Source organism: Amphiura filiformis, chromosome 16 (genome assembly GCF_039555335.1).
Source record: "Amphiura filiformis chromosome 16, Afil_fr2py, whole genome shotgun sequence".
In the NCBI taxonomy this organism is placed as follows: Eukaryota; Metazoa; Echinodermata; class Ophiuroidea; order Amphilepidida; family Amphiuridae; genus Amphiura; species Amphiura filiformis.
Window position 1 is genome coordinate 34,072,452 of NC_092643.1, and position 124,506 is coordinate 34,196,957.

Consider the following 124,506-nt stretch of genomic DNA (forward strand, 5'->3'; position numbering starts at 1 on the left):
TGTTTCATCAGATGCGTCAAGGCGGTTTGAAGCTCGTGTCACCTGCCCTAGGTTCCGTCGAGGTGTCTCGCCAATTACACAAATAAGGAGTCTTACGCGGGAAGGATAGTTACGTTAAAAATACAACGTGAGAGATCAAAGTAGAGAATGGAACTAGGTTGGTATTTAATCAAATTGATCATTCGTTACATCTTATCACCCCTTATGAGGAATATTTACGTAAACAAGTTAGTCCAAGTCTCATTCCTTAGTAGGTACTGGAGAATACTGTATAGCTTCTTTTGTGTGATAGCAGTCCACGAAAGGCTGAAGGCTTACTGACAAAAGAGCAGCGGCGCTTAAAACGACAAATGATAAAGTATAACTCCCGCTTTGGTCATATATCCATCCTAAAAAGAAAGGAAAACGGAAAGCGTTATTTTTGATGATATTCTCCGAATTGTATTACAGTCATAGAAAAAAGTTTGGAACGCTTTTTTTTTCCTTAGGAAGACATTCCGATATTTTGCCAGTGACCAAACTGTCTGGGGTACTGGTACATAGAGGATAATTTTGGACAGGTTACATTGAAAAGGGGCTACAATTGACACGACCTATAAAAGTTGGTACTGCATTGAGAGGTGCTAAGAGCGGGTCCACTTAAGTGACATGTCGTAATGAAAGACGCCTTTGTCAGTCAAAATATATACAAGGTTGACAGAATTGAACAAAATGAGGTCTCGAATCACAAATGACTTTTTCTAAAAACAATAATGGCGCTTTTTATGAAAAAGTACAAAAGCAAAATGTTTTGTAAGCTTTTTGCAGCAGTTTCTTTAAAAAAAATAGTCCGGGTACTTTCTTGTAAAACTGATAACCATAAACCATAGCATGTGGATAGCTCGTCATTATTTTTTTATCATTTTTAGTTTACATGTTTTTTGGAGATACTATTGAATAAGCAATGACAAGGGTTTGGTTCATATTCCAAACTTTTGCGACATTTCAATACCGTATTTTCGTCCATCGTAACATCGGGGGGGAATGTATAGTATTTAGAGCATGATATATATGTTTAGGTTAAACGAGTGGCAAACACTTTGAGTAAAATGTTACGCAATTCGTTAAACGCGTTCCAAATTTACTGAACAGATTGTCTTTGCCATTTATAATTTACCATGTTAAGGCAGCTGTGTACTCTCATACATGCATGTAGTAAAATTGCCATAACTGTAATTATTCACGCAAGACATATAAAAGTATACATTTTTATAAAGGCAATACATCAATGAATCTTAATATAAATACAGATTTGGTGTAAAAACAACAATTATGAAGAAAATCACAAAAAGTGAGTTTTTGGCAAATTTTGTTCGGTACATCATAACAAAAAACACTCTTTCCAAAAATGTTTGTTTTGTTTTTTCTTAATCTTGAGACACCATTCCAAAAACAGTTTTTTAGTTTTTTGATATTGGTCTTATTTTTGAGATATTGACCATATAAGGCATCAAAATGAACTTTTTAAAATTCACAAACGCTTATTTGCACAAAATGATGCCTAAAATCGGAAATATACCAAAATATAAAAAAATGAGAAAACCGTTTCTTAAGGGCTGGGGTATGAACGTTTGGACAGTATTTATTTTGGAACATTAGAGCACATCAGACATATCGAATTGCATTCTGAATACGAAGAATGTCATTCTGATATCAAATAATTTTAGTTTTTGAAATTCGCAATTTAATACACATTTTATGGCAAATCATTAAAATTGATATTTTTGATATTTAACAGTACTCGAAGTAAACTTTATAAATCTGATGATTTATACTTAACGTGTATGTAGGTGGGATGAAATGCCGACGATCAATTGAACATTTTGACCTTTCGTATTGAAGATATGGATTTTTTTCCCAAAACACCAAAAAAAATTAGGTCTTTTTGGGAAAAAATCTATATCTTCAATATGAAAGGTCAAAATTTTCAATTGACCGTCGGCTTTTCCTCCTGCTACATACACTTTAAAATATATCATTAGATTTATATAATTTACTTCGAGGACTGTTATATATCAAAATTTGAAAAATATCAAATTTTTATAATTTGTCATAAAATTTGTATTATATTGTGATTTTCAAAAATGAAAATTATTTGATATCAGAAAGACATGCTTCGTGTTCAGAATGCAATTCGATAGGTCTGAGGTGCTCTCATGTCCCACAAAAAATACTGTCGAAACGCAATAAACGCTCATTTTAGATCCCTTAAGTCGATCATGCTTTTTATGATGAGCATAATTGCTTACCTATAGATGCTGTATTTATTGAGTTATCGTGTACCTAAATCGTCATTTTACCGAGAAAATGAACATTGAAGTTTAAAGTGGTCACATTTTGCACTTTGATCGAAGCTCACAGGAGAATGCGACAGTTCTCGTTTTTCTACCTTACATTACGTGAAGATCGGGTAAATCCACAGCCCCCTGAGAACTTTGGGCGAAATCTATTCATATCTTGATGTTTAAATCGGGGAAAGAACTTGAAAAAATCCACATTTTATCAGCTAAAACGGAGCCATTTGACCGCTGGGTTTTTATGAAATCAGTGCTTCCGTGGTGCTTCCATAAGATGCGCCGCGCATGCAGATAAGCGTTGCGTATGCGTAGCGTATCTGTGCGTTAACAAATTGCGCGTCTACAAAACGCGATGCGTTGTTGCGCGCGTATACCCCGATGGTACAACAAAGATTTTCTTTCCTTTTAAATTGCGGAAACGAGTGAAATAGTGAAATAAAATCCATAAAATAGAGCAGTTGGAGTTAACAAATCTGGATTTTCTTTCCTTGTATTTATAAAAAACATAACAAAGTAAATACATTTCAAAAAAGCTCAATTTCGCGAAAGAAACAATGTCTAGAGTACACAGCCGCGTTAACAATCATAACGGTATATTCCCTTGTACATTAATGTTGCTTATTGATTAACACATACACGAACTCTCTAGTACCTTATGGAAATAACACAATTTTAGACATTTTGCATGTTTTTTCCTTATGGATCAAAATTATCACCATAATGGCGCACATGAACCCATAATTGGTTCTACAGGGCATACCCAATGGTATTTTCACAAAGAAAACAATCTCGACAAGGTTGTTCCAGAACACATAATTGGTTCCACAGGACATAAATTAGGTTAAGAGCACACGAACAATACCCCACATACACCTACCCATACACCCCATCCATCGCAAACATCCCACCCACGCATACACGCCACATGAACTTGATTCTCACCTGACAGGAAGCCACTTAAAACTGATCCTAAACTGTATGAGACAAAGTTCCACATGAAGGCATTTGTCATTCTGCTATGTTCGATATTTTCCTTTACAATCTGATGACCCGCAAGCATTCCCAATGGTCGCGCAACTCCAAGTCCAGCGGAAGAGATGCCCATTCCTATGTAGCTATGCCGAGCGGAGGAAAGTGGATGCAAAAGAAGAAACAAGCAACTTGAAACTGAACTTGAATACAAGATGACAGTGTTCGATAAAAATGTTTTTATTACTGGAAATGAAATATATCCAAAAAAATTTCCAATTCCACCAAGTGTTGCCAGAAAAGCGGCCTTGTATGGCAAGATACCAATATCCATGGCAGAAGGTACAAGATATATCAGCCAGCCTGTCAGTAAATAACCATTACCGAAGCTGTATACCATCCTAGTCAGGAAAATACCATTACAGAATAGCTCCAAATCCAAAGAGTACATTATGTTAATTGAAATCATACTACATAGTCCTGTCTTTTGTTGCTCGGAATCGTATTTCGTTTTATTTTGTAAAGACGCGTGATGTTGCCTATTTTGAACATCTTGTAGATTGCAGGAAACAGGTCTCAGCAATGCACCAGATATCACACAATGTAGATTTATCCCACCAAGAATCAACATGGTACCACGCCATCCATAGACATCGTTAAGGAACTGTGTCAGAAGTGGCATGATAGTTATGCCGATGGAAACACCTGCACGAGCAAATGCACTTGCTTTGCTGAAATCTTTGTCATCAAAATATATCGCGAGTTCTCCCGAGACAATTGATTCGGCACCAATGCCGAAACCTGAAATATAGAAAAGATAAGGCAAAGGTTTATCATTGGTTATGTAGAAGACAAAAACATTTTGCCCTCAGTGGGCTCATTGAACATCTATTCAAGTTCAAGAGATACATCGAAGGGCCAGTGGCGGCGACCTGGTGGTCAGTGAAATTACCCGGGGCTCTTGAATAAATTCATAAATTACACACAAGATGAATAAAGAGGCCATTACCATCAGAAAGCAAGGCACCACAATAAACCGAGACGAGGGCCAGCACAATCTAAGTCACATCTTTGACGACCCGTTGATTGGAGAAATCGTCTGGCAATTCCGTTGCTAAGCAGAGATCAGCAACAGCTGTTCAACGATCATCACATCAACAGTAGTATTGAGAAAGATATAAATGACAGCTTTGGGAGTCTTGATGGTCCTGTATCATCCCTTCAGTCACCTCTCGGCAGTGATATTGATTCTCCAAAATTTGCTTCATCTCCAATTCAACATGCAAACCCCAGTCAGATAAACCCAGTATATGAAAAAATATACAGAACCGGGGCTCTTATCATACTAATTGCGATGATAATAAATCAATTTTTTGCACACTTCGTCGCAGGTCATTCAATGAGGTTGCATGGCTACTCCGGCACGCTAAGCACGACCAAGCTGGTCCCACAAGTGTTCAATCGAGTTGAGGTATGGGCTGATGGCAAGCGATTCCATTCTCTCTACTCCCATATTCTGTACTAGGTACTCGTTGACTACCCTGGCTCTGTAGGGGAGAGCGTTGTCATCTTGGAAGATTGCATTGGGTCCCAGATTGTGGAAATATGGGATTGCAGCTTGCTGCAAAGAATAGGCTAATGGTCACTTTGCCACATTCGGTTTGAGATCCCACTACATTCACATTTACTCAGGTGTAAAAACGGTGATTGTTTCAAATGTGGTGTTATTGTAAAGGAGAATAAAATAAAATAGCTATCCATTGATATGCAACACGATATGAACATGTCGCAAATCATCTGAGCTATAGATGCTTGACAAAACCTTCCAACCTTAGTTTTGAAGTTAAAACACTTCTAAATCAAAGTAATTAAATTAAACTTCAAAACTACTTCCTCGTCGTCAGCCGATGTTATTAGCTCTGATGTTTTCTTGAAAACGGCTAGATACCTACCTGACATCACACGTTGTTTTCATTTGTTTGTGGTAAACGTAGTTCTCTGTCATTAACTTACCGATAAAAAGACAAGATATCGATAACATATGTACAGATGAAACCAAAGATCCAGCAATTAATCCTACTGATGATATTATGCAGAATATGATGACTGTCCACCTTGCAGAAAATCGTTTACTCAGTGCTCCAGCTAGTGGACCTTATGAAAAAAGAGAAATGACAAAATCAAAAACATGAAAATTGCAAAGATGGTCATCTCACAAACAACGCGTTTAATATGTCGAGTTATAAAGGGGACGCCACTTTTAATAACATTCAAAAACATTTATACTTGTAAAAATGTTTTCAATAACTAAAATTTGTTTTCAATAACATTGCTTGCAACATTTTAAAAATGTTGTTGTAATGCCATTCTTGACCTTTATATAGCCCGACATGTTATTAAAACGTTTTGAACAGACTCAAAATGCGTTTATAATTAACACTTTTGTAATGTTGTAAGATCATTTTTGAATTTTTGAGTCAGTATAGAAAAGATATGCATGTAGGCCTATATTATTCTTTTACAAAAACTACAATCAACACAATAGATAAGATAGCAGTCCAAAAAATGACCTTTTATAGCCGAAGTTGGGGTCGATTCTGAAAATCAAGATGATTATATAAACTTTTATCATTCTGTTGTCTATGTGTAATCTCCAAAATTTAAAATATTTTAATGATAACATAGATACAGAATAAATGAATAATATTTTTTAATTATTTTAATAATTAAAAAATATTATTCATTTATTTATTAAAATTATTCATTTATTTCTCTATTTGATGTTATTATTAAAATTATTATTAATTAATTTAGGAGATTAAAATTAATAAAATTCCGATGGGTTAATATTCAACCTCTATAAAAATGTTGAATCTCTCCAGCTGGCAGTGTCCCGTTTTTCGAAAGTCTGCGTGGCACATCCCATGTACAAAAATGTTCGCAGACCCTCCTCCGGGTCATTAAATGTTTATTAAGTGATCCCTGCGAAAGTGTAAACAAATAAATTGTGCCCAAAAGTGATGGTGTTTTTAACATATTCATGTAAAATGCCTTATTTTGTCTTTTGTTTTTACTTTCGGCTTAGTAACCACTGCCAGGCTTTGTTAGCACATCATGACATGGATGTACATGCACAGAACACTTACATGTCACTGCTCCGATGCCAGGCACTAATGATATCATTAATCCAACGATCCACGTTTTTGTTGTAAACTGTTGCTGTAAAACTGGAAGCAATACACCGAGGGATTTAATCAGTCCTGTTTCCAGAATCATGATAATAAAAGTACCAAGACAGACCATCCACGCCCAGTCATCGGTTGTATCTCCTGACATTGCTAAAACATACAATAATTACAGCGACAAATAATTGTATAATTTATAACAGATTATTTTGAGCAAGTTACCGAACACTGTTTCATACCAAGGTGCAAATGGTTAACATGAAACAGCAGGGGCTATTTTAACGTGCCTCCTGGCACGTTCGTGCAGTGAGATTTAAAATCTGTGCAGGAAGAAGTAAAATTCCATGCTTACAATTTTATATGCCATTCAACAAATTCAATAGGGACGGCTTAATAGCGCCTTCTGTATGTATGGTCCCTTTCAGGTAAAAATGTCAACACTTTGCCCCTTTTCTTGAAAACGTTTATTTTCATAGGGTCTGATGCATTTAGAAATAGTTTGGGAACCGCAAGTAGATCGTCAGCCCATCTTTGCTCATGACATTGTGTTAAACCAATACAATTTCTGAACAATTTCTATTAATTTTACCAACGTGCGTGCTATACGGTGGTGATCACGACACCGCCTGGTAATTGCAAAATGGAAGAGAGAGAGAGAGAGAGAGAGAGAGACAGGGTAAAAACTGTGAAATTTAACCCTATTGGTTATTGATATAAATTCGGCCTATTCATGTATTGGAGTACATCCTTGGGCCCAGTGTCCAATTGTTGGATACATATTCTTGCCTCTCGCGCATCAAAAATAACTATGTAAAGGTGTATCGATACCGATACATCTGACTGCCATAGGTGCAGTGTACTAATTTATCACTGTTTCTAAACGATTCAATAATTCATATTGGCCTCATATAATGGCTAAAATGTCACTCATTTTGGAGATCAAAGATAAATTAATGAAAATCTTACTTGCTGTACGACACACAATAACTTGTCGAAACGTATGTTCCTTTGTCCTCGTATGGCTGCCAATGTCATATAATATATATAATTTACGGAATTGATTGGATTTTCCGCTCTAAAGAATACCACACACACATGAACACAACAGTAAAAGATTTTGTTATGTTTCATGGTCAGCTCTAAGGTCAATGTGAAACTGGTGATCTGTACCATTTCAAAAATATACACTACACCTACTACAACCAGTAAAAACTACATATGACGCAAAAGACATATGTTTAAATCATTCTATTGTATTTACCTCGAACCGATTTAGTCACATGTTGTAGTGTAGTAGGGAATCGCGCAATATCTGATACTATTAGTAATTGAACAAGAAGTAATGATTTCAGTGATTTACGCGGTTCATACGATTTGTTCTGTTTTATTGCAAAAAAGATTAAGTATTTTTAACTTGCCTCAGTATTTTTAAGGAAATACACTCTCACGAAGTAGAAAGACCAAGGCCAAAAACACATTTTTACCCAAGTTTAAGGGCTCAGATAGAGACCTTTGCACAATATTTTTGTGGGACCTGAGAGTACATAAGAGTCACACCAAATTGCATTCTGAATACGAGAAACAACTCCTGATTTAGATCTTTTAGGGGGAAAATGTGTATATCTTCAATACAAAAGGTCGACATTTTCAAATGATGATCAGCTTTTCCTCCCAGCTACATACACTTTAAGTATTAAGTTTACTTATATCGGGAATTTCAAAACATCCAAATTCCTTGATATCAGAAGGACATTCCTCGTATCTGAGACTAGTAAACCAACAGTTTACTAGACTCAGGTCGTATTTAGAATGCAATTTGGTGTGTCTGATGTGCTCTCAACTCCCACAAAAAATACTGTGCAAAGGTGAGTAACCGATCCCTTAAGGGATGGGGTATGGACGTTTGGCCAGTATTTTTTGTAGGACATGAGAGCACATCAGGCATATCGAATTGCATACAATTTTGATTTTTGAAATTCGCGATATAATACGCATTTTATGGCAAATCATTAAAAAATTATATTTTTGATATTTAACAGTCCTCGAAGTAAACTTTATAAATCTAATGATATGTACTTAAAGTGTGTGTAGCTGGGAGAAAAGCAGACGATCAATTGAAAATGTTGACCTCTCGTATTGAAGATATGGAATTTTTTCCCCAAAACACCAAACAAAATTAGGTCTTTTTGGGAAAAAAATGTATATCAATAATATGACAGGTCAAAATTTTCAATTGATTGTCGGCTTTTCATTCCAGCTACATACACTTTCAGTACATATCATTAGATTTATTATGTTTACTTCGAGGACTGTTAAATATCAAAAATTTAAAAAATATCAAATTTTAATAATTTGTCATAAAAGTTGTATTATATCGCGAATTTCAAAAAAATCAAAATTATTTGATATCAGAAGGACATTCCTCGTATTCAGAATGCAATTCGATAGGTCTGGTGTACTCTCAGCACCCACAAAAAATACGTGAAAACGTCGCTAAACATTAATATCCCATTCCTTAAAGGATACACAATAAAAATACACTGTGTGTATAGGCCTGCATGTAAGTCAACAGAAATGAAATCGTTAATGAAAAGTACAGGATGATTGCACACATTAAGAGGCCACATGTCACAGGGGAAACTGCCCAAAGTTGACCAAATGGTCCAAAAACGTCTGACATTTCACAACATTTTATTATGTTACGTAAAATTGCACAAAGCTGCCTCACATTGCCTGACCACATTGAAAGATATTCGGCAACTTAAGGTTATTCATTATTTTAAACTGTTGTGATTTGGTAGTTCACAGCATCTTACGAATGGTAGTGAGCTTTGGCAAAAACTGCATTGCTCAATTCATAGCGAGCGTGTAGAAGAATAAAAATATCACAGATATACTTTTATAGGTGCTGCGGTTCTTGAGTTACGTTGTAGAGGGGGCTGAAACAACAACACTTTTGTAAAACATACATAAATCATTAACAACAATAAATTAAGCAAGTTTGCAAAGTATACGATTTGTAGAATGAACTTTTGCACAACATCAAGGGCTAATTTTCAATAATATATTGATCTAGATAATGAAAATCGATTTTTAGGTTGCTTCGACCAACAATACCTCGTCTACCCTTAACCTACGCTAACTTTACGCAGCTGTGCGCAGGGTGGCGCAATTTTGAGTAATTTTGAAACTTTTGAGCGTGGTTTCAGCAACGGCAATTTTGAAAAAATGTTAAGCAACGTTGTGAAACTTTGAGTAACTTTATGAAATTTTGAGAAAATGTTAAGCAACTTTGTGAAACTTTGAGTAACTTTATACTATTTTGACAATTTTTGACAACTTTGGGCAATTTCCCCTGTGACAAAAAGCGTGTTTACAGTGGGAGCATGTCATGGATGTACATTGTACTTATGGTATAATTGCAATAGTGTGCGCTTTTCGCTCGCACTGCTTCATCAAATAACACAAAGCGAGTGGCGGCGCCACGGGGGGCATGAGGGGGAAAATTCCACCCAGTCAGAACTCTTGCCCCTCCTGTTTCCCCTAGTAAAAACCCAAAATTACGAAAATTTTCATATTTTGCTGCAATTTTGTGCAAAATTTGGTGATTTTGCCCCCCCCCCCTGGAATTCACTTTGCCCCCTCAATGTCCCCCCCCAAAAAAATCTTGGCGCCGCCACTGCACAAAGCACCTTCATTTGAATGCTTCGAGCGCAAATCGTCCATCTTAAACAGGCACAAAATATGCTCGTCGCGGTCCCCTTCATTTTAATGCTTTCGTCGATGTTTAAAAAGTAACCAAATAAAAGTAAACAAAGATTTTTGACGTTTGTAGTGCCAAGTGCCCGATCACTAGCCCAATCTACTTAGGTCAAAAATGAGTCACTAAAATGCGTCATTTTAACGCGTGATATTTTTAAAATTCCCCAAACTCCAGAGGACACAAGGACACAGCCCCACAAGTGCATGACCACTGGTCGATCATCGAGACTTTACATTCGCCAACGTGCAGTGAACTTTTTCTTCTGAAATAGCCCCTGATGAAACATGAGCTATGTATAGGATAATGGCCAAGGATTAGAACGTGAGTGGCTAAGAATGGCCATGGGCCGAAGGCCCCAGGCCATTCTTAGCCACTCACGTTCTAATCCGCGGCCATTAACCGACTTAATACACACCTATGACGTCGCGCTATTGTTTTATCGCTCCATTATTTTCAACGAATGGAGTGTTATATAGAAATAGGTTGCTCATTTACAAATTGATCAATTGCTGATTGATACCGTAATAATAACAATGGTTTTGCAGGTGCGATTGAAAAATACATTGACTAGTCAGCTTTACGTAAAATTTCTATAGAATTACTCATCACGATCCAGGTGTTTAGTACAAATCATCCGTAACCACCTTCTTGACTTATAAAGATTTAAAATGTTTGTTACATGAATTGAATAAACGTAGATCATTCAAGTGATTAGACCAACAATTAGTTCTTTATGCCCACTTCTTTAACTATTGAAGTAGTTGCGTTTAGGTTTCTATTTTGCATAATAAGGAAAATTGGCAAAGTGGTCATAGGTTCATATGAAAGGTTCAATTGCGGATCATTACAGCAGGGTACGTCAATAAAGCTAGACCTGCGCTATATATCTGAGCAATGATACTCTTCTCTGTGAATCGAGCGTTCGATTTTGGAACAACCATGCAGTTATGGACAATATTTTTTATCTTCGTTGGATTTGGATAATTGTTCCGAGGATATATATATCGTTGATTCGCAGCATTTCTTTGGAACGGAGGACTTAAATCAGGCATGATTCTACGATTAGCCGAAGAAAGGTACGAGAATTGTAAATGTGCAAACTTTTATTTGTTTTATTTGGTTGGCCTTATTACAACCCATTTTACCTAGGCCTACATGTCAATAAACTTCGGCGGCAAAAACAAAATAAAAACAAAAATAAAAAAACTTCGCCGCCCTCGCCGCGAAATAAAAGCCCTGACCTCAACTTCCAGTCCCCCTCCCGAAATCAAATGGAGCGTCCCTTACATTTATCGGATAGGCCTACTGATCGATGTAAGTAAATATCCAAGCATCACCAAAATACCATCAGATTAAACATCAGATGTATTAAAGACATATCAAAATTAAACAAAAAATAGACATAGTCTTACTTTTATCATCAGTATTAAACATGTGCAAATCAAACTATAAAATAAGCAAATGTATAGGCCTAAATGCATTGATACAGAATGTATATATGTAGCAATGTTTCACAAATAACAAATTATACGTAGGGTCTAATCGACTGAAAACGCATACAAAATATAAAGAAGAAGAAAAAAAGAAAAACTAAACAAAGTTTAATAGAAAAAGAACAGAAAAAAACCGAATGTAAATATTCAAATACTAAAATTATGTTATAATAAACATTCTACTTGTTTAACTTAATTGAGCGTCGAAAGTAAGGTCGATAATTTTAAGTATACACTGAAAATAAAAATGTTTAGGTTTCTGTAACCCTTTTTAAACACGCCAATGTTATTAAAAACCTGAAATAGTTGGTATCCACATTTTCAAGAAATTACTGGTATTTTCAGACTCCTGCATTATTACAAATCCAAAATAAAACCTAACACTTTCCATTTTCAAATAATCGCACTCTAAAGTTTAAACTTAAACACGTCAAAGTGTTATAAACACTAACGATATAACATTTTTTTATTACCATGTTTAAATTTTAAACATTGTTAGTGTTTAGAGTTTAATAGTCCTCAAACGTTCGAAATTTGTAGTTACAACAACTGGGTTGGCCCTATTATATGTATTACAAACCATTTTACCTTCATGTCTATGAGGGCAACAAAAACCCACCAACAACCCCCCAAACAAAAAAGACAACTTCGGCGCGAAATAAAAGCTCCGACCTAAACTTCCAGCCCCATGGAGTATCCGTAACATTATAAGATTTAATTATCGGATAGGCCTACTGATTAGAAGTAATATTCAAACATGCCAAAATACCGTCATATGAAACAAAAAATATACGAAAGACAAATAAAAATCATACAGAAAATACATGTGTGGCTCACGCATGCAATATGAATTTAAAAAAATAGACCTACTGTGGCTTTTATCATTATTAAACATGCCCAAAAGCAAACAATTAAAAAATAAACAGATGCATAGGCCTAAATGCATTAATTTGATACAGAATGTAGAATGTGTATTATGTATAGCAATGTTGCCCAAATAACAAATTATATGTAGGGCCTAAACCACTGAAAACGTATAAAAATATAAAGAAGAAAAAATGTTATGAAAAACAGTAACATGTTTAACTTCTCTTTTTAACCTAAATTGAGCGTGGAAAGAAATGTCCCAAATAATACCAAATGAAGCCTAAAATAAGCATTTTCCAAAGTGAGGGTAAAAATACATCTTGCATAATAAGTATAACTTGGCCAACAGTTTAACCTGCCCGTTTTGATCTTGCCTTGCTTTTCACAGATTGCATTGTAAATTTATGTTTAAGGGCTCGGATAGCGACGTTTTCACGTATCTTTGTGGCATCTGAGAGCACATCAGACACATCGAATTGCATTTTGAATACGAGGAATGTCCTTCTGATATCAAATAATTTTGATTTTTTTTTAATTTGCGATGTAATTTTAATACACATTTTATGGCAAATTATTAAAATATTTAATTAAATTTTTGAAATTTAACAGTCCTCAAAGTAAATTGTATAAAGCTAACGATGTGCACTTAAAAAGAGTATGAAGTTTGGGTGAACAGCATACGTCCATCATGTGAAAAATTTGACCTTCATTATTGAAGATAATAGCTCAAAACACTAAAAAATGTATAGGTCTTTTTGGAACAAAATATGTTTATGTTCAATATGAAAGGTCAAAATTGTCAATTGATGGTTGGCTTTTCATCCCAGCTACATACAGTGTAATTACATGTCATTAGATTTATAAAGTTTACTTCGAGGACTGTTAAATTTCAAAAATATGAAATTTTAATAATTTGCAATACAATTTGTAGTATCGCGAATTTCACAAATTAAATCAAAATTATTTGATATCAGAAAGACATCGTATTCAGCATGAAATTCGATGTCTGATGTGAGGTCCCATAACAATACCATGCAAATGTTGCAACCCGCTTCCTTAATAATGTATTAATCAAAATCATTGTCTTGTTGTTTTTCGTATCATTGTTTTATATGAATGAAGTGATGATAACAATATACTGCACTTTTCCCAAATACTTGCTTTTCGAAAGTGCAATTATTGTTATTAACACTACATTCGTAAATGCCAGTACTTTTCCCTGAAAAGTATTTGCTTTTCAGAGAAAAGAGAAAGGCATTTACGAATGGCGTGTTATTGTGATCATCGCTCCATTCGTGGAAAATAATGGAGCGGTAAAACAATAGCGCGACGTCATAGGTGTGTATTAAAGTAACATATTTATTGAACTGTCGAACCAAAACGTATATAATTCGTGCTACAAAAGAGATTTAGTGCCACTTTACACGCGGCTAGTTTTTGCACTATACGAACTCACGAACTCGGGACGCCAGCCCCAAGTTAGTGAATTCGCGACTTCGACAATGTAGTAAATACCACGTATCCCTTGGTTCCTTTGATATGTTGTGGAAGGCAGCATTGTTTTCCCCAGAATGGATCTTTGCACTCACAAAATGGCTACTCACAGTGAATAAACGTTCATGTCACATTTGGTCTTTTATCTCGTCTTTATTATGCTCTACGCGTAGCAGAAGATACTACAGTGGTGACGCAAAGTTGGTTGTTTCATAAGTCATGAACTCCACCTTCTTCTTCGTGGTAAGCAGTCGGAGGGCCATCATGCGCGTTTTCCGTTAAAGGTCAAATTATTAACGGACGCGACCTTGGCAAAAATGACCGTCGCACTCTTGGGTATGCTTTTTTACTTTTCCCGCGGAAAATTTCGATTTGAAATGTATCGTATTATGTGTAGCCAATCATCTTGGGCAATTAACAAATAAGTTTTATTAGAAAATATCTTCACAATTCTCTACTTGATTTCCATTTTGTCTACTTTTGACGTTAGAATTCGTGATTTTTGCGTTTGCTTTACCTTCAAATTTATTTTCGTTGCTAAGGACTTCTAACCCGGATATTTTCTGTCTTAACGCTTTAATCATTCTAATTTTTAGCCAGACAAGTAATTTCAACCTTTATCTATCGATTAGTCTTTGTCCCAAATTTTGAACTTAAAATTCTAAATTGTTATAATAGTTTAAATTGGTTACCCAGATTAGGCCCATCGACGAAAATTAAGTAAACAACTTCATAACAATACCGCGTGACTTGGCACCATGAACGAGTACACGCGCGTGACTTTGTTGTGCCCAAGCGCGCCATTCATCTGCGTTCAGTGAAATACGCGCGCGCAGTTTAACACTGCTCGCATGAACCTTCTCTATGCTGTTGTCGCATGGCCTACTAGTTTACTGGTATTTTTCCGTCTTGTAAAATACCCTTTTCATCCCGGCAGGTTTTTGTCTTAACCAACCAAAAATCTTGATTTTTTAATATGAGGATAATAAGCCATGTTTCTAATCATATGCAAATTCCTGATTTATGAACTCGCACCATTTTTAAAATAACGCAGTTTTTCTTACTCTTTTATCTCAATTCATGACACAAATTTGTGTTTATGTGCCCATATCATATTCCTTGCAAAGTTACGGTATTTTTTGTGAACATATATGGAATGTTGAAAGCCTTTCTTGTAGTTATATATAAAATATATAGCTATTAGGAGTTGTAGAGAGAAATTTGGAAGCTTTTAAAACTGCAACCCAAATCAAGCAAATTTAAATTTTCGTTGTGTGCGTATTCATAGCGTACAGTTTAATAATAGCGCGTCAAAGTTGAATGGCCCTCCAACTGTAAGAGGTATCCCTCAGTGGCCGAGTAATATCACAACATCCTAAGCTTTGACTTGTCTCTGTGCTGCTGGAGAGTTCTCCAGTTAAGCTGACTGAGGATGTAGGATACACTGCTCGTGCGTTGATAGTCCCTCATCATCTAACGGGCTGCATGTCTCTGAACTGATTCCAGCTTATTAATGTCAGATTGATGGTGAAATACAAGTGCCTAGCTTTTTATCAATGAGATTCCAAATCTGCCCCGTTGGAGTGGATGTGTCATTATTTGGAACAAAGTCAACAGAGAATACTTTAACAACTTCTCTAATTTTGCCTATCGGTTCGGTTCCGGAGTAGCTCTTCACGGGCCGCTGTCTTCTTGGTCTTGTATACAACCCCATGATCACTAACTCCTGGGATTACTTTACATGTTACTGACGAACAAAGGTCTGTTGGTGCGAAACAAGTACAGGATATTTGTATCTAATTTGCATGGACCGTTGAGAGTTTTTGGGTTGTTCTAGACCGACATCATTGGTGGTTTCCAAGAATGTTTCTTACATTGATGTATTGGTAACTGATGATTGAGGAGTTTTCCCAATCTATATCTGGTAGGTTGAGATTTCCAGCTACCCACAAAGTTGATGATGAATAATTCGTGACTATCGATTCATTGTTTTGAATCAGTTTCAGAATATAGTCAACATTGTTGTTGGTAGGACTAGACCATCATTTCCATCTGGTCTATCCTTTCTCACAGTCTAAAATCCTGGATGAATAACCTCGCTGTTATGTACAGAAGGTAAAAGCCACGTTTCACATCTAATTATCACATCAGGATGGGCAGAGTCTACAAGGCTTCTTTCTTAGCATTAGCACTCTGAAGGTTGATGTCAAGTACTCTAAGAGAGTCATTGCTACTGGGTTTAACCTTGGGTTGATACAGGACCATCAAGACTCCCAAAGCTGTTATTAGTCTCTAGCGTGAATGTATCAAATAGATGCAGGGCGTAATTTGGTATCTCCCAAACAATGTATGTCAAACTTGCTCCAGGCACACAAGGCTCATTACACACCAAGCTATGCCATTTATTTAAATCTTGATTTTGAAGAATTACACAAGATGGTCCTGTGCTAGGAGTGGGACCTGGTTGATTTCAGTGTCAGATTAATTAGAATAATGCACAAGTGTAACAAGAGCCCTTAAACATTTGTATATTTGTAAAAAGACCATTCCTACCATGACCGAGGATTAGATACTGACTAGGAAAATAGTCTGTTGGAGCTGCATATCTTTGAATTGAGTATGACATTTTAACCATGGACTAAGTATATAGAGCACGTAGTGCGATGGACTTGAAACTCCGTTCGGAACATGTGGACGTAGGTGGAGTAGCATTTTTCTTTAATTAGTATATTCATAAATCGTCATAAGTCTCCACAGCACTGCGCATATTTTTTTAGGTAGCTTTTAGTACTATCGTGGTGGCAGCAGCATTTTTCTTTACTTTTCCAATGTGGCCCCGCCCGTGAATCAATTTGGCGTGGCCATCGGACGCCATGTCAGCGCAGTGGTAATACACAGGGGAAGCCGACGCTGTCGCCACCTTTTTGTATTGCGCTAGTATATGAGTTGCAACGGCCTGTTTTAACTGTGAGCTGAGAATCATATTATGTGTATAAAGTCGCAAGTTGGTAGTTTAAAGACATCCTGGCTGAGTTGATGCACAGTGTCAACACCCTGTATTATAAATATTTTTTCCATTCAGCTCCATACTCCGTTGAAATCAATATTCTATTATTGACACAGATAAAGAAAGTTTACATATGCATTGTGTTATAGGACTTGCACTTGGAACTTAACTGAATGGGCTAAACGTGTTCCTTTATACCTATAAAGTATAATTGTAGTTCTCAAAATTAAATATATCACAATTTTTACGGGCGATTTAAAAATCTTTACGGACAAAATGCAGTAAAACATATACACAACAAACAGCAGTCGCCGCTAATTAGTGTATTGCATTTCAAGTTAGTGTACTGGAAACAAAACCCTGGTTTTACCTGAAAACAAATCGATTTTTCTTGTAATAGCAACATCATATGGGGTACTAGAGCATGCAGAAATCATAATGTGTAGAATATAGAAACACTGTGGTATCTCATATGATAGTCATGGTATGCTTAGCCTGAGTCGCTCGGACTATCTCGAACAAAATCACCATGCGTAGCTGTTGAAAAACGAGAGGATTCGCTGTACTATCACGGCAATTTTTGACACGAAGATATAGGGATGATGACGATGTGTGATGTTCTTTGTTTGCAGTGCACCTGTACATGCCAGTCGTATGTCCTTCGTGAATGGCCCATTGTGCCCCCATTCACAAAAGACATACAGACATTACGTCTGGCTTGAACACGTGCGTGTGAAACAAAGAACACCAAGCCAGTAGCCAGGGCGTTTCGAAACTACCAACTTGCGACTTTACGCTCATTTTAGTGTTAGCAGGTCACAGATGTACTACAGGGTGGAGAGTTAGGAGATGCCACGCCCTAATCAATGTGGTATACCACGGAATCATGATTGAGAACTAATGCAAAAGTCAACAACAACCCGCTCTGAAGATGGCACTCGCTGGAGATCAAACCGTACACAATGCCACTCGATGTTAACATAATTGGAGTAAATACCACTGACCTTAGTGTAGAGGAATCTATGCCATCATGAGAGTTGTCATCTATGCCACCATGATGAGCGAGAGAGAGCAATGTCACTCATCAAAATTCAGCAACCTTGTCATCATATATTCCATATCCTACTATAGCAGCAAAGAAAGTTGGTCCAGATTTCCACAACTAAGATGAATCATGACTGCAAACTGGTCAGGTATTATACTGGAGTGGTTTAACAAAAATGTGCTAGTAAGAATGAGAGGTGATTTGTCCAACAAATGTGAAATTTTGGGCCAAATGTGGAGAGTAAAAAAATGATGTGCAGTCTACACAACATAAGCTCTAGCACACATCGTATTTCGCAACAAAATAATAACTTCGAGTGTTATTTTGAAATACTAGAAGTGTTGACCCTGAAAAAAGTAGCGGCAGTCACACGTAATAAATAGCTATTATGATAGGAGACAAGTAAGGCCTAAACATAGTAGTACTAGTAGCACAAACATATCAGATAAATAAAGCCTGATGGCTAGTGTATAGATACGCCAAAGGTCCTGATCCTGCCGAATGTAGGTACAGAAATTATCAATGTAGCTCTTGTAACCGTCAAGTGAACTGCTTGTCGTTCAAAATCACCACCTGACAGTCACTACATCTGATAGTAATGATGTAGGAACAACGTCAGGAAAAGTGCAGATTTCCAACGAAGGGTTGAAAATGCGAGCCAGAACACTTCCAATTGTGAGAGAAGCCAATTTCAACATCCTGGAACTGATTCCATCTTGGCCCGGAGACTTAGAGACGTCATGCTTGGAAACTGAGGACGTCAAGAACCTTGGCTTCGTCAGTTCTCATAGACAAAAAATGTAATGGATGTCCGGTACACCGTTCATTGACCACGTTATGATTGAAATAAAACTGGCCAACAGTGATATTGTCTGTCAAGTAAGAGGAAAAATGGATTGTAACAAAAGAATGACACTCTTTTAAGATTCTGGCCGATATCTTCAGCTAGAGTTTTAGCATGGGTTGTCGTGGGTACCGCAAAACGGTGTAAATTGGACAGGAGGTGCATAAATAGGGACAAAAGTTTGAAAGATCTATTTAGTTCTGTTAATATAATATGCTGAACCATCTGCCATACATCGATGGTTTGCTTTCCCAACTTGTTATCTATTAGGTTTAAAAAGTTGACCTCCTTTAAGCTGCAAACCTTTGTCCTTGTCCTTGTTTCACGGTCATTGGTTTTAGGAAAAATAACCACGAGACCTGGACATTATAACGATCCATTGACCCGTACGATATTATATAGTTGACGTTCATAATACACATGACCTTAGCCTATATTCAATTTATAAACATCTAAAAAAAAAGTAACTAACCCCCCTTAAATAATGGCCATTATTCAAAAACGGCTGACTATATTACAAATCTGTAAAATGCGTTGGAAGCAGAATTTATTGCTGCGCATTTTGACACCTCATTTGTAGCAATTGTCTAAATATTGACGTCACAGCGTACATTTAAATCAATGTAACCCAATATTTGAAAGTTGCAGTAAATTCTATTGATTTGAAATAAATTCTGCTTCCAACGCATTTTACAGATTTGTAATTGAATAATGGGGTTAGTTACTTTTTTGAATATTCATGGAACGTTTTAGATTCGGTAGGAATATTCAACATCCTCCGATATAATAATGACACTAAAAATTAACATAATTGAGAAATTACATCCAAATTTTATACATGTATTGCCTATAAAGATAGTATAAAAATAAAATAAATAAAAGTTTGAAAGAATAATCAGTTGGTGGAATTTAGAGATGTGGTTGATCCCGGGCCCTTCTATTGCAGTTTGTATTGATTTTATAGGCAGAAAGGGTGGAAGAAAGGGAAGATGACTTTATTGAATGAAATATGAATCCTTTGTTTTTAACAATATGGTTTTAAATCTATTCAGCCCACATTTTAATGTACGATTTCCTTCAAATTTTTAATTTTTCATTATATACTCAAAATGCTGAAATATTACTAGTAATAATGATCGGGAATGGTTTCTGTCCATTTTGAGCTGAAATAACGAGGTAACGTGAAAGAAACACTGCTTGTTATTTTGGCCGTTTAACACGCAGTTCTATGGGCAGACATAAAGTCATAATTTCTTGAATTACGACTTTATGTCGAACTTTGCTCTGTTTACCTACAAACACAACAAATTTGGCTGATTCCATTTAGGTGCAAGAAGTTGTGACATGTGTAAACATTACAAATATGCAAAAAAATCAGGTTTGAAAAAAATTAACCAAATTCATATTATAAGATCGTACATTTGACTTTAAAGTAAATTCAGCTTTTACAAGAACGAAATGAAAATCATTGACTTAACTGTAGAAACCAATGGTGGGCGTCCCCCATGTTCATCTTTGATGGCCGGTCCAACCCCCCGGGTAAGGTGCTGGGTAATAAAAAAATTATCACTAAAATGAACGCAACGGATGGATCTACGATTAGCTTAGGTCGTTTGGGCATTAACGCATTAATGTGTTTTTTTATGACGGATAAAAAATCTTAAGGGGGTTGGTACACCCCCTCCCCGTAGTTCTAGGGTTATAATAGATTCTCATCCCGGGAGAACAAATTGATACGATTCAATGCGGATCCCACTCTCGTGTGTAGTGGCCCAGTGATAGTTTCGGTTTGTTTGTAAAGGATCCCGAAATCCCGAAAGCCTTTGCGGTTCAACCCTACATACGTCACATCGATTCATACAATGTCAGCGAAAATCGTCACTGCTCATCGGCGCGACAAATGTAGGGTTAACTAGCGAAACCATTCGGGAAATGACTTAAATGATCATTGGGATATAGGACTATTTACGGTTTGTTTCCCCATCTAATATACATAAAAAAGAATGAGCGGTCTCAATGTGTTTGTCTGTCCGACTATGCGTTTCGACTTATCGATCTGATATTTCGGATATAAAGACTGTCCTGAGACAGAAATACCTGATGATTTTTAGTGTCAGATCCAGATTGCCTCTTTCTAAGTCTTTGGTAGACAATTAGACGATCTGCTACCAAAGAACAATTATCATCCGTGCTATTTGCTGATACTACGTATTTAAGCGGGAAACCACTGCTTTGATTTTGTATTCGCTGCACATGTTTTATGAATCTACAATATGAATCTACATCAGCTTAAAACACCTTGGTGTTGAGTATAATTATCTTGACTGGAACTACGTATGAAGAACATCACAGGCAAAGCTCAGCAATCACCCAGCTTCTTACATCGTTATACAGTACAGGTCCTGAACAGATCAAACAGTGGACAAGCCTATATTCATAGTTAGATCAGTTCTAGAAAATGTGTTCCCTTAATGCAAAATAAGAATCGCCATATAAATCTTCATGATCAGTCCTGAGACTGAAATAACATGATGATTTTAGTCTCAGATCAGTCAGATCCAGATTGCTTCTTTCTAAGTCTTTGGTAGACTATTAGACGATCTGCTACCAAAGAACAATAATCATGCGTGCTATTCACTGATACTACGTACTTTACGCGGGAAACCACTTCGCGAAACAGTACCTTCTGTGATTTTGTGCTCGCTACGCACGTTTGATAAATCCTCGCTAGTTGTGCCCGAAAAAACATCAGATCACTCCAGAAACTTGGTCCATATTCAGAGACTTTTCCCCAAAATGTTTGATTGAAATAGTTATATAGTTTTACATCGGCTACATTCCACTTTCGTATTTTGTCTTTTACTGGTTCTGATAGTTGCGAAGATCCGTTTAACCTAGCGTTTTGTTTGATATATAGAATATCATCAAAATTCCAACACATCAGTTTCTTTAATAACAACAAAGATTCATCGAAGTATTCCATCAGGAGTATAACATCAAATTCTTGTTCAATTGTTTTGATGTGCTCTTCTACTTTTGTGTCATTTCTGAAATCCTCCATCGGCAATCCCAAATCAAATATCTGATTGTTATTAGCATACCGCCATGCTTTGAAGTGTGCCACGTGGCGATATTTTTCCGGATTTTCTAACCATTTGTCTATTTTAGATTCTGTATTTGTACCATTCATTTTTCGTAGTACCCAAAGAAAACAAACGCAGATTCAAATTGCGTAACTGGATCGCGTAAAATCGATATATACTTGCTGTTTTTCCTCATCAGAGAATCTAGTGCCGATCTATTGTATTGCGCATGTGTCGCAAAAATATCATAATCTCTGTAATTTTTGTAATCTTTTGGGGATACAGACAACGGTGGTAGAAGATCGTGTTTATCTATATCATGGTATCCTATGTGACCAGTTTCAAATATCGCCTGGAACACGAAAGAAAGGTTTCGATAATAGCCGTACATATGGATAATATTTTGTAGAGTTGTGCTTCCGGTTTTGTGGGTCTTGAGAAACACCAGATGGTCTTCTGGTTGACATTGTTTGGATGGTGGAGATGACATCAATACTGGTTTGCGTTCATCACGCCGCAAATTTCCGTTAGGCTTTTCCCTGAAATGAGTGAAATAGTCACCTTACCGTAAAAACTCGATAGTTAGCATATGTGCTTACTATCGAGCGCTTTTGAAAACATGAAATTGTACCAAAAACTGAGCTAGTACACAGCAAAAACACTGTTTAAAATGTCACTGTTTAAAACGATGTTGTTCAAACTTTGAACAACATTGTTTAAAAGACAGTCCTTGAATTTTAAAGAGTGTGTGTTTAATTCATGAATAATACCAAAAAAGGAAATTTTAAACAACGTTGTTTAAAAAATATCAAATTTTGAAAATGAGGGGTTTCCTTCCTTGAAATCAGGGTTGGATTCATCACGGCGGATGATTATGTGATTGACTTGCTCCAAAAGTGGGAAATGCCCCTGACCTAATTGATACATTCAGAGGTAAGTGTTTGGTTTAAATATTGTTTGATGTGATAGAGTATTTTATGAACACACAGTTGTGTGTTGTACATGCTAAATGATGCAAGCTGTGCAGTAGTATGCAGCCGTGACAAGTACAGTGTGAGTGTAAGCTTAACCACATCAAACCGTAATATTTAAACCAAACACTTACCTCTGAATGTATCACATTCACACTGCTCATGCACAGATGCATGGGGCTGATGTGCATGTCTTACAGTCAGTTCTTCTTGCCCATTCTCCCAAGTAAATTGATTTCAACAAACAAAAATGTTTAAAACTTTTAAACAACAAGTTTAAACAACTATGTATGTTTTAAACAATTGTTTTAAACAATAGCCATAAACAGCTTTAAACAACTGTTTGTTTTAAACATTTGTTGTTTAAAATACTTTAAACAACTGTGTACATTTAAACAACTAAAGTTAAACAACCCAGATGTTTAAAAACTGTTGTTTAAAAACTTGTTTAAAATTTTAAACAATTGGATGTTTAAAGTTTAAACAAACCAAGGTTGTTTAAACTTTAAACAGAAGTTGTTAGAGTGACCGGCGTAAACAGTGTTGTTTAAAATTTTTAAACAGTTGTTTAAAATATTTTTTACTGTGTAGGGTTGTTGAGAAACAAATTTGTAGGTTTACTTGTTCGTATATAACTATGTTTATCGATGATTTGCTCAAAACCCTTTACGCTTTTGTGGATGGGGCACTTCATGTTTACATGTTTTAAAAGCGCTCGATAGTAAGTCGAGTTTTTACAGTAATTAATTAGTAGAATAAGAATCCAAAATTTCTGCTTTCTCGAAGCTAGGGCTACAATTATTCACTTAAGTTCTTGGGTTGTTTTTTCATCATAAAGGCTTGGGCATTGTCCCATCAGGATCCACGAGTGTGTCCTTCCGGATCGACTGGTTACAGACTCGAACCCCCCCCCCCCCCCTCAAATTTATTTGTGATACATTTTGCCATTTCAAAATATGTCTCATGATAATTAAAATCTGTACTTTTATCGTTCATGACTGATTGAAGTATTCAAAGAGTTTTTAAACCTTTAAAAAGATTAAAACTTGATTTTGAAAAAAAACAAACTTACCGTTCCACTTCAACGTATAGTCCCACGTACAAAACAGAACCAAAGATCGATATTAGAAAAAAGATTACAATTATTCGCCATGGATGCTGAAAAAATAATAATACAAAGAATAATAGACATTAAAAAGCGCTTTACATTGTTTGTATTTTCATTAAAGATGAAATATTTGTTAAACATTACAGCCAGTGGCGTAGCCATAGAGACAAGGGCTCAAGCTGCCCCTCTTACCCCCTGATATTTAAGATTTTAAAGCCTTTTTTATAGCCCATTTTGACCATTTTCGTCAACTTTTTTTCCTCCTTGAAAGTTGCCTCCAAAATTGCCTAACAACACAATGCAGCGAACTTTCTTTTCGACATAGCGAGCCTTCGACAAGCGGGCGGATACCAAAGAATAAATCTGGACATCCTCAAGAGCATGTGTCCAATTGTTACTAAAATAGCATGTTGTTATCAAAATGATCCCGAGACCTTCGTCTGCAGACAGAGCTAGACTCGGAGAATACTTTGGATGTATGTTGTATCTTTATAATAATTATACTAATATTATATTTTGGGTTAAAATCCCGTGGTAAATGCGCAGTTAAATAGCTGTTAATGATCGCCTTTCCATAAGGTGTTAAAATAAAGAAGATTACATGAGTTTTTAGTGTCTAAAGTGCATTGATATGGGGTGAAAGCTAAATTCAGCGCAATACCCCAACTGCATGAGACAAGTCTTTTAAACAACAATAAACATTATTGAATCAGATAAAATACAACAAATGCCGTTTATCTGTATTCAAAAGGTATATTAATCAACTATGATAAATATTTACTTTGTAAAACAGCCTTGAATCTTAAAATACTGGCTCACGTGATTTCCCGAACACGTCATAAGCCAACATGTAACGTAGTCAGATTTTTTGGTTTATTGGTGCATAATATTGTGAAACCGTAGTCAATATTGTGTGTTTTTCTTAATCTACTTATAAAATCAATAATAAATGCCTGGAGCCAAATACCAATATGTCTGATTAGCGCAGATTGATATTTTTTCAAACAAGGACACGAATACGAACAAACAAACTAATATGGCACCATGATGGAAGGTCATGTATTAAAGGTTTTCGTGACTCAAATACTATCATAGTGAAGTTATTCTGCACAGCAAACATGATTCGACCTTTGCAGTACTTAAACCTGGTTAACAGGAAATTACTCTAGCAAAATCAATCGATAAAATCTAGCCCATCCACCACATTGAATGTTGGACTGTACTTATGCCCAAATATGGCACTTGCCAATCAATAATCACCCACTTGAAATCCCTGGCTCGCTCCACTGACCAAAGTTATGGACAGATATGGGAGTTGTTTTTGCTGTCATTTGTCACTTACATATCAGGGGTGTACGAACATTTTCAGATGCCCCACCTACTCAGTTTTAGCCTACATGTAATATATACATTATTGTTGATTGACATCAAGTACAAAAATATCCGTCAAGTGGTTTAGCTTTAATGGCCTTCGGAAGAGAGCGGTCCACAAGTGAGTGATAGTCACTAAAAGTTGCATTTGATTTACACAGGGAATTTTGCAGGTCATGCGTGCCCTTCCTTACTAAATCACCACAAGTGCGAAAATTTCCAAACATCTAAATTAGCTAAAAATTTAGGACATGTTACAAAACTATATTTTCTAGAATTTCAGAGAGTACAAAATATATTGGTCGGTTATTTTTCACACAGTGACGTTAACTAGGCAATGCCCTATACCTATAACATACACTGTTTGTAGAGGTCACGCGTCAATGGTGAGAGCACTGTGTATTGTGTATAGGAAAATGAACAGTAACTGCAGTATGTTTGTATTTCACATCTTATAACTGTCACGCATTTTGTATTGTTGACATCAATTCCTATTTTGATATCACTAAACATGCTAAAGGAAGTTCATCTGTGTTGGTATAAATTGTGATTTTGATCCAAACACAAGGAATTTTTCAGATTGTACTCCATCTTTCATCAGCTAGTGAGTGACTGTATCAGGTCGTGATCTTTTTGACCTTTGTCCTGAATAGACTCGTAGACTCCTGACATTTTGAACCGGCCCCCGTCTTGTGTTTGTGTTTGGATCAAAAGTTTAAATCAAAATCATAAAAAGAACTTAATGTATTGCCTACGTGACCTATATGCTACCAAGTGATCAGTAGATGTGTTACAATGCTAGCAGGAACTTTTCAGACAATGTTTAAGGCAAATTCATTACACATTGGGAGATTCTGAATTTTTCGTTCGTTTTCAAGAACTAAATTTTGTAAGTATTTACCGGCGGAAAAAAGATTATCAACGCAAGCTCTTACAATAATATTACAAGGTTGCAAAAAATTAAGTGCCTTTATTTAAATAGCCTAAAATTGCTGAATAGTAGACTTTCTTTGAAACACAAATCACTGCTGTCTGATGGGACCATATCAGTTGACCTTCGCACAGCCCGTTTTTACTTTCTCAAATAGGTAAGAGTCGCTAATTCGTCATAGGTTCACATACTCCAGTTACTGTCCGTTTTCCTATACATAATACACAGTGCTCTTTCCCATTGACGCGTGACCTCTACAAATAGCCTACGTAAAAAGTATGGGGATATGCCTAGTTAACGTCGCTGTGTGAAAAATAACCGGCCAATATTAAAAGTACTCTTCTAAAGTTCTAGAAAATATAGTTTTGTAACAATGTCCTAAATTTTTAGCTAATTTAGATGTTTGGCAATATTCGCACTTTGGTGTTTTAGTTAATGTTATAGGTAATAGTACATTGCCTAGTTAACGTCGCTGTGTGAAAAATAACCGGCCAATATTAAAAGTACTCTTCTAAAATTCTAGACAATATAGTTTTGTAACATGTCCTAAATTTTTAGCTAATTTAGATGTTTGGAAATATTCGCACTTTGGTGTTTTAGGAAGGATATGTAAACGACAGATAACACCAAAAATATGAAGAAATTATTTCCAAACCGTGTTAAGTCTGCAAACCACCATGTTTCTCATTTTCAAGAACGCTGGTTAACAATAAGCACGTATTGTCTCATTTCGTAAACAAAGCCCACACAAATTGTTCTCTAGCGTTCGCTTTATAATCGTTCACCCAACTGAAAGGATAATCCCAGCGCATTGCTCCATTGTACGTGTAAAAGCAGAAACATTATGATGTGTGTATTTGGTCAATTCCAGCCAAAGCGGGACAAAATTCTCTCTGGGGGCCATTTTGAAAATGTTTTCCTTTTCAATTCTAGACTTATCAAGTGAGACGATCATATCTAGTGAATCATCAGGTGGAGGTGCCATCGGATTGAAAAATGACTTTTCTTGCTAGACCAAATAAAGTGTTAAATGCGCATATGCATGTTACCCACGAATTCAAGCCTTTTTCACCTGTTGTACGCCATAAAATTTCACTTTCTTTAATATCTTTCAATATTTTATGTGTGACTTATATACACTAGAAATCGGTGAAGACGTAAAATAGAATTTTATTACATATATCTACAAAGAAATATTTTGGTTATTACAAATTTTAAGAAAGAACCAGGTGTACAGTTAAGATTGTGTCAATTCTTCGAACTCTTTCCAAAGTGGCTGTCATTTAACATTACTGTATTATTTCGAAAGATTAGAATAAATGCTTCATATAAATATAAAGTTAGATTTTGTATCTCGTCGCAGGATGAGGATCTCGGATGGATTCGTGGGTAACAGCGTCTGGAAAATAGCAATTCCTATTAAATTTTTTAAATAGCTGTTAATGATCGCCTTTCCATAAGGTGTTAAAATAAAGAAGATTACATGAGTTTTTAGTGTCTAAAGTGCATTGATATGGGGTGAAAGCTAAATTCAGCGCAATACCCCAACTGCATGAGACAAGTCTTTTTAAACAACAATAAACATTATTGAATCAGATAAAATACAACAAATGCCGTTTATCTGTATTCAAAAGGTATATTAATCAACTATGATAAATATTTACTTTGTAAAACAGCCTTGAATCTTAAAATACTGGCTCACGTGATTTCCCGAACACGTCATAAGCCAACATGTAACGTAGTCAGATTTTTGGTTTATTGGTGCATAATATTGTGAAACCGTAGTCAATATTGTGTGTTTTTCTTAATCTACTTATAAAATCAATAATAAATGCCTGGAGCCAAATACCAATATGTCTGATTAGCGCAGATTGATATTTTTTCAAACAAGGACACGAATACGAACAAACAAACTAATATGGCACCATGATGGAAGGTCATGTATTAAAGGTTTTCGTGACTCAAATACTATCATAGTGAAGTTATTCTGCACAGCAAACATGATTCGACCTTTGCAGTACTTAAACCTGGTTAACAGGAAATTACTCTAGCAAAATCAATCGATAAAATCTAGCCCATCCACCACATTGAATGTTGGACTGTACTTATGCCCAAATATGGCACTTGCCAATCAATAATCACCCACTTGAAATCCCTGGCTCGCTCCACTGACCAAAGTTATGGACAGATATGGGAGTTGTTTTTGCTGTCATTTGTCACTTACATATCAGGGGTGTACGAACATTTTCAGATGCCCCACCTACTCAGTTTTAGCCTACATGTAATATATACATTATTGTTGATTGACATCAAGTACAAAAATATCCGTCAAGTGGTTTAGCTTTAATGGCCTTCGGAAGAGAGCGGTCCACAAGTGAGTGATAGTCACTAAAAGTTGCATTTGATTTACACAGGGAATTTTGCAGGTCATGCGTGCCCTTCCTTACTAAATCACCACAAGTGCGAAAATTTCCAAACATCTAAATTAGCTAAAAATTTAGGACATGTTACAAAACTATATTTTCTAGAATTTCAGAGAGTACAAAATATATTGGTCGGTTATTTTTCACACAGTGACGTTAACTAGGCAATGCCCTATACCTATAACATACACTGTTTGTAGAGGTCACGCGTCAATGGTGAGAGCACTGTGTATTGTGTATAGGAAAATGAACAGTAACTGCAGTATGTTTGTATTTCACATCTTATAACTGTCACGCATTTTGTATTGTTGACATCAATTCCTATTTTGATATCACTAAACATGCTAAAGGAAGTTCATCTGTGTTGGTATAAATTGTGATTTTGATCCAAACACAAGGAATTTTTCAGATTGTACTCCATCTTTCATCAGCTAGTGAGTGACTGTATCAGGTCGTGATCTTTTGACCTTTGTCCTGAATAGACTCGTAGACTCATGCAAATTTGAACCGGCACCCGTCATGTGTTTGTGTTTGGATCAAAAGTTTAAATCAAAATCATAAAAAAAGAACTTAATGTATTGCCTACGTGACCTATATGCTACCAAGTGATCAGTAGATGTGTTACAATGCTAGCAGGAACTTTTCAGACAATGTTTAAGGCAAATTCATTACACATTGGGAGATTCTGAATTTTTCGTTCGTTTTCAAGAACTAAATTTTGTAAGTATTTACCGGCGGAAAAAAGATTATCAACGCAAGCTCTTACAATAATATTACAAGGTTGCAAAAATTAAGTGCCTTTATTTAAATAGCCTAAAATTGCTGAATAGTAGACTTTCTTTGAAACACAAATCACTGCTGTCTGATGGGACCATATCAGTTGACCTTCGCACAGCCCGTTTTTACTTTCTCAAATAGGTAAGAGTCGCTAATTCGTCATAGGTTCACATACTCCAGTTACTGTCCGTTTTCCTATACATAATACACAGTGCTCTTTCCCATTGACGCGTGACCTCTACAAATAGCCTACGTAAAAAGTATGGGGATATGCCTAGTTAACGTCGCTGTGTGAAAAATAACCGGCCAATATTAAAAGTACTCTTCTAAAGTTCTAGAAAATATAGTTTTGTAACAATGTCCTAAATTTTTAGCTAATTTAGATGTTTGGCAATATTCGCACTTTGGTGTTTTAGTTAATGTTATAGGTAATAGTACATTGCCTAGTTAACGTCGCTGTGTGAAAAATAACCGGCCAATATTAAAAGTACTCTTCTAAAATTCTAGACAATATAGTTTTGTAACATGTCCTAAATTTTTAGCTAATTTAGATGTTTGGAAATATTCGCACTTTGGTGTTTTAGGAAGGATATGTAAACGACAGATAACACCAAAAATATGAAGAAATTATTTCCAAACCGTGTTAAGTCTGCAAACCACCATGTTTCTCATTTTCAAGAACGCTGGTTAACAATAAGCACGTATTGTCTCATTTCGTAAACAAAGCCCACACACAATTGTTCTCTAGCGTTCGCTTTATAATCGTTCACCCAACTGAAAGGATAATCCCAGCGCATTGCTCCATTGTACGTGTAAAAGCAGAAACATTATGATGTGTGTATTTGGTCAATTCCAGCCAAAGCGGGACAAAATTCTCTCTGGGGGCCATTTTGAAAATGTTTTCCTTTTCAATTCTAGACTTATCAAGTGAGACGATCATATCTAGTGAATCATCAGGTGGAAGTGCCATCGGATTGAAAAATGACTTTTCTTGCTAGACCAAATAAAGTGTTAAATGCGCATATGCATGTTACCCACGAATTCAAGCCTTTTTCACCTGTTGTACGCCATAAAATTTCACTTTCTTTAATATCTTTCAATATTTTATGTGTGACTTATATACACTAGAAATCGGTGAAGACGTAAAATAGAATTTTATTACATATATCTACAAAGAAATATTTTGGTTATTACAAATTTTAAGAAAGAACCAGGTGTACAGTTAAGATTGTGTCAATTCTTCGAACTCTTTCCAAAGTGGCTGTCATTTAACATTACTGTATTATTTCGAAAGATTAGAATAAATGCTTCATATAAATATAAAGTTAGATTTTGTATCTCGTCGCAGGATGAGGATCTCGGATGGATTCGTGGGTAACAGCGTCTGGAAAATAGCAATTCCTATTAAATTTTTTAATAAAAATAAAAAATACTTTTCCGTATGTCAATAATTCAGGCTGCAATGGCACTAAAATGAATTTTAATCAAAATACAAACTACATGGAATATTTAGAATGGATCATTGTGGCATTTTGGGTATAAAAATGTTGAGAATAATGAAATTGCCAAATTCAAATAGACAGAGCAAACAGTTTTATATTATTATTTTAGTAAAATCATTACATATTTTCATGCAGCAATATTCTATTAAATCGTGTTTGACAGTTCCTATGTACTAAAACACTATCAATACATTGTTAACTATAATTTAAGTAGGGATTCGTGGGTAACCAAAATTTTCGTGGGTAACACATATTTGAAGGTATGTATTGGTAAGCGGCAAAATAGAAAATATTACAGAAGGTTGGAAACCATCATGCAGTTATTCCTCCATTGTGTTTCAATGATTCCCGTTTCTCTAACCAATTGCATTTACCCAAAAAATGGTAATTTAAGATAAACAATCAAAACTTCATGATACAGATTCAGTATACCTTCAAGAGGACGCTATTAAACAGGACTGTTTTGGAACCTATTTCGCATGTTTTCAAAATGTTAAGATGCATAAGAAACATATAATTTACGAGTAAATCCTTGGATTCGTGGGTAACGCCAAATTCGTGGGTAAAGCTATAAGTACTATAGTACCGTTTGGGGTTTGCGTTTCTTAGGTGCATAAACTGTAAGTACTGTAAAAATTATAGCATACCCATGGCTTGAATATGTGCTGATTTAAACTTAAAATAAACAATCTCCTTGTTTTTCAAGGTTAGCATCTATTCGGGATTCGTGGGTAACAAAAGTTTAAACCGTCGTAGATTCTTTTTAAAGCGGTGAACGTATTTTTACGATTTACAATTTTAAGCGCTTGTCAAACTAAATTCAGTGTCCAAAATCATTAAATGTTAATTCAAGTTATGGCAATTATATTTGCTGGACTCGTGGGTAACAGTTGATACGTGGGTAACGTCAAATTTGATTTTATGGAATTTTATGGGTAAAACGTATTTGCATAAAATAATCACTTGGACCTCAGAATTATAGAACGAAACTTCGTTTCATGATATAGTCATTTATGGCATATTCACTTAACATTTTTCAGAACGATCATTTTATTTTTGATACGCGGGTAACAAAATTATTAGCCAAATTGACTTAATGGCCTCTAGAGTCCACAAACGTCTTTCTAACGGTAATAATTTCATTTTGATTGAAGGACATTCAATGACATATATGGTGCTTTATCTTTGGATTCGTGGGTAACGCCAATTCATTTAAGCCATCATAACTTGTCCCCTGGTATGACTTGCTAGTAAAGACCTATATGCACAAAGAGAGCACATTGGACGTGACATGATATGCTCCATCAATAACGTGATTTCCTTTATTAATGACATTTTAAAGTGGAAAGTTAACATAGAGAGAATTTTGTCCCGCTTTCGCTGGAATTGACCATTTAACCAGAGAAGATATGATTTAATCAGTTGAGCTGTTTCAATGAGTGTTATCTTGGTTTAATAGCTTTTAAAGGGGTTTAAGTCCTGCAAAGGTCGAATTGAATTCTACTGTAGACATGACTGCATCATGTTGCGTTGCTAATAGAAAAACCGTGAATTTAGTGTCATCCGACATTAACATCAAATAGCTTCCAATGTATCCAGAGATGTTCCAGAGTTGTTCTGTACTCAATATAAACTGGCATACTTACATTAGTATCCATCATGAAGAAGATTATGTTGGTAGCTGGCTGTTGTACATGTATATAGTTCAGGCAGGATCAGCCATACATGAACGACATATACGTTGTAATTAATTATTTCGTAATCATAGAGCATTGCCGCACTGCACTTCCACACAACGCAAAGCGAGCATTCATTGCCAACATAGATTGTTGCACATAAATGATTAGTCACCTTTGCACTTTGATTTTTTCTGTAGCCTGACATTATGGCATATAGGGTGTTTTAATGTTGCATTACCATTTCGTCACTAGTGCAGTCTACTGAAAGCTACTAAAAAGCTTTCATATCATGTGTTTTAGGCTTTATCATTCAGTAGACATGAATAGCGACATTTCATTGGTCAATAGTCAAATAATATAATTTCGTATTGCTCAGGTTTGTTTTTTTGCTGTATAATATATAGTTGTATCATACAGCTCTTTATCATCGTGATATGCGCGTATTCTGTATTATGCGCTTTTTACTGTGCAGCGTATTGGTTGGGTATGTGAAAGAGACGGTATTTACGATGTTGTTTACTCTCCGTGTGCTGCTGTTTTGTTTCACCGGTTTCGTCAAGATTTCGTGTGTTGTCTGCAATCATGGCTCGATTTGTAAAATTCTCTAAAGAAGAACTTGAAGCTAAGCTTGAAACCAGCATCCCCACCAATACAAAACGAGCAAATGAAAAGGCGTCACGGGCATTTCGGGCATACTTGTTAGAAGTAGATGAAGGTCAGGCCAGCTCTGACTTTGAAAGCTTCAACGTTGAGAAACTGGATCAATATTTACAAGGATTTTGGTATGGTGCTCGCGATCTCAAAGGCAACAAGTACAAGGCCAGTACTCTGGACAATCTCAGGCACAGCCTCAACAGGTATATCCATGCTCCACCGCACTGCAAAACATACGACATAGTGAAAGACAAGGAGTTTCGTTCATCCACCGAGGCGTTTAAAGGTGCTTTGCGTGAACTTAAAGATGAAGGGAAAGGAAACGTTGAACATTACCCAGAAATAAATCAGCATGATCTGCAAAAACTGTATTCACAATTCAACTGTAACGATCCAGTAGCGCTGCAAGAAAAAGTGCAGTTTGATATACGGTTCTACTTTTGTAGGCGTGGTTCTGAAAACATGCACAAAATGAGTAAATCAACTTTTGCTCTGAATACAGACCCCAAAACAGGTGATTTTACAACGCTACTGATGAACTTACAAAGAATCATCAGGGAGGGTGTCGAGAAAGCCACACAGGAATAATGCCTGAAAAGAAAGGTGACAGCAAGTGCCCGGTGACATCATTCCTTTTGTACATGCAGCATCTTCATCCGGCATGTGATGCCCTTTGGGCTAGGCCTAAGACCAGCGCAGTAAACGCAACTGATATCTGGTACTATAATTGCCCTATTGGAATTACTGTGTTGGGAAGATTTATGAAGGATTTGAGCACAAAGCATCACCTTTCACGAGTGTATACAAACCATTCAATACGAGTCACTGCACCGAGTATTCTCACCAGAAAGGCGTTTGCACCATCACAGATAAAAGAAGTAACAGGTCACAGGTCTGTAAGTAGTTTGGCAATATATCAACGAGTGACTGAAGACGAGAAGATACACATGGGTAAAACGCTGAGTGAAAGTGTCATGAATGGAGATAAGCCAAAGCCTAGCATACAAGATAGACCCAGTGTACCCAGTAAGCCTAGGCCTAGTTCGACTGCTACAAGCGTAGGCCAGCGTGATCATACAAAAGCACCTTCAACTTGTTCAAGGCCTCCAGCCACTTATCCAATACAAACTGTCAATGCGCAGGATCTACTTGACTTGGGCCTAGATGTGTTTACTAATGACATGACTGATGGGCTTCAAAGTAGACCTACGCAAGAACAATTGTTACCCTCGGATTATCCACCGGCTTATGTATCGCCTAGGCCTAGCCCTGGTATAGGTCTACAACAGTCATCAACTGTGCCTGTACATGGCCATGCTGTTGCTCAATTGCAGCCCGGATTGCAGCCAATTGACATTGATCTTGGTCCTTACCTACGAGACCAACAATATGATCCTAACTTTGAGTTTGAACATGTTGAAGAGTCACAACTTACCATTCATGCACGTACCGGTAACTCAGAAAGGAATGAGCAGGTTCTAATGCAGCAGCATTTGAGTCGCTATATATCGCCGCGGCAGCGTGGTATGCCTATGTTCAGTGGATGTACAATACACAACGTTGTAATCAATGTGCACCCGCAGAATCAGCAGTAATTTGACTTCAGAAAGTGACTGAAACTGTACATACGTTCGTGTTTAAATTGGAATTTGATGTTGAGACAATTAGCCGTTAACGTTTGCTGCTGTTGCAGCCTGTTGCAAGTTGTATTTGGAGTTCAAGAGTTAGCTGATATAGTTATTGAATTGACAGAACTACGAGAAAAACTTTGAACGTTTTGGACATGTTGGAAGTGAAATAGCCTACCGTGACAATACATCATCAAAATTTCAAATATGGAACATTCGAGCTATAGAAGATTGGTAAGTGTGGTCTTTTTGTATTATTTTTTATTCAATATTCATGTCTACTGAATGATAATTCGTTACCTCCTGTCTGTTCATGCAATACGAAAAATATCACTGGTTTGAGGTCGTATCACACTCGGCCTACGGCCTCGTGTGATACGACCTCAAAACCAGTGATATTTTTCGTATTGCATGAACAAACAGGGGATAACTAATAATATCCCTTAGGATACAGTAATTGCATTTTGTATCACTTTGTATCATAGCTTATCATATAGGCCTACATGTGTTTTTGATCGTTGCTGGTTAGTACAAATGCGAATGTCACTTATTTACTTACTCGTGACTCGTTTTGTGAGGGATTTCGTGATATTTTCAATTGAAGGTCGTTCCCCATTTTTATTCAATTAAAGGGCATATCTATTGTAATTCCATTCGAAGAGGATAAATTATACATTAGGCCTACAAGTTGACACTCGTTGCAATTTTTTTTATTCGTATTTCTCCTAAAAAAGAGAAATTATGTTGGTACAGGCTGAATGACGTAAGTAAATGAAGAGGACACTATAAGGGAGAGTGGGGTAATCCCGAACACCTTTTCATTTAAGCATATTACTACAGATTAAAACAACGCAAGAAAGAATAAACCAATATCAAGAGTGGGTAATACTTTAATTATAAGCACGTTCTCATTAACTAAACCTTTAATAATTAATTAGATATGATGAAACAAAGACAATGGCGTCGTTCGGGATTACCCCGCGATCTGGGGGTAATCCCGTACGGTACTGGAAAGCTCATTGAAGAATTAATTTGGAGTGTTAAAAAGAATTGAATTTTTGATTATAACCTTTAATTTAATTCTAGAACCTCGGTGAAAGATTAGTTCATATCCAGCTCATGATACATATAGCTCTGTAGATCAATGCAGATGAAAAACATCACACTCATGACGGCCGTTCGCGATTACCACGCACACGGTATCATTACTGTTTTCTATAGCCGTTCGGGATTACCCCACCACTCATCATGTTCATGTACTACTTTTTCTTACTTGTACTGATAAGCTATTAATATCAATACGATAGGGTCACGTCATATCATTAAGCCTAATGTCTTATTAATTGTACAATCCAACCCTCTTCATCACTACAATATTTCCTGCGCATCCGAAAACCGATGATCAAAAGCCAAAAGTGGCTATTTCGTTTTTGATATTTTTTTGTGAAGAGCCCCAACCTCTTGACCCAAATGTGTATTCTGTGAATGTATCTTTAGTAACCTTTGCTGCAGTGTAGTGTGAGAGCGTCACCTTTCTCAGGTTAGCTACAACAGCACCGTTAGGGATTACCCCGCGTTCGGGATTACCCGCCGTTCCCCTATTTTCACGAGTAGTACATAACACATGAGCCATAACACATGTATAAATGCGCGACCTTCAATGGACAACAAAAGGTTAGCTATCGGCCCATTTAAATGGTTAATTTGCGTAATAAATACAATATTGATCACGCTCAAATTCTAAGCTCTTACGGTAACATATTGATCTAAAATATTTTTTTATTTTTTAGTCCAAATATTTCTCATGATGTTGGTATACCTTTGAATTGTAATATCACAATTTATATAATGAAGAAGCGGCCTGATTTTTTCCATATGTTTAAAAACCATTAAATTTGTAAATTTGATTCAGAGTTTTTTTTCTGATAACAACAACAATATACGTTCTGCATTGAGAGTGTTTACAGTCCATTCTCTCAAAGCTGGCACATTTCATTTCATGACGTCACACTTTTTTAGGTCAAACCTGTCTCGTACTATGATGGCTATTATATATCCCACTGTTGTCGCATATTTTGAAATGGTTATGAAGTGGGGAATCGAGGTGAGAGGTAGTTTTCAGAACCCTGTGTGGTCGTTGATCACTGAACCATGTGTGATCGTTGGTAGATGGTGTTTGTTTCTGTTCAAAACTTGTATGGTCGTTCTTCCACACTCCTTGTTTGGATGAAATATCAACAAGATATAAGATATTTGCCGGGTATCTTTTGTTTGGCTTCTCAAAACCACGTCAGAAATTCTCGACGGAGGTAGATCTTGGCCGAGACGGCAGTGAAGAAGATTTGGTTTCTGACAAAGATGAATTTGCAGCATTAAAATGGGAATCAAACGGCAGAGGATGAAAATGCTGAGAAGCTGAGCTTAAATTCCTGAAAGAGACGAGTAAAATAAGTCGATGTTACTTTTAAGGGGAAAATTACAATAGTCAGCGAGTAATCTTATGCAAAATAAACTATTCCAGCTATAATACTTTGGTCTGATATTGAAACATTTAATATCGTTTTATATTGGTTTTTCGTTTCAGATGGCTGATATTTGAACTGTTTTATATTAAAGTTATAAAATTAAAAAGAGCAATCATGGAAATAAAGTTCTTTAATCTTAACAATGCTTTGATGTTAGTGATGATGATGATGATGATGATGATGATGATGATGATGATGATGATGATAATGATAATGATATTGATAATGATGATGATGATGATGATGATGATGATGATGATGATGATGATGATGATGATAATGATAATGATGATGATGATGATGATGATGATAATGATAATGATAATGATAATGATGATGATGATGATTATGATGATGATGATGATAATGATGATGATGATGATGATAATGATAATGATAATGATAATGATTGCGACGACTACGTGACTATTAACAAAATAAATCTTATAATTCAAAATGTTCAACTCACTCATGCCTTGTCAATGTCCTGTATAGGCCAACGTAGAGAACGAAAGCAAACATTGACAGTAGAAATAACACCATCATGCGCTGAAAATAAAGAGTTGTGAACTTGTTGTAGTGCATGATTGGCATTGGGTTGATTGACAGAATTGGTTGGTTGGTTGTTTAGTTGCTGGGTGGTGTGTCAGTGGAGTGATGTAATTTGTTGGTGTCCCCCAACAAAGTACATGGACAAAATTCAAAAGTCACATTATGCCCTCTCTCAATGAGAATCAGATCAGGCCCAGTCCCCCCTCATCAGTTCCGGTGTCGTCCAATCAGATGACTCACGCAATTCTACCATTGTCTACTATAGTGGTGCATGGGTATGTGGATTGGTTGGTTGGTTGGTTGGTTAATAGTGATTGATTGCTAGGAAACCCAACAACATTGAGTTCAGGGGTTGGTAGGTACTAGTAAGTAGGTACATGTAGGTAGGTAGGTTATAGATATACTCACTTCATCGTTATCCATGATTATTTAATACTCATTGCCGTCAGGTTAACTTCAATTCTGGTCGACTGCCATTGCTTTAAGACACATAGGCTACGAAGCAATGGACTCAAACACATGCATAGACTGATTGATCTGGACTGATTCGTTAAAAACGCCACAGGTTTTAAAATGATGGCTTCGTGTGGGCTTCTTGATGCACATTTAAATAAATGGGACTACCAAACCACAGGGCAGGCTGACTAGTTGGCATGCCATTTATTTTGCTTTATAATGAAAATAATGTGTATGCTAGCGACCATCAATGAAAGATACGTACTGCCAATATTTATTTGATTGATAAATCTGAACTTCGTACTTTGTGTTTGCGGGCTGATATTGTATCAAGGACACAGACCATTATAAATTGCAAATTTTGTATTGAAAAATACATAAAAGTTAATATCCCGTATTATAGTGAAAAAGTTTGGATGCTATCAAATTTACTAGTATTATTCATATACAGACAGCAAAAGAATTAACACGGTTGTTTGATGTATAGAATTGGCTTCATTATTAACTAAATGAAAACTATAGATGGCGCTATTTAACCTAAATCATATTTCTTAATTTGCAAGGGGTAGGTGATCAATACTGCCTTTAAAACAGATGGAATATGTGAAACAAGCAGCAAAGAAATTGTATAAACATATTTCATCAAAACATAAAAGAAATTGTTTGTATTAAATGATTGAAAGAGTAATTTTCAGTAACTTAATAGCGCCACCAATTTTGTCATAAATAGATACATTCTACATCCTAAATTTTTTTTAAATGTGTATAATTTTGTAAATTTTAAAGGTAAAATGACTCAAAAGCATTAGCATGATATCGCTTTTAGCTGTTTAAGCCTAAAATTGGGTTGTACATGATGTTTTGTTTGAAAACTAATAAATGATCACAGCCGTGTTAAAGAACCGGTTATTTTCACCCATATCCTAACAAAGACCGGTATGTCATAATTCGTTGAAACCTCATTCGTTGAAATCGAGTAAGAAATAAAGGCAGGGTGATCTAAAATCCCAAGTAAGATTCCAGATTGCTACATTCCCTTTCAAGCTCTTTTTGTTCAGAAACCAAGGGATTAAAAACAGGAGCAGATTTTGTCTGCAACCATAACACCGAAAGCTAAATTTATACCATATCACTGAGCGATAGCCAATAAGGTAGAGCGCTTTTTGTTGCGTTAGGAGAAGCGCCGCTACCTCATTGGTCAAATATCAAACGCTTGTCGCCCAGCATTATAGTAATACATTTAAAATTATTGTAGGAAAGACACACACTAGTGTATAGTTCTATATAAGTATATAATAGCCTATTGTCATGATTGTGCTAAGCATATTATCGGCTTCATATGCGCCTTTGTGTTATGTTGCAATATTAAAGCGACATAAAAATAATAAATAATAAATTAGTTTCTTGTCCCCGGAAAGCAAAACACATCTCACCTAGGCTCCCCTATCCTCTCACCTATATATTATCTCTTCCCCTATTCCCTCTCCTACTCTCCCAGTGTCTCCTTCTTCTCTCCCTCGCCTCTCCCCTACACTGACCTCTTCTCTCCCCTACACCCTACTCCACTCCCCTCTCGAGCTCTCCCATGCCCTTCCTTCCCTTCCCTCTTCTATGATCCACTCTCTCTCCTATGTTTCTCTTTCTCACTCTCCTACCCAACCCCCCAACCCCACCCCCACACCCCACACGCACACCACCATCTCTCCCTCTTGCTCCCCCTTTCTATTTTTTCGTGCAATATAATCACACAAGTTGAACAAAATAGACAATTTCGCTGCACAGTCTCGCGTTGTTTACCGCCTTTTCATTTAAATGTACAGGAAGACCACCCCCTATGTAGAAGGTCACTTCGACGAGACTTACTGTCTTCAAGCCGTTATGGCAGCGCTGAAGTGGTCACATGCGTATTTATAAATATAGTCAAAGCATACTGTCGAGGTGGAACTACAGGAGAGATGTATATCATCCGAGTGCTGCTGCAGACAGGCGAGTGATATCTCATTTATTTGAATTCATGGGTTGTCATAGTAACATGTCTATTGTGTTGTAAATATGATACCATGCTAATAACTCCACATCTTCACAATATATAGATTCTTTTTTATGGATTTCATATCAACGGGTGAACACATGCCTACTATTTTAATTTGACAGACAAGAGAGATTTGATATTACTGCCTCTAGATGTCCTTGAATTTCTTGACTTTTTTTGTTGCGCAGTTATACTTACTGTAATAATTTGTAAAAGAAGAAAATAATAAAAATACAAAAATATCTTAATATCTTGATAGAGGATTTAAAGACTGCGTGTGAAAAGTTTCAATTGACCGTGCGTATGTGACGCACAGAATGTAAATTGATTGATGAAGATACTTAACGCCGCTGCAAAAACACTTAAAATTTGGTTTAATAAAAGTATATAATTTAAAGAGAGCGATGTCGTAAAATGATGATGTATTTCTGAATAATTATGGTTCACACACCCACATCGCCTGGCTAATAATTACTTGGTACAGCAGAGACACTGAAATGAATACCCGGGATCGATACACGTGAATGTGCTATGCACGATTTGATATTCAGACGATTATCTTTGGATAGCGGGATAGAAAATGATGAATATCTCCCGTAATTGATTTAGTCTAAAGAAGCCAGATTTGGTTCCTTGCACTTAAATATATATGTTCAACGGATATGATAGTCGTTAGCTAGCGTCTTGAGAAAGAAGCGTGCGTCTTGAACTCAAAAATTGACAAAAATATTCTGATTTTATATGTGCCGAACTATAGCGCAACGTAGGCTAGCTGCACTCACTCGTGCAAGCAGTCTAAAAGCATATGACCATTGACCTTATCAATGGCGTATACATGCTCACTCACACACATAGAGGTCAATTACCAGGCTATTGTCAGTAGCCTTAGTCAGATGTCCCTCGTCTCAAAGGTCGGAACAAAATGGCCATGGGTGGCTGTGGATTCAACCTACCATGGCGATTTCTGCCATGAAGATATCGGGGCGATGACACTGTGGTTCACTTGCAGCTATACGTTCTATTTGCGTGTTTTCATCAAAATCATAGCCCACTAAACAATTATAGTCTTGAGTGTCTGCAATTTTGGTAGAGTCACGTGGATTACTTTTTGTTTTCTTTATAGTTAGTCATATTCGTGTATTGTTTTGTTTTCTTTTACAATGTTTGCTCAATTTTACCAGGAAAAAATCGGAAGTAACATTCTTTCTGTCTTGTTTCAGTTATTTTGACAAAGAGTAAAAATAATTATGATCTTTTTTATCGTATGTCGCCTATATATCAACGGCCAAAAACAGCCGCAAAATTAATGAGATCGATGTATATCGATCAATTGACCATGTACAGTAGCCTAAAATCGTTTTGATATGATGTAGTTGCCACAACATTGATTGTAATAACTTATATAAACTTCTCTTCAAACTATAACTATAATAAAAAATAGGCGATATGTGACTGCATACATTGGATTGGTCTGTACCCAGCAAGCACAAAACGTTTTCGACATCATTCGCAAACGGTTAGAAAAAGTTTGCCAAAAAAACGTTTAAATGTCAGGTTATATAAAGGTTATAATAAAGGGTTCAAAAACTGCAAATAATTATAAACATTCAAAAACGTTTTTTGCAAATATTCTAACATAATATTATTTAGGTGTTGACAACATATTTGGCAAAAACTGTTTGCCAAAAATATGTTACAATAAGATTTTGAAAACATTTTGTAGTGTATTGTTGTAGTGTGTTTTCATACAAAACGTTTTAAAACGTTTCCATGACCCGACATCTAATATTATTAAAAGGTTTTTACCGAAATCAAAACTCAGAATAGCCTATAACCTGTTTCGTGTTTGCTGGGTAGATGTAGAAATTAAAGTGGCATTCTATTTTTACCACTACACACTCGTTCACCTGACTCGATAATGTCAGGGACATTAATTAACCCAGTTTGTGATAAGATGGTGATGATGGCTTAGTTGATACATAAAGCCCTTGGTTCAATTCCTGACTTGACTGCAAGATCTATATGATACACATACTATTATTTAGTTCACCTCAAGTTCGGTAGGGGTGTCAATGGTTTTTTGGTGTTGCGTTGTAAGCATGCCGACAAAACGTCCTTGTACGTGTGCGTGTACGCTCTGTGCAATTAACTTTACGCGCGTGATTTGATACTGCTACCAGCAAAATAATACGCACCTACGTCACTACCGAACTTGAGGCGAACCAATGTATAGGGTCTAATTGAACTGAAAAAAACAACAAAAAACTTATATTACAGAATACATACAAAAAGGGCATGGAACCTCGGGGCTGTGTACGGAGGACATCTTTCTTACACGAAGCAAACAATTAAATTATTTCGAACAATTGCTAATGGATTCAGTAAAGTGCAAAATATTAACCTTTTTGCGCAGACGACAGATATGTTTTAATGTTATTGTCTAAATGAAATATAATAAGGAAAATAAACTAGATGAAAACATTGCCAAATACCAAACATTGCCAAACCTATGTTTAAGCCCGATGTTTAGCAATTATTGGGAATGAAATGTTTTTGCTAAAGAATAGTTTTAAATGTGTTATGCAAGCAAAGTGTTAAGGTTAATTAGGAAGGTGATTTAATTACGAGCATCTCGCGTAAATGGGTAATTTTGAATTGACTACTAAAACTAGGTGAAATGACATTGTGTCCCATTCTTTGTCACAATGAACCGAAATGCTCTCATTTCAAATGGCCAAGTTTTATTGACCTTCATGCATGAATCACGGCTTAAAAATTGAACTTGAGTTGTGAAGTAAGAGGTCATTCTGTAAATGCATATTAATAATGTGTGATTTGCTCACAAGGACGCCCTTGTGAATTTCTATTTTTTGCACGATTGTGATACCCAATGGGGGTACTTTTAAAAATACCCTGAAAGACTAAGCCCGAAGTGCTTTAATTACTGTTAAATTTAAGATTAAGATTTAATTTACTAAAAAAATTAGTAAATTTTTAAATAAATCTGGTCAACCAGACATACCTATTTTTGACGGACGAACCGACGCGTCGCGACGTTGCGACTGACACCTTCACCTGTCATCTATATCGGAAGTGTCCGGTACTCAAGGTCATTTGCATCACAACCCAGTTGAAGAATGAAGGTTTCAGTCGACGCGTCGGTTCGTCCGTCAGAAATAGGTATGTCTGGTTGACCAGATTTAAATTAAATCTTAATTTCAACATACCCAGATGAATGAGAGTCTACACAGTTAAATTTAATAGGTTAAAAAATCCCCGGGTTTTTTTTTGCCATTTCCCCCATAGAGCTCTAATACAGTTATAAGCGGCTTGGTGGTGCATGGTGTTCTTTCATTTTACCTTATTATTTCGGCACCTTGACAGTTGTTACTAACACTATGTAATAATTTTGGCAAAGAATAACAAAATTAAATTTGATCGACATCATACAAATTATGGCTTTAAGGGGGTACTACACCCCTTGATAAATTTGAGACTATTTTTGCATTTTTCTCAAAAAAATAATAACACACTGGTAACAAAAGTTATGTATATTATAGGGGCAAGGAATCCAGTTACTACACTGGAGTTTCAGTGACTCAAGACTAGCGGTACGTTATTTATGATAAGAAAAGAGGTACCACTAGAATGTACCTCATTTCTTAACATATATAAGGAATCACTTGTCTTGAATCAGTGAAATTTAAGTAATTGGATTCCTTGCCCCTATAATATACATAACTTTTGTTACCAGTGTGTAGTTATGTTTTGAGAACAATGCAAAATTAGTCACAAAATTTATCAGGGATGTAGTACCACCTTTTAAAGCATATAGGGCTAAAGAACTGAGTCCTTTAATAACCATATTGATATTGGCGTATCTTAGATCAATAATGAGTGCGTGAACTGATTGATTAAAATTGGTTTGCCCGGTTAATTTGAGAGTCATCTGGATATCTGGTATAGTCATAAATGCTTATTATTAATCATAGTGACAATAGGGGAAAGGAGTGGTAATTTTTATTCAGGGTTATTATTTTTTAGCCATGATGTTACATATTTCGAATCTTGTTTTGTCTAGTGCACTGTTATCATCAATATTTGAAATCAAAGTAATTTCTTAAAATTGTATATTTCAAGCTTATTATTGGTAATCAGGATGTGAGACTAAAGTTGAATTTATACTACATCGCTGAGCGATAGCGATTGGGTTTTAACGAGGTAGAGCGCTTTTAATGAGGTAGAGCGCTTTTTGCTGCGTTGGGAAGAGCGTGGCACCTCATTGGTCAAATACAAATCGCTCGTCGCACAGCGATGGAGTATAAATTCAGCTTAAGTGACTCATATCTCTGGTGTTAACTGTAATTTACAAATTAGATATCAGATTGTGTTGTACAAGTCCATAATTTTTAGCCGTTTAATTTTCCGTGCGGAAGATTACATCAGTTATTCGCCGATATAGCCACTGCACCACACCTGGTCCTCCTACTCTCATTCCCAGGGTGTGTAGTTGTTTGCAGAAGCTGATCGTACACATGACTCAAAGAATAAGTTCCTTCATCGCGATTGATAACGTTATCCCTCCGCTGTCTGATCCACGCTGCTTCTCTGATCCATCGCGTTTGTTTACATGAGTCTTTGTCGACGACTTTGACCCTTTTCCAATTTATGACATAATATATTCCACAAACACATTATTGCATTCATGCACGAAATTGGCTGTATCGGCACATTGCTGAAATCTTCCACACAGATTAAACGTTTAAAACGTCATTAAAAATCTGATATTTTAATTTAATTATATCAGTCTTGATGAACTTATTCAACGAGTGTAATTAACCAATCTGGACACATTTGCTGACTGGATCACTCACTATTGCAAACCTATTGTTTGCATTGTGCAGTTTAGAGAATACAGATTCAATAATTTATTTCCCAAACACATTATTGCATTCATGCACGAAATTGGTTTGTTAGTAACATACGTATAGCATTTAAATCCATGAAATATGTTTAAAAATAATTCTGAAAAGCTCTGAAACATCTATGTTATTACTCATTTACAAACTGTTTGGTAAATGAAAACGAGCTATTGAGAAAATCTAGCTAATCAGGTAATCACAAATATTCAAACATAAATTCATAATATAATGCAACTCAGATATACGAGGGTCATTCAAAAATGCCACCTCCACCGTCACATCTCTGTTATCTTACGTGCCAGGATATTAATTACCCATGTTTATACTCGTAAGTCTTAGCTACAAAATAAAAGTTATTTGATTAAAATATGATTTTTGGTTGTTAAGTTGTGTTGGTTAAAGCGGATACAGATTTGGTATGTCGGAAACGGTCTAAAAAACTGTTCATCTTATTTTCACATCAAGATGCACATAATATAGCTTAAAATACGGACGTAATTAAGAATTACCCCAAACGTGATCTAGTCGAAATCTGGCAAATTTCACTACCATTTGTGTGTCTGTTGAACCCTTCGATGTTTTCTTCACATATAAAGCATTTCTTATTTTGTTTTGAAATCACAAGGCGTGTCAGAGAGCTCAAATCGGGACAAGATATTTATCCTGAGTAAAGCAATTAAACAACCGCATCTTAGAAACATTTTTAGTGAGATTATCCAAGCTAAAATATGAAGCTTACTAAACTTTTGGCTTCAGTTTTTAACCGAGTCCGTCTTACCAAATCTGCATTTACTTTTACCAACATATCTAAACAATCAAAAATCGTAGATATATGTAGATAACAGAGATGTGATTATGGAGGTAGAACTTTTTGAAAGACCCTCGTTCATCAGAATAACTTCATTTCAGCAAGATTAAGACGACAATGTTCACCGTCAGCTTTTGTTAGTAGACATGATAAGTTGAAAGCCAATTAGCAATATTTTCCCTATCTCCCTTGTTCATGCTTTGTTTACATATCACTGCTGGTTGGTCTCAAATTTATTTTTGTTCTTTGCAATTGAAAGTAAAAATTATGTTGTGCTGTTTAATCAAGAATAAATATAGCTATACCAGACAGCCGAGAAAAAATAATTAGACGAAAATTCAGGTCTTCGTATTATACCAGCACTTCATTAGGCATCATACTAAACAATAGCATGACAAGCATGATGAATAAATGACTCTAAAATTTCCTGTTCATTATTTATTTCCACTCCTAAGCTAAGTAAACGTTTTGTAATAATTTTTGAAGGGCACCATAATAAAACGCCGGTGCAATAACGCCCTGACAATTACCAGTGTGACTGATGCACTATTGTTATACAACCCCAATAACGCAATATTCATTAAGGACTAGATATCGTTTGAGTGTATTCTTATTTTACGCAATACCGGGACGCAATATTCATTTAAGGACTAGAGATCGTTAGAGAAGCACGTGTATCACGTGTATTCTTATTTAGCACAAAATAGTTTAACATTATTACTCTTCTTTTGGCGCTTTTAACGTTTAAAAGTGGAATCGTGACAAAATGAGGCGTAAAAATCACAGTAACAGCAATATATCAACCCGTGCCTTAGCAACTAAATTTGGCGCGTTTTTTATATGTCTATTAGCTTTTCAGCATCATTATGTGATGATATCCGCTCAAGAGGAGGAGGAAGAATTTGTGTTCATTGCCGACCCTGTCACCGAAGCGCTCGAATATGTTGAAGCTATCGAAAGGCAAAGAAATAATTGCTCTTTCGGACCCAGTCTAAATCTCGAATACAGCAAAGCACGCTGGAGGACCGAAGCATTAGTAACTGTTCGCGCCGCAAATTTGCTGACTTTCTTCTCAAGAACGAACGACCACATTCTCGGTTCTCATCCTGATGATGTAAATATCTTATACTCGCTCGTACGCGCTAATGTGAACTACTATGAAAAAGTTTTTGGATCAGCTATTGCGTTTGATTTAGACCTGTACAGAGATTATGAGATTTTCTGTCCATATGCATTTATATCGCCAGATGGAATCGTAATAGCGAAAGATCTCTCAATCGGGTACGACTACCATGACAATGGCACGGATTGGTTTTGGGTACCGTTCGAGCAATTCAGAAATTTTGATTATAGGGAACCGAGTGTAAACCTTTCGGACATAGAGAATCGCCGTCTACTGGTCATCGAGGATGGCTACTGGACTCAACCATACTTTGATTGTGGTGGAGGAGATGTGTGGATGGTAACATTTTCGATGCCATTTTTTACCAATGCTCATGTGTTTAATGATTCATCACCGGATAGTGATGAAGGCTACATTTTTGCGTAAGTCTATCATGTTTTATTTTTATGAACTGAAAAAATGGGTAAAGCCTAAAGGTCCGTTCATATTACGCCGCAATTGCGGTGCGTTGCGGTGCTTTACCGATATATCGATTAGTTTTGCCGCAACTCAACGCAACTCATCGAATTTCCAAGTTCCAATGTATTTAACTTTATTGCGATATCGCAATGCAGTAGTTTGCAGTTGCGGTGTAGTATGAACGGACCTTAATAATATGTCTGTTTGTTAATGTTCGTCTGATTGAGTGGCTGTCTTTTGAATCTCTTAGTAACACGCAACATCACAAGGTCATAAGTTGTAAGTGACAACGATAAAGCCATAATGTACGATCTTATAACAGACATTTTTTTTCAAACCTGATTTTTTTGCATATTTGTAACGTTTACACATGTCCCAACTTGCACCTAAATGGAATCAGCCAAATTTGTTGTGTTTGTAGGTCAACAGAGCAAAGTTCGACATAAAGTCATAATTCATAATGACTTTATGTCCATATAGAACTGCATGTTAAACGGCCAAAATAAGCGATCGAGTTTCTTTCACATTGTTATTTAAGCTCAAAATGGACAGAAACCCTCCCTGACAATTATTACTAGTATTATTTCAGCATACTGAGTATAGAAGAACAAATTTAAAATTTTAAGGAAATCGTACATTAAGGCTTTAAATGACGTTGTATGTTACTAGGAATCAAGCTCAAAAATGTTGCAAGACCCCGTAAGATAATGCCCTATCATTAAAAGCATTTTGGACGGAGGAATGGAGCTTGGAATACGGAATAAATTTCAGGACGATGTGGAATTAAGAAGCAAATTAAAGCTTATTAATTCTGAGAGACAGTCAACACGAAGATACAAAAGCTGCATTAAATACACCGAAGCATTTTGTGTGTTTGGTGTACTTTTGAAATACATTGACGAAATTGTAAACCAAGTAAAGCTCCATTATAACATGTTGTAAGACCCATTCAGTGATCCCAGCGAAAGCGAAAGCAGAGAGTTGATATTCTTGAGAGATCACGAATTTTGGTGGTTTGCAAATGAAAAGTGTCCGCACTATCGATTGATTACGTAACTGTTATGAATAATTTATTAGGTTTTTCAATGCAATCGCCTCGACCCATTAATACATATTATCTGTATTATCAAAGTACTTGGAATAGCAATCCGGTGAGTTCACTGAACTACGCCCTAATACTGATGGAGTTTTAATGGCGTTTAATGGCGCTAATCCTCTCCATACACAGATGAACAAATACAATAGATGAAGGTCAACACGTATGACCTCCTATGTGACATGTTATATGTGATGTACAAAAACCTGAATATCATAAAGATCAGTATTCGTTTGTGCATATGAACTGCACATTTACGTTGCTAAATATTACTCATTATATATAATGACAAATATTGGTATTATGACAATACGGTATATACATTGTATATAAAACGACTAATAGATCCTACTATCATGGCGTCAGGTCAATGTTCATCATACCCCGTATGTTTCTTAAAATTCATTCATATTTGAGACAAATTGCTGTGCCAATTTTATTGGTGCACAAGTAGATCCGTGTTTTTTTTAATTTTCATTTCCTTTTAATGAAAGAAATAAGGTTTTCCACTGCACGGGGCCACAAGGGTGATACTAATTTTAATGCTATATTTTCAAAACGAATACGTGCTCCCGGTTGGCTCTATAGCGATTTCACAGGAAAGGTATTTCTAGTGCAATGCAGCGTCGGACTCTAGCTGAGAGCGTAGCCTAAGTCATTCCGGACTCCAAAAAGGGCTCTCCATACACAAATGAACAAACACAAAGGAGGGTAGTCTCCTCCGTGACCAGCTTGATTTCGATGGAGCGGAACCAAATTGGCTGCGGAGGAGACGGGTCATTTGGATATGCAAATTAGGTAGTGTCGCTGCCCTGGCGAAAGCGTCAAAAATAATGTTGTACATAAATTATTCACAAGTTAAGGCTAAGTCATTAAAATTGTATATTTTCGTTTCCTAAAAAACAACAAAAACAGTAAGATTGATAAAAAGTTGAAACTCCATTCAAATATAGCTATTTCACTACTAAATCTTTACAATTTCATGTAAAATGTGCAATGTTGTCTTTAATACACTGCGGCCTTTGGTTATACCACTAGCAGGCTATGTTAGCACAGCTATGATATTAACCAGTATGCTTCGACTACATTTATAAATACGTATTTATAAATACGTACGTGACCCATGGGCACGACATACCAAGACCCGCAAGTGTGACCAAATCCTCATGCCATTGGAAAGGGTAGGAAATCTTTAGATAAATATCATCAAAATTATTACACATATCGAATTTGTAATGTTATCAGAAAGAACAAAAAAATAAAACGTTTACAATATGATCACAAAGTTGAACAAAATAGACAAATTCGCTGCATAGTAGTTTCGTGTTGTTTACCGCCCGCCTTTGCCATGTACAGGAGGACCACCCGCTGTGTAGAAGGTCACTTCGAGACTTACTGTCTATAAACTGTTATGGCAGCGCGGAAGTGGCACGTGCGTATTTATAAATACGTATTTATAAATATAGTTGAAGCATACTGCTATCCAAGAGGCAAAAAATGAACTTTGACGATTCTTACTCATTTCCTACGTTGGTTTGGTTTGATAAATCAAATTGTGTTTCGGAGGGTGTGTGTGTGGGGTGAGGTGGGATGTGGCGGAGTTGTTTGTGGATGATTGGGTTTGGGCATTTTGGTGTTTTTGTATGGATGCCATTTGAAATGTATGGTTTAAAAGAATGATATCTACGTACTGATTTTATGTAGAGTACAAACAGTAGTACCGCGAGAAGTGGAAAAAGCTTTTTACCTAATTCTAGTAGGCCTATTCACGTAATGAATGGCACTGCCAGGCGGTATAGGACATGCATGAGACGGCAACACTGCCCGGACGTTGAACAAAATATGTTTTCCCAGGTGCATTTACGGCTCTTATTTGCACGCATGCAGTACCATAAAAAAGAAAGAAAGAAAGAAAAACATGCTGTAATTGAAATCAAAATTTGTTTGTGCTCAAGGTCAGAAACTACGCTTTTCGCATATTTGATGTCAAATCCTGCTGAACGCGTTATTAAACATTACCATAGCAATAATACAAATACATCGTTTGGTAATCTTTACATATATTACATGGATTGAAGTTGACATAATTTCATGTTTTTTAAAATGTGCCAATGAATAGCCATGTCCTAGATTGCTATTCCTATTTGCAAGCAATATTAGGTCAGAAATTGCCATCGAAATCGAAATCTTGTCGGTACATTTACGCTGTCAATTACGTTTGGCTTTTGTGTTTAAAATACATACACCCCCTATGGAAGACGAAATCTTAATCTCCCACACAGGGGGTGTAGCATTCAAATAGAGTCAACCATTCAGGTGATCCCATTTAAAAGTTACACTCCCTATGTGGAAAATTAATGTCATGTCTTCCACAGGGGGTATATGGATTTCAACTGGAATACGGTAGCCCATTTGCTCTTCTCTGATTATTACCAATTTTTCTGGTTATTACTGAATTACTAGTTCAACAGGATATTAATATTTTAAGCATATTTGAATATGTAGGTTATCAACGTAAAAATCAAAATTGTAACACTCATATTTTTAGTATAGAGATCATAAAATGTGGAAACTTCACGCCCGTCAATGTTAAGGGTGCGGTCGGTCTCTTTCTTGCTGTTGTTTGAAAGGACAAGAAGGACACCGCCAACGACCGGGGAAGCAGAACATTATCAATCAATCTACAAACAGCATTTAAGGTTTAAGCATTATATATAGGAATACTGACCAAAGGAACATTATTCTTGTTTATACCATGATACATGATATTGTAGTATCTCAATATTATGACAACTTTAGCTGTGTAACATAAAATCACCCACCGCTGAAAAGCGCTTCTTTTAATTTTAGAAAAATAAATTTGAAATGACTCTTGTACTGACCAGACTTTATGGAAGCGGGATATTATGTGCAATATATTTCTCTTCTTGGCCATTTGTAATTTCATTGTAATTTAATGAAAATTGTATGTATTTTTGATGTCTTTTATATGTATCTTATGTCTATACGTACATTGTATATTTCATGCTATTTGGCCTAAGGGCCATGATTTGAAATAGAATTAGCTTGAACTCGAATTTGCACCAAAATCTAATTTGAGATTTTTCTGAATGGAACCACATTTCATAAATCTTGAAATATTAAAGCTTATTGTTGTGACTGTTTTATTAGCTTTTCATAGAAAATGAATTTTCAAATGAAAAATATATATCACTATGTACATCTTATGAGGCTAAAATTATAAAAATGGCAGTTTCAAAAACGAATGCGGAATGCGTTTTTTAAAGATTTTTATCTATATTTTGATTTTTTTAAACTTAATTTTAAGTTAGAATGTAATTTTCGAGTGTTCAAAAGTAGACAGCATAAAAATGTAGTTGACTTACACAATTGAAAGTACAAATATCAATACCTAAACATTGCTTGTTTTAAAGGATGACTCCGGCAATCACAACATTATGCCTTATAAAATAATTATCAAGCACGAATCACATGGTTTTATTTAAAACAAACTCATAGTGACCATAAAAACGAATAAAAACATCCGTCTCTCAACACGCGATATTCAAATTTCCCGGGCGCCGAAATTGTCGCCGAAAATTTTATCTTGTTAAAAACCAATGTATTCCTCTCGTTATGCTGATTTAGAAAAGGTATAGCTCAACCTATCTCCGATGTAGGGCCTACAGCTCTTGAGTTAGAGTTATAGGGGAAAATGTCAAATGTTATTTAAGCTTTAGTCAACTTTATTTCCATAATAAAAAAAAAAATACATTAGACACATTGCTACATCTCCCAGCCAATTATTGGTGTAATTAGTGTTTGTATTTTGTCTACTATTAGTTAATTTATTTTCATATGCATTTCATATATTTTTCTTATCTTAATATTTATTCAGTGTCCTATAAGATGTATATTCATTTGCAACAGAATACTATACATTTTTGTCATGTTATCTTTATAATGACTCTGTATCAGAATTTGTTTATTTGTACCACCATACTTTTATATAATTGTATTGAAATATTTTAGTCATGTTACCTAATAATTTTGTTATAATAATTATGTATCAAAATGTATTTGCTCTTCACAATATAATGGATTTCATTATGTATCATTAATATTCCTATACACAAATTGTGTATTGTGTTTTTATCTTTATTTTTTTGATTGATGAATAAATTGAATTGAATTGATTTGATAATCGTCGAAAGTCAACTTGATTAAAGTAGTAATGTATGTATCCTAACGGAGTAGCAATATTTATTTTAAAATACTCTACACATTTTTTATCAGAATAAATCAATTTGCAATGTTTGTTTTTTATATTTTTAAGAATGTGGTTTGGTCTATAGTGATGCCATTAAGTAGGAAACTAAAAGCAACTTTCAGATCTGAACAACCATACCATTACTTAAAAATTTGTCAATTTCAGTAAATTGCTTATTTTACCTGTAGACTAATTTATATGGTGTTCGTTATATAGCATATCAGTGGTTTGCCCTTGAAATGGTGTTTTATTTGCATGAAGCCTGCATCGACGTTTTCTTAAATGAAGTCCTCATTACTCGTAATCAAAAACAAAATACACACTGAGATACCAAACATGCTCATCGTCAATGATCGGAAGGGCACAGTTCGTTAACCTCAATATGTTTACACATTCAAAGAATGACCTTTGTATGTGTTGGGTACAAAAAATCATATTCTGCAACTTGAAGGTTAAAGGTTGAACTATACTTGTTAGGTGGAATTTGATGAACTTTGGCTTTAGAGATGTGCTAATAACGAGAGTACTTTATATATCAAAGTGCACTCCATTTAGCAGATGGATGGATATAGAAAAATAAATTAGACTAGAATTGCTTTTACATTTTTTGGGAAAAAAAGGCTTGCACGTAAATAACAAGGTATTGAATATTGCAGTAAATGTGGTGTATAAATTGATTTTCCTTCTATTTGTAAATACCGATTTCTTATAGCCTCGATCTGTAAAAAAGGGCAGATGGAAGTACAGTTTTGAATGAATATTACTTTGGCACAACGGCTTGAATAAGTGCACGAGTGTTCAAAAAATGGTTTTAAATCATAATAACGATTTCTTTACAGAATAGTGCAATATCACTAAATATCTTTCATCGCCAGTGGTCAACAAAATCGATCACAAAATGTATCTTCTCTTTAAGGTGGTACTACACCCCTTGATAAATATTGTGACTAATTTTGCATTTTTCTCAAAAAATAATAACACACTGGTAAAAAAAGTTATGCATATTATAGGGGCAAGGAATCCAGTTACTACACTGGAATTTCAGTGGCTCAAGACAAGCGGTGCGTTATTTATGTAAAGAAAAGAGGTACAGCTAGATTGTACCTCATTTCTTAACATACAATGAACAAGTCTTGAATCACTGAATTTCCAGTGAAGTAATTGGATTCCCTGCCCCTATAATGTACATAACTTTTGTTACCAATGTGTAGTTATTTTTTGAAAAAAAATGCAAAATTAGTCACAAAATTTATTAGGGGGTGTAGTACCACCATAAGCTTAGTATTGTCACGTTGTATCTATCACGTTTTGACACGTTAATTACTGTACATGTTTGTTTTTCTTCAGTGGTGTAACAACCATAGATGTTGTGTTGGATGATCTGGACATTAACCAATGCCCGCGAGATGTGAATGCAGATGATAGCAATGTATTTGATCCATTTGTGAACACACATAAATGTCAAAACACAACTAAGGTATGTCGTTATATCATATTGTTAAACACTTGAGAATGTTCTTGCAATCATATTGGTCCTTATCCGTGATATGACACGATAAAATACTTTTGCGCGATACTCGTACGCGCTAATCGGGGTGCATAGCAACTGATCTGGACTGATCGATTCTAAGACCAGGGTAATATCTTGTAAAATGTAGGATTTTATTTGATTAAAATTAGGTACACTTATGCCCCCGTCATACTTTCCGCAGCGGCAAGCGGCATGACGTATCAACCAATGACAAACCTTGGTTATGTCCGTTTGTCTGCAATGCGCGTGCCCCACGCCGCTCAGCGGCAAGCGACATGGTAGTATGAAACCAGTATTATGATTGACGTAAAAGAACTCGGCTTTGCTTCGTTGTTTTGCTTAAAATAATGATGTCGCCCGTGTTATATAAGACGATAGGTGCACGACAGCGGCTAAAAACAATACCTTTAGTCTCTAAATAATTTTGATCTTTGTCCGATTGGGTTTAAACTTGGTGAAAATAATCCTCGATATGAGTGGAACACGTACAAAGTAAGCGGATATCATCCGGGGTAGTCCATGCCCGGCTTAAACTAAGTGAAAAGCAAGCCTAGGTTATCCGAGGTACAATTGTGTCCGATTGGGCTTAATTGGTGAGAATCTTCGGTTTGAGCATGACCAAAAATCAGTCTGAGCTCATCCCAGGTAAAAGATCATCTAGGTGACATCTTAAAAATAACTTAATCGTGCTAACTTGTAAACCACCATCAGAGAGTCATTCATCCAATGGCAAACCTTGATTGCGCTATAGATAAGCTGTTTATAAAATGTTACTTTATGACCCTCCCCTTGTCGTCTACTTTTCCCACAGCCTATTAATATCCCTTTGAAGGGTTATTGGGTCAAAAGTCATCCATAGGTCATCTGGTCAAACTATGCCTTTTGGTTATTATAAGTATTTATAATGGTTGAGGTCATCTTCTTCTTCTTTCTCCTCCTCCTCCTCTTTTGAAAATGTGTTATCACTGTCATTTTTTAATTCATCCAGTGTGTTCAATTAAGCAATCAAGGCTTTAAGCGTGGAACCTATCAATGTCAATGTGAGAAGGGGTATTATTTTCCTGATGTTGGATCCGGCCAAAATGCTTTCAACGGAACGCAAGTTGAAGAAGAATTTAGTAAGAAGATCAGAGGATATGATAACAATTATGACAGGTAAAGGATTGCAAATTATTTCAAATTTTATTTTCCTGCATCCAGTCAATGTCTCAAGTATGAAAATCGGATCTATTTGCCTTTGCCCAGTCAAGTGTGAACAAGTTGAAAAGAAAGTTGATTCATTTGGAACATCGGAGCCTCTCACATACTTATACGATGGCGAAATTATGTAATCATCGGATTAACTACCATAGCAATAGGAGAAAACAAGTTTTTAATATACCGCGCTGCACTGGTACGCGGTACCTCTGCATTGAACTATGTTATGCTGATCACTCGCACCTGTAAGATTATTATCTTTGAAAAGACCGGCATTGTATTCATTAATCTATTGATGAGAGCAACCTGCTTGTAGTGCAGCGCGATATATTCAAAATTGTTTTCACCTATTGCTATGGTAGTTAATCGTCACTTCGCCAGTGTATACAATTAACATGTACCTTTTTTAAACTACTTTGTACTAAAGGTCAATGAGTAGGATTTTATCTTTCCCTAGAGAAGCCCTTATCGGATATGCCCTATGTCCTCTGATCAGGACTTCTCCTGGGAAAGATTAAATTCTACTCATCCATAGCTTGTTCCTCGATCTTGTCATAACAACAAAACACTTTTAGATATTTTTTGTTCAATAACACTGCCATACAGTTTCTTTTAAATGTTATTAATATCGTATACTATGCAATCTAAACTATCTTCGACCAGTGTAGAACAAAAACGTTGATAGCATATTATTTGCATGTGCAAGATCGCGTAGTCTGCAAAAGTCACGAAAGTACGTATGATTGGAAATCCGGAACAATGAAAGTTGACTTTCACAGCAACTTTGTGTTACTACTTACCATGTTTGGTGTGTGGGGTGGGTGGGGGTGTGTTGGGGGGGGGGGGCTTGTGGACTTAAAATAGTGTGTGCAGTGTGGGGTGAGGAGTATTACTGTAGTTCTATATGGGGAAAGGTGGGGTGCACCTATGGGTGAACACTCAAGTGCGTGAGCGTGTTGGTGATGTGCAGGATGAGGATGATACTTGGGTGTGATGTTTGCTATGCGCGAGTATGTGATACATTTTGTCATACGGTATAGGAGATGACCTTGCGTTGCCTGAAACTGTAATGTTGCTATCCACGAATGATCAAATAAATTTTTACACGCAGCAATAAATCGCTGTAACATAATGGTAAACTCTGAAATAATCTTTAACATTTCAATGTAGAAACAACCTTTATCATAATGTTATTCTTCCTTTATAGTTTCATCTGCCTGCTCTGTGCTGAAGGATGTGATGAATGCGTGGACAAGAGCCCATGCTTTCTGGAACCAAATACCATACTACGATTCACCTTAGCAATACTTCAGTGTGTCTTCATTGTTGCCTTACTTGGCCTTGGAATCTTCACGTTCATAATGAGAAACAATAAGGTAAAACGAGATAAAAAAAAGAAGTTCAGGTTATTACTTCTGGTCTATATTCTGGCATCTCAAGAACCACTGGTCCCACGGTTGTTTGATGGGATCATTTATTACTTTTTCAAACAAAACATCATGTACAACCAAATTTTAGGCTTAAACAGCTAAAAGTGATATCAGTCTAATGTATACAGATGCTTTTGAGTCATTCTCAACTTTAATTTCCCCTCTTTTACAAAATGAATCACTTTTATAGCATTTTTTACAGCTTTTTTGGATATAAAATGCATCTATTAATGACAACATTGGTGGCGCTATTTAGTTACTGGAAATTACTCTTTCAAGCTTTTAATACAAATAATTCCTTTTATTGTTTGACAAAATATGTTTATAAAATGTTCTTGCTGTTTGTTTCACCTATTCCAGCTGTTTTAATGGTAGTATTAATCACCTACCCCTTGCAAATAAAGAAATATGATTTAGGATAAATAGCGCCATCTATAGTTTGCATTTACTTAATAATGAAGCCAATTCTATACATCAAACGTCCAATACTAGGCAAATTTGGACTGATTTCTATGCTTTTTTAATACGGTAATGGTATTTCAGATTTTGTAATTTCTTGTACACGACCGTATAGCAAATGGATATGAAAATAGTCATAATGATGTACCACGTATATCGTGCGACGGCTGTGTAATTATTACAATAATAATACTGACAATCCACAAAGAAAGGAAACAACTGGCACTAAAAATTTTATTAATTTATCGGAGAGTCTTTGTTAGTGTGTTTGTCTGTCTATATCTTTTAATTAACAGAAAAATAACCAGTCTTTGTTATCTGTCAAATGAAATAACCTAAACATCGCGTTTTCAGACCTCCACATTTATGTTACACTATTTTCGTTTCATACCTATTATGTGCAGGTCATCAAAGCTGCAAGCCCTGGGCTGCTTTATGTGTTTTTATTTGGAGCAGCTATTACATATTCTCAGGTTTGCCTAGCTAATTAGTTATGTTCTCATTGGGCGGGAGTAAATTAAATCGAGGTTTCAATGCCACACTATTAGTTCCTGTTTGTTCACGAAATACGGGAAAATATGTACGGTCTGGTGCCGTATTATATGAAGCCGAAGGCCATTTGGTCCATTTTCCACTTGGCTCCATTCCCATTTGGTTCAATTCCCATTAATTTGTTCCATCCTACTTGGTCCAGTCCCATTTTTTGCAATCCTATTTAGTTTAACCCCATTTAGTCCATGGAACCATATGATTGAAAAAAAAAAAAACAATTTCCAGAGTCACTCTTCCAGAGACTTGGAATAACACCGATTTTGATAACGCATGTATCACATGCGGACGTCTCATTAAAACTAAATGGACTATCTACGAGGAAAAACAGGGCGGGAAAATGGTAGAATAACAATGAGGAAAAAAATAATAGCTTCTAAAAACAGTATAGGGAATTAAAAACAAGAACTTTCAAACAACGCATCATGAACAAAATTGTTGCCCTTATTTGTAACTTCCTTTGGCATAAAAATATGTTTTTATTTATAGGTTATAGGCGATGCCTTATCCAATTCAGACATAACATGCATCATCCAGCCATGGTTGAAGTACATCGGCTTTTCGTTGGCATATGGAGCATTGCTGCTAAAAACATGGAGGTTTGTTTCGATGCTTTAACAGTTAACACTTACATTGTATGTAATCAATATTCCGATGCTATTAGGTACCACCTTTTGTATATAAACAATAGGAGTTCAAGAACGAAATAAGACGCCGCCAGCAATAAAAAATAATTAGGAGTGATTTATTGATTGACAATCAATTCATTCACCTCATTAAAATATTTTTATCCGTAACACATACAGCCGCCTTCGACTATATTTATAAATACGTATTTATAAATATGAATACGCACCTGACCAAATCCTCATGTCATGAAGAATAGGAACTCTTTAAATAAATATCATCAAATTTAAGTATTAATCAAATAGCAACATTATTACACATGGGAGATTCCAAATTTTTAATTTGTTGTCAAAAACAACATTTTGAAAGTATTTGCCAACGGAAAAAATATTCATCGACGGAAACGTTTACAATAATATCACAAAGTTGAACAAAATAGACAATTTTGCTGCACAGTCTGGTGTTGTTTACCACCTTTGCATTCAAATGTACAGGGAGACCACCCGCTGTGCCGAAGGCTAATTTCCAGACTTCATGTCTACAAGCTGTTATGGCAGCAAGTAGGTTGTCACGTGCGTTATAAATACGTATTTATAAATATAGTCGAAGCATACTGACAAACAGGTTGTCCCAAAACGATCTTAATACTGCGATGGGGAATTGTTTGAAAAATAACCGGTGAATCTTTAAAACTGTACCATAAAGAGGGATAATCAAACTTATTTCACTTCAATCAGTGGGTGGGATGTTATAAACGTTTCACAGTTTTCCCTTTGAAGCTTTACGTATATCGAGTTTACAATGTACTTCACCATTCGTAATCTACGTCATTATTGAAGACCAAATTAAAAAGACTAGTTTGCGTATGACTTTCTCTCAACCGGACCAAAAATGCTGTACTGCGCAGGTCAGCAACCAATCACGTCGCGCCTTTGCCCTGATGTCAGACGCAAACTAGTCTTTTTAATTCGGTCTTCAATTATAAATAAATATCATCTTATAATTTACTTTCAGAATAACAGTTGTCTTTAAAGTTCGCAGCGCTAAGCCAATCCGTATCACGGACAACAATCTCTACGCTCGGATGACCGTTCTAGTCATCGTGTGTTGTGTCGGATTGGCAGCATGGACTATTATAGAACCACCACAAAATGCCATAGTTATTACATTAAGTGGTATGAAGTACTACAATTGCTCAAGGACGTATTGGACTTACATAGGAGAGGCTGGTAAGGGATGATTGTCTTTCAGGTGATATATAATGATAATGATGATGACGACGATGACGATGATGACGACGACGACGACGATGATAATGATGATGATGATGATGATGATGATGCCGATGATGATGATGATGATGATGATGATGATGATGATGATGATGAAGATAGCAGTGATTACTAATATCAAGATATTATTATATTGATGGTTTATTCGAAGTTTAACTCATAAACAACGGAAAAGGAGCACGTAGATTTATCTGCCCTTTTTTATTTATTTCCTGGAATATACTCTTATTACATATTATTTTTTAAGAAGACAGAGAAGAAGGAAGCTGCAAGCGATCGATCAAGACGACCAAGAAAGGAGGAGCAGTTGGAGGAGGGGAGGGGGGGAGAGAAAGATGAAGGGAGACGAATGAGAAGAAATGCAGGAGAAGAAGGAGAAGCATGCTGGCAGGAACAATGGACCTATAATCCTTATAAAAAAAACTGACGTAGTGCAATATATATTTCTTTTCATTGTTTAGAATGTTATTTCTATGCATCTGTGCAAAATACAGATAAAATAATGTTTCTCATCGTAACGTTATTTTAGGTGAACTTCTTCTGCTCGCCTGGGGTGTTTACTTATGCGTGAAAGTAAGAAAAGCACCGTCAGCATTCAATGAAGCTAAATATATCAGCGTGTGTATCTACAATAAAACACTGATGTCATTTTTTGCATTGGTCTTAATATCTTTGTAAGTTTGCAATCAGCGCCTTGATCTAAATGAAATAGCGCTTTATAAGAACTATAACCTATAGCATACAGTACCAGCGTTACGGTTCATTGTAATGCTTCGGAGTAGCACTGGGGTAATCCGGAGTAGCCTCAGTGAGAAATTGGATGTGTAGCCTATGTATTTATGTAACCTTCAAATTCTACACTGCAAAATATGATTTGTTTAAATTTCTGTTATCTTGTTAAACTTCTTTTGATCTTAATTACGCTACCAGACTACTGACCAGCTACTTTGTGGCTACCCAGCAAACACAAAAACGTTTAAAAACGTTTTAAATAAGTTATATTTTGGCTTTTGGTTTAGTTAAAAACGTTTTAATAACATTAAAATGTCGGGTTATATAAAGGTCATGATAACGTTTTAAAACGTTTTGTATGAAAACGCATTACAACAATATTTTTAAATGTTTTCAAAAAATGTTATTGTAAACTATTTTTGCAAACATTTTTTCCAAATATTATGTCAATACTTAAATAGCATTATGTAAAAATATTTGAACCCAGCAAACACAAAATGTTCTTAAAATGTTTTTTCAAAACCTTTTAATAACATTTAAATGTCGGGTTATATAAAGGTCATGAAAACGTTTTTAAAACGTTATTGAAAATATTTTGGGCAAACATTTTTCGCAAAATATTTTTTTCCACCCCAAAATAACATTCTGTTTAGAATATTTTGTATTAAGTTTTCAAGAATGTTTTTGGAATGTTAATAAAACGTTTTTACACCCTTTATATAACCCGACATTTAAATGTTTTCTGTAAAACATTTGTGTTTGCTGTGCAGTATATTTCAACAAATGTTATTTAATGTTATGAAAATGTTTTATACTCTTAATATACCCTTTATATAACCCGACATTTAAACGTTTTCTGACAACCTTTTATAACCTTTTGCGAATGATGTCGAAAACGTTTTGTGTTTGCTGGGTACTCTATAGAATACCTGTGCAGTATCAATCTGTATGTGTACTCCAGAGTACCAACACATATACTCAATGAAGTGGTTGAACAGTAATGAGACAGCAATAGGAATCTGGTAGTGTATTGCTGTGCTCAAACCCGGGGGGGGGGGGGGGGCCTCCGAAAAAAATTGTACGGGGGTGTGCCACGCAGACTTTCGGATGCTGACTTTCTCTATACCTACTTTTTGCTGTTTTTGCTACCATCAGTATACCAATTTTCAAGAAAAAGCACCCAAATTTGCCATAATTGGGCGCTTTAATGGAATTTTTGCCCAAATGCGCCCAATTGGGCGCATTGGTATCCACTGAAAACCCACCTATCAATATACCAAAATCGCTGAAAAGGTACCCCAAAATCGTGGCACATCCCCGTATACCTTCAACCAGGAAGAACCCCCCCGGTGCTCAAAGATCAAAAATCGAAAGGTATACCACAATTAATATTTATACCTTTTGAACTCAAACTTCAGAGATTTGCAAACAATGTATCTTTTTAATTTGTGAGAAATATAGAAATTACACAATTACATTTACCCACCAGATCACGAATCTCATTATTAACAATGTGGGTCATTGGTTAAATTTGCTTGAAACACAAAACATATTTACACATGTATCATCAGAGTATACGCACTTAATTTAAATCTAAGATAATACATTTTACGTTAAATTTTGATCTTTTTGCAGTGTACTGCCAACGCTAGAAGGTGGTGCAGATATGTATATCATCGTGGAGTTTGCCAGAATTCACATATCCATGACAATGATTGTTGCACTTTTATTTGGGTCAAAGGTCAGGAATTAATTATTCTCTTACTTCCATTAATAATTCTGGGTCCCCTGAGAGCTGGCCATAGGTAGGCCTATATAGATACTAACAAAGTCTTTTGGAATTGAAATCCTTACACCCCTATATGGAAGAAGTGACCTTAATCTCTCACACAGGGTTAAGAAGTTTGAGTTAAGAATTGAAATAGAGTCACCCATTTAGGTAACCCCACTTGAAATTCACGTGTCATGTCTTCCAAGAGTGGTGTATGAATTTCAAGTGGAATAGCCAAATGCACAAAGCAAGCTGTCCAAAAGGTAATTTAAATTATTTAAAGTGTGTTAACCTGATTGCGTGCTCGTGCTCTCGGGCGATTCTGTGATGGGTTCCTCGTTTGGAGACCAATAATAACTGCTGAATAACAATAATACGTAAACCATCAAACTTTTTTTTCTTAATGGACGTGTGATTCAACTTTCCTGCCATTTTTCAATTTGATTCAATTAGAACACCGTTGCTTTCAAGTGACACGCAAATTAGATACAGCCAAATTGCCATTTAGTTAAGTTGTTTTGTACGTTGACATAATCAACCTCGAACTAATTATTTCACAACCACGCTCAATTTCAATGTAAGAAATCAAATTTAAAAGAAAAACATGGGTCGATCATTAAAGCAATGCCCTAAAGGGCCATTTAGTTATGGGTCGTTAGAGTTTGTGAAAAACATGTTTGCTCTGGTTAGGTATATATTATGTTTAGATGGAAACTTTAATTCAGTAACATTTGTAAAGGTAAAGATACATAACGTTGCCTTCATGCAAAACCATATAGTCTCTATTTTAGGTGCAAGCAGATTTTCCAAAATAGCGTCTCAAAATAATTGAAGAAAAAAATACGTAGCCCGGATATGTAGTTGCTCTTAAGGATCTAAAATGAGCGTTTATTGGTTTTTCGACAGTATTTTTTTGTGGGACATGAGAGCACCTCAGACCTATCGAATTGCATTCTAAATACGAAGCATGTCTTTCTGATATCAAATAATTTTCATTTTTTGAAAATCACAATATAATACAAATTTTATAACAAATTATAAAAATTTGATATTTTTCAAATTTTTGATATATAACAGTCCTCGAAGTAAATTATATAAATCTAATGATATATTCTTAAAGTGTATGTAGCAGGGAGGAAAAGCCGACAGTCAATTGAAAATTTTGACCTTTCATATTGAAGATATGGATTTTTTCCCAAAAAGACCTAATTTTTTTTTGGTGTTTTGGGAAAAAAAATCCATATCTTCAATACGAAAGGTCAAAATTTTCAATTGATCGTCGGCTTTTCATCCCACCTACATATGCTTTAAGTATAAATCATCAGATTTATAAAGTTTACTTCACGTACTGTTAAATATCAAAATATCAATTTTAATGATTTGCCATAAAATGTGTATTAAATTGCGAATTTCAAAAATCAAAATTATTTGATATCAGAATGACATTCTTCGTATTCAGAATGCAATTCGATATGTCTGATGTGCTCTAATGTCCCAAAATAAATACTGTCCAAACGTGCATATATACCCCTTGCCTTAAGCGCATGTCGAATTTAACAAGTTGAACATTTTTGAAATATTTCTTTGCACCAAGCCCATTTGATCAGTTATTCTATTTAATTACCCTCACGGCCCATTATTGCAAATCACACACTCTGATTGGTCAAAAACTATATTTGAAATAATGTGCTCATTACAACTTTTTCCGTGATACAACGCTGTCACTTGAGCTGTGGTATATGCGCTCTCTCTTGATGTAAATATATAAATCACAATATTTCAACGGTAAAATAATGGAAATAAAGGTTGCTGCCTCTTCCTTTACACCCAAATAAAAAGTTAAAATAATATAGGTCTCATTATTTATTTTTGTACTGCCTCGGACACTTTATTTGGGTGTAAAGGACACGGTATTACCATTTATTTCTTAATTAGTAACGGGCACGGGAGCACAGCAATCTAAGACTCCTAGGCAAGGCTCTTCACCCTTATTGTCTGTCCCTACTCAGTTGTGGGACCCGGCTTTATAACATGCCGGGAATGTAAGAGACTCCCTGTGGAGGAGGTGTACCGACCCCCTCCGCAGCAACGTGATAAATACTTAATGGTTACCAGCAAAGCCTTCAGTTCTCAATTATAGGCGAAAAATTGTCATGTTTAGAGGCAAATTTTATGAGAACAAAGCATTCAGCTCTGAGTGTGTTTGTATAAGAGATGCTGATTGGTCAACTCCTAGTCAGAGGATGATTTAAGCACTACCCAGCACCCTACACTGTGCTGTGCAGTGAGCAGAGCTGTATGAGTAACATGACACCACTGCCCTGCTATACTGCATAGACATGCATGGTAAAATTTGTACCGTGTTATATTTACAATAAAAACACTGTTAATTTGCTGGTCGATTTCACATTTTATGTTATCTACAGAAGGTGTGAATTATCCTTCATACATACATCACTTTTGTTCTGAAATCGACCAAGTAATAATGACACACACACTATTCTAAAACAACATCTTTTGCACAGAGTTCAATGGGATTTGAAAAGTTAACTGGCAGTTGAAACTCCGGTGATAACACTTTTGCAGTGCATGATGGGGCTTCCTTAAATCATCCTCTGACTCCTAGTATACACAAAATTATTTGTATCGACAAGTTAAAGTGTGCGCTGTCGTGCATCTATCGTCTCATATAACACGAGCAACATCATTATTTTGGCGTACAACTTCTCCTCGTTATACTACTTAAAATAATCATGTCGCCCTCATTCATACACTCTTATTAGAAAGTGAGAACCAACCAATCAGAGCAAACGTTAGAAAAAGGCCAAGAGTGTATTTATTGTAATGCACGGGCACACTCTACCGCGTACTACTCGTAGTGCTTTCAGACGCGCTCGATTTTCTTATGAGTTGATGCATTTATTTTTTCCAACATTTTAGTGACATGTTTTTAAAAATAAAATATCAAAAATCACGGGATGTTTTTGTCGTGTATCGGTTAATTAATACGAATCACTTGTTGCTCGTATACTTGTATTAATACGTCTCCCGTGTTATATCAGGCGATAGAGACACGGCCGGCAGGGTCTCAAAACAATACTTTATTCTTTAATTCAAACTTATTATTCTTAATCTGTTTATTTCTATTTTACATAGATGTATCACGTGTACAATTACGATGAAACTCAAGGAACTCAAACAGGGACAGGGTTTACTAAGAAAACAACCACGGGTCCTGGGACGAGTACTGGTACAGGGAAACAAGTATCTAACGTCCAGGATTCAACTATCAGCGGGGCAGTGGATTCGGCTGGACCGGATTTATCGTTTTCCGGCAATGAAATCCAGGTATAGGACTATGGTCAAGATTATAGAGCTTAATTGAACAGTTTTAGCTGCATTAGCCGGTTGAAATGTTTGATTAAAAAAAGGAAAAAAGGATTTTGTAATTCCATTCAATGAGCTTGACACCTTCTTACGTTATACCTGATCAACCAGGAGGCTATATATAAGCATGAAAAAGCAATATATTTCCAGGATCTGTGCTATTACGTAACGCATTGTTCCTTTGATGTCGATTTGATTTGCCGACATTCAGTCTATTCATAAAAGTGGTATCATTTTTCAACAAAAGGGGTCCGCCATTAAATTGGTAACTGACCTGTGGGCATATTGACTTTTTACACAGCAGACGAGTATCAATTAGTAACCATAACAAAGTCATATGTAAGTAATCCACTTGCGAAGGTGGTACCATTGTTATTACACAGCCCAGGAGTGTGCTTCAGTTGCCTCAAGTTGGTCTCACGCACACAAACCTTCCAAGCACCTAACGATACTGACGCCCAATGTATAAATACCTAATAATAAAGTCGCCTAATTCTACAACTATTATAGGCGTCGATCACACGTTTTCATGATTATTGATTGGCAACATTTTTCAATATGTCAGCGCTCAAACTGGACACAGTAGATGAAGAAAATGTTAATAATGTTTAAAATATTTTCTGATACTTTTCAGACCTTATTATTAAAATCAATTAATTAACTATTATTTATTTTAATAACTTATGATTAATTCTCATTAATTAGTTGTTAGTTCATTAATAACAAGCATCGAAGCTGTATCGACGGTCGATCCAAAGATCGAACAAATTTGGTTCTGGTGCCTAAGAAGTTATGGTAGACGAATTTTGGTAATATCCCTTAATCCCAATCCGGGGATATCATCGTAAAGTCTATACGGTAATTTTTCTTTTCTTTTTCTCAGGCTGAAATAGAGAGAATGAAAAAGAAGATACATGAAATAGCCGAAGAAATGCAACTAACAGACTCCGAGTGGCGAAAGATTGTCAAGAAAAGTCAAGCTATGGCAAAGATGACCAAGACACCAAGCAAGACTACAATAAGCAAGTCATTGTCTTCTAAAGCTGGGAAAGATAATGCGGCTTTTTCATCACAGTCTTCAGGCGGATCGTCCACTCGCATTGCGGAAGACCCGTCTAAACCAGGACCGTCAAATAAAATTTAAATTTAATACTAGTATTTCTAGTTTTTAGTACCCGGGCTTCATGACATTACACTCGATGTTATTTGAGAAAAAGGACGACTAAGCAAGCAAGCAAGCAGGCATTGAAGGACCAAACAGATATCTGATGAATATTATATGGTAGTGGTAGAATATAAACATTTGTTATCCGTTTCTTTTTGTTCAATTCCGATATGTATTTAAAAGGGTCTAATTTGAGAAGAACTTCGCATTAGAAAGACAGACCAGACACTTCACAGGAGATTGATCTACATTGTATTGCAAACATTGTGTAAAAAGTAACGATTCAACGTTGAGCAAAATTACGCCAATAAAATAATTGAACTCTATGACAAAGATCAATCGTTCACGTCATCGGCTGAAATGATGGATTTGATGTTTTATGTCAACTTGTTCATCAACTGTTGCAAAACTCAGTCTACAATTGAACTGTTTTTAAAAATTACAATTCTTCAGTGCAATAATCTGTTCCCCGGGTAGGCAAATTTCAAAATAGAATACCACAAAAATGCTTGCTAAGCCTACCAAAAATTGTTCCCCCACCACTCGGCCTGCCAAGATTTTGTTTAGAACCCAATAACATTTGCAAACCGTAATTACATTCACTTTATCATAATTAAAAAAAATATTTAAAGAAATCAAAGACGTCTCGGGCTACAAATTGTAGTGTAATTAATGACTGACGTAATTCTAACCATTGAAAAGAACGATTTTTGTTATCCATCAAAAAAACAAACCTTTTATATCAATTTAAAATTTAGCCTAAGTACATCAAATATCGATGAATAGCTGATCTACTATGTCGCTATCGATATAATAGCTTCATGGTCCTAACATCATGCCTATGGGGTTTTCACAGGTAAACGACATGACATGCGAATTCTAACAGTGTTGTGCAATGAATTTGCGGGTTCGAGCCAAGTGGCTATCACTTTCAAGAAGATGTGTGTAATTTGGAAAAATAATTCAAAGAAATCTTTGTAATAACTCACAAAATATCAGAAAGACAACAATTGGGTCTAAATATTCCATGATACGATATTAAAAAGTGCTTCTGTTTCACTCACAAATATCGATCCTCGTGCAATTTTCTGTGAACATCTAGAAAATATGTCTCAACCTAAATCTGAAATCTGGCGGAGTATAATTGAAGAGAAAGTGACTTTCGAGCGTTTCTATGCCCGAATTGAATATGTTAAGCAGAGCCTATGATGATCCATAACGATAGTAAAAAGTGCTTCTTTTTCCCTCGGAAATACTTTTTCCCTAAGAAATACCAATCGTGATGAAATTTGCTCTGAATGTCTAAAAAAGTCTCAACCTAAATATGAAATCTAGAGGAGTATAATTAAAGAGAAAGTGACTTTCGAGCGTTTCTATGCCCGAATTGAACATGTTTAGAAATAGTGGTGAAAACAACCCTCAAAAGGGTTATACTCGTCCAGATTTCAGATTTAGCTTGAGACATATTTTTAGACATTCAGAGCAAATTGCATAGCGATCGGTATTTTGAGGAAAAGAGAAGCACTTTTTACTATCAATATGGATTATTATAGACCCTGTTCAATTCGGGCATAGTCTGTGCCCGAATTTAACAGGTTTACAAAGCGTATTCGCATGTATATCAACCAATCATTTCCAACCAACTGGATCTATTATTTTGCTAATTAGTTTTAATACATTTCTCGATTATTAACTTTCGATGATGTATTAATTCAAGGCAATAATTATTGACAGCGATGGATGATCTAAAAATGCATTTTGTGGCATTTAGAATATTTTAATTGTCGTCTGCAATCGCTATCGCCGATACAAAAGCGACAAGTGATGCATTGCAAAATTTCGGCGATTGCCCATCGCTTTCAAAAGCGATGTATCGCAATCGCTCGGTGATCGAGTATAAATGGAGCTATTCATATATTATTCTTTTATACATAAGATGGTTCAGTGTTTACACACAAAAAATATTACATTGAAAACCCTCCCACTCGGCTATTGTAAAAATTTAATTAGGCTTCCTTAGCCTGTGTAATAAAATTAGCATCAAATGAATTTTATTCTAAAGACACTTTTAGAAACAATTTCATTTTGGCGTATACTGCTGTGGCTTTGACTTCATATAATTGTTAAAATGCCCTGTTATGTGCATGCTCAATGGTGGTATCTCATTTGTGTTTATACGTAAGACAACATGCGCTCAGAAGCAGTTCTACAAACACGCTCTTCAGGCAAATAGAACGACACATCAAATATCGGGTAAGTGAGACTTTACTACATATCAAAGGTGTTTTAAATTTGTGAAGCGTTTCACTCACTAGTCATATATAATGCAACCTGCAAGCACAGGCATACATGTACATAATACACAGCCATTACATCCAAAAAAACGAGCAGCTCGTCTACCCAATACCTGTATGTTTGTACTGTGGAAAATTATCAACATTACAAAAATAGTTACCTGAACCGGTAAGTTGTAAGCATGATAAAATGACAAATTCTTTTGTTTATACTTCCAAGTTAACACATGAAAGAATGACTTTAATTTTATGTTGCAATCCCTAACCATAGAAATAACCTTTATCATGTTTATAATAAGTTTTAATTTTTTTCAGATCCAGAGTTAAACAATTTATAGCATTATTCTGCAAAAAAAGGATCTTCAAGATGTCCTTGCAAAGATCGACGAGAGCAACATCAAATGTATACGCATGGAGATCTCCGACCAATATGGAGTTGCACAATACAAGACAATCCCGTCTAAACATTTCAAAAGCAAAGCCGATCGAGTATAAATGGAGCTATTCATATATTATTCTGTTATACATAAGATGGTTCAGTGTTTACACACAAAAATATTACATTGAAAACCCTCCCACTCGGCTATTGCAAAAATGTAATTAGACTTCCTTAGCCTGTGTAATAAAATTAGCATCAAATGAATTTTATTCTAAAACATTTTTAGAAACAATTTCATTTTGGCGTATACTGCTGTGGCTTTGACTTAATTAAAATGCCCTGTTATGTGCATGCTCAATCGTGGTCGTGGTCTATAATTTGTGTTATTTATACGTAAGACAACATGCGCTCAGAAGCAGTTCTACAAACACGCTCTTCAGGCAAGTAGAACGACCCATCAAATATCGGGTAAGTGAGACTTTACTACATATCAAATTTTTAAATTTGTGAAGCGTTTCACTAGTCATATATAATGCAACCTGCATGCAGGCACAGGCATTATACATGTACATAATACACAGGCATTACATCGATATATAGCATAACGTCGCTGCATGGGCAGGAAAACCTTCATTTAAATGCATTTGACCTTTGAAAGCTCTTCTGTAGCGCAAATAATACAGCTACTGCACTTCTCCATACGCCATACATAAATTCTCGCAGCCTAATTTCCCTAATATGAAATTTAAAAAAAAAATTAAGTTGTTATTTATTTTCTTGGAGATCTTCTCTTGCCTCTTCCATGGTATTTTTTGGCTATGATACAGACTTGACATGTAGTATGGAATATTTTACGCAAGATTGGTCTGGACGGAGTCTGCATAGACCGCACGGGCTAAATATTGATTGGGGTGTGTCGGGATATGGTGTAAAATAATTGTTTAATAGAAAATGTGCTTTCGATATGTTTACATTATGGTGCTCATAATGTAGCGAATTTGTCTAAAATGGCGGATTTAGGGAGGCTGAATTTGAGTTTTGTGGGGGACACAATTTTGGACTTGCAACGTGGTTCTGTTATTATCAAAGTTATACCGGTTTGAGATGATATTTCCTAAACGTCGTCAGCAACTGGCATTTATCACAGCTGAAATACACTTACAATGTACCTAATTTTTGAACAGGGGAGGAGCTTAAAAATTGGCCTCTTAAAAGCTTTACGTACTCAGAAAGTTTGAATGCCTCCTGGGGTCAAATGTTATAAACTTACCGTACAAAAACAACTGTGCGGATTCCTGGTTGTCCAATGAACCCACACTGTTTCTTTGTGTATAGTAAGTTTATAACATTTGGCCCCAGGGGACCATTCAAATTTTCTGAGTGCATCTACTTTATAGAGCTATATTTTTAAAGCTCCCCACTTTTAAAACTGGTAGATCACAGGTGCATTTCAGTTCTAACGAACACTTATTAGTATTTAGGTTCAATAAAATTTGATAATATCAGAATAATGTTGCTCAAATTCAGAAATTTTACCCCCACAAAATTCAAATTCAGTCTCCTTAAATCCGCCATTTTAGGCTAATGTACTGCATTATGAGCGTCATAATATAAACTAATGGAAAGCACATTTCCTGTCAAACAATTATTTTGCACCATAACCCGACACAACTCAATTAGTATTTAGCCCGTGCCGCTTGCTTAATTTCTTTCTGCAACCATAATGGGCCGCAATATATCACTAACCGCATAGTCCGAGGCAAGGTTCATTATTGTCAGGGTTAGGGTCTTATGGTTAGGGTTAGGGTACGGGTTAGGGGTTAGGGGTTAGGGGTTAGGGTTTAGGGTTTAGGGTTTAGGGTTTAGGGTTAGGGTTAGGGTTAGGGTTTAGGGTTAGGGTTTAGGGTTAGGGTTAGGGTTAGGGTAAGGGTTAGGGTTAGGGTTAGGGTTAGGGTTAGGGTTAGGGTTAGGGTTAGGGTTAGGGGTCGGGTTAGGGTTAGGGTTAGGGTTAGGGTTAGGGATTAGGGTTAGGGTTAGGATTATATACGTATTTATTAGTACTAATATACTAGTAATAGTATATTGTGTGTATGCACTTTATTCCGTAATCAATAAGTATCATAAACAAACACCTTTCTGGCACAACGAATCATAGCACAGTCGTGTAGGCATTAGACTATGGATACATAGATTGTGGGATCGAAACCACAGGTAAACCGTTGTAGAATTTTAATTCTATCGATTGCTTTTTTTTTTTTTTTGTAAGAGGAAATAATAATGGTAATAAACTCGTGTTATATCTAGCCTCATAGGCCTATAATTACATGTATGTACTATGTGTTATCGCATTGCGGCCCATTATGGTTGCAGAAAGAAATAACGCGTGCCGCTTATGCATACCCCTACCAGACCAGTCATGGAATTTTGCGAAAAAGTATTCCATATTAAATGTCTGTAATATTTCGTATTTTATAGAATTATATATTATTGATGAATCGTGTCCATACCCGGGGATCCATACACGGATTGTGTTAATGCTTTTGCTGTTTACCCACCCAAACCATCAGGGTTTCGTGTACTTTCTGTGTGTCTTTTCCTGGTTTTTATTTGTATTTATTTTTATTTTTATGAATAACGAATGATTGAATATCATTCATGCCCCGGGACCAATGCCTTCACTGAATCTTCGAAATATTGCCCATTTTTGAAAAAAGTTCTATGCTTTTCCAAAATGTATAGTTATAAAAACTAGTTACGCTTACACTTCTAAATGATACAAATTACATATCAGATATTATGGTTCTAGATTCTTAGTGCTTTCTCTAATTTGTGAATTTTTGCTTGACTTTTAATATATGGACTGAAATAGGTCAAAATAAGCATTTTAATTTTGTGGATATTTTTTATCATAAAAAATGTGAGGATATAATTTAAAACAATAAGTAGTAAACTAGACTTTTGTCTCAAGATTAATTTTATGTAATTTTTAACATTTGGAAATGTAAAGTAAGTAGTTATGGGTGGATTAAAAATTGTGGGTAACAAAATGACGTTTTTAAATCTTTTTCACAAATGTTTATATTTTCCCCATTTTCGAAGATACAGTTGAGTTCGTTTAACCATTTCCTCTCAAAACTATATACCTTATACTTATCTTTGTTACTTCAAAATATATATGTAAAAATATTGTCACTCACTATTATATTGCTTTCCAGCCAAACTCGATCCTGCGTGCACCCTTACATTAAATTCAACGTGAACATAATAGGGTGTTTTGTCGTTGCCAGGGGCGGATCCAGTGGGATTGACTCTTTGAAAAAGAGAGAGAAAAATAAAGAGAAATAAAATTCCTTTGTACATTGAAAACTTGTTCAGGTGCCGTGAAAATGGGCTATTCGACCCATATTTGATAATATATTTCCGATGGTGGAACCACTTCGTAATTGAATGAGCTCCCAGAATGACCACCGTGAAAAACATAATGGGTCGACCAAGGGCGAAGCGAGCTCAAATTAATTTTGTTTTACAGTCCCCCCTTTAATATGGACTACTGCATAAATCAGTATTATGACTGGTTTTCGACGCATCACTGCCAAAAAATCGAGCAGCTCGCCTACCCCAAAACCTGTATGTTTGTTTGGTGGAAAATTATCAACATTACAAAAATAGTGACCTGAACCGGGGAGTTTTAAGCATGATAAAATGACAAATTCTTCTGCTTATACTTTCAAGTTAACACATGAAAGAATGACTGTTTATTTTGTGTTGCAATCCCTAAACATAAAAAGAACCTTTATAATAAGTTATAATTTTCTTTTTCAGATCCAGAGTTGAAAAATTTATAGCGTTATTCTGCAAAAAAATGGATCTTCAAGATGTCCTTGCAAAAATCGACGAGAGCAACATCAAATTTATACGCATGGAGATCTCCGACCAGTATGGAGTTGCACGATGCAAGACGATCCCGTCTAAACATTTCAAAAGCAAAGCCATCCATGGTCAAAACATTTCTCAGCTTTCCTGGATGGTCTATGATCCAGCGTGCTCATTTATTATGGGAACCGGTTATTTTGAGAAAGTCAATTTTGGAGATGCTATATGTTTCCCCGATTTGGATACATTTGCTGTGTTACCATGGGTCAAAAGCACAGCACGTGTACTTTTGAAACCTACATACAAGGGCGACCCCATTAGTGGATTTCCGCGAGAGGTTTGCAAAAGACAGTTTGATCGACTAAGTGATTTGGGATACTCATTGAAGGCTGCGCATGAGCATGAGTTTTTACTTCAAAAAGAAGGCACCAAAGAGCCTGCTTTTGACACTTGTCAACATAATTCGACCTATCGATCAAGTTTCAATCTACCCTTTACTCAGCAAATTGGACTTGACCTTCCTGAAGCTGGCGTTGATATTGAAAGCATCGAAACTGAGTATAGCCCTGGGCAAATGGAAGTAACATACGCACCAACATTTGGTATTCGCGCTGCAGATAATGCACACACTTACAAAACTGCAATTAAGGAAATCGCAAGAGAACACGGATATTTCGCGAGCTTTATGACGAAGCCTGATCCTTCCGGTATTGTCGGTAATAGCGCACATTTGAATCATTCCTTGTGGGACGCAGATGGCAAAGTAAGCTTATTCTACGATGCGGATGCCCCATATGGTCTGTCAAAGGTTGCTCAGCATTGGATGGCTGGTATTCTTGAGCATGCTCCGGCTATCACATTGTTGAGTGCACCGACAATTAACTGTCTCGGTCGATATCAGCCTGACTCTGTTGCGCCAACAAAGGCTACGTGGGGCCTTGACAATCGCAGCTGCCTTTTACGGGCAAAAGTAACGGACCAAAGAGGTACCTACATTGAGAACAGGTTACCAGGTAGCGGTGGAAGCCCGTACCTCAGTCTCGCCGGAATGATCATTGCCGGAATTGACGGCATTCAACGTCAGCTTCCATTAGGGGATCCTATTAATGGCAATGCGTATGAAGACAAAAACCTGCCATCGACAAGCATAAAAACCATTCCAAACGCAATGAGAGAAGCACTGGATGAGTTACTCAAGGATAAGGTTGTCATGGAAGCATTAGGAAGTGATTTTGTACGAGCATTTAGTGCCGCAAAAATGCACGAAATGAAATGTCAAGAAGATGCTAAAGCGAATGGGGAAACAGATTGGGAACAAAACTACTATGCCTATTTGTAATCATTGTACTAATAGAGTCATGATTTGTGACTTGTGGTAAATATGGTAATAGAGTCATGATTATTTTGTGCCTCGTGGTAAATGTGGTAATAAAGTCATGAATTGTGACTTGTGGTAAATATGGGAATAGAGTCATGATTTGTGGCTTGTGGTAAATATGTGAATAGAGTCATGATTTGTGGCTTGTGGTAAATGTGGTAATAAAGTCATGATTTGTGGCTTGTGGTAAATGTGACGTGACCGTCCACCACAAACCAGCCGTAAAATCGGCCCGGTCAATTTTGTTTTATTTCGTGTTTAGAAAATACATATCAAAAGCTTTAAAATGGTATATCATTTGACTTCAAACGATATCCAGAAGCGAGGTTATGTTTTGTTGAACTTTGCTCCTTCAACAAAATTGTACCTTATTTCGGTTCTACATGTGTCTCTTTTTTCCACATTGCTGGTAATAAATATCAAACAGTCATACTTGGCGGTCATTTTAAATCAAACCCAAGTCAACGAGGCTCAGGAATGTCCTCTCATTGTTAATTGCTGGTTATACATACCTAGACAAAATACAATGCTTTGTAACATACCACTTGAACAGGATTTATCCAAAGCAAACAAATACTAGACTATTTAAAAATAGGTAGAAGCTTCTTATCCTCTTCAACAATTGGATTATTGATTACACCGACGGACACAATATTGTAGTCATAAAATCTGTGCTTCTATTAGATCTTGTGCTAGTCCTGGCCATGATGAAATTAGACCTGATATTGTAAAATAGTTTGTTCATATATTTAATTTGTCTATTTCTACTGGAATTTTTTCCAGATAAGCTTAAGGAAGGGGTATGAACGTTTGGACAGTATTTATTGTGGGACATTAGAGCACATCAGACATATCGAATTGCATTCTGAATACGAAGAATGTCCTTCTGATATCAAATAATTTTGATTTTTGAAATTCGCAATGTAATACACATTTTATGGCAAATCATTAAAAATGGATATTTTTGATATTTAACAGTACTTGAAGTAAACTTTATAAATCTGATGATTTATACTTAAAGTGTATGTAGGTGGGATGAAAAGCCGACGATCAATTGAAAATTTTGACCTTTCGTATTGAAGATGTGGATTTTTTTCCCAAATCACCAAAAAAAAAATAGGTCTTTTTGGGAAAAAAATCCATATCTTCAATATAAAAGGTCAAAATTTTAAATTGATCGTCGGCTTTTCCTCCCAGCTACATACACTTTAAGAATATATCATTAGATTTATAAAATTTATTTCGAGGACTGTTATATATCAAAAATTTGAAAAATATCAAATTTTAATAGTTTGTCATAAAATTTGTATTATATCGTGAATTTCAAAAAATGAAAATTATTTGATATCAGAAAGACCTGCTTCGTAATTCGATACGTCTGAGGTGCTCTCATGTCCCACAAAAAATGCTGTCGAAACGCCATAAATGCTCATTCTAGATCCCTTAAGCATGTTAAAGTTGTTCCTATTTTTAAAGCTGGCGACTCCAACTTATGTAATAATTTTCACCAAATCTCTATCCTCCCTGTGTTTTCAAAAAATTGTGAGCGTATTCATAAGAGACTTTATCATTTTCTTACATTCCATTCATTACTTCATCAAAGTCAATTTGGTTTTAGAACAAATTTTTCATCCTACATGGCTGTTTTAGAGGCATACGATAAGATCGTTTCTCATCTTGATAAAGGCCACCATACATTGGGGTTTTTCCTGCACCTCTCCAAGACTTTCGATACGATCAATCACGATATTCTCATGGAAAAGCTTCATCATTATGGAGTTCGTGGGAATGTCTTGGAATGGCTCAGGAGCTACCTTACAAACAGAAAACATTATTGTAAGTCTTATCAAAGTACTGTTCAATGCGGTGTTCCTCAAGGTTCGGTTTTGGGTCCCCTTCTTTTTATCATTTTTCTTAATGATATTGTACATTCTTCAAAAGATTTTGTTATTTATGCAGATGATACCAATGCTATTTTGTCCAATCTGGACCTTAATTAACTTATTAGTTATGTTAATAATGAATGAATTAATATTTCTGTATGGTTCAAAGCAAATATATTTTATTGATGGCATTGAACTTGTTAAAGTAACTCATACTAAATTTTTGGGTGATGAATCTCTTACATGGTATGGTCACAATTCTTATGTTACCAATATTGTATGTGGAATTCTGTTTCGTCTTAAGGGGGTACTACACCTCTGTGGTAAATCTGTGGCTATTTTTGCATTTTCCTCAAAAACTAATAACACACTTGTAACAAAAGTTATGTATATTATTGGGGCAAGGGATCCAATTACTACGCTGAAATTTCAGTGACTCAAGACAAGCGGTTCAGTATATATGATAGGAAATGAGGTACATCCTAGCGGTACCTTATTTCTTATCATAAATAACAAACCGCTTGTCTTGGGTCACTGAAATTCAAGTGTAGTAATTGGATTCCTTGCCCTATATTATACGTAACTTTTGTTACCAGTGTGTTATAAGTTTTGAGAAAAATGCAAAATAGACACAAATTTATCGAGGGTGTAGTACCCCCTCAACTATATTCGTGTAATACGTTATTTACCTTGAAAATACATTAGTTCTACCTCATTTACACTACTGTATGTAATATAATTTGGGAAGATTCCAACAATTATAATTTAAATTCTATTTTGTTAAACAAAAGAGAATCTCAGGTTATGTACCAATTCAAATTTGGTTGACACACAATTGTATCATAATATTGTAAGTTGTACGGTAAGTTAACATACATATTTCTATCTCTTATAATTTTCCTTAAATTCCATTGCACTAGTCCTGTCAGTCTGCTGTTTGCACCCTGTCTTTGTCTGTTGTTTGTAGGCGTCTTTATGTTTTTGCACTGAGGGCAATCACGTCTTTCGAGCTTTGCTCTTGTGATTGTCCTGCCATCCTTTCTCGATATTTTGTTACCTTATTTGATATGATGATGGAGAAATAAACTTGTATGAAAATCACCTTGAGTTGGTAAACTATTCTTTCTTTCTTATTAATTAAATTCAGTTTCCTCTTGTACCGAGCAATCGTTCCCCATTGTGTTTATTTGTTCTTCCGCAGAATGTGTATCCCCATTATTATATTGCCGAACAAGTATAAGAGCTCTGGTAACAACGCCTGCACAGTATATTTGTGGGACATGAGAGCACATCAGACACATCGAATTGTATTCTGAACACGAGGAATGTTCTTCTGATATCAAATAATTTTGAATTTGTAAAATTTTCGATATAATAGACATTTTATGGCAAACTGCATATTTAACAGTCCTCGAAGTAAAATTTATAAATCTAATAATATGTACTTAAAGTGCATGTAGCTGGGAGGACAAGCCGACGATCATTTGAAAATTTTGACATTCCGTATTGAAGATACACTTTTTCCACAAAAAAGACCTCAATTTGTTAGGTGTTTTGGGGAAAAATCAAGATCTTAAATACGAAAGATCAAAACATTCAAATGATAACAGGCTTTTCCTCCCAGCTACATACACTTTAAGTAAATATCATTAGATTTATAAATTTTACTTCGAGGACTGTTTGATCAAAAATATCAATTTTTAAATTTGGGTTGTGTACCGGTCGGGATTTGTGTTTATTTGTTGTCTTGTTTAGTTGTATATAACACTTTGGGTTGGTAAGTTTCCTGCAATCGTTCCCCATTGTGTTTATTATTTTGTTCTTGTGCAGGATGCGTATCCCCATTACCTACTTTACAAAAGTCATAATTTTTACTGGGAAATTTGCTCAATTTTATTGCGAAATTTACTAAGAAATTCTATAATCTGTTTTTAGACTATCCATAGAAATACAGTCATGGACACAAATTTGGAATATTTTTATTTTTTCTGCAGAGTTAATGCAACCAAAGTCCAGTTGAAATATGTACAATGCATAACCTTTGATCCATGATTTATCCGATCACATTTCTCAAACAAATTATTTTCCTATTTTGTTTGTCGAAAGGAGTAATTTGAGACATAACGCGATAGAATTGGTGAATTTTTAAAATTTGACCTCTACGCATGAGATATTTGACATTTGACCTTATTTACTCTATAACTCCTGAACTAAGCACCCTGTAATATGACATTTAACTTTTATATTCCAACAATGAGAGGAACAATTTGAGATATATTGCAACATGATAGAACAAATTTCACATTTTGGTCCCCATTATGACCTTTGAAAAATGGAACCAATTATAGTTTTATCATTTGAGGTGCAAGGATGCCAACATTATTGGTTCCACTAATGTAGCAATGAGCCTTTGCATCGGGGCCTGAGATTGGAATTCCAGTTTCCTTTCTCACGAAGTAAGGGCTAAGAGTAAAATTGTACAATTGTGTTTGGGAGTGGCCTTCTCTCTTTTCTCTTTTTCCTAGCTATTTTCTTCCATTTCTTGCTTTGTTTATCAAAGCTATCTAGGCCAAATGCATATATTAGCCTACACTGGCTATCCAGGCTTGTGCATTTGTATGAGCTTGGAACGGTCCATGGTTTTCCATGGATTAGCATGTGTTCCTCACGGACCAACCTGGGTAAACAAACAAACAAACAAACAAGACAAAATGCTAACTCAGATATCACCCCATAGCGCCCTATACTATATACAGTAGCAGATTATGATGGATGATTCTTATCTACTATTGTGAATCGGAAACGAGTCTTGTAACAAGACTAGTAATTGCGGCATTGGTTAGTCAGACAATCCGAGCCTTGCGACAAGACTACATGTATTGATTGCGACATTAGTTTCATGAGTCGTGGATCATGGGGATCTGGCAGGTGTCTGTGTCATGCAAGGTGCTATTTTTAGACATCGATGCCGCAATCGTCCATATCAGATATTGTTCGCGTAAATATCAGGTTATTTTCTTTTCCGCATTCATTGTTGCCCCGGAGATCGTTGCATACCTTTTGAGAAACAAACAAATCATTGAATGCAGTTCAGATTCAACCCGCTCATGTCAAAGAAGAAACAGACGAGAGAGGACGGTTGGGATCAGATTGTGTTCAAACTGTGGAATATTTCATGATTTTGATATTAAGCTTTCATCGGATCATTTGTTATGATGAATATAAATGGTTGATAATGTAGTTTTGTAGCCAACGCATACGGTATTCACTAACCAATGCACATTTACAACAGGTCTTCTTAGTTCATCGGTAATGATGTCAGGTAAGCATGATTTTAGTTTAAAGGAAGGTGACCTGATATATTTGGAAAATCAAATTCTTTAAAACTTATGTAGGCCTATAACATAAAATGTCATCCCTTTCAAGCTCTCATGCAAAAAGAACATGTAAATGTTTTTTTGTAAATGTGACTAATTCATAATGGAATTACCGACATTTATACAGCGTGATATTGGTAGTCTACAGTGTTTTTATTAATGATAATCATCATGATCATGTAATATATTGATTTCAAGTGAAAAGCCCTGTTTTTCTCATAAACATATTGAAATTAGAAGTTCCAACTCAGTGTATTTCCAAAGATATCATCAAAAAAACCTGCCTAATTAGTCTCAAATGTGGTATACCATATTTGAGACTAATTCGGCAGTTTTTTGATGATTTGTTGATATTTTACACAGAAATGAATAGTTAATATGTAACAAATTAACAAATAATATAAAGGGCCTCCCTCACTAAATATTGAGAAAGTCCGGACGAAATGTTGTTTAAATTACTTGGCGCAATGTTTTGCAGATTTCCTTTTACAAATTAAATCCTCAATGTTCGATTTCCGTCAAATTTTAATTTGTTATTCTTTATTCAAAATGTTGAAATAATATTAGTAATAGCTGCCGGGAAGGGTTGCTGTCCATTTTAAGCTGGAATAAGTTAAGTGAAAGAAATACCACTGGTTATTTTGGCTATTTAACACGCAGTTCTATGGGAGGACATAAATTCATAATTAAAAAAAATTATGACTTATACTGTCTAACTTTGCTCTATTGACCTACAAAGACAACACATTTGGCCAATTCCATTTAGGTGCAAGTTGGGACATGTGTGAACATTACAAATTATGCAAAAAAAATCGGGTTGAAAAAAAACGAACCAATTTCATGCTATAAGATCGTACATTATGCCTTTAAGCATTATACTGCTAGTACTAGGCGAGCTAGTAACACATCTGTTGCACCACCATCCCAGAACTAAACCAACTTTTTTAGGTTCCTGGGCTGACCCCAAAACATAATCAGGATGTTCCCAAAAATATAAACTGGCCCCAAAAGGTTCATACAAGATGGCGTCCAAAATGGTCGCCAAATGCGACCAAATGGGACCATATATGAAAACTATTTCTGAACCAAACTAACTCTTTTAACTGAATTAAATCGCCCAGCATAAACTCAAGTTGATATAAAGACAAAGAAAGTCCCAAGAGTCAGTGTATTTTCAAAATGGCGCCCAAAATGGCCACCAAATACTGAAAAAAGTTATAAGTTATCATATATCAGGACTTTTCTGAACAAACTATAACTTTTTTGGCTTAATTTAGGGCCTAATATACTTTTAAGATAATGTAAAGGTAAAAACATCCCAGTCATCAGTGTACTTCTGTAATGGCACCTAAAATGGCGCCGACATTGACACTAATACTAAAAATGACTAAAAATTCTCAAATATTAATGCTTATTTAGTCAAATATAAAGTTAAACTTGAGACATCTTTGACCCTGTATGACATAAACAATTTAAAATATATAGCAAGTATTGTTTCCTCCTTATTACAAGTTTACGTCAGTAATGATATTTAGATAAATGGAATTTTCTACAGCGCGTGTCCGCCGCTTTCTACTCACAAACATCTTAAACTGTTAAAAATAAAATAACAAGTATTCCTTCTTCTTCTTCTTTTTCCTATAAAGTGTAGACTTCAGGTACTGAAGATTTCACACTGCAAGTGATAGCACGCGCACGTCCTCATGGACGCAGTCTCTAATTACAGGTGCAGTTACAGGTCCTTTCTCACTATAAAACCCGCTTGATCTTAGTTGGCCATAAGCCCATATCACAATAAATGCCCTGTGCCCCTGGCCTGTGCATTTTCCTTTTTAGTGCAAAAAATGCCACGTTTTGGGCCAAAATAGGACAAATTGCACAATATTTGTGCGTGCATGCACTGGTCCATCAACTACCAAAATTGTCATTTTGGGCAAAAATAGTCTAAAATTGTATTTTTTTTTGCGCAAATTTTACAATCAAACTTAATATTTTCCTTTCATTTTTGTCCTGTACTCAGCAAACTACCAACCACGTGGATTGAATCGTGGACCAAGAGGAAGAGGAGGTGGAGCTGCCAGAGGAGGACGAAGACGGCAAAATCAAAAACAATCAGGGTAAATTGATTCTTTTTGTTTTTCAACTTTGATCAGTGGACTTTTACAGACGGGAGAAGCTAAGTGGGGGGGGGGGGGGAACTTTTAAGTCGGACAAATTTGACGCAAATTGTCAAAAATTGGCTAAAAAGTACAAGCTTATCTTAAATATGAGGGTGGTTAGGAGCTGTTAGGGGAGGTTCCCACATGGCGGAATCTGCCCCTTTGCCGCCTTGGCTACACCATTGACTTTGAAATACATAGATGTTGACCACATGCATGACCAGAGATTTTCAAAACATACCCTAAACAGGATTTGCCCTTTTGAGCAAATAAACAACAACAATAAAGTGCCCCCCTGATAAGAAACTATTTAAAACTGAAGTCCCAAATTGAAGTTAACATTAATTTTGTTAATAGTGCTTCCTCGGATTCAAACAACATTGTGCTTATGACTATATGATTAGAGTTAATAAAATTTGGAGGGGGTTGGGAGACATTTGATTATGTGTCCCCCTCTTTGAAAAGTAGGAGAGGGACATGGCCCCTATCCCCCAGGATTGAGGGGCCTTCCACACATTATCCATCTCTCCATCTGCAGCATATGCCAGAATTCTGCTACTCAAGTGTAATTGGATTTTGTACTTTATAATTATCATGATTATGTTTATTTGCCCATGAGACAGCACTGTATTTTTAGCAAATACACTCGCATTCTATTATTCACATTTTACCTCCTGTATAGCAGCTGAATACCCCACCAAAATCATGGTCAAAGATGTACCCACATTGTAACCTACAGGTGCCCATGTTTTCAGTAACCACTAGGTATATAAGCTTATATAAATACCACCTAATGTATTTTATTGGTGTCATTTTGCCATTTCTCATTTTAGATCTGGAGATCCAGCAGATGGTGAAAATGGAAGTGGGGATCCAAATCGACAACCACGAGATCCACATAGAGGAGCAGGAAGCGGTCAAACAGGTGGAAGAGGACGAGGACTAGGTGGCAGACGTGGCAGAGGGCGCACAAATGCAAACCAGCATGGGTAAGTGGCCTGAATATTTAGAGGAAGAGGACGTAGTGGAGCCAGAGGAGGACGGGGACGACAAAATCCAAATCAATCAGGGTAAATTGCTTGTTTTTGTTTTTCACCTTTGTGGACTTTTTCAGACGGAGGAGCAAAGGAAGGAGGCAACTTTTAAGTGGGACAAATTTGTCGAAAATGTTCAAAAATTGGCTAAAAAGTACAAGCTTATCTAAAATATCAGGTTCTCACATGGGGAAGCTGCTCCCTTTCCCTCCTTGGCTACACCATTGGCTTTGAAAAACATAGATGTTGACCACATGCATGACCTGAGATTTTCAAAACATCATACTGCAGTTACTGTTCATTTCCTATACATAATACACAGTGCTCTCACCATTGACGCGTGACCTCTACAAACAGTGTATGTTATAGGTATAGGGCATTGCCTAGTTAACGTCACTGTGTAAAAAATAACCGGCCAATATTGTTTGTACTCTCTCAAATTCTAGAACATGTCCTGAATTTTTAGCTAATTTAGATGTTTGGATATATTTGCACTTTGGTGTTTTGGTAAGAAAGGGCACACATGGCCTGCCAAATTCCCTGTGTAAATCGAATGCAACTTTTAGTGACTCACTCACTTGTGGACCGCTCTCTTCCGAAGGACATTAAAGCTAAACCACTTGACGGATATTTTTTGTACTTGCTGTCAATCAAGAATAATGTATACATGTAGGCTAAAAACTGAGTACGGTGGGGCATCTGCAAAAGTTCGTACCTCCCTGATATGTAAGTGACAAATAACAGCAAAAACAACTCCCATATCTGTCCATAACTTTGGTCAGTGGAGCGAGCCAGGGCATTTCAAGTGGGTGATTATTGATTGGCAAGTGCCATATTTGGGCATAAGTGCAGTCCACCATTCAATGTGGAGGATGGGCGCGGGCTGGGCTAGACTGTATACGAAATCGATTGATTTTGCTGGAGTAATTTCCTGTTAACCAGGTTTAAGTACTGCAAAGGTCGAATCATGTTTGCTCTGCAGTATAACTGCACTATGTACCCTAAACAGGATCTGCCCTCTTAAGCAAAAAACAAAACAAAACAAAACAAACAAAAAGTGCCCCCTGAGAAGAAAATATTTAAAACTGTCCCGAATTGAATTCATTTGGTAAGTTTACATTTTTAATAGTGCTTGCTCGGAATCAAACAGCAATGTGCTTATGACTTTATGATTAGAGTTGCCAAACTGAAGGGCTTCCACACATTATCCATCTCTCCATCTGCAGCATATGCCAGAATTCTGCTACTCAAGCGTAAGCGGCGGATTGTGTGCTTTATAATTATCATGATTATATTTATTTGCCAATGAGACAGCTCTGTACCTTTTAGCAGTTTACACTCGCATTCTATTTTTCACATATTACCACCTGTATAGCCGTTAAATACCCCACCCAAATCATGGTCAAATATGTACCCATACACTTCTAGTGCCCGTTTCTATTCATCGTTATGTATTCTTCTCCCGTGCATTATTTTCGCGAACTACCCTTCACAGCCCAAATTATATAAACCTGCACGCTAAACAATGCATTATCTAAAACCTGCACGCTAAACAATAGATTCTAGATAATACGTGCACGCTCAAATACTAGAAATACTACTTACACATAACCATATAGTAGAGTTAGGTGACGCTTTCGACACAGAGGTCACATAACTATATAATTGTCTGTTCGATATATATACCATCAAAAAAGTACGAATATACATTCTGTGGTGTTAAAATGGTATAGTTACAAACGGTGTTCTATAATAGGGTACAATTACCGAATAGGGTGCAACTCGTTAGACTTGAGTCCAGTCCTCGTTTACGGAGTTTAGGGTTAGGGTTTAGGGTTGGGGTAGGGCAGTCTTGTAATAAGACTAGTAGAGTTGCACCCTATTCGGCAATCGCTCGTGCAAAGGGCAGATCATTGTCATAAATTATGTTTAATGACCTCAAATAAATCAAACATCAATTGAGAATAATCGAGCTTCTATTAATTAAAAAGGGCCAAAAACAGGTGGATCATAATTATGCAAGATGACACCATTGCAAAATATTCAGCATTTTACAAATGAAATACATGTAGGCCTATATCTAAAATAACATAGCCGGGCCCGGGAAACACACACTAGCGCATAATATCATGATCATGCTTTATAATACCATAGGCCTTCAAACACATGTGTTTGAAGGCTAGTATGATAATACTGAACAAATTGTTAAATCCCAATGTCGTGTGTTTTAATATAAGTAGATTTTAAAGTTCAAATTATTCGCTACTTGCACGGTTCCGCCATTATGCACTATGTGCGGGAGAGCCTCGAACTGGCAGCATACATGAATGGGAATTGAACTAGTCATAACGTTCTGTGTAAGGTTACATAATTCTTCCTTTCATGTATGCTGCCAGTTCGAGGCTCTCCCCGCACATAGTGCATAATGGCGGAACCGTGCAAGTAGCGAATAGAGCTATAAAGTCCAGTTGATATTCACCGTAGTACAGTGCTCTCTGTGTTCGAAACCACGATATTAAATGATCACAACATAAAGTCAATTGGTTACACACCATAAGTTACTAAAGTATGACGTATGGCGCAATCGATACCATTGATAGCTAACTTATACGGGATTGATTTTCTTTACCAGTTAAATGCTACGTAGCTGGTCAATGTCCTGACGGTGTTTTTAAAATGTAAGATATTTTCCCTAATATTAAAACTAATATAATGAATGCAGCAATTAATATTGCCTATTGTTTTAATAGGCCTACACTCAAAGTGTATGACGGATAATGTACTCGTGCAAATACATTCGTCAAGATAATTGCACTTGCCATGGAGTTATTGCATTTAGCTCTTGAGCCTATCGGCTCTCGAGCTAAATGCAATAACTCCACGGCGCGTGCGATTATCTTGACGAATGCATTGCACTCAGTTCATTATCCTTATCATAATGTAACCTACAGGTGTTCATGTTTTCAGTAACCACAAGGTATATAAGCTTATATAAATACCACCTAATGTATTTTATTGATGTCATTTCGCCATTTCTCATTTTAGATCAGGAAATCCAGGAGATGGTGAAAATGGAAGTGGGGGTCCAAATCGACAACCACGAGATGCACATAGAGGAGCAGGAAGCGGTCAAACAGGTGGGAGAGGACGAGGACGTGGTGGCATACGTGGCAGAGGGCGAACAAATCCAAACCAGCATAGGTAAGTTGTCTGAATATTGAACCACAAGGTATATATATATAAGCTTATATAAATACCACCTAATGTATTTTATTGATGTCATTTTGCCATTTCTCATTTTAGATCAGGAAATCCAGGAGATGGTGAAAATGGAAGTGGGGGTCCAAGTCGACAACCACGAGATGCACATAGAGGAGCAGGAAGCGGTCAAACAGGTGGGAGAGGACGAGGACTAGATGGCAGACGTGGCAGAGGGCGAACAAATCCAAACCAGCATAGGTAGGTTGTCTGAATATTGAACCACAAGGTATATATATATAAGCTTATATAAATACCACCTAATGTATTTTATTGTGTCATTTTGCCATTTCTCATTTCTCATTTTATATAGATCTGGAGATACAGCAGAAGGTGAATATGGAAGCGGGGGTCCAAATCGACAACCACGAGATGCACATAGAGGAGCAGGAGGAGGACGAGGACGTGGTGGCATACGTGGCAGAGGACGTACAAATACAAACCAGCATAGGTAAGTGGTCTGAATATTGAACCACAAGGTATATAAGCTTATAAATACCACATAATGTACTTTATTGATGTCATTTTGCCATTTCTCATTTTAGATCTGGAGATCCAGCAGATGGTGAAAATGGAAGTGGGGATCCAAATCGACAACCACGAGATGCACATAGAGGAGGAGGAAGAGAACGAGGACGTGATGACATACGTGGCAGAGGGCGAACAAATCCAAACCAGCATAGGTAAGTGGTTTGAATATTGAACCACAAGGTATATAAGCTTATATAAATACCACGTAATGTATTTTATTGATGTAATTTCGCCATTTCTCATTTTAGATCTGGAAATCCAGGAGATGGTGAAAATGGAAGTGGGGGTCCAAATCGACAACCAAAAGATGATGCACATAGAAGAGGAGGAACCGGACAAACAGGCGGAAGAGGACGTAGTGGAACACGTGGCAGAGGGCAAACAAATCCAAACCAGCATGGGTAAGATGGTTCAAGCAGGATGTTAGCTACCCGTCCACCTGCTACCCGACGAGCAGTTTGCTCCTGGGTCAAGCAAAATTAATGCATGTGACATATGCTAAATTCGTCGGCTGTATTCCATAGTGGCGTATAGTGATTTTTGGTCATTTTTTGAAAATTGGCACATATGTTTTTAATGATGTTCTCTTTCATTTTTCTAAGTCTCATCAGTCATAATTAGCTAATTAGTATAGTTACAAAGTGACATTTTTTGTATTCCATAGTGGCGTATCGACCATACGCCATTTTTTATACACATTTTATAATTATGAAATATCGGCAAAAATGAAAAACATCGTATGTCATAGTGGCGTACGCGTATCGGACCTATACGCCACTATGGAATACGAACGACGAAAAGTAACGCCATAGGGATTACACGGCGACCGAGGTGGCGTACGGTTAACGTAAGGTTAGGGTATTGCGTTTTGTTCGTTTTCCATAGTGACGTATAGTTTTATTGTCAGTTTGCCAGCAATAGTATGTATTTATTTCTTTTGAAAAATATATAACAATAAAATCTATTTAGTTTACTACAGAAATTTCACATCATTTACAAAATATAATGAATGTCTGATTTACACAACTCGATTTTAGATTGGCATTTCTTCAAACCCGATTTTCTCGAAAAGTTGTTTATTCGCGGCGCCCCACTATACGCCACTATGGAATACGGACGACGAATTCTAAAAACAATGCTTTAATAAGTTCTGTGAACTCAAAACAAGACCAGACTAAGAAATTAAGGCTATATCATTAGCTATTTGAACTGACAAGACCCCCCCAGAAGGTGCAGAGCTCTGGTTTAAAAAAGCTTCTAAATATTTAAGCTCAAACCTCAATAGCTTTACCACCATTCTTACCCATTCTTACATGCTGCTGATTTGCATGACCCTTGAATATTTGTTGCCTGTTTTGTTCTATTTCTCAGATTTTCTGGAAACGCAGCCGATGGTGGAGATAGAACTGTTCCAAATCAATCAAGAGAGGCTTGCGGTCCACCAAATCCTCGCCGCATCCGAAGACTTGGATGCAAGGGTTTAGAGGCATTACTCGAAGAGGATCCTTCCGAATTAGTGTTTAAGTTTTTGTCAACGCAAAGTGGGTTCATAGAGCTTTTAAATGAGATGGATATCCAACGTGATTTGATGGCTTTAATCGTTAACTTGTTATGTCGGGTGTGTGAAAGCTCAGCATCATCATCTCAGAGTTTAAGTACACTTCTCTGTAAGGTCTACCAAGAGTCGCAGTTCATCACACGCCATCTGACTCAATATATCACCAACATGATGAGCCAGACCGGTCACAGTCCTACTGTAGCAGAGCAAGTACAAAATGTCACTACCATCCTTGTGGCGATGCTCCAGCGTCTCCCAAGCTCCGTCAATCATGTGAATGTTGTGGTGATTCTGCTGCAGGATGCAGTACCAGCTTTGGAAGGGAGAGGTGTCCTCTTTAATCTGGAGATAAAGAACACGCTGCAAAGATTGGTGGAATATCAGGAAGAACTGAAACGTGAAACTGTAGAACAAAAGAGCAAGCCACAACGTCGGAAACACCAAGTAGGCAGCACTGGACCTCCACCAGATGACTTTCGTCAAATACCAATCTTTCCAACTATTGGTGACTTAAATATTGATGTCAAACCTTACCTGAGAAAGAATATTGTAGATGGAGGTTATACGGATGTAAATCATTACTTAGATGTGCAATTCAGATTGCTTAGAGAAGATTTTGTTGCGCCATTACGATCTGGCATCAAAGAATATCAAGATATGAAGAGGGCGCCTCAAGGTAAACGAAATCAATGTCCAAAAGATATACGAATCTATGATGGCGTACAGATAGAATATCCAATGTGTTCGTGGAATGGGATCATGTACCGTGTACACTTTGACCACACCAAATTTCAACGCCGTCAATGGCAATCTTCCAAGAGACTTATTTTTGGTTCACTTGTGTGTTTATCAAGCGATGATTTTCAAACAATGCTGTTTGCAACGGTAGCCGATAGCAAGCCAGCAGATTTGGAGCAAGGATTTGTGGATTTGAGGTTCGAGAACAGAGATATACTGAAAGAGATTAAAGATGAGGTTTTCGTCATGGCCGAGACATCTGCTTACTTTGAAGCTTATCGCCATGTTCTTGAAGGTCTGCAGCAAATTAAAAGACATACATTGCCTCTTCAAAGGTACATCATTGATGTTGCAATACGTATCGATGCGCCTGAGTATTTGCGCCAAAACCCAGCAGTAAGATACGATTTGAGTCCTCTTGTGGCCGAATCGACGCTGTCAGATAATATCAAAGAAGATGATGAGCAAGATGATGAAGGAGGCCTTGTTAGACGTATGAAAGGCTTGGGTGTGACAAGTCGAAATCGACATTCAGCAACCCAGGCAAGCTCAGTGCGTGTAATGGGCAGTCACTGGCCATCAGAAACGAAGCTAAAGCTGAACAGCTGTCAAATGGGGGCACTTAAAATGGCCCTTACAAAGGAGCTCGCTGTCATTCAAGGGCCACCTGGAACAGGCAAGACATATATAAGTCTCAAGATCGTTCAAGCTTTGTTACATAATAGTCGAGTGTGGTCCAATGAAAACTATAATGTGGATGAAGAAAAAGGGAAAACACGCCCTCTACTTGTGGTGTGTTTTACCAACCACGCCCTGGATCAATTTCTCGAAGGCATTTTGAAGTTTCAGAACAGAGGGATTGTCCGTATTGGTGGTCGTAGTGCAAGTGAGGCTTTGAAGTCATACAACCTGAATGTCTTGAAACGAGAGGTGCGAAAGAGGAGACAAGTCCCTCGCCATATTCGTGAAGAAATTCGCAATATTTTAAGATCAATGGCAAAGTATCGTCAACCTATGGAAGTGGCACAGAAACGAATCGCAATGGCAACACATGCTGTACTGAATGAAGATAATCTACGTCCATATATGATTAAGTCTCAATATGACAGCCTCGTAGACTTCTGCCCACCACCACAGAACTTAAGGGAAGTTTCAGCACCCAAAATGTTGACCTGGCTTGGCCTCACAGGGAACTTCCATGTTGCAATTGATGAGAGTGATCAGTTTGACACGGAAGAAGGTAATTCTCTAGAATCGTCAGAGGAGATGGAAATAGATGAGGAAGCAGATGTTTTTGAAGAGCAGCGGATGCTGGATGATCAAGACCTTGCCGACAGAGATATTCATATCAAAGGATATGATGTCAGACAGGAGTTCGCTTTGGATGCCGATGCAATGGAAACAGGTGAAAAGGAAGCTCTTGGTAATAAATATGAATGGCAGCAAGCAACCAAACGAAAGTCACGTATCAAACAGATCATAAAGCGTAAACTCCAATCAAAGGAAAGACTCACTGAATTCCAGGCAAGAAGAATCACAAATGTGTGGACTGTTCCAGCTATGACACGATGGCAGTTGTACCGATACTGGATGAGTAAGTATCGTAAACGACAAGCAGAGATACTGTTTGAAAAGCAAGAAACCGGACAAGAAACATATGAACGATTAGTAGGGCAACTGAAAGAGATCAGAACTGAAGAAGATTTAGCCATCTTGAATGGATCCAAGGTAATCGGTATGACAACAACTGGCGCCGCAAAGTATCGATCTTTGCTGCAGAGGATCAAACCAAGAATCATCGTAGTGGAAGAAGCTGCCGAAGTCCTCGAGTCACATATTATCACAACACTTAGTAGGGACTGCCAACAGCTGATTTTGATAGGTGATCATCAACAACTGAGGCCCAATCCAACTGTCTACGAACTGGCAAAAGATTTCAAGCTTGATATCTCATTGTTTGAGAGGATGGTTGACAACGGCTTGCCATGTCAGAAGCTGATCCAGCAGCACCGTATGAGGCCTGAAATATCTGGTATCATGAAGCTGAAGCATTTCTATCCTAACCTACTAGACCACAGCAAAGTCAAACTCTTTGAGAACATCAAAGGAGTAGGAACCAATGTGTTCTTTCTTGACCATGATAAATTAGAAGCCAGGGCAGATGACACCAAGAGTCACTCAAACAAACACGAAGCAGAGTTTCTGGTCTCCCTCTGCCGCTACTTCATGCAGCAAGGCTATGAACCTGGACAGATAACCATTCTTACAACCTACAGTGCTCAGCTGCTCAACTTCAAGCACTTGATGCAGAAAGATTTGTTCAAAGGTGTCCGTGTGAGTGCTGTTGATGGCTACCAAGGAGAAGAGAATGATATCATACTTCTTTCCTTGGTCCGTAGCAATAGGGAAGGCAGTATTGGTTTCTTGAAGGTGGCTAACCGAGTGTGTGTAGCACTGTCACGAGCTAAAAAGGGACTGTTCTGCATCGGTAATTTCGGTCTCCTAGCAAGTAAAGGTGATTTGTGGAAGGATATTGTTGCTTTGATGAAAAACAATGGCAACTTTGGAACTCGACTAAAACTGGTGTGTCATAATCATCCAGACACTGCTACAGAGGTGAGCCTTCCGAACGATTTCACAAAAGTTCCAGAAGGGGGATGCGACAAACCGTGCGAGGCAAGACTCCAATGTGGTCATGCCTGTTCCATGACGTGTCATCCAAGGGATCCACAACATCTAGAGTACAGGTGTCTGAAGCCTTGCACAAAGGTGGTCTCTGGATGTCCATCGAAACATCCCTGTACCAAGTCCTGCTACCAAGATTGCGTAGAGAAGTGTACTAAACCAATGGACAAGCAGCTTCCTTGTGGACACCGAGCAATGGTTCCATGTCACCAAGACACACAGTTAGCCATCTGCCACCATCCATGTGAGAGAAGACTGACACGGTGTGGTCACCCTTGCAAGAATGAGTGTGGGGAAAAGTGTACTACTAAATGTCAAGAAATAGTCTTGCGTTCTGACCTACCATGTGGACACAAGACGACAATGATGAAATGTTCAGCTGATCCGGAAGACTGCACTTATCCATGTGGAATGGAACTTCTTTGCGGGCACAAATGCATAGGAACCTGTGGGAAATGTCAGCGAGGGCGCCTTCATATGCAATGCAGACAGAAATGTGATCGCACATTGGTTTGTGGTCATGCATGTAAGGAGCCTTGTACCAAATCATGTCCTCCTTGCCAGAAGCGATGCCAAAATAGATGCATCCACAGAAAGTGTCAAAACAAGTGTGGCTATCCATGTACTCCTTGTATGAAACCATGTGAATGGCAATGTCTGCATCACCAATGTAATAATCCATGCAGCAAGCCATGTAACAGAGAGCCGTGCACTGAGCCATGTATGAAGAAGCTGAAAAAATGTGGTCACCCTTGCATAGGGCTCTGTGGAGAAACTTGTCCTAACAAATGTCGCATATGTGACAAAGAGGAGGTAACAGAGATACTATTCGGCAGTGAGGATGAACCAAACGCTCGATTTGTTCAACTGGAAGACTGTGGCCATGTGATAGAGGTTGAGGCTTTAGACAGCTGGATGGAAACGGCTGACCAGGCAGTCACAGGAGAGAAGATTGATATACAGCTCAAAACGTGTCCCAAGTGCAAGACATTAATCCGAAATAATCTTCGCTATGGTAACGTCATCAAAAAGATGCTGACAGACATTGAAGGAGTGAAAAAACGGATGTTTGGAGATGAGGCTGAAATTAAATCCAGAAGCTCCAGATTGATTTCAAAAGTAAGGCGCACCGAGTATCTTAATAAATTAAGCTCTCAAGCAGTGCTCCACTTGAACAACTTGGTATCAGGTTTTCCAACACTGGAACAAGTCACTCTTGCTGAGAACCTACTCAATCTGCTGTCCATGATAGCAACCATCCGTAAGAAAGCAGCTGATGAGATCACACATGAAGATCACTTGGCAAGCAGGAATAGTATACATCAGCAGCTGAAAGGCTTTGACGTTTTGCTAATAAAACCACGTATGCGGATGATAGACCAGGAGTTGGAGGATGTGAGCCGTGAGTTGAAGAGATTGTCCCTGATGACGCAGATGGCGATCATTGAGTGCAGAGCAAAGGAGCAGAAACGACAGGATGAATTGCCAGTCCGTGCAAATCTTATTAGGGTAGGTACAAAGAAAATTAGTGGTTTCAAAGTGTAAATAAATAAGGTTAACAGTGTTCATAAAGCATGAATGATGCTAAAAAAAATCCACTCACTATCTATGACATGAGACTCTGATCTTTTGTTTGAATGGAGATTCAAATTCATCTGCTCTTGAACTTGCATACCAATAGATGATGGAAGTGTGAAGCGCAGGTTCCAGATTCAAGTATTTAGGAGTCTATCGAGAAATGTTTTTAAGTATTTAGGTTTGGCGAATATTCATCAAATTACATTGTTTTTGATCATTCTTTGTAATGTTCAGCTAAATCTGACTCACAAACATGTTGATTTCAATTATTAAGCAGAGATCACTTGCCATATTGCAACTTGTGATTATATGGAGCAGCATGGCACACTGGTTAAGGTCTTTGCCTTGTGTGCGAGAGTCCCGGGTTCAATTCACTGCAGGAACAACAAAATATCCGCTCCCCCCGTGGTTCATCTGATAAAGACGGGGCAGATGATGCATGATGAAATACCTCGTTACAGTCGGTTCCGATCAGGGTTACGCCCGATCGTCGGCTACACTTGCATGTAAAAATACCCTGACCAGCTATCTACGGCGACCCTCTTCACCAGGTCACTTGTGCCTGGCCGAAGTTTCGTCAGCGTTTATTTCCTAGGTTATTTGCTGTCAGTGCCTAGATATGCTCGACATAAAAATAAATATAAATAAAAGGCAGATTGTATAAATGAAGTTTGGCATTTTGACTACCAATAGCATGCTTGCATTTCAAACTGTGATTCAATCAACTAATTAAAACCCTCCTCTACACATGCAAATGATTTGTAGGCCCACCCATAAGTTTTTAATGTTTATTGAAAAGACTGCTTCCTTCAGATACAACATTGGATCCTCAGTATATGGAGCTACAAAGTACAAATTTGGTGGAACTTAGCTTCATTTATGTTGCAACAGTAATTAATGGAAGCTAGTACCAGTCATTTTGATTCCTGTAAATTCTTGTGTTAAGAAGGTCCTTGTGGCAATTTTTATAACCTTTTTATTTGAATTATTCTTTTTCCTAATCACAGGTCAAACGAATGCTTACTAATGGCCTACCTTTGACTGATGACAAATCACAGGAAGTGCAGACATTACTGAGGTGCCTGGACATGCGCGTAGGTGGATTAAGCATAGTATTGATGATTAACGCGTCAACATCGTCAAAGCAATGGGTATGAGCCAAGGTCACTGGTTCATGTGCCCTAACGGTCATATAGGGTCCACAACTTATAAGTTCCCCCTAAATACTTATTAGAATAAATCAAATATGCGTGCAATGTTGTGTATTAAAAGTGGAATTTGTGTAGATTATTAGCGTAGTGTATTATGCTTCGAATATGTGTTTTTTTTCAATATAAACCTGCAAAGAAATACAATCTAGTATAAATCTGAAAGAAAAAACAAATTTTATGTTGTAATGGGATAGTTAAATTTAAGAAATAATATGAGCTAATTTTAACCCACTGCATCCTACTCATCTGAGTAGGTGTAATAACTACATGTATATATGATAAACAAGAAACATTTATTTCTGTGACTATAGAAATATTAGACATTTTAATGCTGTATGTGCAATCGGTGTCACTGTAGTTGTGAAAATTAGATAAGAAGTTTGCATTTAAGTACATATTATTTTATTTTTAATATTTATCTTTATTCTGGATACTCTTTCAATACAAAGTGCTGGTCTTCCAAGAGGTTCAGGTTTAATATGTAAACAGAAAATATATATTAATATACAGACGTACATATAGTACGATCATGGAATTTAAATGACATTGTACATATGCATAATAGTAAAAGAAAAATATATACAAACGTGCATGGAAACACTTGCGCACGTGCATGCTTGCCCACAAACCCTTACGTGCGCGCGTACGTACCCACATGCATGCGCATGCATACCTGCAAACACTTGTATTCGCGTGCGTATCCACAGACCCTTGCTCGTGTTATGTACCCGAAGACATTTGCGAGCACACAGAAGTCGACCAAAGTGGCTATACAGGGTGTCCCAGAAAAAAATACCGAGCGAATAAAATTGAACGTAAGTCGAGAAATACACATTAGAAATAAGCTTATTTTGTTGTGCATCACATACGAAGATTTCATTTGACTCTGTTGCCTGGTTGTGAAAAAATGAACGATAATACGTGCATCAATTCAGTTCATTCCAAGTTTGATCATTAGGCGATTTGTTCATACTCGCTCACCGCTTTGTGTATCTCATTAAATTTAGTTCACATTATCTATTTTATAATCGAACGGTGTTATGTAATGCATGCTTTCACTGAAGATGAATAACAGTTTGTCCGAGAAATTTTCTGCAATTGGAAGTTGCCCAACCTCAATTCTTTGTTGCGCAAGTATGTTATATTTTAACTTTCCAAACAACATTTGAGTCAAGAATAACAATGATCAAGTGCTTACAGCTTTACGTGTGATTTTTGATACCATGCAACATTAAAGTTTTAAAAGATTTAAACTTTGCATTACAATTTCTTGGAAATATTCCAAAAACATTAATGTGTGTGAGAAATTTTTAAAGCCAGCTGGAATTCTTTATGCATATTTGTATCAACATTAACGAAAAAATATATTTACAAGACAGTACGAGCATCATCTTACATGCAAGCTTTAATTTTTAATATCGCGCAGGTTTTCAAATTTTACAAAACCTAATTAAATGTTTTGCAAGAAAAAGATTGTTTGAAGAAAAGAACGAAAAGGATTTCACGGAACAAAATATGAAGCCCATTGACAGTTAACCACTAGTATCGTGTGCATTGTGTTGAACGATCTTTCTTTCAAACTTGGACTGAAGTGAATTGATGCATGCGTTATGTAATCGCTCATTTCTTCGCGATCAGTCAACTGATTCCAGTAAAATTGGCATATAAGATGCAGAATATTAAAGAATAAAATCATGTGAAAATTGTCCAGAATTAATCAAATTGAAAGGGAAGTGATTTTTACCCTAAAAAACACGTGATTTTCAAGCAATCCTGAGAACACCGCCACTGGTTAAAACAATCAAGTATGCAATGCATTATGTATTGAAAAATACTTTTTGTTCTTGAACTTGTATTTTAAAAGTATTACTGTTTTCATATGTGCTATTTTTTCACCAATGAAATAAGAAAAATCTGGTATTAATCTGAAAGGAAAACAAATCTTGCAATAGATGCTCTTTCTAACACTGCCACTGGTTATAAACAATTAAGTATGCAATGTTTATTATTTTACATATTATAATGTACTTAAAGCCATATTATAACATTATCATACAAAATAGATTAGCATTTCTTTGCCATAAAATGTTAGTTTTTACTGTCAGATATATCCCCTTTTATTTTTGAACCGAACAACTACGGCAAAGCAAAGAAAATTGGAATTTACTACCAGCGCGTATGTCGCCAATACGTACCACTCCTTCGGTCATGTTATGGTACGACCCTTTGTTGTGTAGATCACCGTCCCGCACGCCGTGTACGTACTGTGTGTTATGAACATTGTGTATGTGTTCGACTAATAATTCCATCGTAATAATAAGACGCCGGTTCCGGCGCTTTATTCAAAATCTCGGATTTTGACAAAACTACAGCACCTAGAGTAGTGACATTTGCAGGGTATATTGGTTTAAAAAAGTACAATATAATCGTGTAAAAATGAATTTTAAAAAATCAATGAGGGCGTCCTCAACAACAAATGTTATAATATGGCTTTAACTTATTCACGAATGAAATAAGTAAAATCTAGTGGCTTGCCTTCTTGTAACACTAACACCGGTTATAAACAATCAAGTATACGTGCAATGGATTTTGTTTTGAAAAAATGAGTTTTGTTTTTTTAACTTGTGTATAAATTATTATTAGATTATTAGTGTATTATGCTTCGAATAATATATATATATATATATATGCTTCTTTTCAAAGTAAACTTGTAAAGAAATACAGTCAAGTGGAAATCTGAAAGAAAAAACGACTTTTATTGTGCAATGGATAGTTACATTTAAGAAATAATGAGTAAATAATTATTTAGCCAATGTAGCCTACTCATTTGAGTAGGTGTAATAACTACATAATATATAATGATAATTAAAAACCATTCTTTTTTGTAGTTATAGAAATATTAGACATTTTTTAAAATGTGTAATAAGTGTCACTTTCGTAGTGAAAATATGGTAAGAACTTTGTAATGAAGTACCTATTATTAAATTTTAATATTTAAGGGCTCAGAGAGCGACGTTTCACGTATTTTTTTATGGGACATGACATGGGACATATCGAATTGTATTTTGAATACAAGGAATGTTCTGATATCAAGTTGTTGTTTTTATTCGCGATATAATACACATTTTATGGCAAATGATTAAATTGATATTTTTGAAATTTAACAGTCCTCGAAGTATAAAATCGTATAAATCTAATGATATGTACTTAAAGTGTATGCAGCTGAGATGAAAAGCCGTCCATCATATGAACATTTTGGGATTTGACCGTTCAATATGAATATGTTCATCACCTCATGAACTTATAAAATATCACTACATACAAAGTGCTTTTAAACCATTTTTAGTAAATTATTTACTATCTATAGAAATGTACTCAGCGGTGCATGCTAAATAACACTGAATATATTAAATAAGCTCTTCCCCATTTGTCCAATGAACTCACTCTATTTATTTGTGTACATAAGTTTATGCACTTGGCCCCAGGGGTTATTCTAAATTTCTGAGTACGTACCACTTTTAAAAGCCATTTTTCATAAGCTCCTCCCACATTTAAAACTGGTATATTACAAGTGTATTTCAGTTCTGATTAACACTTACTTGTATTTGGGTTCAGTATTATATCACCTCAAACTTCAATAAAGTTGATAATATCAGAACAACAACACACACACACAACACTCAAGGCTAATTTAGTGGAAAGCACATTTTCTATCAAAAAGTATTTAACACCATCTCCCGACACGCCCAAATAAATATTTAACTCGTACGGTTTATGTAAAACCCTTTTGAGATTAGTCATGAAGAACTATTCCATACTTATTGTCAAGTCTGTATGATTTGTAAAACTTCTTTGGAGATCATTATGAACCTATATTACACTATATTTACAGTTTTACCATGTTATTGAGTCACAATTGAAAATAGTCCAAACAGGAATGGAAGAAAAACCCGGGAATTGTCTATATGATGGGTTTTTAGGTCTATAAAACGGCTTTACAATATTTTGATAAATGAAGTGTAGTTGCTTCCTATCCAATTGAGTGTCTGATTTAAACTTCATTCAATTGCAATATCCGTTGCTGCAAAATAGCATAGATGTATTCATATTTAAGTGAGTGATCAGGTCCCCGGTTTATAGAGATACGACATGTACTAGAGCTGAATCCCAAAAGTTACTAGTTGGCTGTTCAGTATAGCCCAGTCAAGTTAAGAAAAACAAAAGGTTAAACCACCACTCATTGCAACATAATCCATTTTATCACCATTCATTTCAGAAAAGCATATTCAATAACACATCAAAAGTGTCCTACACAGTGGTAATAGACTGGTTTTATTTTGGAACAATTGCGTTCCAATCGGCAAGTTTGCGTAACGTACAAGCTGGCAACTAGCTTTTTAAATCGGGTACGCTGAACTCGAATCCGTTGTAGGTTCATCTACCTTTGGCCACGACCTTATCTATAACCCCTCGTATCCGAAGGTCCAATGTTCATGATGGCCAAAAGTGCGTGACACTTGAATATCAGTTATGTGCTGAAATTCTGCTGCGTTTAGTTGCGAGCTTTGATATTAAATCCCATTGTAACAATGATAAACGTCGGTAAATTCAACTGAATACGGCATTGCAGTAAGTAATTCTGATAAATTATGACATAGAATTGACAGTTTACATGTTCAACATTGGCAACATTTGAAAGACTTGGCATGTTTACATAACTGTCATTAGTTGTCATTGGTGTCTACTTGATATTGTATACACAGTTTATCATCATATCATCGGTATAGACACTCAGAACGCTACTGACCACCCGCAAACCAATTTTCCCAATCCTCCTCGTCTGCTACATGCTTGAGCTTAACATTGTCTTTGATGATCACGACTTCCCAGCCAATAATGTGATTGTTCTCGCTACATGGTCTCCGATGATGCCTCCCTCTAATGGTGAAGCTATTTCAGCTTCGGTATTATGTCAAAACTGAGATATGTAAAGGAAACGATTTAGATACAAAAGGGTGCCAACACTAAGCCAAGATGACGGAAATCACTTTCTATTGCATATTTACGACCAGCCAATAAAGCCCAAAACAGCACCACAAATGTCAAGCTCCAACAGGAAGCAGGCGAGAAGGATTAGCAGAATTGGTCAGTCAGATGTGCTACGATCTAGCACGAAACGTCTTTATACGGGCGTAGGTATTTTAAGGGGACTCGATCTTTTGTGCGTAATTATAGAGGGCCAGGGGATTCACTCTATCATTTAAAAAGAGCCCTAAGAATAAAAAACTGTAGTGTAATTCACGCCAGACACAATTTCTTTATATGACAAAAATTAATTTTTGTAATCGATCAAAAAACAAACGTTTTATATCAATTTTAAATTTAGCCTGAATCGGTAAATATGGTACCTCTCGCCAGACTCGCCCTTTTTTAGGTCAAGGCTGTTTTTACCATTATGCCGCGAACCATTGTTGAAACTATTTCACATACATGTACAAAACATTTTAGAGAAAGAATGAGTCCATATACTGTTGAAATATCTTTTGTTGATTTCGAATGATAATGTCATCCAATTCGAATACCAACAAAGTCTGTGGAAACTTTGTTTTCTTCAAAATTCATGATCGCATTCCGAAATGAGTCACTTGTCGGTAAATCATGTATCGTATCCTTAAACATCATTTTACCCATTATGTACTTGGATTTGTTTACACGAAGTTGTATAACTAATATCTATTGGCAATATGCATAGTGCATAATACATACGATCTATAACAACACTAAGTAAAGTTGCGATAAAGGAAATATTTGACTACGAAAAGTCAGATATCCTGATGAACTTATTTACGAAGGTATTAAGGTTGATCTGAACCCTGGAATTATGGAAACTTTCGGGCCTCATAACTTCTAAATTGTTGGTCTAAAGTATATAAAAGTATACATATTTAGAATGGCAAAGACTTGATGAGTTCATCTGTGAGGTCACATTTGGGCCAAAATGGCACTTTTGGCCCAAAATCCTAAAAATAACGGTTTTTGGCCCACTTCTTTTTCGTGCACCATAACAAAAAAATTCTTGGGCCAAAATGTTTTTTTTCTTAATTTTTAAAAACTAGATCAAAATATCTAGGACCCGTTTTTTCATTTTTTGAATTTTGACCAATTTCACCAAAAATATTTGAAATTTGGGCCAAAATCGGGCTTTTTTATGATTTGTTTGAAAAATCAGCATTTTTTGACCATTTTTGACGCAAATTTCTCAAAGTTGGTCGAAATTCAAAAAAATGAAAAAACGGATCCTAGATATTTTGATCTAGTTTTTAAACCATTATTTTTAGGGATTTTGGGCCAAAAGTGCCATTTTGGACCAAATTTGACATCACAGATGAACTTATCAAGTCTTTGCCATTCTAAATATGTATACTTTTATATACTTTGGACCAACAATTTAGAAGTTATGAGGCCCGAAAGTTTCCATATTTCCAGGGTTCAGACCAACCTTAAACCTGTTTAATTACCTTGATAGGTGTTGAAATCAGCATTGAGTCCGACTTTGGGTAGCGTATCGGTGGACTTTTGTTATCTTTCGACAGCGTATCGGTGGACCTGCAGTCATTCAGACGGGCCGTTTGGTCCGAAGGACCGCCTTATTTCGAACACTGTTTTCAAATATGCATTTTGATTTTCCCTACAATACTCTTGGTAGAGATACGGAGTTTGCTTGTATAAATAAAAGCGACGATATATATTTTTTGACGCATGACTAACAATCATTTTATTGCTTTTCTCGACAGATTACTTGGCTACAACTCTGATACAACATGGAAAAGCAAAGCACAGTTCTTAGTGAAATTCGCAACAATAACATTGAATACATCCGAATGGAGCTATCTGATCAGTATGGTATCGCTCGAAGCAAGACCATCCCGGCACGGCATTTCAAGCGCAAAACAGCCATAGGACAAAATTTCTCGCAGCTGTCATATGCAGTGTTTGATCCGCATGGAGAAATTGTGATGGGAACTGGGTATTTAGAAGAAATCAACTGCCGCGATGCTACGTGCTTTCCCGACCTGGATACATTCGCTATTTTACCATGGGTGAAAAATACAGCGCGTGTCATTTTAAACCCTACGTATAAAGGTGAGGCCGTTATTGGTTCTCCGAGAGAGGTGTGCAAACGCCAGTATGCACGGCTGACAGATATGGGATACTCTTTGATGGCAGCGCATGAACATGAATTTTATCTCGAAACATTGGATACAAAGAAGCCGGCTTTTGAGACCTACCACTTCCAATCAACGATCCGCTCAAGCTTTAATCTGCCTTTCACACAGCAAATAGAGCGTGATCTCTTTGTTGCTGGAGTTGATATAGAGAGTATCGAAGTCGAATACTGCCCGGGCCAAATGGAGATCTCATACTCGCCAACATTTGGTATTCGCGCTGCAGATAACGCGCACACCTACAGAACCGCTATCAAAGAGATTGCTCGACAGCATAACTACAGAGCTACCTTCATGACAAAACCAGACCCCAAGGCACTTGTCGCATCGGGAGCACATTTGAATCATTCCTTGTGGGACGCAGATGGCAAGGTAAGCTTATTCTACGACGCGGATGCCCAATATGGTCTGTCAAAGGTTGGTCAGCATTGGATGGCTGGTATTTTAGAGCATGCCCCGGCTATCACATTGCTGAGTGCTCCGACAATTAACTGCCTCAGCCGTTACCAGCTTAATTCATGGTCACCTGTCAATAACACATGGGGTCTCGATAACCGGAGTTGTCTGCTACGCGCGAAAGTATCAGACCAGAATGGGACCTACGTTGAAAACAGACTTCCTGGTGCTGGTGGTAGTCCTTATCTCAGTCTAACTGGAATGATCATTGCTGGAATGGACGGAATTGAGCGTAAACTTCCATTACCCGAACCCGTCAATGGATCTGCCTACGATAAGAAGAACTTACCATCAACAGGAGTGAAAGGCATTCCTAATACTATGAAGGGGGCATTAGATGAATTCCTCAAAGATAAGGTTATCATTGAAGCACTCGGGAGTGAATTTATACAAGTTTTTGTTGCTCTCAAAAAGCATGAAATGAAATGCCAAGAAGACGCTAAAGCTAAAGGAGATGTTGACTGGGAGAAGAATTATTATTCATACTTGTGAACTTATAGCACGGTTGTTTGATGTATATAGAATTGGCTTCATTATTAAGTAAATGCAAACTATAGGTGGCGCTATTTATCCTTAATCATATTTCTTAATTTGCTAGGGGTAGGTGATCATTATACTGCCATTAAAATAGATAGAACGTGTGAAATAGGTAACAAAGAATTTTTATAAACATATCAAACAATAAATGGAATTATTTGTATTATAAGTTTGAAAGAGTAATTTCCAGTAACTAAATAGCGCCATATCCGAAATACATAATCCGAAAAAGCTTTTTAAAAAAGCTGTTAACGTGAATAATGTTGTAAAAGGTGAAATTAAAGTTGAAAACTCATAAGCATCTGTATACATTAGCATAATATCACTTTTAGCTGATTAAGCCTAAAATTGGGTTATACATGATGTTTTGTTTACAAAACTAATAAATGATCACATCAAACAACCGTGATAGTGCCTTTGACTTTTAAGATAATATTGTAAAGTTTTTTCCTTCAGAGGTGCACTAAAGGCATGTTACAACATTATGTTGAGTCCAAATCTGATACAATAATTAATAATAAGTGTTTTGCGTAGAAGAAACTGTAGCAAGTTCACTGTAGCAATTAGAAATTGTGTGACGTTTGTAAAGTTTTTTGAATCCAACTTTTTAGAAGAAAGCATATAACCATTTATAAAAAATAATATAATTAGTAAACATAGTAAGTAAGCATATAACCATTATAAAAATAATCTAATTAGTGAATATAGAAATAATTAGCGACTAACCAAGCTTTCTAGTGTGTAATTTGACTGCAATTTTGCTAAATAAGCATACAATTTCTGCGACGTCAAATCGTAATGCGTAAGAAATTAACACATCCCAAACAGTAATTGCCCCTTTTTTAAATAGTGCAATTGATTTCAGTTTGTATGCACTACAATCGTGCAAATCATGTTAAAGTTGTTATATTTGGCAGATGAGTAGTACTTATAGTGCTAATCAATCTAGGCTATGGAGGCATTTTAACAGTACCCTCACTTTAGTTGAAAAGGGTCATTGAACTTTGCACAGAGGGTCAAGTTCAAAATTACTCAGACCTGTTCAGAACTGGTACATTACAGTGAGTCCGGATCTGTTGTAATAATTATGTAAGTATTTTGCGTAGAAGAAATTGTAACCGTAAATTACTGGATAAGAATAACGATATTAAATCAGAAATTGTGTGACGTTTGTTAATTATTTGGAATATAATCATTCATAAAAATGATATAGGCCTAATTAGTAAACATAGGAAGTAAGCATATAACTATTATAAAAATAATATAATTAGTGAACATAGAAATAATTAGCGATTAACCAAGCTTTCTAGTGTGTAATTTGACTGCAAGTTTCCTAAATAAGTCATGTGCTAGACGAAAACTTAACATGGAAATGTTATATTAACTGTATAGCAAAAACTATTTCAAGAAATATTGGTGTAATGAACAAACTCAAATTCTTTGTACCAGATCGCATTCTTTATACTCTATATTGTACCTTTATTCAACCTTATTTGAACTATGGAATATTGATTTGGGGACACACATGCAAAACATATTTGGTTTAAATTGTGAAACTCCAAAAATGGGCGATACGGACAGTAGCCAATAGTCATTATAGATGTCATACAGCCCCCTTGTTTGCCAAATATAACATTTTAGCAAACAATGACACCTATAAATTAGAATTGGGAGTTTTTATGTATAGTACAGTATTAATGAATTACCGAGCTTATTTAACAGTTTATTTACCCTACGATTCATGATTACCGAAAAATATACGTCTAGCCCTCTTCTTTTGTTCCATTATCTATTGTATTTCTTTTGTTCAAAGTCTGGTCAACTGTTGATTATATCAAGTAATGTGGACAGGTCAAGATAATCTTGGTCAGGTCAAGATAATCTTGGTCAGGTCAATAAATTTTGAACAAGAGACTTACATGTTCATATTTAGAAACACTGGCCACATTATTTGATTTTTTGGACATTTCAACAAACTTAAAATGCATCACATTACATTATGACGAGATCTAACAAGAGAGGGCTCTAATTTTGACTTTTACATATTTTACACGATCAGCATAAATTATTATGCAAGTTTATGCATATTAGATTTAAATGAAGATGGTAAACAATACTTGTGTGTATTGAATGACACCAAGAACACCTCTATTGAATAATGCAAATTAGTTTGTATTATGTCTCTTAAAGCCTGTATAATTAGGACGGGGATGTCAATCTACCTTTGTCCCCCTTTCCCAACTAACGCAGATTCCGACAAAGTAGGTAACAAAACATAGCCATGAGGTCTTACAAATTAAGTTCAACCAAGGATATTTTGCACCTAAAATGCAGTACATTACAGGCCACAAGACTAGATGTAGAAAAACTAGTAACTACAACAATCCGCGGCCTAACCCCAACCAAAATAGGTCGAGGAGGGTAACTAGGAATATGCGTTGATTTTGTTCAGGACATTTGTTGTATAAGTATATTAAAGATAAATATATATTCTATGGTGTTAAATGAGTTACCGTCATATCTAGGTAAAACACACCCACTTTTTAATTTGACCTTTGAACTATTTACATATTCATTATTAATATTACGAATATATGTATAAAGAATTAATAAGGCTATCGAGTGAATTGAATAGAATCTCCCGTTTAACGCGTTAAATAGATTGAAATCAATGCTGTATTGATTTGATTAAATCACTTACAATAAGACTCATAGACTCGAACGCAGGACACATGAGGAGAATATTACACTGTCCCAGTGTGTTTTTATTTTGGAAAAACCCTAAACTTACACAAGATAATCATATCCGGGAATCATATCAGCGTTTCTTTTTGTCTTTTGGAAAATGAATAAACCATAACAACAAATTCGTTTATTTTGGCTCACCGTATATGTAAGATAAACGGTTCAAAACAGACCATTACCATAGATAATCGGTGTCTTGTTGAGGTATGGTGAGCATGTTAGTCGCTCGGAAGGCGAGACCCCGAAGGTTTATCTACCACAGAAACGCTAATAACTATAACTTAACTAAAAACAGCAGAGTACTCACCGCTGTCCGTACAGCTGGTCCTATTATATTATGGAACTCGTTGCAAAACTCTTTAAGAGCGTCTTTTTCAGTGAAACGTTTTCGGGACGTGTACAAAAGACACTTAATTTCAAAATATGATTAATTACCGAGAATTGTAGATTTTTTGGTTCTTGTTTGTTTGTTGTTTGTTGTTTTTAATTTTTATTTTTTTGCTGTTGTTTTTTTGTGTTTTCTGTTTGGTAACTTTTCTGTTTAAGGGGATGGCTACCTCTGGCTTTACTGAGCTTTCGGTCATCTCCTCCTTGATTCTTTGATGGTATTTTGATGTAATGATATTTTAGTGCGTATTTTGTATTTTATGTGAATTGATAATCGGAGGTCACTTTATTTTACAAATAATTTTACATTGAAAAGGTGTAACTCAAAATTTTGCTCATTTCACCATCAAAATTCGATCGTTTGTATTGCCTCATTAAATGACTGAGTGAGCCTTGTACAACAATCGATATTGGTAGACCACCGTTCTGAGTGTGTACATATCCTGGATAAGTCAGTGTTTTGAAGCACATCAAAGGATCTGGATTCATAATCAGTCCATTCTTTGTAGGTTTTTTATAGTCCTTGATTCAGTGTCCTTGTAAAACATTATGCACATTCGTCAGCCCGCTACGCTAATTGCCTAAGTAATTTTTGTAATTTTGAGAACAAAGAACAAAATGTGGTTCAAGCATGCATCAGTTACGTAATCACCCTAATTATTTTGGATTATTCCCTTTCATTTGTATCAAAAGATTGGTGAATAAATATGTTTAAATACATGCTTTTTTCTCAAAATTACAAGGCAAAAAGCGTAGCAGGCTGACGATATATATTTCCCTGGAACTTGGAGACTGTAACAAATTTATCAGTGATATCTATTTGAAATTGCATCTCAGAGTTAGTTTCTCTGCTTGCTGTATAGTTCAGTCTTTCGTCGAATTTTTCTTCTTCTGCTGTATATTTCATCAATTCAGTGGTTATAACATTGCTCAATTCTGGAGCATTTTGAGGGTAAAAGTCAAATATACTAGACTATGCCAGAGTCGATGTTTGATAAATTAAAACATGTTATTAATCATGATGAACGCATTCAGTTGTACTCGAAATTACTCTGATATTTATTACATCAAAATACTAGTATAAAATGGTTATGAAAAAGTTTATATAATTATATTAGTGACAGTAAAAGTAAAGTATACGTAGGCTTATATTATTGAATGCAACATATCATAATGGCATAATTATAATGGCACTTCAATACTGAACAATTCTGGTTTTAGAATTTACCAGTTTATTAATCGCGAAAGCCCGAGTTAAAAATCGACTATATACATTGTATTTTAAACGGGACTTTGATCGGGCAAAGTCCCTAACACACACACTGTAAATCACACTTGTTTATCAATCCAATTTAACCGCAAGCACAGAGCCTGGAAATACATGACGCGCTCATGCACCTACTGAGAGTTTAATGTTCCTGCCAACACAAAGGGCCGCATAGTTAAGTACCATGTAGTTATTAATGGTAATGACAGGTGCCCACAAGCCAGATCCAGTTAAAGATGCAATACATCATGGCCAATTTTAGTAGGCCAGAAATCCGACAATCTCATCCATTGACAACCGTGTTAAGCATGTTAACCGCAATCTAAAGTAAGTAGTCCACTTGGGAAGCTAACAAACAGAGGGAGTACGGTGACTAAAAAGATCAGATGTGAACATCTATCAATTGTGCACAAATTAATTTAATCAGAGATTTAAGCTTAAATGCAATAGCCACGGAGATGACTACGGAGAAGTCTACAAATATACCTGCACCAGTTTTGTGACTCTCGTATTCAATCCCTGTATAAAAATCGAAGGTTGGGAAATGCAATGTTTTCACTGACTATCCATGGACGCTAAGGACTTGCAGCAATTCTATTTGCCGTGGAGCAAATCCCACATTACGGCTTTAGTAGCGGCGGCAATACACCGAATGTCACCATACCATCTTATAATTTCGTATTTCAGCATTCCGTGTTTCCAATTGAAATACACAGAAAGATCACCCGCTGTACCAGATGTCACTTTTCCAGACTTCCTGTCTACTAGCTATAATGTCAGCGCCCATCTGGTCACGTGGGCATTAAATTAAGTGCCTTTAAATAGCCTAAGATGACTGATCATGTGTATTGAGGTCACCACATAAATGTGTCGTTGAATGAATCTTACCTGCTAAAATATAGTAAGAACATAAATGTCTATTGCCATTTTGATTAATTTATAGTTTAGCATATCATGTTTAGAAACAATTTTTCTGCCATGTTCTTCCTTATACTTGACAGATTTAGCAGTCATGTTTTGGGTGTTTGGATATTTTTAGCGCTTATGAGATTAAAAAAAAACGCCCGACAATTGTTTAACAATGTGCTTCGAACGTCAATTCCTGACTTATGCAGAACTACTTTACTTATTTTATCTCACTGCTTGTACCATTACACTCTGGGAATGAGGCTACAGCCGCTTTCCGCGGGAGAAGCAGTGAACCAAGTCACTTTTGAGAAAGCCATCATCCGAGATGGCGAAAGCTAAAGACGTGAGTACTTTACTGGATTTGTTTACCTAAATTAAACCTTTGATACTTAAATTAACCCAAGTGAATCGCTTCATTTATTCTAAGCACATAGGTTTTTGAAAGAACCCCTCCAAACAAACACACCACCCACCCCACCCCTACACACCCCAAACACACCCCACGCACGCACGCACAAAAACCACAACAACAACAAAATTGCACAGGCAATCTCATCCGAAAAAAAAAAAAAATGAAAAAATTAAGCAAAACGCCAGTTCCCAGGACAAAGACAAAAATGTGCCAACTGCCCTGAAATAGGCCTATAGTTTTTCATTAAAGCTACATTAGATTGCACTACTTTTCGTTTTTTGGTTTATGTTGGTTGTAGCTGCATATGCAGCTGACCATACCCTCCTGGCATTTAACTACGACATTGTCATCTGCTGCTGTTGCTGGACGTTGCTTTGGGAATTGGTAAAGACTACTTGAGTTTCATCTTGCTGGTTTGGTTGTTGTGGGATTGATTTCTTTTTCTTGGAGACGTAGATGAGTGCCGAGATAATTATAAACATAGTAATTGAAAGTAGGCAGGCCATTGTAACACCGGCAACCTTTCCAGAAGACAGTCCAGCTGTAAATACAATAATAGTAATAACAATAACAATAATAATAATGATAATAATAATAATAATAACAATAATAATAATAATAATAATAATAATAATAATAATAATAATAATAATAATAATAATAATAATAATTAATAATAATAATAATAATAATAATAATAATAATAATAATATAATAATAATAATAATAATAATAATTATTATTATTATTATGCTGCTTGCGCATTATAATATAATACAGGCACATACACGCACAAATAAAGAAACCCTGCCCTTTCGCTCCCTCGTACCTACACCCATCCAAGCACCCTAGCACCCCTACCTTTCTTGTTAGTGCAGGTCACACTTGCCACATTGTTGGAAGGGGTGGAACGGCAATTACTCGAGTAGTCGATATCACAGTCTGCTAAACGGCCTTCATTTCCATCACAATCAATCTTTGTTATAATATAATTGGGCCGATATATGCTTTCTGCATATCTTTCTGGGGCGGCTGCTTTGGTTGCCCGTTTGAATCCAAGCTCTTTGCAGGCAACGTTAGCCTCATCAATATCCCAAGAGGAACCGTAACCACATATGTGACCCAATGTCCCGTTGTAAAATACTTCAATGTTGCCAACGTTGCGTGCAGCATTATTATATCTATTGCTTGTGGATAAGCGGACAATTGGTGCACCATCTGCATATTAATTGAAACAATGATATTGTATAAATAATTACAGATTGTTTTTACAAAACCAAAATATTTGTGGTGAAAAGATGGTAATAACTCACCAACTGACGTTTCATCCGTCTTGTTCAGTCGGATTTCTTCAGAGTTGTGATGAAGCTCTGCTACTGTACGACCTAGTGTTGCTAGTCCTTGAGTCGCTTTGTAGCAGAGGGTTGTAGAGATTGCTCAGGTTGTAGGTGCCCTCGTCTCGGTTCATGGTGTCATTCATTCCTCTCCTCCTGTTCCATTTGGATTCCTTTATCCATCGCTTGATACGTACCTCCTCCTTATCAATAACTCCTCCCAGTTAATTAAATGATTGCTTCTTGCTGCATGGTCAGCAACAGCTGACTTATTTTGTTCGCTCTCAGAAACTTTGCGTTCTGATCTGGTGTATTTTCTAGAACAAGCTCTGTCCACGTCCTTTTTATGTTCAGACAGTCTAATGCCAAATTGTCTACCTGTTTCACCTATATAAGTTGACTTACAGCCACAACAAGGGATTTCGTACACACAGTTGGCTGTATCCACAACTTCCCTTTTATCTTTTGGGTGTACCAATAGAGTTGTATGTGGTTTCATGGCCGTGGTAATGTCATATTTCTGGTAGATTCTTTGAATTCTTTCTGACAAACCCTACACGTATGGTATGACTGCAAGGTTTCTTTTCTTTGGAGTGTCGGTGTTATTGCGTTTCTTAGTTGATTTCTTGTTTGTTGGGTTTCTTTTCCATCTGATCTGTGACATTTTCGATTATCCAAGCCGGATAACCACAATTGTTCAGAGCTGTCTTCCTGTTCCCTGTCTTTCTCTTATGTTACTATCTTATCCTTTCTGTCCAGTAGAGTGCGAACCACCCCCAACTTTTGGTGGAGAGGGTGGTGTGAAGTGAAATTGAGATATTGGTCCGTATGTGATTTTTTCCTGTACACTAATAACTTAACTGAGCCATCCTCCTTACTCACAATTAGGGTATCAAGAAACGGGATCTGACCTTGTTCTTCTTGGTCATAGGTGAATGTGATACTTTTTGTTGGGTCGATCTTATTGAGATGGTTTGTCAAGTCTTCAACACCATCTTTGTTGATTATCTCTAAAACGTCATCAACATACCTTTTCCATAGGCGCGGCTTGCAATTAAGGGGGGCCGATGCAATTGCTTTCTCTTCAAGCCATTCCATGAACAGGTTTGCCGTTAGTGGACTTACTGGAGAGCCCATAGCAGCCCCAATTTTTTGCCGGTACACATCACCTCGGAATAAGAACATAGTGCACTTACGTCGACGGCGAATTCACCGTGACCTTTCCAGCCATAAACCCGCTTATTGAAGATTAAACCAATATATGCAGTACTAAACCATTATATAGTAATCTATTGTCCAATGCAAATTTATTACCACTTGATAATATTGATCCAATGAGCGACCGAATTGTCCGCTACGGACGACTAATCCAATCGATAATGACTCTATTGACATGTACGAGTTGAGCTCCACTGACCGAGTTTTGGGATATTTTTCACTGGTTTGCAGCTGTTTGCTGTCATTTACTCATCAAGGCGTACAACCGTTATTATAAGGACTATGCCAATTATTTAAAGATTGACATGTAGAGAATAAGCCATAATTGATTGACAGAAAGTACTAAATTTGTACCTATGACGATTTTATGACCCCAATCTTCAAAATACGATCAAAAATGGCTGCCCGGTGAAGTAAAATGTGCATTGGAATAACACGGCGAGTTTGGATAGATGGTAGGATTTCTTTTTAATAAAATGTATGTTCCCCGTTATTAAAGCTTGTACCGGGTTGAAGATTCAGATATTTGGAAAAGAATAAGTAATTGAAACATAGAGAAAGTACTAAAGTCATAGCTTTTATACTTTTTGATATATGATACTAACTAGTTCATCCCCAATAGCTACAACACAGCGCTAACAATGTCTGTCACATCTAAGTTTGTACAGGTCGTACAGTAGCAGAGCTTCATCACAACTCTGAAGAAATCCGACTGAACAAGACGGATGAAACGTCAGTTTTCACCACAAATATTTTGGTTTTGTAAAACAATCTGTAATTATTTGAACAATAACAAACCGGATGAATCTCTACAGTAATGAAATTGTATATGCTTTTTTATCGCATTATGAGAATAAGAATTTAGAAAGAAACAGCATAGACAAATGATGAACTACTTTGGGCCGCATCGGTATACAGGTCCAATAGCCTGTAATATTCAGCAATAGGGTCTAATTGGTTTAGTTCAAGATTGGTGATATCTCGAGGAGTCGGACAGAAACCAAGACCTTTAGAAAGAAGATCAATCTCTGTTTGGGAGAGCATAACAGAGAAAAGGTTGATGATGGAATCCGATATTATCCTGTGATATAGGGGTTTATTGCCTGGCATTTATGTACCCTCTCTCTCTGTTTCCTTTTTTATCAGTTTGCCATCCTTGATGAAGCCCCGAGGGCGAAAGCTCGGATTAAAGTTCACTTGACTTCTACGTTGTCATCTGTTATAATTTCTTACACATAATATTTCACGAATGGATTAAGTCGTATAATTGAAGACAGAGATAAAAATACTAGTTTGCGTCTGACGTCACTGTCAATCAAATTCTCTACGATCCTTGATTGGTTAATTAGCGCGTAAAGGGAAGGTCGATTTATCTGGTGCTGATCGGAGAAAAGGAATATCAGTGAATGGCGAAAAAATACGTACTTTTACAAGGCAAAAAACAACTTTTCTAGGCATTGTTGACATGGTGAAGTTCGCGAAAGAAAGTTCCATAGTATAAAGACCTAACTTTTGAGATGGTTTGTATGTTTGAAGGTGCAAAATTAACAATAAGTCGCCCGGTTTTACCGCCGTGTTCAGCAGCTCATATCATCACGACACTTGTAAACAAACCGTGCTCGACTTTGATTGACAGATGACGTCAGACGCAAACTAGTCTTTTTATCTTTGTCTTTCATTATAGAAAGTCCAGACCACTTGCTTACCTTTCACCGAAGCACATCGAATCACTACATCTTCAGGATTATCGCAGTAATAATTGTAGTAGTCGTCTCCTAAATTAACGTCATTCTTACATTGCCATAAAAACTCTTCTTCACCAGTGCAGTGAAGATAATGCAACAGAACAGGCCCAGTGCTTCTTCCATAGGAGTCGCTATCCTTGACGTCAATGGCTATATCAAAGCCAAGCTCCCTACAGACCATGTCCCCTTGAATGATACCAAAACCATTGTCTCTACCTGCACATACCGTTCCCCATTCATTTTCAATAAGAACCTCTAGACGGCCTTCTGATGAAGACGGCCCGCCCACTAGGCGAACTTGAAATTGTCTGCGTGAAACAAATTTAGGAAAAAAACAGAACAATGTTATTGGAACCGAAGCACATAGTTACTACTATCGTTTACCAACCATCGCGCTATACATACATTTGAATACATGAATACAAAAGCCACCTAAGTCCATGCGAAGTTATTTTGAAAGAAAAACCTGTGTATCATTTTAATTCCTTCAGTTAGATTTACCTGGTCAATATGTTAAGTTTTACGTGCAAATGAGTGGATTAACCTGTATTAGGTATGACGATTAGCATTTCAGGGACTTCGTGGGGTTCATTTTAAATTTTGGACTTAGGTGGTTTTTGGAATCATATACAAAGACAACAATGTTAGAATGAGATTACCACTAGTAAGATAATACAAAATAAAGCACACAGGTATGTATCATGTTGATAAGCATTCTACCATGTAATATAAACCACACACTTTCCTTTATTAAACCCATTGTTTGTTCAAAAGTCATTCTCCAGCAATGAATGTGTTACAAGTGGACTTTTATACATACTGGATTTCAATCAATGTGTTACAAGACTCAAATCATGGAATTGGGTGATTCTTTCATACATGCTATTTTTCACATGCCCAATAGACACAGAGGATGAATTTGAGTTGTTCTTTCATGCATATAACAGGCCTATGTATAGCAACAATTTCCCATGCTTAACTCAATTTGGCCAAAGTATGGACTTAGGTGGCTTTTGTATTCATATATTCATTTGTAAGAGCTTTTGTCATGTTTGTGTCCGATCAAGTGACCATTCTGTACACGGATATTAAAGGTGGCAGTACATTTATCGATCAACGGATGGTCCAATGGCAACACCAGAGTTTTCCGAACTTTCAATGTAACAGCAAAAATGATTGCTTCACACCGAAGAATATCCATCCCATAGGCCCAGTTTTAAACATTATATTGTTGAATCTTCAACTTGGCATTAATGGCTCTGGAAAATGATTGAAAAATACCTAGGAGAGTGAGAGTGTAAATTGTCAAGTCTCCAAACATTGTAATGCTCTTCTATTGGGAAATATTAATTTACTCGGTAGCAATCTGGTCTTAATGAGGCCTACGACCGATGGTAGCTTAAGATGCCTCATTATCGGTGCTCCTATATGCATGCACAACCATTAAGTTTCATAATCATTTTCAGTGTAATTAAACACTTACAGTTTCCAATTATTATACATTTTTCTTCCTGCTTGGTATAATCTGATGGCATTATATCAGTGTCATCTTGTAAAGGTGGAACACGATTTAAGATAAATAGCGCCATCAGTGTTCAGCCTTTCTTTAAAATGACGTAGTTTTACATGCTATCAAACAACCGATACGAATTACGTCTTATTACCAGTAGACTTCGGTGGTATGTATAAATGCGCTTTTATAAATGCGCACGTGACCAGATGGCCAGCGCCATATTTGCATTACATCACTGTCAATCACTGAAGGGTTCATACCACTAAATCCGCCTGTGAAGCGGTTTCCGGTAAAGTTTATCACGACTATAGTCCCAACTTTGCATACAAATTGTGCAAAATCGGTGCAATATTAACAATTTTAGTGTTGAAAATCGTGTTTTACTAGAACCTGTGAATGTGATCTCTACTAATTTGAAAAGAAAATGCAAAAATTTGAGTGATGTTTACGATTATGGGCGCATGAACACACGAGGTCAAAACGCGGTTAGCAGTCGGATGTAAACACGGGAAAATCTGGCCTTTTTATTTGACGCTAATTTTCTCAAAAAGTAGACGGAAAATGTTGTGTCATTTTCAGATATGTTATGCAGAATTTTGTTCTGATTAAGATGATATCAAATATATATTTTAAAGTAAGAGGTAACTCGACTTATGGCCTAAAACGCAACCCCTATTTTGCACGTAAAGTCTATGGAAAGCTATTTTGTGTTATGTACCCTGAAATGGCGACCATTGAAGGAGTGGCTACAGTTGTGACCTTGTTTCGTGGCTAGCACTGGCAAGGAACATTGGCTGGAGGTTCGATGCTATAAATTTGCAAGGATAAATTATGGATATCAAAGGATCATGATTATTGCACAGCACCCCCATTAACAAACATAACTAATGTTTATTTCTTTATTTTTATTTATTTATTTATTTATTTATTTATTTATTTATTTATTTATTTATTTATTTATTTATTTATTTATTTATTTATTTATTTATTTATTTATTTATTTATTCGACGAAAAACGAAAACCCTGTTATATTTTGAACAAATTGGGAAACAATTTTTTCCTGTACAAATGAATGCCGTCCCCAAATTTCGGAAATTTCAGGACAGTTTTTTTGTGTATTTTCTCAAATTGAAATTTATTTACAGATTTTTGTGATTTTTGGGTTATTTAAATTTTTTTTTAAATACCAACCGACCGACTGACCCTACTTCCGTTCGCCCGTAGAACAGGGTTTCTCTCTTTCTCGCCTTACTTATAATTTTATAAATATTATTTGTCCCCCCCTTCCCCAAAACCACCCCTCCCCCTTTTACACTCATAAATTAATTGTTTTTTTGCTAGCTTTCCCCTTCCGTGTAAAGTAAAACTTTATAAGCCGGTAGAATCAAACTGAACAAAATTGACGTATACAATTACAATATAATACCATGACAATAACGTGTATGACGAGATCTAACTTACTAGCTGAATAAACCTCAAACCATGCATCACATACGTGATTGTACGTCAAATTGTCATATAACGTATGAGCGTGATGTATAGTATACAAGTCTTCCTCAACATCTTCCAGCCGGGATGATTAGATCATGTACAGTCATCTACGTGTTTATACTCTAAATTGTACGTCAAAGGGTGACAAAGGGTGTACAGATTACCGATTTAGCATGGGGGACACAAAAGGTGCTTAAAACACATTTTGAATTTGGTTTTTTGTCCATTTGCGAGCGAATGAGTAAGTTAGAAGAGTTGGGGAGGTCGGGCGGGGACATCTAGCTTATTAGTTTGAGAGGGTCATTATACCGAAAAGGGCTAAAGTTATAGTTTCCTCAATTTACGTTATAATTAGAGTTAAAATTAGGGTCAGATTTATATGTTCATTGGCGGCACTACGGGGGGTACTTATCTTGACTCCCAAATAAATAAATCCATGACCCCTTCCTTCCGAAGAAAATGACAGCCCCTAAGTTCCCTACGTGCAAAAGTTATCAAATAACATCATCGGCAGCTACCCAGTTCTGACCTTAATGCCAGTAAGAATCACATTTCGTCATCAATATGGCCAATTGCCACGCCCATTTAGCACGGAAATAATGAAATATAACTTTTTAAATCAGCTATATCTAGCTTTTCCGTCATAATTTTTTTTCTCCGTAATGGAAAATCCAAATAAAGAGTTTATGTTTCGGGTCAAATTATTTTGCCCTTTGCAATCAATGCCACTATTTTGCAAAACCAATTTTTCCTGTAACCTGTCATTTTCGCCTATACTTTTGCGTGTGGAATTTGTGCACATCCGGGTACCTTACATCGTTGAACACGGTATGGCGACTTGTAGATGTCACGTGCGCATTTATAAAAGCGCATTTATATATACACCCGAAGTCCACTGATTACCCGTTCAATAGTCCTTTTTTACTATTCCCCGGACAATAGTCATTTAACATCTTTTTTCTCGATTGAATACAATCGCTGTTTACAATGCGTCACTGCCATGTGCGACATTAGGCATGTTAAGACTGTAGAAGAGACTGATTTTGTTTTGGCGATGCCAACACCACGAGTCCACCGAGCCGGTACAGTGAACATGAACACAAAACAAGCAAGTACTAAAGCAGAGAAATTGTGGCCAAAAAGGACTGAATCAGAAGCGAAGCACGCTTCAATTCCAACGTGAACCAGATGAAGATATTCTACAAGCTGTGAGCCTTATGCAGTACACTGAAAATACGGATAAAAGCTTTGACTCGCTAAAATGCTTAGGCTTAAGGGATCCAAAATGAGCGTTTATTGCGTTTCGACAGTATTTTTTGTGTGGGACATGAGAGCACCTCAGACCTATCGAATTGCATTCTGAATACGAAGCATGTCTTTCTGATATCAAATAATTTTCATTTTTTAAATCACAATATAATACAAATTTTATAACAAATTATAAAAATTTGATATTTTTCAAATTTTGATATATAACAGTCCTCGAAGTAATTATATAAATCTAATGATATATTCTTAAAGTGTATGTAGCGGGAAGGAAAAGCCGACGGTCAATTGAAAATTTTGACCTTTCATATTGAAGATATGGATTTTTTCCCAAAAGACCTAATTTTTTTTGTTGTTTTGGGAAAAAAATCCATATCTTCAATACGAAAGGTCAAAATTTTCAATTGATCGTCGGCTTTTCATCCCACCTACATACACTTTAAGTATAAATCATCAGATTTATAAAGTTTACTTCAAGTACTGTTAAATATCAAAAATATCAATTTTAATGATTTGCCATAAAATGTGTATTAAATTGCGAATTTCAAAAATCAAAATTATTTGATATCAGAATGACATTCTTCGTTTTGCGATCACCTTGGGCCTATAATTGTAACCATGCCCCTCGTAACAGTCATTAGTGTATATTCATACACTCTTAGAACCACATACCAATCAGAAAAGCCGTTAGATAAATACGCGGAGTGCATTAATATTTCATTTTATTTTATTTTATTTTATTTTATTTTATTTTATTTTATTTTATTTTATTTTATTTTATTTTATTATTTATTAATATTAATTTTCCTTGCGGGTTGATGCTTTTATATTTGCTCGTATTTTCCAAAATTTTTAGTGATAATTTTGTTATAAGATGTACTTGTACTGAGATGTTGATGCGTCTAATACACTCCCTCTTCGGGGCTCGTGCATTAGACGCATCCACATCTCAGTACGCGTGCATTATTTTGTACAATTTCACTCTCAACAAATCACTCAATCACCAAATCAGAGAATTTGGTAACTGGATCCAGCACAAAGACTGGACCAATGTTCTTAATGCCAGCAACACTCAGCAAAAAGCTGACGCTCTCTATGAGTCTCTCCATGGTGCTGTAGAGTCATTCTTCCCTCTAACCACAGTAAAGGTTCATAATAATAATAAGCCCTGGATGTCTGATAAAATAAAAAACTTGTCAAAAAAGACAGCTTGCCTTTTCAACAGGTAACAATGAGGTGTACAAGAAGCTGCGTAACAAGGTACAACGTGAAATTAAGAGGGCTAAGCAATTCTATTATGCTAACAGGGTTCGTAATCTTCAGGCTACCAATCCACGGAAGTGGCATCAGCAAATCAAAACCATGACGGGAAATACAAAATCTGAAGTCAGCATACCTGTCCCAGGGGTAGACAATGATGATCATGTTGCCATTGCGAATAAAATCAATGATCAGTTTGTGCAGGTCTCCTCCCATATGACACCTTTGGATCTTTGCAATCTTGAGACCTACTTACCGGCCATTGATTCCCTCCATTGCTCTACCCATGGGATGTGTATGCTGAACTCAGTAAAGTTAAAGCCAGTAAAGCATGTGGCCCAGATGGGGTTTCCCCAAGGTTGATCAAGGAATTCGCATACGAATTAAGTATCCCTGTAACTGACATTTTGAATTGTTCTTATCATGAGGGAGTGGTCCCTACACAGTGGAAAAAAAAGCCATCGTTGTCCTGATCCCCAAAACAAAACCTCCCAAGGTCGATAAACTTAGACCTGTCTCCTTGACCGATGTTTTGTCAAAAATAGGTGAAGAATTTGTTGTGAAATGGATTTTGGAAGACATCGAAGACAAAATTGACCCCCAACAGTTTGGTAACATCAAGGGTATCTCGACCTCCCACTACTTGATCAACCTCCTCCACACTCTTCATCAAGGTGCTGACAGGGTCAACAACGTGGGAACGGTGGTTCTGACGGACTTCTCCAAAGCGTTCGATATGATAGACCATAACATCCTCATTGAGAAATTTATCCACTTGGGAGTCCGCAGATCCATCGTTCCCTGGTTGTGTGACTTTGTCAGCAACCGTATGCAATGTGTTCGCTTCAATCAGTCACTCTCTGAGTTCAAAGTTCTCAATGGTGCCCTCCCACAGGGGACTAAACTTGGCCCAATTGGCTTCCAGGTTATCATTAATGATGCAGTTCAGTCCAAAGATGCAAGCATCAACTGTTGGAAGTACGTGGATGACCTGACACTTCGTCCGTATACCCAACCAAGCAAGCTTCAAGATACACTGGACGAGTTCACTGAGTGGACAAACAAAAACAAGCTTAGCTTGAACCCTAGCAAGTGTCAGGCCATCCAGGTCTGTTTCAAAAATGAACCACCGCCCCCTATTGAGCTTAAGATAGCTGGTAAGCCCTTGAACTATGTAACTGAGGCTAAGATACTAGGGGTTCACCTTCAAAATGACTTGAAATGGGACAAAAATGTTAATGAAATAACAAAGAAATCCAACCAGAAGTTGTATATGCTAAAACTGCTAAAAAAATTGGTTTCAATGACGAAGAACTAATTACTGTGTACAAAGGTTATGTGCGCCCTATTCTTGAGTACGCAGATGTCACCTGGCACTCCTCGTTAACAACAAATCAGACAAAGTCACTTGAACAACTCCAAAGACGTGCATGCAGGATCATTTTAGGCCAGAGATTTACCTCATATGCTGAGGCGGTGCAAGCTTGCGACCTTGAGCGCTTGTCAGATAGAAGAGAAGATCATTGTCGAAGGTTAGCCGAAGGGCTTGCCGACTCAGACCGTACAAAAGATCTTCTTCCTCCATCTAGACAAAGTGCTCATGGTCGCAACCTTCGCAATGCGCACAAATTCACCCAACTGCGGTTAAGAACCTCTCGCTTCCAAAATAGTCCCATACCATACTTTGTGGACCTGCTAAACAAGTAATGTGTAATTTTTCTTTTTTATTCATGTGCTCATTGTATCCTGCATGCACAGTGGCCGTGCAATCAACTCCCTTTTTCTGAAGTGAATTATGCAATGTGTTGCTTTCCTTTTCTTTTTTTTTTATTATTTAATGATACTATTTTAAAAGTGCAATATTAGTTTCTTTAAATGAAATTTTATACCATTTTATGTGTTTTATAGATGTAATTCTTTAAAAAAATATTTTTGAATGTTTGTTGTTTTTATCTTTGTAAATTTATCATGTAATTTGACCTTCGGGTCACCTTTTGATAATAAAATATGAATATGAATGAATATGAATGAAGTAAGACGCATCCATTAACCTATAAATATGCATTTGTGACCGTACACCACGAATGAGCCGTAAATGTCCTCAATTGTATTCTGAGTAACAGCGTAAAATGGGCATGAAGGTCATATTCATAGGTATTTCAATTTGGTGCTACGTGTATCTCATTAAATGAGGTACACGTAGCACCAAATTGAGGTACCTATGAATACGACCTTCATGCCCATTTTACACTGTAACTCAGAATACAATTGAGGACATTTACGGCTCATTCTGTACGGTCACATTTATTAAGGCGTGGGTATGGGCAAATTTAAAGTACAGATAACTGGAACGGAAGCGACGAGTTACCCCAAATCACAGCGACAGGTAGTGACTGGGCCGCCGAGTGCAAATTATGTATTTATTTTGGAAGGTTCAGGTTTGTTTTAAATTTTGGGGCGTTTTTCCAAAATTTGATATTTTTGCTGATATTTCAAAAAAGCGACATGCCAAAGACAAATCTTTGGCATGCCTATGTTACCATTTGCTTTGGTGATTTACTAATATTATATTTTTTGTGACTGCAATTTGGCGTTTTCAATGCGTTTTAAGCTTACCACGAATTTAACGCTGATATCCGGACATGCTCCTTTTAAAATTTATTTCTGATCGTCGGCTTTTGCAGGCAACAGAGTGCAGATTGGCTCATGATAGATGTCGTATTCCTCTATGTGGGTCTCTTGACGATATCATTACTTTGAATCCATTGTGACAACATTGAAATTTTCGTCTGAAAACAGGGTTCCTGGCTGATTTCGGAACAGCTTTAGTCTTTGGTGCCGTATCAATATCTCATAAAAAAAGAGCATTACGACTATTGCGAGTGTGCTTATATTTCCTGCATAACACACATGTGGGGAAATATTCAACCTGAATCGTCCACAGGTGGCTCTTGTCACTCCTACTAACCTTAAAGCCATAAGCCTGATGTAAAATCTCCATCAAATTTTAATTTTGTGATTCTTTGCTCAAATCCTTATTTATTATATTTTAACCCCAAAGAATAAGCCTAGTTTACGTCAAGGCAAAGGCGTCACGTGATTGGTTTCTGACCTGCGCAGAACGGCTTTATTGGTCTGGTTGACAGGACGTCATAAGCAAACTAGTCATTTCAATTCAGTCTCGATATAAGGAACATCATACGAGGGGCGGTCAATAAGTTTGTAGAACAAGGTACTTGAAAGAGCACTAGCCAAATGCTTTCTATCTCACTCACATGGTCACTGCATACCTTAACGTACCCGTCGCAATTTTGATTGAGACGTTCTATGTCAACAAAATGGAAGTCTTCCGATTGCTCCATGAGCCACTCTTCAGTGAACGCTCACCAGCATTGATCACCAGCAAACCTGATATTATGAAGGTAGGACTTAAAATTCTAAAATAGGTTTCATTAACTGGAGGCCATATATGGACCACAATATGGTTGCTTTAGTTAACGGACCCCTAGTGAATGGCTGCTTGACAAACTGAGAATAGGGTACAGGACACAATCTGAGAACATTCCCATTCCTACCCCAACCTTCTTCACTTGATAGCTTGCAAAATTGTATGATATATGTCTATGATTGTACTTTCCTTTAGCAAATGATCTGTCATCAAGACTCTCCCTGAATCTCAGAAAACAGCGATGAATACCTTGCACTATGGTGGCCGGGTGATGATCTTCTTAAGGGTGGTAGATCCAGGTGCTTCCACTGAACGGACTTATAATTCCAGTGATTGATGTATGTCTTATCTTCTTTAGCCAAATATAGATGAAGCTTGTCTCGGTCCTCATTTAAAGTGTATAGAAGTCGTGGACCTGATTATGTCAACTGGTATTAATTTTGTGCATGAAGATTCTGGGACCCCAATCTAGAAGACCCAAATGATAATGGATTTATGTTGAAAACGCTTTTATCAGAGTTGCCATATTTTGTATCTCGTCTCTCTTGTTTGGTTCTTTATTCATTATAAATGCCACTGTACCAGCACGAATATCATTAGTGGTAACATCAGTAAGTCTTTTGGACCTTGGGTGATCTTCAAGGGACACTCATTCCATCCTTGAACTCTAAGGACTATTTTGATGCTGTTGAGTATCAAGAACCTCATCACCATTTACAGCAACTGTACATTGTTAAATTTCATTTGAATTTTCACCACCATCGGTAGAAATTTCCATGATGACCCTTTGTTCACTTTTGGTAGTACATGTGAATTCAAGGAGGTAGGCTTCCTCTGCACAATGTCCTGTCCATAAACAGTGATGCAAAAATCGAATATTTTTGCAGTAATGTTTTGATGGAACAAGCTTTCAAATGAGACCAAATTCATTCCCGTGCGACAAAGTAGCATACCTTGTTCTACGAAATTTTTGACCGCCCCTCGTATGAAGATCAAGGTTATTTTGGACGTATAATGTGGCGTTCTATTGGATACTGTCTGGATATGACATGTCAAAATTGCTCTCTTGACCTGGTAAACTACACAGTGTATGGCTGCGTCATAGAGAGGCAACTTGGGACAGATATGGCATTGTAAAAAATCTGGTTTTAAAAGAAATTAACCAATTTTATATTGTAAGAGTACATTATAAGAGAACATTACGGGTTCAGATTAAAACAGTATCATATTTACCTGGCGTAGTAGTCGTGTACAACCATTGTGAAAGCACAGTTTGAAAGCAGGCAATAGCCAAGATATAGGCGTATGTCAACATGTTATCCATGTTCGCAATACAGGTGGTAATGTTATGATGCCAGTTTTGTATTCAAGTATATAATAATGGAGACAGCTATACAATCAACTGGCTTTCATATAGCAAGAAGCAATTTTTTTCGCAGTGTTGAGGTGTTGCCAATATGCTGCCGCTAAGGTGCGGCAGTTAGTGATGGCAAATGCGCCCAATTTTAACAAAACGATTATATCTTTTGAAAGAAGGTAATGCATTCTAACAACCACGACACTGTAATGCTTTTAAAAGTAAAAGCAGGTTGCGAATCACAAAGTTGCCATTTTGTATCGCGTAGATAAAATAAATAATAATAATATACGGCGCTTACTATAGCGCAATACCAAATATGTTCATTACGCTTTACAAAATAAGAATAAGATAAACAAACAAACACATTGTTTCTGCATACAGGTAGAAGCGATTCGTCTAAAAGCCCTTTTCCTTTCTTTTTAAACCAGAAAAATATAATTACTCTTGTACTGTTTTGTATTTTGATTTCTATTATCAGTTGA

At 36.4% G+C, this 124,506-nt stretch overlaps 6 protein-coding genes and 1 long non-coding RNA gene across 9 annotated transcripts; 4 read left to right on the top strand and 3 right to left on the bottom strand.

Annotated features, from left to right (window-relative positions):
• Positions 1 to 240: 240 nt before the first annotated feature.
• On the bottom strand, positions 241 to 7,591 carry LOC140172583 (monocarboxylate transporter 6-like). Its single transcript, XM_072195724.1, has 5 exons — positions 7,457 to 7,591; positions 6,452 to 6,643; positions 5,319 to 5,459; positions 3,279 to 4,106; positions 241 to 389 (listed from the first exon to the last, which is right to left on the bottom strand). The coding sequence occupies exons 2-5, from the start codon at positions 6,639 to 6,641 to the stop codon at positions 241 to 243; spliced, it is 1,308 nt and encodes a 435-aa protein (XP_072051825.1). The 5' UTR covers positions 6,642 to 6,643; positions 7,457 to 7,591.
• Positions 7,592 to 20,074: 12,483 nt separating this feature from the next.
• Positions 20,075 to 32,901, bottom strand: LOC140136574 (uncharacterized). The gene is made up of 3 exons (XR_011856691.1): positions 32,816 to 32,901; positions 24,130 to 24,215; positions 20,075 to 22,625 (listed from the first exon to the last, which is right to left on the bottom strand). It is a non-coding gene; the product is annotated as an uncharacterized lncRNA (long non-coding RNA).
• Positions 32,902 to 47,040: 14,139 nt separating this feature from the next.
• LOC140135903 (probable G-protein coupled receptor CG31760) lies at positions 47,041 to 68,545 on the top strand. Its single transcript, XM_072157571.1, has 11 exons — positions 47,041 to 47,970; positions 54,721 to 54,850; positions 55,893 to 56,059; positions 57,309 to 57,477; positions 58,395 to 58,463; positions 59,029 to 59,138; positions 60,181 to 60,395; positions 60,988 to 61,132; positions 62,826 to 62,931; positions 66,118 to 66,309; positions 67,232 to 68,545. Exons 1-11 carry the CDS (start codon positions 47,192 to 47,194, stop codon positions 67,490 to 67,492), a joined length of 2,343 nt encoding a protein of 780 aa, XP_072013672.1. The 5' UTR covers positions 47,041 to 47,191; the 3' UTR covers positions 67,493 to 68,545.
• Positions 68,546 to 69,634: 1,089 nt separating this feature from the next.
• On the top strand, positions 69,635 to 76,533 carry LOC140135904 (lengsin-like). Of its 3 annotated transcripts, none has more exons than XR_011856585.1 (2): positions 69,635 to 69,766; positions 70,123 to 70,525. XR_011856585.1 is itself a non-coding variant. In XM_072157573.1 (2 exons), the coding sequence occupies exon 2, from the start codon at positions 74,049 to 74,051 to the stop codon at positions 75,396 to 75,398; it is 1,350 nt and encodes a 449-aa protein (XP_072013674.1). In that variant the 5' UTR covers positions 69,635 to 69,766; positions 74,009 to 74,048; the 3' UTR covers positions 75,399 to 76,533. The 3 variants fall into 3 exon arrangements, 2 of the variants coding, with proteins under 2 accessions (XP_072013674.1, XP_072013673.1); XM_072157573.1 differs by lacking the exon at positions 70,123 to 70,525 and adding an exon at positions 74,009 to 76,533; XM_072157572.1 differs by lacking the exon at positions 69,635 to 69,766 and adding an exon at positions 74,009 to 76,533 and having other exon boundaries at positions 70,520 to 70,654.
• A 3,703-nt stretch (positions 76,534 to 80,236) lies between these two features.
• Positions 80,237 to 96,287, top strand: LOC140135905 (NFX1-type zinc finger-containing protein 1-like). The gene is made up of 10 exons (XM_072157574.1): positions 80,237 to 80,642; positions 82,718 to 82,814; positions 83,690 to 83,845; positions 86,936 to 87,091; positions 87,194 to 87,349; positions 87,462 to 87,599; positions 87,694 to 87,831; positions 87,928 to 88,080; positions 89,051 to 94,169; positions 95,246 to 96,287. The coding sequence occupies exons 1-10, from the start codon at positions 80,633 to 80,635 to the stop codon at positions 95,393 to 95,395; spliced, it is 6,273 nt and encodes a 2,090-aa protein (XP_072013675.1). The 5' UTR covers positions 80,237 to 80,632; the 3' UTR covers positions 95,396 to 96,287.
• Positions 96,288 to 102,270: 5,983 nt separating this feature from the next.
• On the top strand, positions 102,271 to 103,623 carry LOC140172584 (lengsin-like). The gene has a single exon (XM_072195725.1). It carries the CDS (start codon positions 102,271 to 102,273, stop codon positions 103,621 to 103,623), a length of 1,353 nt encoding a protein of 450 aa, XP_072051826.1.
• Positions 103,624 to 109,480: 5,857 nt separating this feature from the next.
• LOC140172585 (lysyl oxidase homolog 2-like) lies at positions 109,481 to 120,801 on the bottom strand. The gene is made up of 4 exons (XM_072195726.1): positions 120,677 to 120,801; positions 113,647 to 113,993; positions 110,250 to 110,606; positions 109,481 to 109,929 (listed from the first exon to the last, which is right to left on the bottom strand). The coding sequence occupies exons 1-4, from the start codon at positions 120,799 to 120,801 to the stop codon at positions 109,724 to 109,726; spliced, it is 1,035 nt and encodes a 344-aa protein (XP_072051827.1). The 3' UTR covers positions 109,481 to 109,723.
• Between the last annotated feature and the right edge of the window lie 3,705 nt (positions 120,802 to 124,506).

Excerpts from the sequence above, each read along its gene's own strand:
- LOC140172583 (XM_072195724.1), bottom strand. The coding sequence starts at position 6,641 with ATGTCAGGAGATACAACCGATGACTGGGCGTGGATGGTCTGTCTTGGT. Across the intron at positions 5,460-6,451 it reads TGGCATCGGAGCAGTGACAT|GTCCACTAGCTGGAGCACTG; the intron begins GTAAGTGTTCTG and ends TTTTTTCATAAG. Across the intron at positions 4,107-5,318 it reads GATATCTTGTCTTTTTATCG|GTTTCGGCATTGGTGCCGAA; the intron begins GTAAGTTAATGA and ends TCTATATTTCAG.
- LOC140135903 (XM_072157571.1), top strand. The coding sequence starts at position 47,192 with ATGAGGCGTAAAAATCACAGTAACAGCAATATATCAACCCGTGCCTTA. Across the intron at positions 57,478-58,394 it reads TCATAATGAGAAACAATAAG|GTCATCAAAGCTGCAAGCCC; the intron begins GTAAAACGAGAT and ends TATTATGTGCAG. Across the intron at positions 58,464-59,028 it reads CAGCTATTACATATTCTCAG|GTTATAGGCGATGCCTTATC; the intron begins GTTTGCCTAGCT and ends TTTTATTTATAG.
- LOC140135904 (XM_072157573.1), top strand. The coding sequence starts at position 74,049 with ATGGATCTTCAAGATGTCCTTGCAAAAATCGACGAGAGCAACATCAAA.
- LOC140135905 (XM_072157574.1), top strand. Across the intron at positions 88,081-89,050 it reads ACAAATCCAAACCAGCATGG|ATTTTCTGGAAACGCAGCCG; the intron begins GTAAGATGGTTC and ends TCTATTTCTCAG. Across the intron at positions 94,170-95,245 it reads TCCGTGCAAATCTTATTAGG|GTCAAACGAATGCTTACTAA; the intron begins GTAGGTACAAAG and ends TCCTAATCACAG.
- LOC140172584 (XM_072195725.1), top strand. The coding sequence starts at position 102,271 with ATGGAAAAGCAAAGCACAGTTCTTAGTGAAATTCGCAACAATAACATT.
- LOC140172585 (XM_072195726.1), bottom strand. The coding sequence starts at position 120,801 with ATGGAGGAAGAAGATCTTTTGTACGGTCTGAGTCGGCAAGCCCTTCGG. Across the intron at positions 113,994-120,676 it reads GCACCGCCTCAGCATATGAG|ACAATTTCAAGTTCGCCTAG; the intron begins GTAAATCTCTGG and ends TGTTTCACGCAG. Across the intron at positions 109,930-110,249 it reads GACCTGCACTAACAAGAAAG|CTGGACTGTCTTCTGGAAAG; the intron begins GTAGGGGTGCTA and ends TTGTATTTACAG.